The sequence below is a fragment of the Oncorhynchus clarkii genome, chromosome 22 (genome assembly GCF_045791955.1).
Source record: "Oncorhynchus clarkii lewisi isolate Uvic-CL-2024 chromosome 22, UVic_Ocla_1.0, whole genome shotgun sequence".
NCBI lineage: Eukaryota > Metazoa > Chordata > Actinopteri > Salmoniformes > Salmonidae > Oncorhynchus > Oncorhynchus clarkii.
In genome coordinates, this window is record NC_092168.1 from 52,809,542 (window position 1) to 52,953,720 (window position 144,179).

Consider the following 144,179-nt stretch of genomic DNA (forward strand, 5'->3'; position numbering starts at 1 on the left):
TATATTATGGCAGACCAGCTAGATCTACTGTCTCGATTGTATTATGACAGACCAGCTAAATCTACTGTATCTATGTCTCTATGTCTCTATTATATTACGTCAGACCAGCTAGATCTACTGTCTCTATTGTATTATGACAGACCAGCTAGATCTACTGTCTCTATTATATTATGGCAGACCAGCTAGATCTACTGTCTCTATTGTATTACGACAGACCAGCTAGATCTACTGTCCTGATTGTATTATGACAGACCAGCTAGATCTATTTTCTCTATTATATTATGACAGACCAGCTAAATTTACTGTATCTATGTCTCTATGTCTCTATTATATTATGACAGACCAGCTAGATCTACTGTCTCTATTATATTAAGACAGACCATCTAAATCTACTGTCTCTATGTCTCTATTATATTACGACAGACCAGCTAGATCTACTGTCTCTATTGTATTATGACAGACCAGCTAGAACTACTGTCTCTATTATATTATGGCAGACCAGCTAGATCTACTGTCTCGATTGTATTATGACAGACCAGCTAGATCTACTGTCTCTATTATATGTTGACAGACCAGCTAGATCTACTTTCTCTATTATATTATGACAGACCAGCTAAATCTACTGTATCTATGTCTCTATGTCTCTATTATATTATGACAGACCAGCTAGATCTACTGTCTCTATTATGTTAAGACAGACCAGCTAAATCTACTGTCTCTATTATATTATGACAGACCAGCTAGACCTACTGTCTCGATTGTATTATGATACATCAGCTAAATCTACTGTCTCTATTATATTTTGACAGACCAGGTAGATCTACTGTCTCTATTGTATTACGACAGACCAGCTAGATCTACTGTCCTGATTGTATTATGACAGACCAGCTAGATCTACTTTCTCTATTATATTATGACAGACCAGCTAAATCTACTGTATCTATGTCTCTATGTCTCTATTATATTATGACAGACCAGCTAGATCTACTGTCTCTATTATATTAAGACAGAATAGCTAAATCTACTGTCTCTATGTCTCTATTATATTACGACAGACCAGCTAGATCTACTGTCTCTATTGTATTATGACAGACCAGCTAGATCTACTGTCTCTATTATATTAAGACAGAATAGCTAAATCTACTGTCTCTATTATATTATGGCAGACCAGCTAGATCTACTGTCTCGATTGTATTATGACAGATCAGCTAGATCTACTGTCTCTATTGTATTATGACAGACCAGCTAGATCTACTGTCTCTATTATATTATGACAGACTAGCTAGATCTTCTGTCTCTATTATATTATGACATACCAGCTAGATCTACTGTCTCTATTATATTATGACAGACCAGCTAGATCTACTGTTTCTATTGTATTATGACAGACCAGCTAGATCTACTGTCCTGATTGTATTATGACAGACCAGCTAGATCTACTTTCTCTATTATATTATGACAGACCAGCTAAATCTACTGTATCTATGTCTCTATGTCTCTATTATATTATGACAGACCAGCTAGATCTACTGTCTCTATTGTATCATGACAGACCAGCTAGATCTACTGTCTCTATTATATTATGGCAGACCAGCTAGATCTACTGTCTCGATTGTATTATGACAGACCAGCGAGATCTACTGTCTCTATTGTATTATGACAGACCAGCTAGATCTACTGTTTCGATTGTATTATGACAGACCAGCTAGATCTACTGTCTCTATTGTATTATGACAGACCAGCTAGATCTACTGTCTCTATTGTATTATGACAGACCAGCTAGATCTACTGTCTCTATTATATTATGACAGACCAGCTAGATCTACTGTCTCGATTGTATTATGGCAGACCAGCTAGATCTACTGTCTCTATTGTATTATGACAGACCAGCTAGATCTACTGTCTCGATTAAATTATGACAGACCAGGTAAATCTACTCTCTATGTCTCGATTATATTTTGACAGACCAGGTAGATCAACTGTCTCTATTGTATTATGACAGACCAGCTAGATCTACTGTCCTGATTGTATTATGACAGACCAGCTAGATCTACTGTCTCTATTGTATTATGACAGACCAGCTAGATCTACTGTCTCTATTATATTATGACAGACCAGCTAGATCTTCTGTCTCTTTGTCTCTATTATATTATGACAGACCAGCTAGATCTACTGTCTCGATTGTATTATGACAGACCAGCTAGATCTACTGTCTCTATTGTATTATGACAGACCAGCTAGATCTACTGTCTCGATTGTATTATGACAGACCAGCTAGATCTACTGTCTCTATTGTATTATGACAGACCAGCTAGATCTACTGTCTCTATTATATTATGACAGACTAGCTAGATCTTCTGTCTCTATTATATTATGACATACCAGCTAGATCTACTGTCTCTATTATATTATGACAGACCAGCTAGATCTACTGTCTCTATTGTATTATGACAGACCAGCTAGATCTACTGTCTTGGTTGTATTATGACAGACCAGCTAGATCTACTTTCTCTATTATATTATGACAGACCAGCTAAATCTACTGTATCTATGTCTCTATGTCTCTATTATATTATGACAGACCAGCTAGATCTACTGTCTCTATTATGTTAAGACAGACCAGCTAAATCTACTGTCTCTATGTCTCTATTATATTACGACAGACCAGCTAGATCTACTGTCTCTATTGTATCATGACAGACCAGCTAGATCTACTGTCTCTATTATATTATGGCAGACCAGCTAGATCTACTGTCTCGATTGTATTATGACAGACCAGCTAAATCTACTGTATCTATGTCTCTATGTCTCTATTTTATTATGACAGACCAGCTAGATCTACTGTCTCTATTATGTTAAGACAGACCAGCTAAATCTACTGTCTCTATTATATTATGACAGACCAGCTAGACCTACTGTCTCGATTGTATTATGACAGACCAGCTAAATCTACTGTCTCGATTGTATTATGACAGACCAGGTAGATGTACTGTCTCTATTATATTTTGACAGACCAGCTAGATCTACTGTCCTGATTGTATTATGACAGACCAGCTAGATCTACTTTCTCTATTATATTATGACAGACCAGCTAAATCTACTGTATCTATGTCTCTATTATATTATGACAGACCAGCTAGATCTACTGTCTCTATTATATTAAGACAGACCAGCTAAATCTACTGTCTCTATGTCTCTATTATATTACGACAGACCAGCTAGATCTACTGTCTCTATTGTATTATGACAGACCAGCTAGATCTACTGTCTCTATTATATTATGGCAGACCAGCTAGATCTACTGTCTCGATTGTATTATGACAGACCAGCTAGATCTACTGTCTCTATTGTATTATGACAGACCAGCTAGATCTACTGTCTCTATTATATTATGACAGACTAGCTAGATCTTCTGTCTCTATTATATTATGACAGACCAGCTAGATCTACTGTCTCTATTATATTATGACAGACCAGCTAGATCTACTGTCTCTATTGTATTATGACAGACCAGCTAGATCTACTGTCCTGATTGTATTATGACAGACCAGCTAGATCTACTTTCTCTATTATATTATGACAGACCAGCTAAATCTACTGTATCTATGTCTCTATGTCTCTATTATATTATGACAGACCAGCTAGATCTACTGTCTCTATTGTATCATGACAGACCAGCTAGATCTACTGTCTCTATTATATTATGGCAGACCAGCTAGATCTACTGTCTCGATTGTATTATGACAGACCAGCGAGATCTACTGTCTCTATTGTATTATGACAGACCAGCTAGATCTACTGTTTCGATTGTATTATGACAGACCAGCTAGATCTACTGTCTCTATTGTATTATGACAGACCAGCTAGATCTACTGTCTCTATTGTATTATGACAGACCAGCTAGATCTACTGTCTCTATTATATTATGACAGACCAGCTAGATCTACTGTCTCGATTGTTTTTATGGCAGACCAGCTAGATCTACTGTCTCTATTGTATTATGACAGACCAGCTAGATCTACTGTCTCGATTAAATTATGACAGACCAGGTAAATCTACTCTCTATGTCTCGATTATATTTTGACAGACCAGGTAGATCAACTGTCTCTATTGTATTATGACAGACCAGCTAGATCTACTGTCCTGATTGTATTATGACAGACCAGCTAGATCTACTGTCTCTATTGTATTATGACAGACCAGCTAGATCTACTGTCTCTATTATATTATGACAGACCAGCTAGATCTTCTGTCTCTTTGTCTCTATTATATTATGACAGACCAGCTAGATCTACTGTCTCGATTGTATTATGACAGACCAGCTAGATCTACTGTCTCTATTGTATTATGACAGACCAGCTAGATCTACTGTCTCGATTGTATTATGACAGACCAGCTAGATCTACTGTCTCTATTGTATTATGACAGACCAGCTAGATCTACTGTCTCTATTATATTATGACAGACTAGCTAGATCTTCTGTCTCTATTATATTATGACATACCAGCTAGATCTACTGTCTCTATTATATTATGACAGACCAGCTAGATCTACTGTCTCTATTGTATTATGACAGACCAGCTAGATCTACTGTCTTGGTTGTATTATGACAGACCAGCTAGATCTACTTTCTCTATTATATTATGACAGACCAGCTAAATCTACTGTATCTATGTCTCTATGTCTCTATTATATTATGACAGACCAGCTAGATCTACTGTCTCTATTATGTTAAGACAGACCAGCTAAATCTACTGTCTCTATGTCTCTATTATATTACGACAGACCAGCTAGATCTACTGTCTCTATTGTATCATGACAGACCAGCTAGATCTACTGTCTCTATTATATTATGGCAGACCAGCTAGATCTACTGTCTCGATTGTATTATGACAGACCAGCTAAATCTACTGTATCTATGTCTCTATGTCTCTATTTTATTATGACAGACCAGCTAGATCTACTGTCTCTATTATGTTAAGACAGACCAGCTAAATCTACTGTCTCTATGTCTCTATTATATTACGACAGACCAGCTAGATCTACTGTCTCTATTGTATCATGACAGACCAGCTAGATCTACTGTCTCTATTATATTATGGCAGACCAGCTAGATCTACTGTCTCGATTGTATTATGACAGACCAGCTAAATCTACTGTATCTATGTCTCTATGTCTCTATTTTATTATGACAGACCAGCTAGATCTACTGTCTCTATTATGTTAAGACAGACCAGCTAAATCTACTGTCTCTATTATATTATGACAGACCAGCTAGACCTACTGTCTCGATTGTATTATGACAGACCAGCTAAATCTACTGTCTCGATTGTATTATGACAGACCAGGTAGATGTACTGTCTCTATTATATTTTGACAGACCAGCTAGATCTACTGTCCTGATTGTATTATGACAGACCAGCTAGATCTACTTTCTCTATTATATTATGACAGACCAGCTAAATCTACTGTATCTATGTCTCTATTATATTATGACAGACCAGCTAGATCTACTGTCTCTATTATATTAAGACAGACCAGCTAAATCTACTGTCTCTATGTCTCTATTATATTACGACAGACCAGCTAGATCTACTGTCTCTATTGTATTATGACAGACCAGCTAGATCTACTGTCTCTATTATATTATGGCAGACCAGCTAGATCTACTGTCTCGATTGTATTATGACAGACCAGCTAGATCTACTGTCTCTATTGTATTATGACAGACCAGCTAGATCTACTGTCTCTATTATATTATGACAGACTAGCTAGATCTTCTGTCTCTATTATATTATGACAGACCAGCTAGATCTACTGTCTCTATTATATTATGACAGACCAGCTAGATCTACTGTCTCTATTGTATTATGACAGACCAGCTAGATCTACTGTCCTGATTGTATTATGACAGACCAGCTAGATCTACTTTCTCTATTATATTATGACAGACCAGCTAAATCTACTGTATCTATGTCTCTATGTCTCTATTATATTATGACAGACCAGCTAGATCTACTGTCTCTATTATGTTAAGACAGACCAGCTAAATCTACTGTCACTATGTCTCTATTATATTACGACACACAAGCTAGATCTACTGTCTCTATTGTATTATGACATACCAGCTAGATCTACTGTCTCTATTATATTATGGCAGACCAGCTAGATCTACTCACTCGATTGTATTATGACAGACCAGCTAGATCTACTGTCTCTATTGTATTATGACAGACCAGCTAGATCTACTGTCTCGATTGTATTATGACAGACCAGCTAGATCTACTGTCTCTATTGTATTATGACAGACCAGCTAGATCTACTGTCTCTATTATATTATGACAGACTAGCTAGATCTTCTGTCTCTATTATATTATGACATACCAGCTAGATCTACTGTCTCTATTATATTATGACAGACCAGCTAGATCTACTGTCTCTATTGTATTATGACAGACCAGCTAGATCTACTTTCCTGGTTGTATTATTACAGACCAGCTAGATCTACTTTCTCTATTATATTATGACAGACCAGCTAAATCTACTGTCTCTATGTCTCTATTATATTACGACAGACCAGCTAGATCTACTGTCTCTATTGTATTATGACAGACCAGCTAGAACTACTGTCTCTATTATATTATGGCAGACCAGCTAGATCTACTGTCTCGATTGTATTATGACAGACCAGCTAGATCTACTGTCTCTATTATATGTTGACAGACCAGCTAGATCTACTTTCTCTATTATATTATGACAGACCAGCTAAATCTACTGTATCTATGTCTCTTTGTCTCTATTATATTATGACAGACCAGCTAGATCTACTGTCTCTATTATGTTAAGACAGACCAGCTAAATCTACTGTCTCTATTATATTATGACAGACCAGCTAGACCTACTGTCTCGATTGTATTATGATACATCAGCTAAATCTACTGTCTCTATTATATTTTGACAGACCAGGTAGATCTACTGTCTCTATTGTATTACGACAGACCAGCTAGATCTACTGTCCTGATTGTATTATGACAGACCAGCTAGATCTACTTTCTCTATTATATTATGACAGACCAGCTAAATCTACTGTATCTATGTCTCTATGTCTCTATTATATTATGACAGACCAGCTAGATCTACTGTCTCTATTATATTAAGACAGAATAGCTAAATCTACTGTCTCTATGTCTCTATTATATTACGACAGACCAGCTAGATCTACTGTCTCTATTGTATTATGACAGACCAGCTAGATCTACTGTCTCTATTATATTATGGCAGACCAGCTAAATCTACTGTCTCTATTATATTATGACAGACCAGCTAGACCTACTGTCTCGATTGTATTATGATACACCAGCTAAATCTACTGTCTCTATTATATTTTGACAGACCAGGTAGATCTACTGTCTCTATTGTATTACGACAGACCAGCTAGATCTACTGTCCTGATTGTATTATGACAGACCAGCTAGATCTACTTTCTCTATTATATTATGACAGACCAGCTAAATCTACTGTATCTATGTCTCTATGTCTCTATTATATTATGACAGACCAGCTAGATCTACTGTCTCTATTATATTAAGACAGAATAGCTAAATCTACTGTCTCTATGTCTCTATTATATTACGACAGACCAGCTAGATCTACTGTCTCTATTGTATTATGACAGACCAGCTAGATCTACTGTCTCTATTATATTATGACAGACCAGCTAGACCTACTGTCTCGATTGTATTATGATACATCAGCTAAATCTACTGTCTCTATTATATTTTGACAGACCAGGTAGATCTACTGTCTCTATTGTATTACGACAGACCAGCTAGATCTACTGTCCTGATTGTATTATGACAGACCAGCTAGATCTACTTTCTCTATTATATTATGACAGACCAGCTAAATCTACTGTATCTATGTCTCTATGTCTCTATTATATTATGACAGACCAGCTAGATCTACTGTCTCTATTATATTAAGACAGAATAGCTAAATCTACTGTCTCTATGTCTCTATTATATTACGACAGACCAGCTAGATCTACTGTCTCTATTGTATTATGACAGACCAGCTAGATCTACTGTCTCTATTATATTATGGCAGACCAGCTAAATCTACTGTCTCTATTATATTATGACAGACCAGCTAGACCTACTGTCTCGATTGTATTATGATACACCAGCTAAATCTACTGTCTCTATTATATTTTGACAGACCAGGTAGATCTACTGTCTCTATTGTATTACGACAGACCAGCTAGATCTACTGTCCTGATTGTATTATGACAGACCAGCTAGATCTACTTTCTCTATTATATTATGACAGACCAGCTAAATCTACTGTATCTATGTCTCTATGTCTCTATTATATTATGACAGACCAGCTAGATCTACTGTCTCTATTATATTAAGACAGAATAGCTAAATCTACTGTCTCTATGTCTCTATTATATTACGACAGACCAGCTAGATCTACTGTCTCTATTGTATTATGACAGACCAGCTAGATCTACTGTCTCTATTATATTATGGCAGACCAGCTAGATCTACTGTCTCGATTGTATTATGACAGATCAGCTAGATGTACTGTCTCTATTGTATTATGACAGACCAGCTAGATCTACTGTCTCTATTATATTATGACAGACTAGCTAGATCTTCTGTCTCTATTATATTATGACATACCAGCTAGATCTACTGTCTCTATTATATTATGACAGACCAGCTAGATCTACTGTTTCTATTGTATTATGACAGACCAGCTAGATCTACTGTCCTGATTGTATTATGACAGACCAGCTAGATCTACTTTCTATATTATATTATGACAGACCAGCTAAATCTACTGTATCTATGTCTCTATGTCTCTATTATATTATGACAGACCAGCTAGATCTACTGTCTCTATTGTATCATGACAGACCAGCTAGATCTACTGTCTCTATTATATTATGGCAGACCAGCTAGATCTACTGTCTCGATTGTATTATGACAGACCAGCTAGATCTACTGTCTCTATTGTATTATGACAGACCAGCTAGATCTACTGTTTCGATTGTATTATGACAGACCAGCTAGATCTACTGTCTCTATTGTATTATGACAGACCAGCTAGATCTACTGTCTCTATTGTATTATGACAGACCAGCTAGATCTACTGTCTCTATCATATTATGACAGACCAGCTAGATCTACTGTCTCGATTGTATTATGGCAGACCAGCTAGATCTACTGTCTCTATTGTATTATGACAGACCAGCTAGATCTACTGTCTCGATTAAATTATGACAGACCAGGTAAATCTACTCTCTATGTCTCGATTATATTTTGACAGACCAGGTAGATCAACTGTCTCTATTGTATTATGACAGACCAGCTAGATCTACTGTCCTGATTGTATTATGACAGACCAGCTAGATCTACTGTCTCTATTGTATTATGACAGACCAGCTAGATCTACTGTCTCTATTATATTATGACAGACCAGCTAGATCTTCTGTCTCTTTGTCTCTATTATATTATGACAGACCAGCTAGATCTACTGTCTCGATTGTATTATGACAGACCAGCTAGATCTACTGTCTCTATTGTATTATGACAGACCAGCTAGATCTACTGTCTCGATTGTATTATGACAGACCAGCTAGATCTACTGTCTCTATTGTATTATGACAGACCAGCTAGATCTACTGTCTCTATTATATTATGACAGACTAGCTAGATCTTCTGTCTCTATTATATTATGACATACCAGCTAGATCTACTGTCTCTATTATATTATGACAGACCAGCTAGATCTACTGTCTCTATTGTATTATGACAGACCAGCTAGATCTACTGTCTTGGTTGTATTATGACAGACCAGCTAGATCTACTTTCTCTATTATATTATGACAGACCAGCTAAATCTACTGTATCTATGTCTCTATGTCTCTATTATATTATGACAGACCAGCTAGATCTACTGTCTCTATTATGTTAAGACAGACCAGCTAAATCTACTGTCTCTATGTCTCTATTATATTACGACAGACCAGCTAGATCTACTGTCTCTATTGTATCATGACAGACCAGCTAGATCTACTGTCTCTATTATATTATGGCAGACCAGCTAGATCTACTGTCTCGATTGTATTATGACAGACCAGCTAAATCTACTGTATCTATGTCTCTATGTGTCTATTTTATTATGACAGACCAGCTAGATCTACTGTCTCTATTATGTTAAGACAGACCAGCTAAATCTACTGTCTCTATTATATTATGACAGACCAGCTAGACCTACTGTCTCGATTGTATTATGACAGACCAGCTAAATCTACTGTCTCGATTGTATTATGACAGACCAGGTAGATGTACTGTCTCTATTATATTTTGACAGACCAGCTAGATCTACTGTCCTGATTGTATTATGACAGACCAGCTAGATCTACTTTCTCTATTATATTATGACAGACCAGCTAAATCTACTGTATCTATGTCTCTATTATATTATGACAGACCAGCTAGATCTACTGTCTCTATTATATTAAGACAGACCAGCTAAATCTACTGTCTCTATGTCTCTATTATATTACGACAGACCAGCTAGATCTACTGTCTCTATTGTATTATGACAGACCAGCTAGATCTACTGTCTCTATTATATTATGGCAGACCAGCTAGATCTACTGTCTCGATTGTATTATGACAGACCAGCTAGATCTACTGTCTCTATTGTATTATGACAGACCAGCTAGATCTACTGTCTCTATTATATTATGACAGACTAGCTAGATCTTCTGTCTCTATTATATTATGACAGACCAGCTAGATCTACTGTCTCTATTATATTATGACAGACCAGCTAGATCTACTGTCTCTATTGTATTATGACAGACCAGCTAGATCTACTGTCCTGATTGTATTATGACAGACCAGCTAGATCTACTTTCTCTATTATATTATGACAGACCAGCTAAATCTACTGTATCTATGTCTCTATGTCTCTATTATATTATGACAGACCAGCTAGATCTACTGTCTCTATTATGTTAAGACAGACCAGCTAAATCTACTGTCACTATGTCTCTATTATATTACGACACACCAGCTAGATCTACTGTCTCTATTGTATTATGACATACCAGCTAGATCTACTGTCTCTATTATATTATGGCAGACCAGCTAGATCTACTGTCTCGATTGTATTATGACAGACCAGCTAGATCTACTGTCTCTATTGTATTATGACAGACCAGCTAGATCTACTGTCTCGATTGTATTATGACAGACCAGCTAGATCTACTGTCTCTATTGTATTATGACAGACCAGCTAGATCTACTGTCTCTATTATATTATGACAGACTAGCTAGATCTACTGTCTCTATTGTATTATGACAGACCAGCTAGATCTACTTTCCTGGTTGTATTATTACAGACCAGCTAGATCTACTTTCTCTATTATATTATGACAGACCAGCTAAATCTACTGTATCTATGTCTCTATGTCTCTATTATATTATGACAGACCAGCTAGATCTACTGTCTCTATTATGTTAAGACAGACCAGCTAAATCTACTGTCTCTATGTCTCTATTATATTACGACAGACCAGCTAGATCTACTGTCTCTATTGTATCATGACAGACCAGCTAGATCTACTGTCTCTATTATATTATGGCAGACCAGCTAGATCTACTGTCTCGATTGTATTATGACAGACCAGCTAAATCTACTGTATCTATGTCTCTATGTCTCTATTATATTATGACAGACCAGCTAGATCTACTGTCTCTATTATGTTAAGACAGACCAGCTAAATCTACTGTCTCTATTATATTATGACAGACCAGCTAGACCTACTGTCTCGATTGTATTATGACAGACCAGCTAAATCTACTGTCTCTATTATATTTTGACAGACCAGATAGATCTACTGTCTCTATTGTATTATGACAGACCAGCTAGATCTACTGTCCTGATTGTATTATGACAGACCAGCTAGATCTACTTTAACTATTATATTATGACAGACCAGCTAAATCTACTCTATCTATGTCTCTATGTCTCTATTATATTATGACAGACCAGCTAGATCTACTGTCTCTATTATATTATGACATAACAGCTAGATCTACTGTCTCGATTGTATTATGACATACCAGCTAGATCTACTGTATCTATGTCTCTATGTCTCTATTATATTATGACAGACCAGCTAGATCTACTGTCTCTATTATATTTTGACAGACCAGGTAGATCTACTCTCTCTATTGTATTATGACAGACCAACTAGATCTACTGTCCTGATTGTATTATGACAGACCAGCTAGATCTACTGTCTCTATTATATTATGGCAGACCAGCTAGATCTACTGTCTCTATTATATTATGACATACCAGCTAGATCTACTGTCTTGATTGTATTATGACAGACCAGCTAGATCTACTGTCTCTATTGTATTATGACTGACCAGCTAGATCTTCTGTCTCTATTATATTATGGCAGACCAGCTAGATCTACTGTCTCTATTATATTATGACAGACCAGCTAATACTACTGTATCTATGTCTCTATGTCTCTATTATATTATGACAGACCAGCTAGATCTACTGTCTCTATGATATTATGACAGACCAGCTAGATCTACTGTCTCTATTATATTATGACACACCAGCTAAATCTACTGTCTCTATGTCTCTATTATATTACGACATACCAGCTAGATCTTCTGTCTCTATTATAACCCGGATAGGGAATTAAGGCCTTTAGGCCTGTATGTGTCCTCTCATGCCCGGAGAGAGAGGCCTGTTCCCAGATAGGGAGTTAAGGCCTTTAGGCCTGTATGTGTCCTCTCATGCCCGGATAGAGAGGCCTGTAACCCGGGTAGTGTGTGTGGGCCAATAGGCTTGTGTGTGTAAAGTCATGCCCAGATAGAGGCCTTTTCCTGGATATTGAGTGATGACCTTTAGGCCTGTATGTGTCCTCTAAAGGGTAGGGTTAGGGGTAAGGGTAAGGGTAGGGGTAGGGTAGGGGTAAGGGTAGGGTTAGCGGTAGGGGTGGGGTTATGGTTAGGGTAAGGGTAGGGGTAGGGGTATGGTTAGGGGTAGGGTTAGGGGTAGCATTAGGGGTAGGGTTAGGGTTAGGGGTAGGGTTAGGGATAGGGATAGGGATAAGGGATAAGGGTTAGGGTTAGGGGTAGGGGTAGGGTTAGGGTTGGGGTTAGGGGTAGGATTAGGGGTAGGGATAAGGTTAGGGACAGGGGTAAGGGTAGGGGTAGGGGTAGGGGTAGGGTTACTGTTAGGGATAGGGGTAGGGTTAGGGGTAAGGGGTAGGGGTAAGGTTATGGGTAAGGGGTAGGGGTAGGGTTGGGGTTGGGGTTAGGGGTAGGGTTGGGGTTAGGGGTAGGGATAAGGTTAGGGATAGGGATAAGGGTTAGGGGTAGGGGTAGGGTTAGTGATATGGTTAGGGATAGGGATATGGTTAGGGTTAGGGTTAGGGATGGGGTTAGGGGTAGGATTAGGGGTAGGGATAAGGTTAGGGATAGGGGTAAGGTTTAGGGGTAAGGGTTAGGGTTAGGGATAGGTGTTAGGGATAGGGGGTAAGGGTTAGGGGTAGGGTTAGCTATAAATGTACTAAAATAAATATAATACAACTATTCTACAGTAGCATACTGTAGCTGCCTCCTGTCCTGTATAGTAGCATATTGTACTTTAGCTGCTTGGTGTGATTTCAGCATTATCCTGTATAGTACTGTAGCTGCTTGGTGTGATTTTAGCATTATCCTCTATAGTACTGTGGCTGCTTGGTGTGATTCCAGCATTCTCCTGTATAGTACTGTAGCTGCTTGGTGTGAATCCAGCTTTACGCAGCATCACCACCACTATAGTCTAGCTGTAGTGACATCACTAATGCAGTGCTGAGAGCTAGGCTGGAGGCACAGTAGCGGACTGCAGAAGCTCTCTCCTCTCTCCCAGCCCCAGCCGACAGTGAGCTGTTTCCTTGCCTCGCTGTCTTCTCTCTCAGGATGGGGGAGTCTCTGCTGCTGGAGCCCAGCTTGGCTCAGACTCTGGCCGTCAGCGCAGCTAAAACCTCGAAGCTCTCTCTCTCTACATCCACCCAGCGTTCCCTTGCCGCCTGGATCAAAGACAACATCAGGAAGAAGGAGTGTTGCTTCTACGTCGACGATGACAGGTAAAGTAGGCTACGGTACAATGGGTTAGAGGAAAATACTGTACTGTACTATGCACTGGGTGATAGTGATAGGGGAAAAATCTATGCAGTTACGTATCAGGATATTATTTCTGACAATATATGGTATCGTATTGTTTGAGAATAATATTAGTTTTGAACTGGCTGGCTGTAGCTGCACCAAAACTCCAGTATTTTTCCTTCATAGCTTGTTCTCCATCTTATTTTTAAAAAGGGAGGCTTTTTACAATGTTATTTCCAATGACTGATGAAAACTAATGTGCTCATGGCTCGCTTGTCCCTCTGCAGCAGACATGTGGTGAGCAATATGTTTGGAACTCCAAATTGCGATAAAATCACAGTATCGAGTCACAATACATATACAGGGGTTGTATGTACAGTGGCCATCAGTAGGTATTCACACCCTTTGACCTTATCCACATTCAGTTGTTAAAGCCTGTATTTAAATGGATTACATTTAGATGTTTTGTCACTGGCCTACACACAATACACCAAAATGTCGAAGTGGAATTATGTTTTTAGAAATATTTACAAATTAATAAAAAATGTGAAGTTTAAATGTCTTGAGTCAATCAGTTTTCAAGCCCTTTGTTACAGCAAGCCAAAATGAAGTAAGGAGTAAGCATTTGTTTAACAAGTCACATAATTGCATGGACTCACTCTGTGTGCAATAATAGTGTTTAGCATTATTTTTTAAATGACTACCTCATCTCTATATCCCACACATACAATTATCTGTAAGGTCCCTCAGTCAAGCAGGGAATTTCAAACACAGATTCAACCACAAAGATGGGTCAACAACATGGTAGTTACTCCACAACCTAAATGACAGAGTGAAAAGAAAGACACCTGTACAGAATAATGTCACTAAAATAAAATTGCAAACAATGTGGCAAGCGATTAACTTTTTGTCCTGAATGCAAAGTGTTATGTTTGGGGCAAATTCAATACAACACATTACTGAATACCACTCTCCACTTTTGACTTAAATCTGCCTAAAAATCTATGGCAAGACCTGAAAATGGTTGCCTAGCAATGATCAATAAACAATTTCACAGAGCTTGAAGAATTTAGAAAATAAAAACTTACCCAGAAAGACACAGCTATAAATCACTGCCAAGGGTGATTGTAACATAGGAGGTTGAATACTTAAAGAAAATAGTGTTTATTTTTCATAAATGTTTTACAAATGTTAAAAATGTTCTTCCACTTTGACATTAGTCTTTTTTGTAAATTGTTAACAAAAATATAGATTTAAATCAATTTTTATCCCACTTTGTAACAAAACAAATACTTTTTGGAAAAGTCAATGGATGTGAATACTTTTTGAAGGCACAGTAGAAGTGTGAGAATCGTATACATATCGTATCGTGGGTTAGAGTTAGAGGATTATACTGTACACTGGGTTAGAGGTTTATAGTGTACACTGGGTTAGAGGATTATACTGTACACTGGGTTAGAGGATTATACTGTACACTGGGTTAGAGGATTATACTGTACACTGGGTTAGAGGTTTATAGTGTACACTGGGTTAGAGGATTATACTGTACACTGGGTTAGAGGATTATACTGTACACTGGGTTAAAGGATTGTACTGTACACTGGGTTAGAGGTTTATAGTGTACACTGGGTTAGAGGATTATACTGTACACTGGGTTAGAGGATTATACTGTACACTGGGTTAGAGGATTGTACTGTACACTGGGTTAGAGGTTTATAGTGTACACTGGGTTAGAGGATTATACTGTACACTGGGTTAGAGGATTATACTGTACACTGGGTTAGAGGATTATACTGTACACTGGGTTAGAGGTTTATAGTGTACACTGGGTTAGAGGATTATACTGTACACTGGGTTAGAGGATTATACTGTACACTGGGTTAGAGGATTATACTGTACACTGGGTCAGAGGATTATACTGTACACTGGGTTAGAGGATTATACTGTACTGTACACTGGGTTAGAGGATTATACTGTACACTGGGTTAGAGGATTATACTGTACACTGGGTTAGAGGATTATACTGTACACTGGGTTAGATGATTATACTGTACTGTACACTGGGTTAGAGGATTATACTGTAAACTAGGTTAGAGGATTATACTGTACACTGGGTTAGAGGATTGTACTATACACTGGGTTAGAGGATTGTACTGTACACTGGGTTAGAGGATTATACTGTACACTGGGTCAGAGGATTATACTGTACACTGGGTTAGAGGATTATACTGTACTGTACACTGGGTTAGAGGATTATACTGTACACTGGGTTAGAGGATTATACTGTACACTGGGTTAGAGGATTATACTGTACACTGGGTTAGAGGATTATACTGTACTGTACACTGGGTTAGAGGATTATACTGTAAACTGGGTTAGAGGATTATACTGTACAGTGGGTTAGAGGATTATACTGTACACTGGATTAGAGGATTATACTGTACACTGGGTTAGAGGATTATACTGTACACTGGGTTAGAGGATTATACTGTACACTGGGTTAGAGGATTATACTGTACACTGGGTTAGAGGATTATACTGTACTGTACACTGGGTTAGAGGATTATACTGTACACTGGGTTAGAGGATTATACTGTACACTGGGTTAGAGGATTATACTGTACACTGGGTTAGAGGATTATACTGTACACTGGGTTAGAGGATTATACTGTACACTGGGTTAGAGGATTATACTGTACACTGGGTTAGAGGATTATACTGTACAATGGGTTAGAGGATTATACTGTACACTGGGTTAGAGGATAATACTGTACACTGGGTTAGAGGATTATACTGTAAACTGGGTCGGAGGATTATACTGTACACTGGGTTAGAGGATTATACTGTACACTGGGTTAGAGGATTATACTGTACACTGTGTTAAAGGATTATACTGTACACTGGGTCGGAGGATTATACTGTACACTGGGTTAGAGGATTATACTGTACACTGGGTTAAAGGATTATACTGTACACTGGGTCGGAGGATTATACTGTACACTGGGTTAGAGGATTATACTGTACTGTACACTGGGTTAGAGGATTATACTGTAAACTGGGTTAGAGGATTATACTGTACACTGGGTTAAAGGATTATACTGTACACTGGGTTAGAGGATTATACTGTACTGTACACTGGGTTAGAGGATTATACTGTACTGTACACTGGGTTAGAGGTTTATAGTGTACACTGGGTTAGAGGATTATACTGTACACTGGGTTAGAGGATTATACTGTACACTGGGTTAGAGGATTATACTGCACACTGGGTTAGAAGATTATACTGTACACTGGATTAGAGGATTATACTGTACACTGGGTTAGAGGATTATACTGTACTGTACACTGGGTTTGAGGATTATACTGTCCTGTACACTGTGTTAGAGGATTGTACTGTACACTGGGTCAGAGGATTATACTGTACACTGGATTAGAGGATTATACTGTACACTATGTTGGAGGATTATACTGTACACTGTGTTAGAGGATTGTACTGTGCACTGGGTTAGAGGATTATACTGTACACTGGGTTAGAGGATTATACTGTACACTGGGTTAGAGGATTATACTGTACACTGGGTTAGAGGATTATACTGTACACTGGGTTAGAGGATTGTACTGTACACTGTGTTAGAGGATTGTACTGTGCACTGGGTTAGAGGATTGTACTGTACACTGGGTTAGAGGATTATACTGTACTATACACTGGGTTGGAGGATTATACTGTACACTGGGTTAGAGGATTATACTGTACTGTACACTGGGTTAGAGGATTATACTGTACACTGGGTTAGAGGATTATACTGTACAATGGGTTAGAGGATTATACTGTACACTGGGTTAGAGGATTATACTGTACTGTACACTGGGTTAGAGGATTATACTGTACACTGGGTTAGAGGATTATACTGTACAATGGGTTAGAGGATTATACTGTACACTGGGTTAGAGGATTATACTGTACACTGGGTTAGAGAATTATACTTTACACTGTGTTAGAGGATTATACTGTACACTGGGTTAGAGGATTATACTGTACAATGGGTTAGAGGATTATACTGTACACTGGGTTAGAGGATTATACTGTACACTGGGTTAGAGGATTATAATGTACACTGGGTTAGAGGATTATAATGTACACTGGGTTAGAGGATTGTACTGTACACTGGGTTAGAGGATTATACTGTACACTGGGTTAGAGGATTATAATGTACACTGGGTTAGAGGATTATAATGTACACTGGGTTAGAGGATTGTACTGTACACTGGGTTAGAGGATTATACTGTACACTGGGTTAGAGGATTATAATGTACACTGGGTTAGAGGATTATACTGTACACTGGGTTAAAGGATTATACTGTACTCTGGGTTAGAGGATTACACTGTACAGTGGGTTAGAGGATTATACTGTACACTGGGTTAGAAGATTATACTGTACACTGGGTTAGAGGATTATACTGTACACTGGGTTAGAGGATTATACTGTACACTGGGTTAGAGTATTATACTGTACACTGGGTTAGAGGATTATACTGTACTGTACACTGGGTTAGAGGATTATACTTTACACTGGGTTAGAGGATTATACTGTACACTGGGTTAGAGGATTATACTGTCCTGTACACTGGGTTAGAGGATTATACTGTACACTGGGTTAGAGGATTGTACTGTACACTGGATTAGAGGATTATACTGTACACTGGGTTAGAGGATTGTACTGTACACTGGGTTAGAGGATTGTACTGTACACTGCGTTAGAGGATTATACTCTACACTGGGTTAGAGGATTGTACTGTACACTGGGTTAGAGGATTATACTGTACTGTACACTGGGTTAGAGGATTATACTGTACACTGGGTTAGAGGATTAGAACTTGTTTTGGAATAGTTTTACTGTGTACATGCTTCCCTCTTTTCAGTCTGTCATTTAGGTCATTTAGACATTTCCACCTGACCTAATTAAAGTGTTCGGGCCCAGCTGTGCAAGTGGCCATGAATTAAAGATTCCACTAACTCCATGGGCCATTCTTCATGAATTAAAGGGTAATTCCACTAACTCCATGGGCCATTCTTCATGAATTAAAGGGTGATTCCACTAACTCCATGGGCCGTTCTTCATGAATTAAAGGGTAATTCCACTAACTCCATGGGCCATTCTACATGAATTAAAGGGTGATTCCACTAACTCCATTGGCCATTCTACATGAATTAAAGGGTGATTCCACTAACTCCATGGGCCATTCTTCATGAATTAAAGGGTAATTCCACTAACTCCATGGGCCATTCTTCATGAATTAAAGGGTAATTCCACTAACTCCATGGGCCGTTCTTCATGAATTAAAGGGTAATTCCACTAACTCCATGGGCCATTCTATAGCCAACCCGGAATGTGTTGAATTCCACACTCTTCAAAAGGCTCATCGCTCCATCTCCTCTGTCATCTCAGGGAGAGGAATTAGTTAGGCAACTGGCCAGTTTCTTTACCTGGATCTCCACTGATTTCGCACGGCTGTCTGTCCCAGGCATGGTCTTGGTAATATGGCCCACCGGCCAGGAAGCTTGAGGCAGTTAAGGGTCCACTATCATTACTACTTGGTCAGTGTCTAGGCTGGCCATTTCTCTCTGCCATTTCCCTCTGTGCTGTAGGCTTGGTAGGTAATCCCGAATGAATCGTGTCTAGAAATGGTCAGCCAAGATCTGGCTATGCCGCCACTGGCGTCTGCCTATGAGGTTAGTATCAGCATACATGGCTTGAGGAATTGAGGCGTCTCATCCAGAGCAGATTTGATCTGACTGGATCTGGGTCAGCGATGTCTGAAGAGAGATATCCCAAGGGTTTGGAGTTCAGTATCCCTTCCACCTTTATCAGGACAGTCTGCAAGACAGTTTCAGTGACAGTTTGATCCCTTGGGAAGACTCACAAGGCCGTCTCCCATGTTCCTCCAAAATGAGGAGCTCCTTGAGTGATGAATTTGAATGAAATTTTTGGTCCATCAGTTGATCCTGGAGGGTTGGTTCCATGGCTTGGAAGGCTTAATCCAACCTGGCATCTCCTGCCTTGAAGTTTGTGCCCCTGTCAGCCAGGATCTCCTAGGGTTTCCCCCATCAGGAGATAAACCGCCGTAGGGCCAAGAGGAAGGCTTCAGTATCCAAACTCTCCAGTAGGTCCGGGTGGACGCATCTAGTTGTCAAGCACTGGAAAAGAATGCCTCAGGTCTTCTCCACTTGACGACTTTGCTTGATCGTAAAAGGGCCTAAAGCAATCTACTCCTGTTGACCAGAAGGGGGGTTTGAGGAAGCGCAAGCGAGCAGGGGTCAAATCTGCCATTTTGGGCACAGTTGCTCCAGCCGCCATCTCTTACATTCCATGCAGGCGTATTGGTGGGGGCTCCTCGTCCTCCAAATATCCAGTACTTCCGCCTCATCTCCCCATAACTCTTGATGAGGAGGTTGGTAATAGGGAGTCTGGAGTCAAGAATAATTGGATGGATAGCATCGGGATCCAAGATTCCTGCTTGGTGCAGCCTCCCTCTGACTCTGGTCACTTTGAATATTTGGTCATACTCTGAGACAAAAGAGAGAAGACGCATGTCCTTCGCCACTTCTTTACCTGCTTTCAGCGCTTTAAGCTCCTCAGGGAAGCTGACTGATTGTGCATGCTGTAGGAGGAGTGTCCCTGCAGCGAGGGAGGTGGGTATGGAAGCCACCCCATCTGAGGTCTGGGTGGCGGCGATCAGATCCTGCAGTGTTTGGGATTGTGCTAGTGCCCTTCATTATTACAGTATACTCCTCTTAGCCATTGTACAGTATAATTGTAGAAAAGGCCAATCTCAGCAACAGTCTCTGGCGTAAAGAAGGTGTGAACGCAAGGAGGGTCATTAAAGGCTGAATCCCACGACCATGTACTTAAATAGAGAAGCCGGGGAGGAACCCGGAAGGGAGGAACCCAGGAGGAAGATCTCTCTCAAGAGCAAGAACATTAAATTCCAGCCCTACTGCGCCTATTGCATAGTACATTGGTTTAGATTATTCTACTTTTCTGTACACTGGGTTAGAGGATTAAACTGTACTGTATTTGTATTTATTATGGATCCCCACCTGCCAAGGTAGCAGGTACTCTTCCTGGGGTTTATTATGGATCCTCATTAGTTCCTGCCAAGGCAGCAGCTACTCTTCCTGGGGTCCGGCAAAATTAAGCCAGTTATACAATTTTAAAATCATTGCAATACATTATTTACAGAATTCACGACACACTAAGTGTGTGCCCTCAGGCCCATACTCCACTATCACATATCTGCAACACAAAATCCATGTGTACGTGTGCGTATTGTCGTGGAAATTCTAATCAAGTAAGGGAGAAGAGTCTTTCAATTTCTTCAAACAATCAACCTTTAAGTATCAATTAATTATATTATTTCCAAGATGGCGTAGCAGTGCAGACGTGGTTTGTCGTCCTCTCTTTTACTTTTTGTATTTTTTCGTCTTTTTTGTATATATTTCAATTTATTTTCAATCTCTCACTATTTTAAATTAACCCTAACCCTCACTCAATGAGACATGGATCTGCTATTTCTTTTAGACCTTATAGCCAGAACCTCCATCAGAAGCTAACCAGCTAATTAGCTACTAGCTATTTAGTCATTGTTAGCCACTGCTAGTGGTCTTTACCTTCTGCACAGGCACCAACCCTTTTTTTTTGCCTGGATAATACCTAACAGCCTCGGACTGTTTTTCTCCACTATAACGCCTAGCTAGCTGCCACCGAGTGACCCAGCCCCTAAGCTAGCCCTGAGCCAGGCCCACCTCCCAGCCAACTCTGTGATCACCCGGCTACCCAGCCGATGCCTCCCGAACACGGCTACTCCACCGGATACTTGCCGTAAGCTCTGGACCTTTGCAACGCCTCATCGCTGCTAGCTAGCTGCTACCGAGTGGCTATAGTGGCTAATGCTCCTGCCCCGAAGCTAGCACCAGTTAGCCGTGAGCCAGGCGCATCTAGTAAACTAAATTACTACAACTACAATACCTCTTTCGTCATCTGGCCCGGCCCCTCTGTCAACACAACGCCCCGCCGTACCACCACGACTGGTCCGCAGACGTAAGTCCATCCATTGTGCCCTCAACCGGCCGTTGCCAGACGTCGGAGCAGACGCTTCTAATTACCCCGGCCTGCTAACTTTAAACGCTGTGTCTCCCGCATGCTAGCGTAGTAACGAGTACGCCGCGGCTTCCCTGCTCCATCAATTGCTGTTCACTGGACCCTATGATCACTTGGCTACATAGCTGATGCCTACTGGACTGTTCATTAATCACGGTACTCCTTTCTGTTTATTCCTTGTTTATCTGTCGGCCCCAGCCGCGAACTCAGGCCCTGTGTGTAGTTAACCGACCCTCTCTGCCCATTCACTGCCATTTTACCTGTTGTTGTCTTAGCTGATTTAGCTGATGTTGTCTCACCTGTTGTTGTCTTAGCTAGCTCTCCCAATCAACACCTGTGATTGCTTTATGCCTCGCTTTATGTCTCTCTCAAATGTCAATATGCCTTGTATACTGTTGTTTAGGATAGTTATCATTGTTTTAGTTCCCAGTGGAGCCCCTAGTCCCTGTCTACATGCTTCAGATTCCTCCTTTGTCCCACCCCACACATGTGGTGACCTCACTTAGTATAACCAGCATGTCCAGAGATGCAACACTCAGTGCCTGGGCTTACCTCCACTATACCCGCACCCCACCATACCCCTGTCTGCACATTATGCCCTGAATCTATTCTATCACGTCCAGAAATCTGCTCCTTTTATTCTCTGTCCCCAACACATGAGACGACCAGTTTTGATAGCCTTTAGCCGTACCCTCATCCTACTCCTCCTCTGCTCCTCGGGTGATGTGGAGGTAAATCCAGGCCCTGTGTGTCCCCAGGTGCTCTCATTTGTTGAACCAAAAAGCCTTGGTTTCATACATGTCAACATCAGAAGCCTCCTCCCTAAGTTTGTTTTACTCACTGCTTTAGCACATTCTGCCAACCCTGATGTCCTTTCCATGTCTGAATCCTGGCTTAGGAAGGCCACCAAAAATCCTGAGATTTCCATACCAAACTACAACATTTTCATCAAGATAGAACTGCCAAAGGGGCAGGAGTTGCAATATACTGCAGAGATAGCTTGCACAGTTGCCGCCTGTTATAGACCCCCCTCAGGTCCCAGCTGTGCCCTGGTCACCATATGTGAATGGATTGCCTCTCATCTATCTTCAGAGTTTGTTCTGTTAGGTGAACTAAACTGGGATATGCTTAACACCCCGGCAGTCCTACAATCTAAGCTAGATGCCCTGAATCTCACACAAATCATCAAGGAACCCACCAGGTACAACCGTAATCTGTAAACATGGGCACCCTCATAGATATTATCCTGACCAACTTGCCCTCCAAATACACCTCTGCTGTTTTCAATCAGGATCTCAGCGATCACTGCCTCATTGCCTGTATCCCGTATGGGTCCATGGTCAAACGACCACCCCTCATCACTGTCAAACGCTCCCTAAAACACTTCTGCGAGCAGGCCTTTCTAATCGACCTGGCCTGGGTATCCTGGAAGGATATTGACCTCATCCCGTCAGTTGAGGATGCCTAATCGTTCTTTAAAAGTAATTTCCTCACCATCTTAAATAAGCATGCACCTTTTAAGAAATGTAGAACTAAGAACAGATATAGCCCTTGGTTCACCCCAGAACTGACTGCCCTTGACCAGCACAAAAACATCCTGAGGTGGTCTACACTAGCATCGAATAGTCCCCGCAACATGCAACTGTTCAGCGAAGTCAGGAACCAACACAATCAGTATTGTAAAGCAAAGGCTAGCTTTTTCAAACAGAAATTTGCATCCAGTAGCTCTAACTTCAAAAAGTTTTGGGACACTAAAGTCCATGGAGAACAAGAGTATCTCCTCCCAGCTGTCCACTGCACTGAGGCTAGGTAACACTGCCGCCACTGATAAATCCATGATAATCGAACATTTCAATAAGCATTTCTCTACGGCTGGCCATGCTTTCCTCCTGGCTACCCCAGCCCCGGCCAACAGCCCCCCCCCCCCCCCCCCGCAGCTACTAGCGGAAGAATCTTAACCTAAGTGGTTGTTGGCTAAATATCAACCTACACATTCTCACTGTTCTATAATGACTACTTCTCTAATGAATGGTTCTGTAATGACTGCTTCTATTATGAATGGTTCTATATTGACTGGTTCTTTAATGACTGGTTATATTTTGAATGGTTATATGATGTCGGGTTCTATAATGACTGGTTCTATAATGACTGGTTCTTTAATGACTTGTTCTCTAATGACTTGTTCTCTAATGACATGTTCTGTAATCACTGGTTCTATAATGACTGCTTCTATAATGAATGGTTCTGTAATGACTGGTTCTATAAATACTGGATCTCAAATGACTGGTTCTATAATGACTGTTTCTGTAATGACTGCTTCTCTAATGAATGGTTCCATAATGAATGGTTCTATAATGACTGGTTCTATTATGAATGGTTCTATAGTGACAGGTTATTTAATGACTGGTTCTCTAATGAATGGTTGTGTAATGACTGGTTCTATAATGACTGGTTCTATAATCACTGGTTCTATAATGACTGGTTCTATAATCACGGGTTCTAAAATGACTGGTTCTATTATGAATGGTTCTATATTGACTGGTTCTTTAATGACTGGTTCTCTAATGAATGGTTCTGTCATGACTGGTTCTATAATGAATGGTTCTATAATGACATGTTCTACAATGACTGGTTCTTTAATGACTGGTTCTCTAATGACTACTTCTATCATGACTGGTTCTATCATGATTGGTTCTATAATGACTGGTTCTATAATGAATGGTTTTCTAATGACTGGTTCTATTATGAATGGTTCTATATTGACTGGTTCTTTAATGACTGGTTCTCTAATGAATGGTTGTGTAATGACTGGTTTTATAATGACTGGTTCTATAATCACTGGTTCTATAATGACTGGTTCTATAATGACTGGTTCTATTATGAATGGTTCTATAGTGACTGGTTATTTAATGACTGGTTCTCTAATGACTTGTTCTTTAATGAATGGTTCTATTATGAATGGTTCTATAATGACTGTTTCTATTATGAATGGTTCTATAGTGACTGGTTCTTTAATGACTGGTTCTCTAATGAATGGTTGTGTAATGACTGGTTCTATAATGACTGGTTCTATAATCACTGGTTCTATAATGACTGGTTCTATAATCACTGGTTCTAAAATGACTGGTTCTATTATGAATGGTTCTATATTGACTGGTTCTTTAATGACTGGTTCTCTAATGAATGGTTGTGTAATGACTGGTTCTATAATGAATGGTTGTGTAATGACTGGTTCTATCATGACTGGTTCTATAATGAATGGTTCTATAATGACATGTTCTACAATGACTGGTTCTTTAATGACTGGTTCTCTAATGACTACTTCTATCATGACTGGTTCTATCATGATTGGTTCTATAATGACTGGTTCTCTAATGAATGGTTGTGTAATGACTGGTTCTATAATGACTGGTTCTATAATCACTGGTTCTATAATGACTGGTTCTATAATCACGGGTTCTAAAATGACTGGTTCTATTATGAATGGTTCTATATTGACTGGTTCTTTAATGACTGGTTCTCTAATGAATGGTTCTGTCATGACTGGTTCTATAATGAATGTTTCTATAATGACATGTTCTACAATGACTGGTTCTTTAATGACTGGTTCTCTAATGACTACTTCTATCATGACTGGTTCTATCATGATTGGTTCTATAATGACTGGTTCTATAATGACTGGTTTTCTAATGACTGGTTCTATTATGAATGGTTCTATATTGACTGGTTCTTTAATGACTGGTTCTCTAATGAATGGTTGTGTAATGACTGGTTTATAATGACTGGTTCTATAATGACTGGTTCTATAATGACTGGTTCTATAATGACTGGTTCTATTATGAATGGTTCTATAGTGACTGGTTATTTAATGACTGGTTCTCTAATGACTTGTTCTTTAATGAATGGTTCTATTATGACTGGTTCTATAATGACTGGTTCTTTAATGACTTGTTCTCTAATGACTTGTTCTCTAATGACATGTTCTGTAATCACTGGTTCTATAATGACTGCTTCTATAATGAATGGTTCTGTAATGACTGGTTCTATAAATACTGGATCTCAAATGACTGGTTCTATAATGACTGTTTCTGTAATGACTGCTTCTCTAATGAATGGTTCCATAATGAATGGTTCTATAATGACTGGTTCTATTATGAATGGTTCTATAGTGACTGGGTATTTAATGACTGGTTCTCTAATGACTTGTTCTTTAATGAATGGTTCTATTATGACTGGTTCTATAATGACTGGTTCTTTAATGACTTGTTCTCTAATGACTTGTTCTCTAATGACATGTTCTGTAATCACTGGTTCTATAATGACTGGTTCTATAATCACTGGTTCTATAATGACTGGTTCTATAATCACGGGTTCTAAAATGACTGGTTCTATTATGAATGGTTCTATATTGACTGGTTCTTTAATGACTGGTTCTCTAATGAATGGTTCTGTCATGACTGGTTCTATAATGAATGGTTCTATAATGACATGTTCTACAATGACTGGTTCTTTAATGACTGGTTCTCTAATGACTACTTCTATCATGACTGGTTCTATCATGATTGGTTCTATAATGACTGGTTCTATAATGAATGGTTTTCTAATGACTGGTTCTATTATGAATGGTTCTATATTGACTGGTTCTTTAATGACTGGTTCTCTAATGAATGGTTGTGTAATGACTGGTTTTATAATGACTGGTTCTATAATCACTGGTTCTATAATGACTGGTTCTATAATGACTGGTTCTATTATGAATGGTTCTATATTGACTGGTTCTTTAATGACTGGTTCTCTAATGAATGGTTCTGTCATGACTGGTTCTATAATGAATGGTTCTATAATGACATGTTCTACAATGACTGGTTCTTTAATGACTGGTTCTCTAATGACTACTTCTATCATGACTGGTTCTATCATGATTGGTTCTATAATGACTGGTTCTATAATGACTGGTTTTCTAATGACTGGTTCTATTATGAATGGTTCTATATTGACTGGTTCTTTAATGACTGGTTCTCTAATGAATGGTTGTGTAATGACTGGTTTATAATGACTGGTTCTATAATGACTGGTTCTATAATGACTGGTTCTATAATGACTGGTTCTATTATGAATGGTTCTATAGTGACTGGTTATTTAATGACTGGTTCTCTAATGACTTGTTCTTTAATGAATGGTTCTATTATGACTGGTTCTATAATGACTGGTTCTTTAATGACATGTTCTCTAATGACTTGTTCTCTAATGACATGTTCTGTAATCACTGGTTCTATAATGACTGCTTCTATAATGAATGGTTCTGTAATGACTGGTTCTATAAATACTGGATCTCAAATGACTGGTTCTATAATGACTGTTTCTGTAATGACTGCTTCTCTAATGAATGGTTCCATAATGAATGGTTCTATAATGACTGGTTCTATTATGAATGGTCTATAGTGACTGGTTATTTAATGACTGGTTCTCTAATGACTTGTTCTTTAATGAATGGTTCTATTATGACTGGTTCTATAATGACTGGTTCTTTAATGACTTGTTCTCTAATGACTTGTTCTCTAATGACATGTTCTGTAATCACTGGTTCTATAATGACTGGTTCTATAATCACTGGTTCTATAATGACTGGTTCTATAATCACGGGTTCTAAAATGACTGGTTCTATTATGAATGGTTCTATATTGACTGGTTCTTTAATGACTGGTTCTCTAATGAATGGTTCTGTCATGACTGGTTCTATAATGAATGGTTCTATAATGACATGTTCTACAATGACTGGTTCTTTAATGACTGGTTCTCTAATGACTACTTCTATCATGACTGGTTCTATCATGATTGGTTCTATAATGACTGGTTCTATAATGACTGGTTTTCTAATGACTGGTTCTATTATGAATGGTTCTATATTGACTGGTTCTTTAATGACTGGTTCTCTAATGAATGGTTGTGTAATGACTGGTTTTATAATGACTGGTTCTATAATCACTGGTTCTATAATGACTGGTTCTATAATGACTGGTTCTATTATGAATGGTTCTATAGTGACTGGTTATTTAATGACTGGTTCTCTAATGACTTGTTCTTTAATGAATGGTTCTATTATGAATGGTTCTATAATGACTGTTTCTATTATGAATGGTTCTATAGTGACTGGTTCTTTAATGACTGGTTCTCTAATGAATGGTTGTGTAATGACTGGTTCTATAATGACTGGTTCTATAATCACTGGTTCTATAATGACTGGTTCTATAATCACTGGTTCTAAAATGACTGGTTCTATTATGAATGGTTCTATATTGACTGGTTCTTTAATGACTGGTTCTCTAATGACTACTTCTATCATGACTGGTTCTATCATGATTGGTTCTATAATGACTGGTTCTCTAATGAATGGTTGTGTAATGACTGGTTCTATAATGACTGGTTCTATAATCACTGGTTCTATAATGACTGGTTCTATAATCACGGGTTCTAAAATGACTGGTTCTATTATGAATGGTTCTATATTGACTGGTTCTTTAATGACTGGTTCTCTAATGAATGGTTCTGTCATGACTGGTTCTATAATGAATGTTTCTATAATGACATGTTCTACAATGACTGGTTCTTTAATGACTGGTTCTCTAATGACTACTTCTATCATGACTGGTTCTATCATGATTGGTTCTATAATGACTGGTTCTATAATGACTGGTTTTCTAATGACTGGTTCTATTATGAATGGTTCTATATTGACTGGTTCTTTAATGTCTGGTTCTCTAATGAATGGTTGTGTAATGACTGGTTTATAATGACTGGTTCTATAATGACTGGTTCTATAATGACTGGTTCTATAATGACTGGTTCTATTATGAATGGTTCTATAGTGACTGGTTATTTAATGACTGGTTCTCTAATGACTTGTTCTTTAATGAATGGTTCTATTATGACTGGTTCTATAATGACTGGTTCTTTAATGACTTGTTCTCTAATGACTTGTTCTCTAATGACATGTTCTGTAATCACTGGTTCTATAATGACTGCTTCTATAATGAATGGTTCTGTAATGACTGGTTCTATAAATACTGGATCTCAAATGACTGGTTCTATAATGACTGTTTCTGTAATGACTGCTTCTCTAATGACTGGTTCCATAATGAATGGTTCTATAATGACTGGTTCTATTATGAATGGTTCTATAGTGACTGGGTATTTAATGACTGGTTCTCTAATGACTTGTTCTTTAATGAATGGTTCTATTATGACTGGTTCTATAATGACTGGTTCTTTAATGACTTGTTCTCTAATGACTTGTTCTCTAATGACATGTTCTGTAATCACTGGTTCTATAATGACTGGTTCTATAATCACTGGTTCTATAATGACTGGTTCTATAATCACGGGTTCTAAAATGACTGGTTCTATTATGAATGGTTCTATATTGACTGGTTCTTTAATGACTGGTTCTCTAATGAATGGTTCTGTCATGACTGGTTCTATAATGAATGGTTCTATAATGACATGTTCTACAATGACTGGTTCTTTAATGACTGGTTCTCTAATGACTACTTCTATCATGACTGGTTCTATCATGATTGGTTCTATAATGACTGGTTCTATAATGAATGGTTTTCTAATGACTGGTTCTATTATGAATGGTTCTATATTGACTGGTTCTTTAATGACTGGTTCTCTAATGAATGGTTGTGTAATGACTGGTTTTATAATGACTGGTTCTATAATCACTGGTTCTATAATGACTGGTTCTATAATGACTGGTTCTATTATGAATGGTTCTATATTGACTGGTTCTTTAATGACTGGTTCTCTAATGAATGGTTCTGTCATGACTGGTTCTATAATGAATGGTTCTATAATGACATGTTCTACAATGACTGGTTCTTTAATGACTGGTTCTCTAATGACTACTTCTATCATGACTGGTTCTATCATGATTGGTTCTATAATGACTGGTTCTATAATGACTGGTTTTCTAATGACTGGTTCTATTATGAATGGTTCTATATTGACTGGTTCTTTAATGACTGGTTCTCTAATGAATGGTTGTGTAATGACTGGTTTATAATGACTGGTTTATAATGACTGGTTCTATAATGACTGGTTCTATAATGACTGGTTCTATAATGACTGGTTCTATTATGAATGGTTCTATAGTGACTGGTTATTTAATGACTGGTTCTCTAATGACTTGTTCTTTAATGAATGGTTCTATTATGAATGGTTCTATAATGACTGTTTCTATTATGAATGGTTCTATAGTGACTGGTTCTTTAATGACTGGTTCTCTAATGAATGGTTGTGTAATGACTGGTTCTATAATGACTGGTTCTATAATCACTGGTTCTATAATGACTGGTTCTATAATCACTGGTTCTAAAATGACTGGTTCTATTATGAATGGTTCTATATTGACTGGTTCTTTAATGACTGGTTCTCTAATGACTACTTCTATCATGACTGGTTCTATCATGATTGGTTCTATAATGACTGGTTCTCTAATGAATGGTTGTGTAATGACTGGTTCTATAATGACTGGTTCTATAATCACTGGTTCTATAATGACTGGTTCTATAATCACGGGTTCTAAAATGACTGGTTCTATTATGAATGGTTCTATATTGACTGGTTCTTTAATGACTGGTTCTCTAATGAATGGTTCTGTCTTGACTGGTTCTATAATGAATGTTTCTATAATGACATGTTCTACAATGACTGGTTCTTTAATGACTGGTTCTCTAATGACTACTTCTATCATGACTGGTTCTATCATGATTGGTTCTATAATGACTGGTTCTATAATGACTGGTTTTCTAATGACTGGTTCTATTATGAATGGTTCTATATTGACTGATTCTTTAATGACTGGTTCTCTAATGAATGGTTGTGTAATGACTGGTTTATAATGACTGGTTCTATAATGACTGGTTCTATAATGACTGGTTCTATAATGACTGGTTCTATTATGAATGGTTCTATAGTGACTGGTTATTTAATGACTGGTTCTCTAATGACTTGTTCTTTAATGAATGGTTCTATTATGACTGGTTCTATAATGACTGGTTCTTTAATGACTTGTTCTCTAATGACTTGTTCTCTAATGACATGTTCTGTAATCACTGGTTCTATAATGACTGCTTCTATAATGAATGGTTCTGTAATGACTGGTTCTATAAATACTGGATCTCAAATGACTGGTTCTATAATGACTGTTTCTGTAATGACTGCTTCTCTAATGAATGGTTCCATAATGAATGGTTCTATAATGACTGGTTCTATTATGAATGGTTCTATAGTGACTGGGTATTTAATGACTGGTTCTCTAATGACTTGTTCTTTAATGAATGGTTCTATTATGACTGGTTCTATAATGACTGGTTCTTTAATGACTTGTTCTCTAATGACTTGTTCTCTAATGACATGTTCTGTAATCACTGGTTCTATAATGACTGGTTCTATAATCACTGGTTCTATAATGACTGGTTCTATAATCACGGGTTCTAAAATGACTGGTTCTATTATGAATGGTTCTATATTGACTGGTTCTTTAATGACTGGTTCTCTAATGAATGGTTCTGTCATGACTGGTTCTATAATGAATGGTTCTATAATGACATGTTCTACAATGACTGGTTCTTTAATGACTGGCTCTCTAATGACTACTTCTATCATGACTGGTTCTATCATGATTGGTTCTATAATGACTGGTTCTATAATGAATGGTTTTCTAATGACTGGTTCTATTATGAATGGTTCTATATTGACTGGTTCTTTAATGACTGGTTCTCTAATGAATGGTTGTGTAATGACTGGTTTTATAATGACTGGTTCTATAATCACTGGTTCTATAATGACTGGTTCTATAATGACTGGTTCTATTATGAATGGTTCTATATTGACTGGTTCTTTAATGACTGGTTCTCTAATGAATGGTTCTGTCATGACTGGTTCTATAATGAATGGATCTATAATGACATGTTCTACAATGACTGGTTCTTTAATGACTGGTTCTCTAATGACTACTTCTATCATGACTGGTTCTATCATGATTGGTTCTATAATGACTGGTTCTATAATGACTGGTTTTCTAATGACTGGTTCTATTATGAATGGTTCTATATTGACTGGTTCTTTAATGACTGGTTCTCTAATGAATGGTTGTGTAATGACTGGTTTATAATGACTGGTTCTATAATGACTGGTTCTATAATGACTGGTTCTATAATGACTGGTTCTATTATGAATGGTTCTATAGTGACTGGTTATTTAATGACTGGTTCTCTAATGACTTGTTCTTTAATGAATGGTTCTATTATGACTGGTTCTATAATGACTGGTTCTTTAATGACTTGTTCTCTAATGACTTGTTCTCTAATGACATGTTCTGTAATCACTGGTTCTATAATGACTGCTTCTATAATGAATGGTTCTGTAATGACTGGTTCTATAAATACTGGATCTCAAATGACTGGTTCTATAATGACTGTTTCTGTAATGACTGCTTCTCTAATGAATGGTTCCATAATGAATGGTTCTATAATGACTGGTTCTATTATGAATGGTCTATAGTGACTGGTTATTTAATGACTGGTTCTCTAATGACTTGTTCTTTAATGAATGGTTCTATTATGACTGGTTCTATAATGACTGGTTCTTTAATGACTTGTTCTCTAATGACTTGTTCTCTAATGACATGTTCTGTAATCACTGGTTCTATAATGACTGGTTCTATAATCACTGGTTCTATAATGACTGGTTCTATAATCACGGGTTCTAAAATGACTGGTTCTATTATGAATGGTTCTATATTGACTGGTTCTTTAATGACTGGTTCTCTAATGAATGGTTCTGTCATGACTGGTTCTATAATGAATGGTTCTATAATGACATGTTCTACAATGACTGGTTCTTTAATGACTGGTTCTCTAATGACTACTTCTATCATGACTGGTTCTATCATGATTGGTTCTATAATGACTGGTTCTATAATGACTGGTTTTCTAATGACTGGTTCTATTATGAATGGTTCTATATTGACTGGTTCTTTAATGACTGGTTCTCTAATGAATGGTTGTGTAATGACTGGTTTTATAATGACTGGTTCTATAATCACTGGTTCTATAATGACTGGTTCTATAATGACTGGTTCTATTATGAATGGTTCTATAGTGACTGGTTATTTAATGACTGGTTCTCTAATGACTTGTTCTTTAATGAATGGTTCTATTATGAATGGTTCTATAATGACTGTTTCTATTATGAATGGTTCTATAGTGACTGGTTCTTTAATGACTGGTTCTCTAATGAATGGTTGTGTAATGACTGGTTCTATAATGACTGGTTCTATAATCACTGGTTCTATAATGACTGGTTCTATAATCACTGGTTCTAAAATGACTGGTTCTATTATGAATGGTTCTATATTGACTGGTTCTTTAATGACTGGTTCTCTAATGAATGGTTGTGTAATGACTGGTTCTATAATGAATGGTTGTGTAATGACTGGTTCTATCATGACTGGTTCTATAATGAATGGTTCTATAATGACATGTTCTACAATGACTGGTTCTTTAATGACTGGTTCTCTAATGACTACTTCTATCATGACTGGTTCTATCATGATTGGTTCTATAATGACTGGTTCTCTAATGAATGGTTGTGTAATGACTGGTTCTATAATGACTGGTTCTATAATCACTGGTTCTATAATGACTGGTTCTATAATCACGGGTTCTAAAATGACTGGTTCTATTATGAATGGTTCTATATTGACTGGTTCTTTAATGACTGGTTCTCTAATGAATGGTTCTGTCATGACTGGTTCTATAATGAATGGTTCTATAATGACATGTTCTACAATGACTGGTTCTTTAATGACTGGTTCTCTAATGACTACTTCTATCATGACTGGTTCTATCATGATTGGTTCTATAATGACTGGTTCTATAATGACTGGTTTTCTAATGACTGGTTCTATTATGAATGGTTCTATATTGACTGGTTCTTTAATGACTGGTTCTCTAATGAATGGTTGTGTAATGACTGGTTTATAATGACTGGTTCTATAATGACTGGTTCTATAATGACTGGTTCTATAATGACTGGTTCTATTATGAATGGTTCTATAGTGACTGGTTATTTAATGACTGGTTCTCTAATGACTTGTTCTTTAATGAATGGTTCTATTATGAATGGTTCTATAATGACTGTTTCTATTATGAATGGTTCTATAGTGACTGGTTCTTTAATGACTGGTTCTCTAATGAATGGTTGTGTAATGACTGGTTCTATAATGACTGGTTCTATAATCACTGGTTCTATAATGACTGGTTCCATAATCACTGGTTCTAAAATGACTGGTTCTATTATGAATGGTTCTATATTGACTGGTTCTTTAATGACTGGTTCTCTAATGAATGGTTGTGTAATGACTGGTTCTATAATGAATGGTTGTGTAATGACTGGTTCTATCATGACTGGTTCTATAATGAATGGTTCTATAATGACATGTTCTACAATGACTGGTTCTTTAATGACTGGTTCTCTAATGACTACTTCTATCATGACTGGTTCTATCATGATTGGTTCTATAATGACTGGTTCTCTAATGAATGGTTGTGTAATGACTGGTTTTATAATGACTGGTTCTATAATCACTGGTTCTATAATGACTGGGTATATAATGACTGGTTCTATAATGAGTTGTTCTATTATGACTGGTTCTATAATGACTTGTTCTCTAATGAATGGTTCTATTTTGACTGGTTCTATTTTGACTGGTTCTTTAATGACTGGTTCTCTAATGAATGGTTCTATATTGACTGGTTCTGTAATGACTGGTTCTCTAATGAGTTGTTCTATAATGACTGGTTCTATATTGACTGGTTCTGTAATGACTGGTTCTCTAATGACATGTTCGCTAATGATGGGTTCTCTATTGACTGGTTCTATAATGAATGTTTGTGTAATGAATGGTTTTATAATGACTGTTTCTATAATGAATGGTTCTATAATGACTAATTCTCTAATGAATGGTTCTGTAATGACTGGTTCTTTAATGACTGGCAATTTTTTGAATGGTTCTATAATGACGGGTTCTATAATGACTGGTTCTTTAATGACTTGTTCTCTAATGACTTGTTCTGTAATCACTGGTTCTATAATGACTGCTTCAATAATGAATGGTTCTGTAATGACTGGTTCTATAAATATTGGCTCTCAAATGACTGGTTCTATAATGACTGGTTCTGTAATGACTGGTTCTCTAATGACTGATTCTCTAATGACTGCTTCTCTAATGAATGTTTCCATAATGAATGATTCTATAGTGACTGGTTCTATTATGACTGGTTCTCTAATGACTTGTTCTTTAATGAATGATTCTATTATTAATGATTCTTTAATGACTGTTTCTATTATGAATGGTTCTATAGTGACTGGTTCTATAATGACTGGTTCTCTAATGACTTGTTCTTTAATGAATGGTTCTATTATGAATGGTTCTATAATGACTGTTTCTCTAATGAATGGTTGTGTAATGACTGGTTCTCTAATGACTTGTTCTTTAATGAATGGTTCTATAATGACTGTTTCTATTATGAATGGTTCTATAGTGACTGGTTCTATAATGACTGGTTCTCTAATGACTTGTTCTTTAATGAATGGTTCTATTATGAATGGTTCAATAATGACTGGTTCTCTAATGACTTGTTCTTTAATGAATGGTTCTATTATGAATGATTCTTTAATGACTGTTTCTATTATGAATGGTTCTATAGTGACTGCTTCTCTAATGACATGTGCGCTAATGACTGGTTCTATAATGACTGGTTCTCTAACGAATGGTTTTATAATGACTGTTTCTATAATGAATGGTTTTATAATGACTGTTTCTATAATGAATGGTTCTATAATGACTGGTTCTATAATGAGTTGTTCTGCAATGACTGGTTCTCTAATGAATGGTTTTATAATGACTGTTTCTATAATGAATGGTTCTCTAATGACTGTTTCTATTATGAATGGTTCTATAGCGACTGGTTCTATAATGACTGTTTCTCTAATGAGTGGATGTGTAAAAACTGGTTCTCTAATGACTTGTTCTCTAATGACTGGTTCTATTATGAGTTTTTCTTTAATGAGTGGTTCTATAATGACTGGTTCTATAATGACTAGTTCTATAATGACTGTTTCTCTACTGACTAGTTCTATATTGACTGGTTCTATAATGACTGGTTCTATAATGACTGGTTCTCTAATTAATGGTTCGCGAATTATGGTTTCTATATTGACTATTTCTATAGTGACTGGCTCTTTAATGACGTGTTCTATAATGACTGGTTCTATAATGACTGGTTCTCTAATGACTGGTTCTCTAATGACTGTTTCTCTACTGACTGGTTCTATAGTGACGTGTTCTATAATGACTGGTTCTATAATGACTAGTTCTATAATGATGTGTTCTATAATGACTGGTTCTATAATGACAGTTTCTACGTTGACTGGTTCTATAATGACTGGTTCTATATTGACTGGTTATCTAAGGAAATGTTCTCTAATGATTGGTTCTCTAATGAAATTTTCTCTAATGAAATGTTCTATAATAACCTGTTTTTTAATGAGAGTTTATCTAATGACTTGTTGTCAAATTATTTTTTTTGTACTGTTTGCCTGCCACAGTAAGGGGATCTGTAAGTGTGGTCACCAGAGGATCCACCATGTTGATGACTCTATCAAACCCGAGAACTACCTGGGAGAGACATGGGACAGACACAGACACGTACACGAGGTCCCTACTGACGCTTATGGAGACATCTGGTTCGGTGGCCTTGGACAGAAGATTGGCAAGGTATAAATATCTGAATTTCTGTCAATCCTTGTTAAGATTTATTCATTGTGTTATTTTGTGTGTTAATACATGGATGTGTCTGTCTGTCTGTCTGTCTGTCTGTCTGTCTGTCTGTCTGTCTCTCTGTCGGTCTGTCTGTTGTCTGTCTGCTGTCTGTGCCCTTCTGTGTGTGTCTGTGTGTCTGTCTGTCTTCTGTGCTGTTCTGTCTGTTCTCCAGTACGTGCGTGTCTCCTCAGACACTTCTCCAGACCTGCTGTACCAGCTGCTGACAGAACAGTGGAAGCTCCCTCCTCCCAATCTGCTCATCTCTGTCACCGGAGGGGCCAAGAACTTCTACATGAAACCTCACCTCACAGCACTGTTCCGCAGGGGCCTCATTAAAGTGGCACAGACTACAGGTACAGTACTGACCTGACTACAGGTAACAACAGACTCGCCTGACTGCCTGACTCTAAACTACAGGTACAAGATAGGTCCTGCAATATTTGATCGGAATTGTATTTAGTTTAGGCCACAGTAAGCCTCAAAGAAAATCAAAAACTTCACACTGCTCTTGCAAGTATCACTTACATGTTGACCTGTTGGCCTTATAGGTGCAGTAAGCCTGAACGTATTATCTTCCCGGTAGCAGACTTTTGGTTCTGTCTTCTGTTGGTTTTGGGTGGCGAGTGCTGTTGTGTGTAGAATGTCCCTGGTTCGAGCCCTGCTCTGGGCACACCTAGACAGAAGCTGTACTGTTGCAGAAGCTGCTTTAGTTTTTTGTCAGTACCTGTTGTCATGGCCTGTGGCCTGTTGTTGTGGTCTGTTGTTATGGCCTCTTTTAAAATCGCTGTCCCCATCTGACGTAGCATCTTTAATAAAGAGTCCTACCAGAGCCATGTCATCCACGTACTTAAAAAGGCTCACATTGTTTCCTCGGATATTAATCTCATTAGTGTAGATAGAGAACAACAGTGAAAGGACACAACCCCAGGGGGCCCCCTGTTTTCAGGGTCAGAGAGAGGACACGTCCCTGTGTTCAGGTCGGTTCATCAGAGAGAGGACACGTCCCTGGGGGGCCCCTGTGTTCAGGTCAGTTCATCAGAGAGAGGACACGTCCCCGGGGGGCCCCTGTGTTCAGGTCAGTTCATCAGAGAGAGGACACACCCCTGGGGGGCCCCTGTGTTCAGGGCAGTTCATCAGAGAGAGGACCTGTCCCTGGGGGGCCCCTGTGTTCAGGTCAGTTCATCAGAGACAGGACACACCCCTGGGGGGCCCCTGTGTTCAGGTCAGTTCATCAGAGAGAGGACACACCCTCTGTGGGCTGTCAGTTATAAAGTCCTTGATCCAACCTGCCAGGCCTCCGTTGACATTCAGGTCTAGTAGTCGTTTCAGCAGTGTGTGGATTTGCATTGTATTGAAAGCTGAATAAAATGTGATGATATGATTTAGCACGTTGAAGGTGACTAGCCACCATGTTCACCAAGGTCAGGGTAGCATCCCCAGTCCCCCTCTGTGATGATATGATTTAGCATGTTGAAGGTGACTAGCCAGCATGTTCAACAAGGTCAGGGTAGCATCCCCAGTCCCCCTCTGTGATGATATGATTTAACATGTTGAAGGTGACTAGCCACCATGTTCACCAAAGTCAGGGTAGCATCCCGAGTCCCCCTCTGTGCCTTATAGGCCAACTGTAATGGGTCCAGATGATCTGCTATGGACAGGGTGAGGTGCTTACTAACAGATCACATATGTCACAGGCCGCCTCATAGCCTGTGGCAAAAATGAGGGGACACGAACAACAGGTATAGGCCAATCAAATAGGTTATTTGTTATAAACCAAAAACTATTGACTTTAAACAAAGAAAAAGGTGTGAAAGGTGTGAAAGTATCATAATGTAGGGTGTATGTAAAGTGCAGGGATGCGTGAATCTGTGTGTGTGAATGACTGAGTGAAAACTACGTAAAACTACAAAGGAACAGACAAAACAGGATCATACCTGGAGGAGCAGAGAGAGAGAGACAAGAGTGTTGAGTGGAGCAGTTTAAATACCCTGAGCCCAGGTGGCTCCAATCACTAACGACCCTCCTCTGGGAACCGCCCCTGCACTGCAGAGGGGCCGTGACACCCCCCTCCTTAAAATGAGGGTCCCACCCTCAACCCAAATTCCAGCCCAACATATTCAAAACAATCCAAAGTTCCCCAAAAAGAAGAAGAAAAAAAGGATACCAGTCCCGGCTCCTAGCAGTAGCCCCGTGTCCCCCAGCTGACTGTCCGCCCCTCAAACTCGGCAGCCCTGTTACCTGGGGAGCAATTTAAGAGGAAAGAGGCGCAGACAGCCCATAGGGGTCAGCAGAGAGAAGATACAAACTAGGTTAAAGGAGCACGGGAAAGAGCATCAGCAATGATATTATCCTTACCACTAATGTGCCTAATATCAAGGTTGAATGGTGACAAGAACAAAGCCCAACGCATCAGGCGCTGGTTGGGATTTTGCAAGGACCTCAGAAAAATAAGTAGGTTGTGGTCAGTGAACACAGTTAAAGGGGTCAAACCAGAACCAACAGACCTCGAAGTGCTGTAAAGCCCAAATAAGACCTAAAGCCTCCTTTTCAATTACAGAATAGTTTTTCTGATAATTATTACATTTCCAGGAGAAGAAACTGACTGGACACTCAACATAGTTATCATTCTCCTGGAGAAGCACAGCCCCAGCACCGATTTGACTGGCGTCTACCTGCAATTTGAAAGGTTTCCCAAAATTTGGTGCTGCCAACAAAGGTGCCAAACACAAGAGCCATAAAACCTCTTATGGATAGGGAGACGCTAGCGTCTCAACTGGCCAATAGCTGGGGGAAATGCAGAGCGCCAGATTCAAATAAAATGCTATAAAATTCAAACTTTCATTAAATCACACATGTAAGATACTCAATTAAAGCTACACTCGTTGTGAATCCAGCCAACATGTCAGAATTTAAAAATGCTTTTCGGCGAAAGCATAAGAAGCTATTATCTGATAGCATGCACCATCTGCACTAGCAGTAAACAAATGAACTAGCATAGCAGGCGCTAAACAAAATGCTGAAATAAAATATAAAACATGCATTACCTTTGACGAGCTTGTTTTGTTGGCACTCCAATATGTCCCATAAACATCAGAATTGGTCCTTTTGTTCGATTAATTCCGTCCATATATATAGAAAATGTCCATTTATAAAGCGCGTTTGATCCAGAAAAAAACAGCTTACAAAAACGCAACGTCACTACAAAATATTTCAAAAGTTGCCTATAAACTTTGCCAAAATATTTCAAACTACTTTTGTAATCGATCAAATTGTAGACGGGGCAATCTGTATTCAATACAGGAAAGAAAAGAAACCAGCACTGCTTTTCACGTAGCAAATCACAAAAGTGTCCCCAGTTCCGAGTTGGCCTACTTCTACTACTTCATAGCACAAAGGAATAACCTCAACCATATTCCAAAGACTGGCGACATCCAGTGGAAGCGGTAGGAACTGAAAATAGGTTCCTATTAAATATTCAATGGCAAAGACAATATAGGGAACAGAGAGGGGCAACAAAATAAAATAAATTCTGAACAGTTAGTCCTCGGGGTTTTGCCTGCTACATAAGTTCTGTAATACTCACAGACATGATTCAAACAGTTTTATCAACTTCAGAGTGTTTTCTATCCAAATCTATGAATCTATGAATAATATGCATATCTTATATTCTTGGCATGAGTAGCAGGAAGTTGAAATTGGGCATGCTATTTATCCAAAAGTGAAAATTCTGTCCCCTAGCTTTAAGAGGTTTTAACTGCATCAAATGCCTCTTGACACTGGGTGGACCAGATACATTCAGCCTTGGCCTTCAACAGATTGGTCAGGGGGGGGCATGGCCTGTGGTCTGTTGACATGGCATTGTGGTCTGTTGTTGTGGCCTATGTTATGTTGACATGGCCTGTGCTTTGTTGTCGTGGCCTGTGGTCTGTTGTCATGGTCTGTGGTCTGTTGTCATGGTCGGTTGTCTGTTGTCATGGTCTGTGGTCTGTTGTCATGGCATGTTGTGTGTTGTCATCGTCTGTGGTATGTTGTCGTGGTCTGTTGTCTGTTGTCATGGTCTGTGGTCTGTTGTCATGATCTGTGGCCTGTTGTCATAGCCTGTGATCTGTTGTCATGCCTGTTGCCTGTTGTCATGGCCTGTTGTGATGGCCTGTTGTCATGGCCTGTGGTCTGTGGTCTGTGCTGGAGCATAGTTAATCTGTAACTTGTTAACCTGTGTTCGTTATAGGTGCCTGGATCATTACAGGTGGCACCCATGCAGGTGTGATGAAGCATGTAGGCCAGGCGGTGAGGGAATATGTCCTCAGTAGTGGCTCTATGGAGGGGCAAATCGTGGCCATTGGAGTGGCGACCTGGGGAGCCATACACAACAGGAGACCCCTGGTACACCTTGAGGTAAGGACTGGAGAAAGAGTTATTTTGTATAAGACAAGGATGTGGCCCTGAGATAATTATGAACTGGAGAGAAAGTGAGAGAGAGCTCTTTTTATGATGGTCGCCTTCTCCCTGTCATGGATGCCATGCCATGATTGCCCTTAGTTTGAAGATGTAATCCAGAGACAGGTGTTTCCTCCATGTCTTTAGCTATCATACTCTAATTCAACTGATTTAAAAACTTGATCCTCCAGAAAGTGGAGAGCAACACTTATGCAGCTCCACTACACATTTAAAGAAAGCCGGGATCGACAAGATTACCAACACAGACTGACGAGCTCAGATAGACAGAAGCCTTCTGTATGGTAGACCAATCCAAACTCTTCTCTCGGCATGTCCTGCACACTCATAATCTCAGCCAATCATGTCTAGTGGGAAATACCACAGTGTGCAATCACAGCAGCAATATTTGTGACCTGTTGCCACAAGAAAAGGGCAACCAGTGAAGAACAAACACCAGTGCAAATCCACCCATATTTATGTTTATTTATTTTTCATTTTGTTCTTTAACTATTTGTTCATAATGTCTTTCTTATTTTGTAACTTTTGTGAATGTAATGTTTACTGTTCATTTTTTATTGTTTATTTCACTTTTGTCTATTATCTACTTCACTTTCTTTGGTAATGTTAACATACGTTTCCCATGCCAATAAAGTTCTTAAATTGAATTGAAATTGAATTGAGTTATACAGCTGAGATATGAGTTGACGAGAGAGCGAGAGAGTTGTAGAGTAGCTCCCAAATCACTCTCTACCCTTCCTTTAGGTCCTAACCTTTCGATGGTTAGAGCCACGCAGACAATATGGTGGAATCTAATCACCTCTTATCCAGACACTTCAAAGGCCAAGAGGACAGACACACTGTCTGATACAAGTTGTCTCCATTCAACCCTCCTCCTATAACACCTCCCTACCATTAACCCTCCCTAACCCAAACCCCAAACCTCTACTGTACTCTCCAGGGGCTGTTCTACCCTTAACCCTCCCTAACCCAAACCTCTACTGTACTCTCCAGGGGCTGTTCTACCCTTAACCCTCCCTAACCCCAAACCCTCTACTGTACTCTCCAGGCGCTGTTCTACCCTTAACCCTCCCTAACCCAAACCCCAAACCTCTACTTTACTCTGCAGGGGCTGTTCTACCCTTAACCCTCCCTAACCCAAACCCCAAACCTCTATTGTACTCTCCAGGGGCTGTTCTACCCTTAACCCTCCCTAACCCAAACCTCTACTTTACTCTGCAGGGGCTGGTCTACCCTTAACCCTCCCTAACCCAAACCCCAAACCTCTACTTTACTCTGCAGGGGCTGTTCTACCCTTAACCCTCCCTAACCCAAACCTCTGCTGTACTCTCCAGGGGCTGTTCTACCCTTAACCCTCCCTAACCCCAACCCTCTACTGTACTCTCCAGTGGCTGTTCTACCCTTAACCCTAAATAACCCAAACCTCTGCTGTACTCTCCAGGGGCTGTTCCACCCTTAACCCTCCCTAACCCCAAACCTCTACTGTACTCTCCAGGGGCTCTTCTACCCTTAACCCTCCCTAACCCCAAACCTCTACTGTACTCTCCAGGGGCTGTTCTACCCTTAACCCTCCCTAACCCCAAACCTCTACTGTACTCTCCAGGGGCTGTTCTACCCTTAACCCTCACTAACCCCAAACCTCTATTGTACTCTCCAGGGGCTGTTCTACCCTTAACCCTACCTAACCCCAAACCCTCTACTGTACTCTCCAGGGGCTGTTCTACCCTTAACACTCCCTAACCCCAAACCTCTACTGTACTCTCCAGGGGCTGTTCTACCCTTAACCCTCACTAACCCCAAACCTCTATTGTACTCTCCAGGGGCTGTTCTACCCTTAACCCTACCTAACCCCAAACCCTCTACTGTACTCTCCAGGGGCTGTTCTACCCTTAACACTCCCTAACCCAAACCCCAAACCTCTACTGTACTCTCCAGGGGCTGTTCTACCCTTAACCCTCCCTAACCCAAACCTCTACTGTACTCTCCAGGGGCTGTTCTACCCTTAACCCTCACTAACCCAAACCCTCTACTGTACTCTCCAGGGGCTGTTCTACCCTTAACCCTCCCTAACCTTAAACCTCTACTGTACTCTCCAGGGGCTGTTCTACCCTTAACCCTCCCTAACCCCAAACCTCTACTCTACTCTCCAGGGGCTGTTCTACCCTTAACCTTCCCTAACCCTAACCCCAAACCTCTACTGTACTCTCCAGGGGCTGTTCTACCCTTAACCCTCCCTAACCCAAACCCCAAACCTCTACTGTACTCTCCAGGGGCTGTTCTACCCTTAACCCTCCCTAACCCAAACCCCAAACCTCTACTGTACTCTCCAGGGGCTGTTCTACCCTTAACCCTCCCTAACCCAAACCTCTGCTGTACTCTCCAGGGGCTGTTCTACCCTTAACCCTCCCTATCCCTAACCCCAAACCTCTACTGTACTCTCCAGGGGCTGTTCTACCCTTAACCCTCCCTAACCCCAAACCTCTACTATACTCTCCAGGGGCTGTTCTACCCTTAACCCTCCCTAACCCTAACCCCAAACCTCTACTGTACTCTCCAGGGGCTTTTCTACCCTTAACCCTCCCTAACCCCAAACCTCTACTATACTCTCCAGGGGCTGTTCTACCCTTAACCCTCCCTAACCCTAACCCCAAACCTCTACTGTACTCTCCAGGGGCTGTTCTACCCTTAACCTTCCCTAACCCTAACCCCAAACCTCTACTGTACTCTCCAGGGGCTGTTCTACCCTTAACCCTCCCTAACCCAAACCCCAAACCTCTACTGTACTCTCCAGGGGCTGTTCTACCCTTAACCCTCCCTAACCCAAACCCCAAACCTCTACTGTACTCTCCAGGGGCTGTTCTACCCTTAACCCTCACTAACCCAAACCCTCTACTGTACTCTCCAGGGGCTGTTCTACCCTTAACCCTCCCTAACCTTAAACCTCTACTGTACTCTCCACGGGCTGTTCTACCCTTAACCCTCCCTAACCCCAAACCTCTACTCTACTCTCCAGGGGCTGTTCTACCCTTAACCTTCCCTAACCCTAACCCCAAACCTCTACTGTACTCTCCAGGGGCTGTTCTACCCTTAACCCTCCCTAACCCAAACCCCAAACCTCTACTGTACTCTCCAGGGGCTGTTCTACCCTTAACCCTCCCTAACCCAAACCCCAAACCTCTACTGTACTCTCCAGGGGCTGTTCTACCCTTAACCCTCCCTAACCCAAACCTCTGCTGTACTCTCCAGGGGCTGTTCTACCCTTAACCCTCCCTATCCCTAACCCCAAACCTCTACTGTACTCTCCAGGGGCTGTTCTACCCTTAACCCTCCCTAACCCCAAACCTCTACTATACTCTCCAGGGGCTGTTCTACCCTTAACCCTCCCTAACCCTAACCCCAAACCTCTACTGTACTCTCCAGGGGCTTTTCTACCCTTAACCCTCCCTAACCCCAAACCTCTACTATACTCTCCAGGGGCTGTTCTACCCTTAACCCTCCCTAACCCTAACCCCAAACCTCTACTGTACTCTCCAGGGGCTGTTCTACCCTTAACCCTCCCTAACCCCAAACCTCTACTGTACTCTCCAGGGGCTGTTCTACCCTTAACCCTCCCTAACCCCAAACCTCTAATGTACTCTCCAGGGCCGGTTCCCAGCCCACTACTCTCTGGACATGCAGTCTCAGGGTCACCTCTCCTGTCTGGACAACAACCACTCCCACTTCCTGCTGGTGGATGATGGAACACACGGATGCTACGGAGTCGAGATAGAACTACGCTCCCGGCTAGAGAGACTAATCTCCCAGCAGCCTCTGGGAAACAGAGGTACGACTTGAGGGGCTCTGATTGTGATCGATATCTCTCTCTCTTTCTCTCTCTAATCTTTCTGTGCTTGTGTCCTTGTTAAAGAAACATGAGAATCACATCAACCGTTTGTCAGTATTCACAGTAATTCACAGTGCTGTCTGCTGTCAGTCCCCCGTCTGTGTCTGTGTTTGTGTGACTCTGTCTATCAAATCAAATCAAATCAAAATGTCCACATGCACCGAATACCATGAAATGCTTTACTTACAAGCCCTTAACCAACAATGCAGTTCAAGAAACAGAGTTAAGCAGAGTACCTCTGTCTGTCTGTCTGTCTGTCTGTCTGTCTGTCTGTCTGTCTGTCTGTCTGTCTGTCTGTCTGTCTGTCTGTCTCCTCCAGAGAGTGGAGTGAGGATCCCAGTAGTGTGTGTGGTGCTGAATGGGGGACCAGGCACTCTCAGTGTGAGTATCATGTGTGTGGTGCTGAATGGGGGATCAGGCACTCTCAGTGTGAGTATCATCAGTCCGTGGTGCGGAATGGGGGACCAGGCACTCTCAGTGTGAGTATCATCAGTCTGTGATACTGAATGGGGGACCAGGCACTCTCAGTGTGAGTATCATCAGTCTGTGGTGCGGAATGGGGGACCAGGCACTCTCAGTGTGAGTATCATCAGACTGTGATACTGAATGGGGGACCAGGCACTCTCTGTGTGGTGCTGAATGGGGGACCAGGCACTCTCAGTGTGAGTATCATGTGTGTGGTGCTGAATGGGGGACCAGGCACTCTCAGTGTGAGTATCATGTGTGTGGTGCTGAATGGGGGACCAGGCACTCTTAGTGTGAGTATCATGTGTGTGGTGCTGAATGGGGGACCAGGCACTCTCAGTGTGAGTATCATGTGTGTGGTGCTGAATGGGGGACCAGGCACTCTCAGTATGAGTATCATGTGTGTGGTGCTCAATGGGGGACCAGGCACTCTCAGTGTGAGTATCATGTGTGTGTTGCTGAATGGGGGACCAGGCCAGTAGTTGAATCATTCCTTTAGTGTCTTCAGCGTATTCTTCTGACTGGATGGTCTCGTGCACCGTGACCTTAGACCCCTGACCTCTCATCTCACGCATCACCCCACCTCAGACCATCTACGGTGCCATGCTGAACAGGACCCCCTGTGTCATCCTGGAAGGGTCAGGGAGACTTGCGGACGTCGTCGCCCATGTGGCTGGTCTCCCCGTTACCAAGGTTACCCTGTCTGTCATCCACCAGCTAATGAAACAGTTCTTCGGTCCGGAGTATGACTCCTTCACAGAGCTCAAGATCATAGAATGGACAAAGAAGGTAACACATAGCCTTGTTAAACCAGCCGGTCATTCTGGTTTCACATGGTTAGTAAATACATGGAGCTCCTTCTTAAAGGGAATACTTTATAATGAAGTTTCATTCCTTTATTCCAGATTCAGGACATCATCAGGATGCCTCAGCTACTGACAGTGTTCCGTATGAGTGAAGACAACCACGATGATGTTGATGTGGCCATTCTCCAGGCGCTGCTCAAAGGTAACAACCAGGCCTTGTGGCTTCTCAGAATAACAGGCTCTTCTGCTGAGTCACAGAGTAACAATACTAATGCTGAGTACCTCAGAATAACAGGCTCTTCTGCTGAGTCACAGAGAAACATTATTAATGCTGAGTCCCACAGAATAACAAGCTCTTCTACTGAGTCACAGAGAAACATTACTAATGCTGAGTACCTCAGAATAACAAGCTCTTCTGCTGAGTCACAGAGAAACATTACTAATGCTGAGTACTTCAGAATAACAGGCTCTTCTGCTGAGTCACAGAGAAACATTACTAATGCTGAGTACCTCAGAATAACAGGCTCTTCTGCTGAGTCACAGAGTAACATTACTAATGCTGAGTACCTCAGAATAACAGGTTATTCTGCTGAGTCACAGAGTAACATTACTAATGCTGAGTACATGAGCAGCACTTTGTCCGCTTGGTTTCCAGACAGTGTGTTAATGTTGAAAGCTTAGACTCTTCTTGACACTTCCTGAAGTAGATGATTGAGTTTAGGATGTCTCTCAGACTGAGACGTTCTGTAAATAGTCTCATTCGTCGCCATCTAGAAGAATCTGAGTGCCTCATCTGGACATTCTGATGCATCACGGGGTCACATATTACCAGACTAATGCTGTCTCATATTAAGCTCTAAGGATTTGCATTACGGCTAAATTATGCAGAGTAAGTCACTTTCTAAATTCCACATTGGAAGAATGGTTTCCATATCAGTTTAGAACTGCACACGCAACCTGATCAGCACCAGGTTGCCTTGGTTATAAGGTCTAGACTTCCGGGAAACACCACAGCCCTAGTTCTAATCCAGGTTTATCTCTCTCTCTTCTCCTCTTCCCCTCCCAGCCAACAGGAGCAGTGAGTCTGTTGGGATGGAGCGCTGGGAGAGACAACTGGAGCTAGCCGTAGCCTGGAACAGAGTGGACATCGCTAAGACTGACATCTTCACTGAGGATAGCCAGTGGAAGGTAGGTTCGACTAACTTTCAATCAGAGCCGTGTGTAAAAGAAGCAGTGAGGCTCTTCCAAGCCCTTTGGGGAGTTACTGCAATGATAGAAGGTCATAACTATAGAATTGGATACCATTTGATCTAAATTTAAAAAAAATTAGATACACAGTTGTTATGCGAGTGAAGTCATACTGTCACAGCTGTGATGGAAACAGGAAGTTTCGGTACAATTGTATAAATATGTTCATTTGACATGTTGGGATCTTTTTGTGTCAGTAAAATTAATAATGTGAGAAATGGAAATCCTTTATATACAAATGTTGATATAATAATAATATATATATTATTAAATATCATAATATAATAACCAGCATAGGGAAGTAAAGTCACGAGATGATATGTTGTGTGGTCCTCCCACTACGACTTGTTTGGGGAAACCATGCAGTTTATTAGGCTACAGATGAATAACTGATGAACTTCACAGGGTGGTGATAGTGCACAGTGATGGGCTTGATGAACTTCACAGGGTGGTGATAGTGCACAGTGATGGGCTTGATGAACTTCACAGGGTGGTAGTGCACGGTGTTCGGCTTAATGATCCAGTCCTTTCTAATCAATATCAAGGGTCTTATTCTGGTGACATGACGATTGACGCTTGCCGTTTGACAAATACCAATATTCTTATCAATAATAATGTTGTCATGTATACTAGCCTACCTGGACAGCCTACCTGCATGGTCTACCTGCACAGCCTACCTGCATGGTCTACCAGCACAGCCTAGCAGCACAGCCTACCTGCACAGACTACCTGCATAGTCAACCTGCACAGCCTACCAGCACAGCCTACCTGTATAGTCGACCTGCATAGTCTACCTGCACAGCCTACCTGCATAGTCTACCAGCAAAGGCTACCTGCACAGCCTACCTGCATAGTCTCCCTGCATACTCTACCAGCACAGCCTAGCAGCACAGCCTACCTGCATAGTCTACCTGCACAGCCTACCAGCACAGCCTACCTGCATAGTCTACCTGCATAGCCTACCAGCACAGTCTACCAGCACAGTCTACCTGCATACTCTACCAGCACAGCCTACCTGCATAGTCTACCAGCACAGTCTACCAGCACAGTCTACCTGCATAGTCTACCAGCACAGTCTACCAGCACAGCCTACCTGCATAGTCTACCAGCACAGTCTACCTGCATAGTCTACCTGCATAGTCTACCAGCACAGTCTACCAGCACAGTCTACCAGCACAGTCTACCTGCACAGTCTACCTGCACAGTCTACCTGCATAGTCTACCTGCATAGTCTACCAGCACAGTCTATCAGCACAGTCTACCTGCATAGTCTACCTGCACAGCCTACCTGCATAGTCTACCTGCATAGTCTACCAGCACAGTCTACCAGCATAGTCTACCTGCATAGTCTACCAGCACAGCCTACCTGCATAGTCTACCTAAATAGTCTACCTGCATAGTCTACCAGCACAGTCTACCTGCATAGTCTACCAGCATAGTCCACCTGCATAGTCTACCAGCATAGTCTATCAGCACAGTCTACCTGCATAGTCTACCTGCATAGTCTACCTGCACAGTCTACCTGCATACTCTACCAGCACAGTCTACCAGCACAGTCTACCTGCATACTCTACCAGCACAGCCTACCTGCATAGTCTACCAGCACAGTCTACCAGCACAGTCTACCTGCATAGTTTACCAGCACAGTCTACCAGCACAGCCTACCTGCATAGTCTACCAGCACAGTCTACCTGCATAGTCTACCTGCATAGTCTACCAGCACAGTCTATCAGCACAGTCTACCTGCATAGTCTACCAGCACAGCCTACCTGCATAGTCTACCTGCATAGTCTACCAGCACAGTTTACCTGCACAGTCTACCTGCATAGTCTACCTGCACAGCCTACCTGCACAGCCTACCTGCATTGTCTACCTGCACAGTCTACCTGAACAGCCTACCTGCATAGTCTACCTGCATAGTCTACCAGCACAGCCTACCTGCATAGTCTACCTGCATAGTCTACCTGCACAGTCTACCAGCACAGTCTATCAGCACAGTCTACCTGCATAGTCTACCAGCACAGCCTACCTGCATAGTCTACCTGCATAGTCTACCAGCACAGTCTACCTGCACAGTCTACCTGCATAGTCTACCTGCACAGCCTACCTGCACAGCCTACCTGCATAGTCTACCTGCACAGTCTACCTGCACAGCCTACCTGCATAGTCTACCTGCATAGTCTACCAGCACAGTCTACCAGCATAGTCTACCTGCATAGTCTACCAGCACAGCCTACCTGCATAGTCTACCTGCATAGTCTACCTGCATAGTCTACCAGCACAGTCTACCTGCATAGTCTACCAGCATAGTCCACCTGCATAGTTTACCAGCATAGTCTATCAGCACAGCCTACCTGCCCAGTGTACCTGCACAGCCTACCTGCATGGTCTACCTGCCCAGTGTACCTGCATAGTCTACCAGCACAGTCTACCTGCATAGTCTACCTGCATAGTCTACCTGCACAGTCTACCTGCATACTCTACCAGCACAGTCTACCAGCACAGTCTACCTGCATACTCTACCAGCACAGCCTACCTGCATAGTCTACCAGCACAGTCTACCAGCACAGTCTACCTGCATAGTTTACCAGCACAGTCTACCAGCACAGCCTACCTGCATAGTCTACCAGCACAGTCTACCTGCATAGTCTACCTGCATAGTCTACCAGCACAGTCTATCAGCACAGTCTACCTGCATAGAGCACAGTGATGGGCTTGATGAACTTCACAGGGTGGTGATAGTGCACAGTGAGGATCTTGATGAACTTCACAGGGTGGTGATAGTGCACAGTGATGGGCTTGATGAACTTCACAGGGTGGTAGTGCACGGTGTTCGGCTTAATGATCCAGTCCTTTCTAATCAATATCAAGGGTCTTATTCTGGTGACATGACGATTGACGCTTGCCGTTTGACAAATACCAATATTCTTATCAATAATAATGTTGTCATGTATACTAGCCTACCTGGACAGCCTACCTGCATGGTCTACCTGCACAGCCTACCTGCATGGTCTACCAGCACAGCCTAGCAGCACAGCCTACCTGCACAGTCTACCTGCATAGTCAACCTGCACAGCCTACCAGCACAGCCTACCTGTATAGTCGACCTGCATAGTCTACCTGCACAGCCTACCTGCATAGTCTACCAGCAAAGGCTACCTGCACAGCCTACCTGCATAGTCTCCCTGCATACTCTACCAGCACAGCCTAGCAGCACAGCCTACCTGCATAGTCTACCTGCACAGCCTACCAGCACAGCCTACCTGCATAGTCTACCTGCATAGCCTACCAGCACAGTCTACCAGCACAGTCTACCTGCATACTCTACCAGCACAGCCTACCTGCATAGTCTACCAGCACAGTCTACCAGCACAGTCTACCTGCATAGTCTACCAGCACAGTCTACCAGCACAGCCTACCTGCATAGTCTACCAGCACAGTCTACCTGCATAGTCTACCTGCATAGTCTACCAGCACAGTCTACCAGCACAGTCTACCTGCACAGTCTACCAGCACAGTCTACCTGCACAGTCTACCTGCATAGTCTACCTGCATAGTCTACCAGCACAGTCTACCTGCATACTCTACCAGCACAGTCTACCAGCACAGTCTACCTGCATACTCTACCAGCACAGCCTACCTGCATAGTCTACCAGCACAGTCTACCAGCACAGTCTACCTGCATAGTTTACCAGCACAGTCTACCAGCACAGCCTACCTGCATAGTCTACCAGCACAGTCTACCTGCATAGTCTACCTGCATAGTCTACCAGCACAGTCTATCAGCACAGTCTACCTGCATAGTCTACCAGCACAGCCTACCTGCATAGTCTACCTGCATAGTCTACCAGCACAGTTTACCTGCACAGTCTACCTGCATAGTCTACCTGCACAGCCTACCTGCACAGCCTACCTGCATTGTCTACCTGCACAGTCTACCTGAACAGCTTACCTGCATAGTCTACCTGCATAGTCTACCAGCACAGCCTACCTGCATAGTCTACCTGCATAGTCTACCTGCACAGTCTACCAGCACAGTCTATCAGCACAGTCTACCTGCATAGTCTACCAGCACAGCCTACCTGCATAGTCTACCTGCATAGTCTACCAGCACAGTCTACCTGCACAGTCTACCTGCATAGTCTACCTGCACAGCCTACCTGCACAGCCTACCTGCATAGTCTACCTGCACAGTCTACCTGCACAGCCTACCTGCATAGTCTACCTGCATAGTCTACCAGCACAGTCTACCAGCATAGTCTACCTGCATAGTCTACCAGCACAGCCTACCTGCATAGTCTACCTGCATAGTCTACCTGCATAGTCTACCAGCACAGTCTACCTGCATAGTCTACCAGCATAGTCCACCTGCATAGTCTACCAGCATAGTCTATCAGCACAGCCTACCTGCCCAGTGTACCTGCACAGCCTACCTGCATGGTCTACCTGCCCAGTGTACCTGCATAGTCTACCAGCACAGTCTACCTGCATAGTCTACCTGCATAGTCTACCAGCACAGTCTACCTGCATACTCTACCAGCACAGTCTACCAGCACAGTCTACCTGCATACTCTACCAGCACAGCCTACCTGCATAGTCTACCAGCACAGTCTACCAGCACAGTCTACCTGCATAGTTTACCAGCACAGTCTACCAGCACAGCCTACCTGCATAGTCTACCAGCACAGTCTACCTGCATAGTCTACCTGCATAGTCTACCAGCACAGTCTATCAGCACAGTCTACCTGCATAGTCTACCAGCACAGCCTACCTGCATAGTCTACCTGCATAGTCTACCAGCACAGTTTACCTGCACAGTCTACCTGCATAGTCTACCTGCACAGCCTACCTGCACAGCCTACCTGCATTGTCTACCTGCACAGTCTACCTGAACAGCCTACCTGCATAGTCTACCTGCATAGTCTACCAGCACAGCCTACCTGCATAGTCTACCTGCATAGTCTACCTGCACAGTCTACCAGCACAGTCTATCAGCACAGTCTACCTGCATAGTCTACCAGCACAGCCTACCTGCATAGTCTACCTGCATAGTCTACCAGCACAGTCTACCTGCACAGTCTACCTGCATAGTCTACCTGCACAGCCTACCTGCACAGCCTACCTGCATAGTCTACCTGCACAGTCTACCTGCACAGCCTACCTGCATAGTCTACCTGCATAGTCTACCAGCACAGTCTACCAGCATAGTCTACCTGCATAGTCTACCAGCACAGCCTACCTGCATAGTCTACCTGCATAGTCTACCTGCATAGTCTACCAGCACAGTCTACCTGCACAGTCTACCTGCATAGTCTACCTGCACAGCCTACCTGCACAGCCTACCTGCATAGTCTACCTGCACAGTCTACCTGCACAGCCTACCTGCATAGTCTACCTGCATAGTCTACCAGCACAGTCTACCAGCATAGTCTACCTGCATAGTCTACCAGCACAGCCTACCTGCATAGTCTACCTGCATAGTCTACCTGCATAGTCTACCAGCACAGTCTACCTGCATAGTCTACCAGCATAGTCCACCTGCATAGTCTACCAGCATAGTCTATCAGCACAGCCTACCTGCCCAGTGTACCTGCACAGCCTACCTGCATGGTCTACCTGCCCAGTGTACCTGCATAGTCTACCAGCACAGTCTACCTGCATAGTCTACCTGCATAGTCTACCTGCACAGTCTACCTGCATACTCTACCAGCACAGTCTACCAGCACAGTCTACCTGCATACTCTACCAGCACAGCCTACCTGCATAGTCTACCAGCACAGTCTACCAGCACAGTCTACCTGCATAGTTTACCAGCACAGTCTACCAGCACAGCCTACCTGCATAGTCTACCAGCACAGTCTACCTGCATAGTCTACCTGCATAGTCTACCAGCACAGTCTATCAGCACAGTCTACCTGCATAGTCTACCAGCACAGCCTACCTGCATAGTCTACCTGCATAGTCTACCAGCACAGTTTACCTGCACAGTCTACCTGCATAGTCTACCTGCACAGCCTACCTGCACAGCCTACCTGCATTGTCTACCTGCACAGTCTACCTGCACAGTCTACCAGCATAGTCCACCTGCATAGTCTACCAGCATAGTCTATCAGCACAGCCTACCTGCCCAGTGTACCTGCACAGCCTACCTGCATGGTCTACCTGCATAGTCTACCTGCACAGCCTACCAGCACAGCCTACCTGCATAGTCTACCTGCATAGACTACCAGCACAGTCTACCAGCACAGTCTACCTGCATACTCTACCAGCACAGCCTACCTGCATAGTCTACCAGCACAGTCTACCAGCACAGTCTACCTGCATAGTCTACCAGCACAGTCTACCAGCACAGCCTACCTGCATAGTCTACCAGCACAGTCTACCTGCATAGTCTACCTGCATAGTCTACCAGCACAGTCTACCAGCACAGTCTACCTGCACAGTCTACCAGCACAGTCTACCTGCACCGTCTACCTGCATAGTCTACCTGCATAGTCTACCAGCACAGTCTACCTGCATACTCTACCAGCACAGTCTACCAGCACAGTCTACCTGCATACTCTACCAGCACAGCCTACCTGCATAGTCTACCAGCACAGTCTACCAGCACAGTCTACCTGCATAGTTTACCAGCACAGTCTACCAGCACAGCCTACCTGCATAGTCTACCAGCACAGTCTACCTGCATAGTCTACCTGCATAGTCTACCAGCACAGTCTATCAGCACAGTCTACCTGCATAGTCTACCAGCACAGCCTACCTGCATAGTCTACCTGCATAGTCTACCAGCACAGTTTACCTGCACAGTCTACCTGCATAGTCTACCTGCACAGCCTACCTGCACAGCCTACCTGCATTGTCTACCTGCACAGTCTACCTGAACAGCCTACCTGCATAGTCTACCTGCATAGTCTACCAGCACAGCCTACCTGCATTTTCTACCTGCATAGTCTACCTGCACAGTCTACCAGCACAGTCTATCAGCACAGTCTACCTGCATAGTCTACCAGCACAGCCTACCTGCATAGTCTACCTGCATAGTCTACCAGCACAGTCTACCTGCACAGTCTACCTGCATAGTCTACCTGCACAGCCTACCTGCACAGCCTACCTGCATAGTCTACCTGCACAGTCTACCTGCACAGCCTACCTGCATAGTCTACCTGCATAGTCTACCAGCACAGTCTACCAGCATAGTCTACCTGCATAGTCTACCAGCACAGCCTACCTGCATAGTCTACCTGCATAGTCTACCTGCATAGTCTACCAGCACAGTCTACCTGCATAGTCTACCAGCATAGTCCACCTGCATAGTCTACCAGCATAGTCTATCAGCACAGCCTACCTGCCCAGTGTACCTGCACAGCCTACCTGCATGGTCTACCTGCCCAGTGTACCTGCATAGTCTACCAGCACAGTCTACCTGCATAGTCTACCTGCATAGTCTACCTGCACAGTCTACCTGCATACTCTACCAGCACAGTCTACCAGCACAGTCTACCTGCATACTCTACCAGCACAGCCTACCTGCATAGTCTACCAGCACAGTCTACCAGCACAGTCTACCTGCATAGTTTACCAGCACAGTCTACCAGCACAGCCTACCTGCATAGTCTACCAGCACAGTCTACCTGCATAGTCTACCTGCATAGTCTACCAGCACAGTCTATCAGCACAGTCTACCTGCATAGTCTACCAGCACAGCCTACCTGCATAGTCTACCTGCATAGTCTACCAGCACAGTTTACCTGCACAGTCTACCTGCATAGTCTACCTGCACAGCCTACCTGCACAGCCTACCTGCATTGTCTACCTGCACAGTCTACCTGCATAGTCTACCAGCATAGTCCACCTGCATAGTCTACCAGCATAGTCTATCAGCACAGCCTACCTGCCCGGTGTACCTGCACAGCCTACCTGCATGGTCTACCTGCCCAGTGTACCTGCATAGTCTACCAGCACAGTCTACCTGCATAGTCTACCTGCATAGTCTACCTGCACAGTCTACCTGCATACTCTACCAGCACAGTCTACCAGCACAGTCTACCTGCATACTCTACCAGCACAGCCTACCTGCATAGTCTACCAGCACAGTCTACCAGCACAGTCTACCTGCATAGTTTACCAGCACAGTCTACCAGCACAGCCTACCTGCATAGTCTACCAGCACAGTCTACCTGCATAGTCTACCTGCATAGTCTACCAGCACAGTCTATCAGCACAGTCTACCTGCATAGTCTACCTGCATAGTCTACCAGCACAGCCTACCTGCATAGTCTACCTGCATAGTCTACATGCACAGTCTACCAGCACAGTCTACCAGCACAGTCTACCAGCTGGATCTGCCAGCTGTTGGCTAGAGCGTAAGAACTAAAACCAGAGTAGGCACATTTGCTGTTTAATGCAACAGTTTTTGTGACAAAAAATTTAAAATGCGATGGAAACACCTTTAGATTTATAGCCGGTACATGAAAAACATTTTGTGTGCACTATGTCATCACGCACAGACTTTTATCAGCAACAACTCTGTTTGATGGAAACACAGCACATATTCTTTATGCAGATTTTACAATATTCATATGGAAATCAGTCGCCAATTGGAGGGAAAATCACATCAAATTTTATTTGTCACATGCACCGAATACAACAGGTGAAATGTTTACTTACAAGCCCTTAACCAGCAATATAGTTTTAAGAAAATACCTAAAAAAGTAAGAGATAAGATTAACAAATAATTAAAGAGCAGCAGTAAATAACAATAGTGGGGAGTCAATGTGGAGGCTATATACAGGGGGTACCGGTACAGAGTCAATGTGGAGGCTATATACAGGGGGTACCGGTACAGAGTCAATGTGGAGGCTATATACAGGGGGTACCGATCCAGAGTTAATGTGGAGGCTATATACAGGGGGTACCAGCACAGAGTCAATGGTAATAGACAAAATGTAATATTTTAAAAGGTAATTCCAAGATTACAGTATTATCATGTTGAAGAAATCACTCTTCTCCTGTCCAGTCCAGTGACCTGCATCAGGCCATGTTCTCAGCCCTGCTGGGCCACAAGCCGCAATTTGTCCGGCTGCTCCTGGAGAACGGAGTGTGTCTGAGAGAGTTCCTGGGGGACCAGACCACTCTGTGTGACCTCTACACCCAGCTGCCCACTTCCTGCTTCTTCCTACGCCGCCTAGCCAAGCGCATCCAGACCGAGAAGAGTCGACGTAGTCAGACCCTGAGTCCTCGGGGTGCTGCAGGGAGGACCATCTCTCTCAGTCACGTCTCGGATGAGATACGCCACCTACTGGGCAGTTTCACCCAGCCCCTCTACCCCCTGCCTGGCCTGCACTCCACCAGGTACCCAAAGGAGCCCAAGGAGGATGTCGCTGTCACAGTGAGTATCAAACTGTGTCAGACAGCATCGCCATGGTGACAGAAGCAGTGGATCTGGTGTGGGGTCATAATATCGTGGCCAGTTATTTAGATGTCTCGTGTAGCTGCCAGCTAGATATACCTTATAGAGACTATATGTCTATGGTTTCTGTAGCAGCTAGCTAGATATACCTTATAGAGACTATATGTGACCCGTTTCAGAAAACTAGGCGTATGTCGCAAGTAATGACTTCACAAGAGAGCCATTTGAATGTTTTTTAAATGTATATTTTATCAAAAAAATGCCTTCTGGAACATGTGAACTTTCATGTGCCTTAATATCAAAGTTGTATGCCATCTGTAAATACGAATAAAATTGTTAAATGACGAGCCTTGTTGGTTAAGCCACAGAAAAAGACAACAACGTTCTCACTAGCCATGATTGGCTGAGATTATGAGTGTGCTGGACATGCCGAGAGAAGTTCGGATTGATCTGCCATACAGAAGGCTTCTGTCTATTTGAGCTAGTCAGTCTGTATTGGTAATCCTGTCAAACGTGGCTTTAAAAAAAATGTATTGTGTAGTGGAGCTGTATAAGTGTTGCTCTCCACTTTCTGGAGGATCAAGTTTTTAAATCAGTGGAATTAGATTATGATAGCTAAAGACATGGAGGAAACACATGTCTCTGGAATTACATCTTCAAACTAAGGGCAACCATGGCATGGCATCCATGACAGGGAGATGCGTCCATCATGCACGATGATGTATAAAGGTAAGATAGTCTAGCGTTAGCTAGTTACATTTTCAGATATTACACGTTTATAATTTTGACAAAGTGGTTTCATTTCAAGCTAAAGTGTGCCGTTAGCTAGCTAGCTGATGTTAGCTGGCTGGCTCCCTAGCTAACGTTGTGTATGATGTTATTTTTCGTATCCCAGAACCGGTTGCTTTGCTAGTTAGAGCCTAATGTTAGCTAGCTAACATTGAACCTGGTTGGTTAGTTCTATGCAGATTCATGTAAGATAGTAACGACATGATTTGGCACTATGTTCATTGTTGTTTAACTAGCTAACGTAAACTGGCTGGCTCATTAGCTAACGTTACGTGACGTGTGTGATCTTACACGTTATTTACCTAGTTAGGCTCATTGTTTACCTAGCTAGCTAGCAACATGTTTTAAGCTAAAGTGTATTGTTAGCTAGCTAGCTAACATTAGCTGGATGGCTCCCTAGCTAACGTTGTGTATGATGTTATTATTCGTATCCTGGAGCCGTTCGCTTTGCTAGTTAGAGCCTAATGTTAGCTAGCTAACATTGAACCTGGTTGGTTAGCTCCCAGCAGATTCATGCAGTGTAGTCAATACGTGATTTGGCACTATGTTCATTATTGTTTAACTAGATAACGTTAGCTGGCTGGCTCGTTAGCTAATGTTACGTGACGTGTGTGATCTCACACGTTGTTTGCCTAGCTAGGTTCATTGTTTACCTAGCTAGGTAGCTACACGTCTTAAGCTAAAGTGTACAACAACCATTGAATATGGCCGGTGTCAGTAAACGTCGGCAAAAAAGAGTAATGAAATTGTTGCCAGCAGAGCTGGTTAGGCTGTTTTCCTGTTATCCAGAGGTAAACAAATCATCGGCCAGAGCGTCGAGTGTGCCCTTCGAGAGCGAAACAAGATGGGTTGGGCTAAAGCTTAAGGGGGTTTGAACAATGCTGAATGGGTGTAGACAAAGAAGAGCTCGGTAGCTCACTAGGTATCAAAACATTCAAAGGCCATTTTCTCAAAAGTGTGTTTACAAGTTGATCAACATTCAAAGCAGAATTACTTTCCCATTGTTCATCAAACGCAGTGTATGGTATACCATTTTGTAGCTGAGTCTCTACTTTTATCCAATGTAAAAAAACACAATTTCAAAGACCGAATCCAGCTGGTGAGTCACATGTCTCTGATTTCTGTAGCTGCCGGCTAGATATACTTTATAGAGACTATATGTGTCTGGTTTCTATAGCTGTCCACCTAATCAAATCAAAATCAAATGAAATTGTATTGGTCCATACACATATTTAACAGATTTGATTGGTCCAAACACATATTTAACAGATGTGATTGGTCCATACACATATTTAACAGATGTTATCTGTCCATACACATATTTAACAGATGTGATTGGTCCACAAATATTTAACCGATGTGATTGGTCCATACACATATTTAACAGATGTTATCTGTCCATACACATATTTAACAGATGTTATTGGTCCATACACATATTTAACAGATGTTATTGGTCCATATTTAACAGATGTTATTGGTCCATACTCATATTTAACAGATGTTATTGGTCCATATTTAACAGATGTGATTGGTCCATACACATATTTAACAGATGTTATTGGTCCATACACATATTTAACAGATGTTATTGGTCCATACACATATTTCACAGATTTGATTGGTCCATACACATATTTAACAGATATGATTGGTCCATACACATATTTAACAGATGTGATTGCGGGTGTAGCGTAAAGCTTGTGTTCCTAGCTCCAACAGTTCAGTAAAATAATCTGAAAAGTAAAAGAATGGAATTAAAAAATAGAGACCCTGTCAGAGACAGGAGTGATATATTTTTATGTACATACACACACTACTGTTCAAACGTTTGGGGTCACTTACAAATGTCCTTGTTTTTGAAAGAAAAACTTTTTTTTTTGTCCATTAAAATAACATCAAATTGATCAGAAATACAGTGTAGACATTGTTAATGTTGTAAATGACTATTGTAGCTGGAAACGGCAGATTTTTTATGGAATATCTACATAGGTGTACAGAGGCCCATTATCAGCAACAATCACTCCACGTTGTGTTAGTTAATCCAAGGTGAACATTTTAAAAGGCTAATTGATGAACTCTGCCTAGAAGGCCTGCATCCCGGAGTCGCCTCTTCACTGTTGACATTGAGACTGGTGTTTTGCATGAGTAGCAATGGTTGAGAGTTTTTGAGGCACCAGTAGCGCAGGTGATGTTTTGATAAAATTTCTGTAGCATTTACTCAGATCTGCTTTGTTAAAGTCCCCCGCTACAATAAGTACGTCCTCGGGATATACGGTTTCCAGTTTGCACAAAGCCCAGTGTAGTTCCTTGAGAGATGTCGTGGTATCGGCTTGAGGAGAAATATACACGGCTGTGACGTTGACCGAAGATAATTATTTCGGAAGGTGTTGCGGTCAGCATTTGATGGTGAGGTATTCCAGGTCAGGTGAACTAAAGGACTTGAGTTCCTGTACATTACCACAACCACACCATGAGCAGTTAATCATAAAACATACATCTCCACTTATCTTTTTCCCAGAGACTTCTTTCTTCCTGTCCGCGCGATGTACATAGAATCTAGCTGGATATATGGATGGGGACAGTATATCTGGAGAGAGCCATGATTCCGTGAAACAGAATATGTTACTAACCTAACATATCTATCTAACTTACCTAACTAACCTACTAATTAACTAACTAACTAACTAACTAACTAACCTAACTAACCTACTAACTAACTAACTAACTAACCTAACTAACTAACTAACCCAACTAACTAACCTAACTAACCTACTAACTAACTAACTAACTAACTAACTAACCCAACTAACTAACCTAACTAACTAACTAACTAACCTAACTAACTAACTAACCCAACTAACCTAACTAACCTATCTAACTAACCCAACTAACTAACTAACTAACCTAACTAACTAACCTAACTAACTAACCTAACTAACTAACCCACCTATCTGTTCTGTGCTGTCTACTGACCCAACTATCTGTGCTGTGCTGTCTACTGACCCACCTATCTGTTCTATGCTGTCTACTGACCCACCTATCTGTGCTGTGCTGTCTACTGACCCACCTATCTGTTCTGTGCTGTCTACTGACCCACCTATCTGTTCTGTGCTGTCTACTGACCCACCTATCTGTTCTGTGCTGTCTACTGACCCACCTATCTGTGCTGTGCTGTCTACTGACCCATCTATCTGTTCTGTGCTGTCTACTGACCCACCTATCTGTTCTGTGCTGTCTACTGACCCACCTATCTGTTCTGTGCTGTCTACTGACCCACCTATCTGTTCTGTGCTAGTTGTCTACTGACCCACCTATCTGTTCTGTGCTAGCTGTCTACTGACCCACCTATCTGTTCTGTGCTAGCTGTCTACTGACTCACCTATCTGTTCTGTGCTGTCTACTGACCATCCTATCTGTGCTGTGCTGTCTACTGACCCACCTATCTGTTCTGTGCTAGCTGTCTACTGACCCACCTATCTGTTCTGTGCTGTCTACTGACCCACCTATCTGTTCTGTGCTAGCTGTCTACTGACCCACCTATCTGTTCTGTGCTGTCTACTGACCCACCTATCTGTTCTGTGCTGTCTACTGACCCACCTTTCTGTTCTGTGCTGTCTACTGACCCACCTATCTGTTCTGTGCTAGCTGTCTACTGACCCACCTATCTGTTCTGTGCTGTCTACTGACTCACCTATCTGTTCTGTGCTGTCTACTGACCAACCTATCTGTTCTGTGCTGTCTACTGACCCACCTATCTGTTCTGTGCTAGCTGCCACCTAAAGAGCAGCTGGAGCTCCAGGCCTCACCAGACCCAGACAGAGGACCAGGGAGAGATTCAGAAAGGGGAGAGGAGACTTTCAGAGACCCAGGCGGAGACCTTTTCCTCTGGGCCATCCTGCAGAACCAGAAAGAGCTGGCTGAGATCGCCTGGGAGCAGGTAGAGTAGGTTAGGAACCAGTGCAGGGCAGTCTAAATATGGAACTGACTGTCTGGTGTAGGTATCCAGTTAACCAGTTATCTAGTTATCTAGTTATCCAGTTATCCAGTTATCTTGTTATCTAGTTATCCAGTTATCTAGTTATCCAGTTATCCAGTTATCCAGTTATCCAGTTATCCAGTTATCTAGTTATCCAGTTATCCAGTTATCTAGTTATCCAGTTATCCAGTTATCCAGTTATCCAGATATCTAGTTATCCAGTTATCCAGTTATCTAGTTATCCAGTTATCCAGTTATCTAGTTATCCAGTTATCCAGTTATCCAGTTATCCAGATATCTAGTTATCCAGTTATCCAGTTATCTAGTTATCCAGTTATCTAATTATCTAGTTATCCAGTTATCTAGTTATCCAGTTATCCAGTTATCTAGTTATCCAGTTGTCCCAAAGTATTCATTCTGCAGTTAAAGCAAAATGCTTGAAACAGACTAAATAAGAATATATGATTAGAGAAATAAATATTATTACTCTTAACATGTTTGTTCATTGTGTGCAGTCCCGGGACTGTACGTCAGCAGCTCTAGCCGCTAGTAAGATCCTGAAGAAGCTGGCTGAGGAAGGAGCGGAAGAGGAGGATGAGGCGGAGGAGATGAGAGAACTGGCCAAACACTATGAGAGACACGCCATCGGTACAGTAGCCGACACAATAGTATATACTGTCCTTATTAACCATCGCTACAGTAGCCGACACAATAGTATATACTGTCCTTATTAACCATCGCTACAGTAGCCGACACACTAAGACATACTGTCCATATTAACATTTGCCCCAGTCTGAGGTCCTGAGCGCTCTGGAGCAGGTTTTCATCATGGATATCTCTGTACTTTGCTACGTTCATCTTTCCCTTGATCCTGCTAGTCTACCAGTCCCTGATGCTGAAAAAATAACCACAGCATGATGCTGCCACCATCATACATCTGTGGGATGCTGCCTGGTTTCCTCCGGATGTGGCATTCAAGCCAAAGAATTCAATCTTGGTTTCATCAGATCAGAGAATCTTGTTTCTCATGGTCTGTCATGTGCCTTCTACTGAGGAGTGGCTTCCGTTTGGCCCCTCTACCATGAATGCCTGATTGTCGGAGTGCTGCAGAGATGGTTTTTCTTCTGGAATGTTCTCCCATCTCCACAGAGGAACTCTGGAGCTCTGTCAGAGTGACCAACAGGTTCTTGGTCACCCCCCTGACCAAGGAAATTCTTCCCTGATTGCTCAGTTTGGCTGAGTGACCAGCTCTAGGAAGAGCCTTGGTGCTTTCAAACTTCTTCCATTTAAGAATGATGGAGGCAACTGTGTTCTTGGGGACCTTCAATGCTGCATAGTTTTTTTGGTACCCTTCCCCAGATCTGTGCCTCGACACAATCCTGCCTCTAAACTCTACGGACAATTTCTTCGATCTCATGGCTTGGTTTTTGCTCTGACATGCACTGTCAACTGTGGGACCTTACATAGACAGGTGTGTGCCTTTCTAAATCATGTCCAATCAATTGAATTACCACAGGTGGACTCCAATCAAGTCGTAGAAACATCTCACAGATGATCAATGGAAAGAGGATGCACCTGAGCTCAATTTAGAGTCTCATAGCAAAGGGTCTAAATACTTATGTAAATAATATTTAATGTTTTAAAAATATGCTAAATTTTGAAAAACCTGTTTTCGCTTTGTCATTATGGAGTATTGTGAATACATTTTTAGGATTATTTTTGATTGAATCAATTTTAGAATAAGGCTGTAATGTAACAAAATGTGGAAAAAGTCAAGGGGTCTGAATAGTTTCTGAATTAACTGCATGAGCCCTTAACCAACAATGCAGTTTTTTTAAAATAAAAAACATTTGCAAAATAAACTAAAGGAAAAATAGTAACACAATAAGATAACAATAACAAGTAGTCAGTGCAAAGAATAAATCCGAATAAAATAAGGGGGCCAATGCAAGTAGCCATTCCATAACTGTTCAGCAGTCTTATGGCTTGGGGGTAGAAGCTGTTATTAATTAAGGAGCCTTTTGGTCTTGGCGTTCCGGTATTGCTTTCCGTGCGATAGCATAATGAACAGTCTATGACTTGGGTGGCTGGAATCTTTGACAATTTTGACACCGCCTGGTATAGAGGTCCTGGATGGCAGGAAGCCCCAGTGATGTACACACTACCCTCCTGTAGCTACTTACGGTCCAATAAGCAGTCTCCAATAACACCTGTACACACATAGTTACGCAGTGCAGGTTTAATCTGTATATTTTGAACCTAGCATTTACTTTGTGCTTTGCGCCTATGGGTACACTCGCAATGGCCGCCGGTCCACCCATTATGCCATCATTAACGTGAATGGGGACGCCCATTCTATTGATTCTATTTCTATCACTGAGACATACTGTCTGTATGAACCAATGGTATAGTGCAACACAGACACACAATACAGCACTGAGACATACTGTCTGTATTAACCGATGGTATAGTGCAGCACAGACACACAATACGGCACTGAGACATACTGTCTGTATGAACCGATGGTATAGTGCAGCACAGACACACAATACGGCACTGAGACATACTGTCTGTATGAACCGATGGTATAGTGCAGCACAGTGTAGTGGAAATTCATGTACACTGAGAGAGATTTGGACAATTATTCAAACAATCAATCTTTATTTAACATTGATTCATTATTGCAATAATTGTCACGCCCTGATCTGTTTCACCTGTCCTTGTGCTTGTCTCCACCCGCTCCAGGTGTCGCCCATCTTCCCCACTTATCCTCTGGGTATTTATGTGTTTTCTGTCTGTCTGTGCCAATTCGTCTTGCTTGTTCAAGTCAACCAGCGTTTTCTCAGCTCCTGTTTTTCCCCAGTCTCTCTTTTTCTTGTCCTCCTGGTTTTGACCCTTGCCTGTCCTGACTCTGAGCCCGCCTGCCTGACCACTCTGCTCCTGACCCTGCCTGCCGTCCTGTACCTTTGCAGCACTCTGGATTATCGACCCCTGCCTGTCTTGACCTGTCGTTTGCATGCCCCTGTTGTTGCAATAAACATTGTTACTTCAACACAGTCTGCACTTGGGTCTCACCTGAAACCTGATAGTACGAACTGGCCATGACTGACACAGCAGACTTGGACCAGCTCCGCATTGCCATCTCTTCCTAAGGAGCCATCAATAATAGACACGAGGAGTTGCTTCGCTGTTAATGGAAGGGTTCAGGCCGAACGTCATGACCTTACATCGGACGCATTGCGGGACCAATTCCATGGGTTGCCTACCAACACCGTCATCCCGGTTTCCCGGGACCCTCTTACTTCCCCCGGAGCACTACGATGGAGATTCCAAAACCTGCTGGGCCTTTCTCTCCCAGTGCCCACTTGGTTTCGAGCTGCAGCCTTCTTCATTCCCCTTGGACTGCTCGAAGATAGTGTACATTATTACGCTGATGTCCGGGAGGGCACTCGCCTGGTGGTGTGGGAGCAACAATCCGCCGTCTGCCTCTGTCTGGAGGTATTCGTGGCGGAGGTGAGTTAAGTTTGAGACTCCAGTGTCCGGGAGAGAGGCTACCCGGAAGTTACTTCGGCAGGACTCCCTCAGGCAGACTATGCGGTGGAGTTCCGCACGCTAGCAGAGTAGGAACCTGGAACCTGTTCGACCCAGAAGCATTGTTTTGATTATCGGATGAGGTAAAGGATGAGCTGGCAGCCCGAGAACTACCGACAGATCTCAACTCACTCATCGCTTTAACCATCCAGATCGATGGTCGGCTACGGGAACGTAGGAGAAGAGATCAGATTGCGGTTCCAATCCCTCAATCAGGGATCCCACCTTGCATCTGATGAAGTCCTTGTCGTCTACGTCCTCAAGATGATCCGACCTTACCCGAGTCCCTCCAAGAGCCTCCGGAGACTGCCAATTTCCCTCTTCTCGAGCCGATGCAGCTCGACAGGGCTAGGCTGTCTTCAGCCGAACACATAAGCAGACTTGAGACCCAGAGTTGTCTGTATTGCGTTACTGTTGGTCATTATGTGTCTACATGTCCCTTCAAGAGACCCAGCTCATTCGTTGGAGTGAGTACTCTGGTGGGTCTTAAAAAAAATGTTCATCCCCCTTGCTCGCTGCCCTCTCCGTGTCAACCTGCGGTGGGACGACCAGTCCAAGTCTCTCCAGATACTCATCGACTCAGGGGCCGACACGAGTCTCATGGACGTTACCCTGGTGTCCGAGCTGGGAATCCACACTCAACCCCTCTCCATTCCCATGGGTCTTTAGAGCACTGGACGGGTGCTCTATAGGCTTAGTCACCCACCAGACCACCCCCGTCGGGGAACCACAGCGAGACGATCCAATTCAAAATCAAATTCAAATGTCTTTAGTTATATAGCCCTTCTTACATCAGCTGATATATCAAAGTGCTGTACAGAAACCCAGCCTAAAACCCAAAACAGCAAGCAATGCAGGTGTAGAAGCATGGTGGCTAGGAAAAACTCCCTAGAAAGGCCAAAACCTAGGATGAAACCTAGAGAGGAACCAGGCAATGAGGGGTGGCCAGTCCTCTTCTGGCTGTGCCGGGTGGAGATTATAACAGAACATGGTCAAGATGTTCAAATGTTCATAAATGACCTGCATGGTCAAATAATAGTAATCACAGTGAACAGGTCAGGGTTCCATAGCCGCAGGCAGAACAGTTGAAACTGGAGCAGCAGCACGGCCAGGTGGACAAGGAGTCATCATGCCAGGTAGTCCTGAGGCATTGTCCTAGGGCTCAGGTCCTCCGAAAGAGAGAAAGAGAATTAGAGAGAGCATACTTAAATTCACACAGGATACCGAATAAGACAGAATAAATACTCCAGATATAACAGACTGACCCTAGCCCCCCGACACATAAACTACTGCAGCATAAATACAAGAGGCTGAGAAGAGGGGTCAGGAGACACTGTGGCCCCATCCGATGATACCCACGGACAGGGCCAAACAGGCAGGATATAACCCCATCCACTTTGCCAAAGCACAGCCCCCACACCACTAGAGATCTTCAACTACCAACTTACCATCCTGAGACAAGTCCGAGTATAGCCCACAAAGATCTCCGCCACGGCACAACCAAGACAGGAAGACCATGTCAGTGACTCAACCCGCTCAAGTGACGCACCCCTCCTCGGCACGGCATAGAAGAGCACCAGTAAGCCAGTGACTCAGCCCCTGTAATAGGGTTAGAGGCAGAGAATCCCAGTGGAGAGAGGGGAACTGGCCAGGCAGAGACAGCAAGGGCATTTCTTTGCTCCAGTACCTTTCCGTTCACCTTCACAATCCTGGGCCAGACTACACTCAATCATAGGACCTACTGAAGAGATGAATCTTCAATAAAGACTTAAAGGTTGAGACCGAGTCTGCGTCTCTCACATGGGTAGGCAGACCATTACATAAAAATTGAGCTCTATAGGAGAAAGCCCTGTCTTGACCTGTCGTGTGCCTTCCCCTGTTGTTGCAATAAACATTGTTACTTCAAAACAGTCTGCACTTCAAAACAGTCTGCACTTGGGTCTTACCTGAAGCCTGCTAATAATGAAGCTGGTCGACCATCTGTAGTGTGTGTTGTGGTATTGGGATTGGAACATAGCTTAACCTCCCAGAGGAATCCTGGTTCTTATATAGCATAAAAAATGTTCGGTCATGGCTGGTTCCACCCCTCCCATGCAGATCAGGGGGCATCACAAGTCACTTTGGGTTCATCTCGTGGTTATCTGCACCTAGTGTTGTTTTAACCCCCAACCCGGCCAGGATGATTAGGAACAATGAGAGTTTTGTTCTACTCCTCCACGCTCTCTCTATCTCAGTTAGACCCACCACATCTTGTCTATGGAAGGCAGTCTTTAGGTTTTATCACCAAGTCAACTGTCAGTTCAAGCCCCAGAGGCCCAACTCAGTCCCGTAGACACAGATGAGAGAGTACTCATCATACCTATTCTATGCATAAACAGTTTTAAACATTGTTGTAATTTTTCTACCACAATCCCCCATTTTGAGACTTCTCTCAACTTAAAAGAAAATTACAAGCTTTAATAAGACATTAAAAATTGTTAAGAAATTCTCAGCAATTTAAGTCAGAGTACATTTTTCATCAGTACGAAACAAATCATGTTGAAACTGAGCATACTCCCATTGGTTAGCATGGTGGAAACAGCCATTTCCATCCCTATAGCACCATCTGTCGAAACTAATATTAACATATCTTGTTGGATAAATCCAGGTAGTGACTCCAGGTTTAATAAGATTTATTCCTTTTAGTGCCTAATGAACATGACCCAGGACAAGCATCATGATCTCACTATTTATAAGGCAATGCCCATGGACTCTATGTCCCATTAGCATAAACTTGCTACAGTTCCTGAGTATTATCATTATCATCAAAGATTGCAATTTGGATATAGGTCAGTTTCACTCTCAGGATCAGAGTTCGCCCTCTTCATTCACCAGGACATGCTGAGAAAGTGTCAATGTCTTTGGTACACAACTTCTTTACCCACATGTCACCATTAGCATAACAACATTCAAAACAATCAATCCATAATACATGAATTGTTCCACTCATGTAGTTATTAAGGTAATTCCTTAAGGTAAACTCTGAAGGGTTTTATGCAACTGGGCCCTGCACCTAAATATACATTTTACCGGCACCAAAAATGAGTACTGACATCTATTTCAGTCCAAGTCAAGCACTGGAAATTAATGAGCAGACTTTGTTATTTTACAAATTATTCTCCCATCTGTCAGTCCTGTTATCTTGTGGTGAGACTGAGTGACCAAGTCCTGTCTCTCTTAGGTGTGTTCCGTGAGTGGTCTTGTCCTGTCTGTCAGGTGTGTTCAGTGTATGTCCTGTGTGCGTGTGTGTTGTCGCAGGTGTGTTCAGTGAGTGCCACTGCTGTGATGAGGAGCGTGCCCAGAGGATGCTAATCCGGATCTCTTCATCCTGGGGTCAAACCACTTGTCTGAGGCTGGCTCTGGAGGCTGATGACAAGAGCTTTGTTGCTCACTCTGGGGTTCAGGTAGGTCAAAGGTCATTATGGGGTTCAGGTAACTCCAGTTATATTATCACTAGCCTTTTGAATTGTATTTAATTAATTACACTTCTCTCAAATATTTTCCTTACACTGCCTCACGTCTTGTGAGATCTAGTGGAGTAGAAGTGGATTAAACGGTTTCTAAAGCAGGTGTTCCCTTATGCGTGTTGTGTAGCACTGTTTCTGTGATTGGTCCTGAGTCGTCTGTTCTGTCTCCTCCAGGCTCTCCTGATCCAGAACTGGTCCTGAGTCGTCTGTTCTGTCTCCCCCAGGCTCTCCTGATCCAGAACTGGTTCTGAGTCGTCTGTTCTGTCTCCCCCAGGCTCTCCTGATCCAGAACTGGTCCCGAGTCGTCTGTTCTGTCTCCCCCAGGCACTCCTGACCCAGATCTGGTCCTGAGTCTTCCGTTCTGTTTCCCGCAGGCTCTCCTGACCCAGATCTGGTGTGGGGAGCTGGCGGCGGACAATCCTCTGTGGAGGGTGCTGCTATGTATGCTGTTCTTCCCTCTCATTTACACTGGCTTCCTGGGATTCAGGTAACTAATCTCTGATCCCTAACCTTGCCCCTAAGCCCTAACCTCTATCACAGGCCCCTAACCGTGGCCCCTAACCCTGTCCCCTAACCCCGGCCCCTAACCCCTAACCCTGTCCCCTAACCCTTATGTGAAGGGTGCTACTCTGTGCTGTTCTTCCTGCTCATCTACACTGGCTTCCTGGGATTCAGGTAACTAACCTCTGTCCACTAACCCCTCTGTGGAGGGTGCTACTCTATGCTGTTCTTCCTGCTCATCTACACTGGCTTACTGGGATTCAGGTAGGTACTGCTGGCCACAGCTCTGTAACAATGTAGTGGTTTACCAGAGATAGGAGGACAGAGTCTGGGTGAGGAGAGAGATTGTCGTAAAACCTCAGGCACACCACATGGCTGCAGCAACACCCAATGGTAGAAGACTGAACTGCCATCTTGCTCACTCAGGGAAGTGAATCTAACTGGATGTATACATGACTAAACACTGAACATGTTCTGGGTCTGGATGAGTAATATCCTCTCTAATCCCCCAGGCGTGATGAGTCCATCCAGAGAGAGGCAGAGAGGAGTGCTGAGCTGCTCACCATGGAGTCATTAACAGGAAGCCAGGCCTGCACCAGGAGGAAGTATCCTGTACAGTGAGTCTGATTATACACTGAGAGTCTGTCCCAGATGGCCCCTCTTCCCTATAATAGTAGACTTGGGGTCTTTCCAAGATGGCCCCCTATTCCCTATTAAAGTAGTGCACTAGAAGGACAAAGGGTGACATTTCTGATGCATATTGAGTTACATTCTGCAGCTATAAACACTTACCTGACACCTCACCCCTGACCTCTCCCTCCTGACCTCTCACCTTTGCCGTCTGCCCCCTCAGTGACCTCCCTGCCAGGATCCCTCTGGGTCTGAAGCCGTTGACAGTCTCCACCCGGCTGGTCAGCCTCTTCACCTCTCCTCAGGTAAACCCTTACCCAACCCCTCAACACTAACCTCTGTTGATCTTTCTCCAGGTGAAGTTCAACTGTTGCTGTTAACCCTTACCTGACCCCTGACCTATGTTGATGTCTCCCCATACAGGTGAAGTTCTACTGTTGTTGTTAAACCTTACCTGGTCCCTGACCTCTGTTGACCTCTCCCCACAGGTGAAGTTCTACTGGAACATCTTGTCCTACTTCAGCTTCCTGCTGCTGTTTTCTGTGGTGCTGATGATCGACTTCCAGACCACGCCCTCCTGGAGGGAGGGGCTTCTCTATGTCTGGCTCATCTCATTGGTCTGTGAGGAGGTCCGACAGGTGAGACACAATGTCCTGTGCACGCACGCACCCACACACACACACACACACACACACACACACACACACACACACACACACACACACACACACACATCCTATTCTACTTAAAGTCTAAATAAATTGGCCAAACGAGTATGACGTTAGAAGATGAATGTGTCTACAGTATTAACTATGTGTTGTTTGTGCCATCAGCTGTTCCATGACCCAGATGGGTTTGGGTTCCGTAAGAAGGCTGATATGTACATTAATGACATGTGGAACATTCTAGACTTTCTGTCCATACTGCTCTTCATCATCGGCCTGGCCTTCAGGTGAGCTGCCTCCTCTTCCTCATGTTCTTCTTCCTCTAACGCTCGCTAAGATGAACTCCACTGTAGGGAATGGTAGCTAACATTTGAGATGGACCCTGCTGTAGGGAACGCTGGCTAGCGTTAAAGGTGGACTCCGCTGTAGGGAATGCTAGTTAGACTCCACTGTAGGGAATGGTAGCTAGCATTAAAGATGGACTCCGCTGTAGGGAACGCTAGCTAACATTAAAGATGGACTACACTGTAGGGAACGCTGGCTAGCGTTAAAGTTGGACTCCATTGTAGGAAACACTAGCTAGCGTTAAAGATGGACTCCGCTGTAGGGAATGCTAGCTAACATTAAAGATGGACTCCGCTGTAGGGAACGCTGGCTAGCGTTAAAGTTGGACTCCACTGTAGGAAACGCTAGCTAGCGTTAAAGATGGCTCCACTGTAGGGAACGCTAGCTAGCGTTAAAAATGGACTCCGCTGTAGTAAACGCTAGCTAGCGTTAAAGGTGGACTCCACTGTAGGGTTACGCTAGCTAGCGTTAAAGATGGACTCCACTGTAGGGAACGGTAGCTAGCGTTAAAGGTGGACTCCACTGTAGGGTTACGCTAGCTAGCGTTAAAGATGGACTCCACTGTAGGGTTACGCTAGCTAGCGTTAAAGATGGACTCCACTGTAGGGAACGGTAACTAGCGTTAAAGGTGGACTCCACTGTAGGGTTACACTAGCTAGCGTTAAAGATGGACTCCGCTGTAGGAAACGCTAGGTAGCGTTAAAGATGGACTCCACTGTAGGAAACGCTAGCTAGCGTTAAAGATGGACTCCACTGTAGGAAACGCTAGCTAGCGTTAAAGATGGACTCCACTGTAGGAAACGCTAGCTAGCGTTAAAGATGGACTCCACTGTGGGGAAACAGCTCCATGTGCAGTAGCAATGTAACACAGCAAATGGCCGTGGCAGTTTCACCATTAAGGATTCCAGTGTTAATGTCTATCAAGAGATGATCTCATACTACTGATCTACTGTATATTTCACTTGCAGACTGACCACCAGGTTGTTCTATGCAGGGAAGGTCATCCTGTGTATCGACTTCATCATCTTCTGTCTTCGTCTCATGGCCATATTCATCATCAGTAAAACTCTGGGCCCCAAGATCATCATCGTCAGGAGAATGGTGAGAGGATGGATTGATACACATTAACTTCATGTTATTGTGTTCTCTTCTTACAGACAGAGAGTTTACATCCTACATTTTATACAGACTACAATGATGAGTCCTAAAATATTCCCCTGTGATAAAACATAATACTGAATGGTAGATTGCAACCAAGGGTTTTAGGTTGTGCAGCATGTAAACAATACCACCAAAATCCAATACAGGGAGAAGCGTGGTTTGAACAATCTTTCTTCTATATTTAATACTAACACGGAACCCAAACCGGCTGCGCGCGTGCGCCATCGTGCATACAATTATTTTGTCCCCCTACACCAAACGCGACCACAACACGCAGATTCAAATATCAAAACCAACTCTGAACCAATTACATTAAATTTGGGGACAGGTCGAAAAGCATTAAACATTTATGGCAATTTAGCTAGCTAGCTTGCACTTGCTAGCTAATTTGTCCTATTTAGCTAGCTTGCTGTTGCAAGCTAATTTGTCCTGGGATATAAACATTGAGTTGTTATTTTACCTGAAATACACAAGGTCCTCTACTCTGGCAATTAATCCGCACATAAAACGGTCAACCGAATTCTTTATAGTCATCTCTCCTCCTTCCAGGCTTTTTCATCTTTGTACTTACATGGTGATCGGCATCTAAACTTTCATAGTATTACTACGACGACCGGCAACACAGTTCATCTTTCAATCACCCACGTGGGTATAACCAATGAGGAGATGACACGTGGGTACGTGCTTCTATAAACCAATGAGGAGAGGCAGGACTTGCAGCGCGATCTGCATCAGAAATAGAAAGGACTTCTATTTTATCCTTTGGCAACGCAGACACTCGTTGACGCGTGCAAGCAGTGTGGGTGCAATAATTGAGTAACATAGATTTCAAAATTTATTTTGCAACTCTCGTGCACGCGACGCAAGCGGTGTAGTCTGGGTATAAGGCATGATTTATTTCGATATAAAAAAACAATCTTAGCTTCTTAGTCAGGTGTTTTATATGCATTACAAAGGACAACTTGTCATCAATCCAGACAACCAGGTACTTATATTGAGAAACAAGCTCAATGTGGCCTCCATTTATAGAACAGATATGCAGGTCCTCAGGGTCAACATTCCGTGACCTAGAGAACAGCATGAGCTTGGTTTTACTTATATTTAACACTAATTTAAGATCTGTAAGTGATTTCTGAATTGAATTAAAGTCATGCTGAAGTTCACAAATGGCCTGCTGCACCGAGGTGGCACAGGAATACATAACTCTGTCATCTGCATAGAGATGAATGTTACAAGTTTTAACAGTGTTTCCTATGTCATTAATATACAACGTGAACAATAATAGACCCATTATCGAACCCTGAGGAACACCTTTTGAATCTCAAGAAATTCTGATTTAACCCCATCTATCAAGATGGCCTGAGTTCTGTCGCGAAGATAATTCAGATTAAACCCCATCTATCAAGATGGCCTGAGTTCTGTTGCTAAAATTATTCAGATTTAACCCCATCTATCAAGATGGCCTGAGTTCTATCGCAAAGATAATTCAGATTAAACCCCATCTATCAAGGTGGCCTGAGTTCTGTCGCTAACATAATTCAGGTTTATCCCCATCTATCAATATGGCCTGAGTTCTGTCACTAAGGTAATTCTGAAACCATAAATAGGCTGTATATCCCAGGCCTACTCTTGATAATGATCAACAGTGTCGAATGCCTTCCTGATAACAATGTTAAATAAAAAATGTTGGCTACTGATCCAGTAATAAGGGATGCTCCAAATGATCAGCCCCTGGGGATTTTATCATGTCTAATGTTAACAAAGCATCCAGGACTTCTTTATCAGTGAATTTTCACCATCTACATCCAAACTATTCTTTTCAAGAGCTGGCTTTGAAATACATTGAAATATAAAGCCTGCAGAGATAAAATGATGATTAAATGCATTAATGATATACATTTTGTCAGTAATTGGACCAGAATCGAAATTAATTTATTATGGGAGAGAAGAGGAGACACATCACTTCAGTGATTTAACAGCTTTCCAGAATTTAGCTGGGTTCCCTGTACATTCAGATACTGTATTAACATAATAATCAGATTTAGCTTTTTTAACTAGTTCCCAAAAGAGTGTTAAATAAATCAAAATATATTTTATATTTGAGATTCTTCCCTTTGCTCTGATGACATCTTTGCACACTCTTGGCATTCTCTCAACCAGCTTCACCTGGAATGAATTTCCAACTGTCTTGAAGGAGTTTCCACATGTGCTGAGCACTTATTGGCTGCTTTTCCTTCACTCTGCGGTCCAACTCATCCCAAACCATTTCAATTAGGTTGAGGTCAGGTGATTGGGGAGGCCACTTACATCACTCTCCTTCTTTTTAAAATATCCCTTACACAGCCTGGAGGTGTGTTGGGTCATTGTCCTGTTGAAAAACAAATGATAGTCCCACTAAGCGCAAACCAGATGGGATGGCGCATAGCTGCGCATCGCTGCAGAATGCTGTGGTAGCCATGCTGGTTAAGTATGCCTTGAATTCTAAATAAATCACAGACAGTGCCTCCAGCAAATCACCCCCACACCATCACATCTCCTCCTCCATGCTTCACGGTGGGAACCACACATGCGGAGGTCATCCATTCACCTATTCTGCGTCTTACAAAGACACAGCGCTTGGAACCAAAAATGTCACATTTGGACTCATCAGACCAAAGGGCAGATTTCCACCTGTCTAATGTCCATTGCTCAGGTTTCTTGGCCCAAGGAAGTCTCTTCTTCTTATTGGTGTCCTTTAGTCGTGGCTTCTTTGCATCAATGTGACCATGACGGCCTGATTCACTCAGTCTCCTCAACAGCTGATGTTGAGATGTGTCTATTTCTTGAACTCTGTGAAGCATTTATTTGGGCTTCTATTTCTGAGGCTGGTAACTCTAATGAACTTATCCTCTGCAGCAGAGGTAACTCTGGGTCTTCCTTTCCTGTAGCGGTCCTCATGAGAGCTAGTTTCAACATAGCGCTTGATTGTTTTTGCGGAAGAAATGTTCAAAGTTCTTGATATCGGCCTGGACGGATAAACATGGATAAACCTTTGAGATATTATATGTCCAGTGGTGTAAAAGTACTTTAAAATACTACTTAAGTCGTATTTTGGGATATCTTCACTTTACTTGACTATTTATATATTTTTTTACTTAACTACATTCTGTAACGGATTTCTTGTGTCGAAGGAGAGGCGGACCAAAATGCAGCGTGGTTATTATTCATGGTTATTTATTAAAGAACAGCGCGAGGAGTACTGGATATGGGAGGATGAGTTGGATGGAAAAGGACCCTGGGCACAGCCTGGAGAATATCGCCCCCCCAAAGAAGAGCTGGGAGGCGGCGAAGGCGGAGAGGCGCTGGTATGAGCAGGCAGCACGGCGGCGTGGATGGAAGCCCGAGAGTCAGCCCCAAACATTTCTTGGGGGGGAGGCACACAGGATGTGTGGCGAAGCCAGGTAGGAGACCTGTGCCAACTTCCTGTGCTTACTGGGGGGCGAGAGAGACCGGGCAGGCACCGTGTTATACGGTGGAGCGCACGGTGTCCCCAGTGCGGGTGCATAGCCCGGTGCGGTACATACCAGCTCCGCCTATCGGCAGGGCTAGAGTGAGCATCGAGCCAAGTGCCATGAAGCCGGCTCTACGCATCTGGTCTCCAGTGCGTCTCCTTGGGCCGGCTTACATGGCACCAGCCTTGCGCACGGTGTCCCCGGTTCGCCTGCATAGCCCAGTGCGGGCTATTCCACCTCGCCGCACTGGCAGGGCAACCGGGCGCATTCAACAGGGGAAGGTTGGGCAGGATCGGTGCTCAAGAGCTCCAGTGCGCGGTCTATCCAGTACCACCTCCAGACGGTCCGGTCTATCCAGTACCACCTCTACGCACCAGCCCTCCGGTGGCAGCTCCCCGCACCAGGCTTCCTGTGCGTGTCCTCGGCCCAGTACCACCAGTGCCAGCACCACGCATCAGGCCTGCAGTGCGCCTCGCCTGTCCAGCGCTGCCGGAGCCTTCCTCCTCTCCAGCGCTGCCGGAGTCTCCCGCCTGTCCAGCGCTGCCTTAGCCTTCCTCCTCTCCAGCGCTGCCGGAGTCTCCCGCCTCTCCGGCGCTGCTAGAGCCTTCCTCCTCTCCAGCGCAGCCGGAGTCTCCCGTTCGGCGCTGCCAGAGCTCCCGCCCTTCAGTCTAGAGCCCCTCATTCCAGAGGCGCCAGAGCTACTCAGTCCAGCGCTGCCAGAGCCTTCCTCTCCAGCGTTGCCGGGTGCAGTGGCATGTGCCTGTAATCCAAGTCACTGGAAGGCTGAGGTTGGTGGATCAAGTGAGCTGAGGAGCTCTGGGCTGCAGCACGCTATGTCAAACGGGTGTCCACGCTAAGTTCGGTATCGATATGTTGTTCCTGTCTCTGTGTTTGCACCAGATAGGGCTGTTTTGTTTTTTTCACATTTCTTATTTGTTAGTCTATTCATGTATAGTTTCTTTATTAAAGAACCGTGAATAATAACCACGCTGCGTTTTGGTCTGCCTCTCCTTCGACTCAAGAAAACCGTTACACATTCCTAAAGAAAAAAGAAAAAGAGGGCAACAATGGTATATTTGTTCGTCGACATAATCTTGTTAGGAGGCCGCCTCGCCTGCCTCTTTTTCACCACCACCACTTCCTCTTAGGATGGATTAGGGCCTGGTCCGGTGTAAAGCAGGACGCCCAGAGCTGCTGACTAGTTCAACCAAATCGAGGTTAGTGGTTTTCTGATGTCCAGAAGCTGTTATTGTTAATAGGAAAATATGGTGGAGACATGATGTACAAAAAAAGTTAAGATCAACATAAAAAACAACTACACTAAATAGCAGAATTGGTCAGTAAAACGGCCGCTGTAGTGTCATCTTCTTCTAGATGATTCTGAGTTTGGGCATGTAAAGTTTTAATGTACAAACTTTTTTCTGAGATACATACTTTTTCATTTCCCGAACCCACTTCCTTGTTTAGCCCATTACTTGCTCTGATCGCTCTTTGAAATCCACAAAGAGTTGGAGGTTCTAGAAGATGTTGATGGACTGAGAGATCAGCCAATAAACAACAACATCTGTTTTTGCTGCTCCTGCCATAGACTGCCATTCAAGTTCTGTTCTGACGGTCTCTGAAACCAGACGTTTTAACAGAGAGAGAGACAGCAGAGGTGTGTTCAGTACGCTTGAACGTTTCCTACGCCTTTGAATGGTTTGCAACAACACGTTTCCACAGAATGTTCCTGTACAACCCAACCAACCACTTTTTTAAACTGGTCGTTCAGTAAAGCACCGTTTGCGTTCAATTGAACATTCCAGTATGTAAAAACATACTGAATGCATCCCTTAAAAACAACATTTATGGCTCATTTTACTTGAATACCCCTCGTAAAATTGACTGCTATGGACCATCATGTAGTGTTAAACTACTTGTTATCTCTCTCCTCTCCTCCAGATGTTGGACATGTTCTTCTTCATGTTCCTGCTGAGTATCTGGGTGGTAGCATACGGCGTTGCTAAGCAGGGCATCCTCATCCACAACGAGGACAGACTGGACTGGATCGTCCGGGGCGTCATCTACGAACCATACCTTATCATCTTCGGGAATATGCCCTCTAACATCGACAGTAAGTCAACTGATCAATCAATTAATCAATCAAATATATTTATATCCTTCTTACATCAGCTGATGTCACAAAGTGCAGTACAGAAACCGAGCCTAAAACCCCAAACAGCAAGCAATGCAAATGTAGAAGCACGATCAAATTATGTGCGAGATGAATAGGAACCGTCCTATCGTCTATGCAGCTGTCTTTCTATTTTAAAATGTCTTTCTATTTTTTATGTTTTTCTATTTGTGCTCCTGTTTGAGTTGCCTGGTCCAGATGTGTTTGTGCTCCTGTTTGAGTAGCCTGGTCCAGGTGTATTTGTGCTGCTGTTTGAGTAGCCTGGTCCAGGTGTATTTGTGCTCCTGTTTGAGTAGCCTGGTCCAGGTGTATTTGTGCTCCTGTTTGAGTAGCCTGGTCCAGGTGCATTTGTGCTCCTGTTTGAGTAGCCTGGTCCAGGTGTGTGTGTGCTCCTGTTTGAGTAGCCTGGTCCAGGTGTATTTGTGCTCCTGTTTGAGTAGCCTGGTCCAGGTGTATTTGTGCTCCTGTTTGAGTAGCCTGGTCCAGATGTGTTTGTGCTCCTGTTTGAGTAGCCTGGTACAGGTGTATTTGTGCTCCTGTTTGAGTAGCCTGGTCCAGGTGTATTTGTGCTCCTGTTTGAGTAGCCTGGTCCAGGTGTATTTGTGCTCCTGTTTGAGTAGCCTGGTCCAGATGTGTTTGTGCTCCTGTTTGAGTAGCCTGGTACAGGTGTATTTGTGCTCCTGTTTGAGTAGCCTGGTCCAGGTGTATTTGTGCTCCTGTTTGAGTAGCCTGGTCCAGGTGTATTTGTGCTCCTGTTTGAGTAGCCTGGTCCAGGTGTATTTGTGCTCCTGTTTGAGTAGCCTGGTCCAGGTGTATTTGTGCTCCTGTTTGAGTAGCCTGGTCCAGGTGTGTGTGTGCTCCTGTTTGAGTAGCCTGGTCCAGGTGTATTTGTGCTCCTGTTTGAGTAGCCTGGTCCATGTGTATTTGTGCTCCTGTTTGAGTTGCCTGGTCCAGATGTGTTTGTGCTCCTGTTTGAGTAGCCTGGTCCAGGTGTGTTTGTGCTCCTGTTTGAGTAGCCTGGTCCAGGTGTGTGTGTGTGCTCCTGTTTGAGTAGCCTGTTCCAGATGTGTGTGTGTGCTCCTGTTTGAGTAGCCTGGTCCAGGTGTATTTGTGCTTCTGTTTGAGTTGCCTGGTCCAGGTGTGTTTGTGCTCCTGTTTGAGTAGCCTGGTCCAGGTGTGTGTGTGCTCCTGTTTGAGTAGCCTGGTCCAGGTGTGTTTGTGCTCCTGTTTGAGTAGCCTGGACCAGATGTGTTTGTGCTCCTGTTTGAGTAGCCTGGTCCAGGTGTGTGTGTGCTCCTGTTTGAGTAGCCTGGTCCAGGTGTGTGTGTGCTCCTGTTTGAGTAGCCTGGTCCAGGTGTGTGTGTGCTCCTGTTTGAGTAGCCTGGTCCAGATGTTTGTGCTCTTGCCAACTCCATTGCCAAACATGACAATTCCATAAGAAGTTGGACGTAGAACTCAGTGGTTTCTCCATGCAGCGGCGCGATTGGATAAAGGAGGCCTCGGGCAAGTCCAAAGGGGGAGGGGTGTGCCTCTTCATAAACAACATCTGGTGCCCTGCTTCCAGTGTGAAAGAAATCTGGAGCTTTTGCCTGTAGACTCTTTTATCTACCAAGAATGTTCTCATCCGTAATTATCACAGCTGTCTACATCTCTCCACAAGCCAACACCACTTTGGCTTACAAACAAGAAACCTCTCACCCAGAGGCAGCATTTCTGGTGGGCGGAGACTTAAAACCATTCTACCTCATTTTTACTAACGTCTCCTGCAACACTAGACCACTTTTATTCTACCCACAGAATTGCATACAAGGCCTTCCCTCCTCCCTTCGGCAAATCTGACCATGATTCCATTCTCCTGCTTCCTGTTTACCAAGCTCAAACAGGAGGAATCAGCTCAATCCGATGAAGCAGACGCGAGTCTACAAGACTGTTTTGCTAGTACAGACTGGAATATGTTCTGGGATTGGTCTGATAGCATTGAGGTGTTTACAACATCAGTCACAGGCTTCATCAATAAGTGCATAGATGATGTTGTCCCCACAGTGACTATAACAACGTATCTATACCAAAAACCATAGATTACAGGCAATATCACACTGGACTGAAGGCTACCGCTTACAAGGACGGAAACATGGACATGGACACATGCAAGAAAGCTGAGACATCAAACATGCAGAAGGATAATACAGGAGGAAGGTGGAATCCAATTACACCGGCTCCGACGCTTGTAGATGATATTGGATTATAAAGGGAAACCCAGCCGTGAGTTGCCCAGCGATGCAGAACTCCCAAACTAGCCAAGTGCCTTTTATGCTCGCTTCATGGAATATAACACTGTGCCTTGTGTGAAAGCCCCTGTTTTTTTCCATAGGGCTGTATGATGGGGCGGCAGGGTATCCTAGTGGTTAGAGTAACCGGAAGGTTGCAAGTTCATATCCCCGAGCTGACAAGGTACAAATCTGTCGTTCTGCCCCTGAACAGGCAGTTAACCCACTGTTCCTAGGCCGTCATTGAAAATAAGAATTTGTTCTTTAACTGACTTGCCTGGTTAAATAAAGGTAAAATTAAAAAATGATCTCCATCTCAAAACGTTTAGAGTCTACTAACTTGTTGGATGCATTTGCTGTTTGTTTTGGTCTCAGATTATTTTGTGCCCAATGGAAATCAATGGTAAATAACACTTCTACATTAATGTGGATGCTACCATGATTATCCTTTACGGGATAGGTGTTCCCCCCGCGGGACGGTTGAGCTGATATAGGCTAATGTGGACCAGTCTACTCAAGTAACTAGAACATTTCCTAGGACATAGACATATCTGATATGGGCAGAAATGATGAGAGTTTAGCATGTCTTGGGGGTACGATATAAAATGCTAACCTCCCCTGTTATTGTAATGGTGAGAGGTTAGCATGTCTTGGGGTTATGATATCAATGCTAACCTCCCCTCTTATTGTAATGATGAGAAGTTAGCGTGTCTTGAGGGTATGATATAAAATGCTAACTTCCCCTGTTATTGTAATGGTGAGAGTTTAGCATGCCTTCGGGGTATGATATTTGTACACCTGTAACTTTCTGGTGACAAATAAAAGTTGATTTGATTTGAGGAGAGACAAAACAGACTGACACACTTGATGTTGATCGATGTAATTGATCCATGTTGGGTCCTCTATCTGCTTCAGATGCCCTGTTTGACATCAAGGCCTGCAGTGTAAATGGTACAGAGTCTCAAAAGCCTAAATGTCCTATTCTTAACGAGGACAAGATGCCTGCCTTCCCTGAGTGGCTGACTATAATCCTACTGTGTGTCTACCTGCTGTTTGCCAACATACTGCTGCTCAACCTGCTCATAGCAATCTTCAAGTAGGTTCCAATCATCAATCAATCAATCAAACGATCAATCAATCCATCCATCCAGCTACTCATCTACCCACCCAGCCAGCCAGCCATCCATCCATCCATGTATCCATCCATGTATCCATCCATGTATCCATCCATCCATCCATCCATCCATCCATGTATCCAGCCAGCCAGCCAGCCAGCCAGACAGCCAGCCAGCCAGCCAGCCAGCCAGCCAGCCAGCCAGGTAGCCAGCCAGCCAGCCATCCATCCATGTATCCATCCATGTATCCATCCATGTATCCATCCAGCCATCAATCAATCCATCCATCCATCCATCCATCCATCCATCCATCCAGCCATCAATCCATCCATCCAGCCATCAATCCATCCATCCAGCCATGTATCCATTCCTCCATCCATCCATTCCCCCATCCATCCACCCACCCACCCACCCACCAAACCCATTTCTCTATCCATCCATTCCTCCATTCCTCCATCCATCCATCCATCCATCCCTGCATCCCTTCCTCCATCCATGTATCAGCCATCAATCCATCCATCCAGCCATCAATCCATCCATCCAGCCATGTATCCATTCCTCCATCCATCCATTCCCCCATCCATCCACCCACCCACCCACCCACCAAACCCATTTCTCTATCCATCCATGTATCCATCCATCCATCCATCCATCCATCCATCCATCCATCCATGTATCCAGCCAGCCAGCCAGCCAGCCAGCCAGCCAGACAGCCAGCCAGCCAGCCAGCCAGCCAGCCAGCCAGCCAGCCAGCCAGCCAGGTAGCCAGCCAGCCAGCCATCCATCCATGTATCCATCCATGTATCCATCCATGTATCCATCCAGCCATCAATCCATCCATCCATCCATCCATCCATCCAGCCATCAATCCATCCATCCAGCCATCAATCCATCCATCCAGCCATGTATCCATTCCTCCATCCATCCATTCCCCCATCCATCCACCCACCCACCCACCCACCCACCCACCAAACCCACCCACCCACCCACCGACCCATTTCTCTATCCATCCATTCCTCCATTCCTCCATCCATCCATCCATCCATCCCTGCATCCCTTCCTCCATCCACCCTTTCCTCCATCCATCCATCCACCATCCATCCATCCATCCATCCTTTCAATAATCAATCTCTGCACTTTCTATCATCTTTCTATCATATTGTCTGTGTTTCACTCTTCTTCTTTTCTTCCTCTTCCCCTTCCTCTCCACCCTCCAGCTATACTTTCCAGGAGGTTCAGGATAACACAGACACCATCTGGAAATTCCAGCGGTATGAACTGATCAAGGAGTACCACAGCCGACCCGCTGCCCCCCCTCCACTCATCCTCCTCTCCCACATCTTCCTCTTCATCAGACGCATAGTGCTGCAGAGACCCCCCAATAGTTACAGAGCCTTCAGTGAGTCCTGAAATATATAAAATCCAAATGAAGCCTAGTCCTGGACTAAAAGTCACTTTCAAGACAAGGCTTCGTCTGTGTCCAGGAAACCTGCCTTCAAACTGTTAAGCTGGTTAGCTCTTTCTTCTGTCCTAAATATATTATACAGTCTATTCTATTTCATATGGTCTCTCCTCTCCTCCTCTCTCCTTTTCACTCCCCTCATCTCTCCTCTTCCCTCTCCTCTTCATTCTCCTCCTCTCCTCTCCACTCTCCTCCTCTCTCCTCTTCACTCTCCTCTCTTCCTCTCATTATCACTCTCCTCCTCTCTCCTCTCCTCTCCACACACCTCCTCTCCTCTCCACTCTCTTCTGCACCCTCTCCTCTCCACTCTCCTATTCACTCACCTCCTCTCCACTATACTCATCTCCTCTCGTCTCTCCTCCTCTCCACTGTTTTTTCCACTCTCCTCTTCACTCTCCCACTCTCCACTCTCCTTGTCTCCCCCTCTCCACTCTCCTCCTTTCCTCTCTCATCTCCTCCTCTCCTCCACTCTCATCTCCCCTCTACTCTCCTCTCCACTCTCCTCCTCTCCACTCTCTCCTCCTCTCATCTCTCCTCTCCACTCTCTCCTCTCCACTCTCTCCTCTCCACTCTCCTTCTCTCCTCCTCTCCTCTGTTCTTCCCACTCTCCTCTCTCATCACCACTCTCCTCCTCTCCTCACTCCTCTCCACTCTCCTACTCTCCACTCTCATCATCACACACCTCCTCTCCTCTCCACTCTCCTCCTATCCTCTCCACCATTCTCCTTTCCTCTCCTATCCACTCTCCTCCTCTTCTCACTCCTCTCCACTATCTTCTCCACTCTCCTCCTCTCCTCTCTTTTCTACTCCTCTCCACTCTCCTCCTATCCTCTCCACTCTCCTCCTCTCCTCACTCCTCTCCCCTCTCCTCTTCGTGACTCTCCTCTCCACACACCTTCTCTCCTCTCCTCTTGACTCTCCTCTCCACACACCTTCTCTCCTCTCCTCTTGACTCTCCTCTTGACTCTCCTCTCCACACACCTCCTCTCCTCTCCACTCTCCTCCTATCCTCTCCACCATTCTCCTTTCCTCTCCTATCCACTCTCCTCCTCTTCTCACTCCTCTCCACTATCTTCTCCACTCTCCTCCTCTCCTCTCTTTTCTACTCCTCTCCACTCTCCTCCTATCCTCTCCACTCTCCTCCTCTCCTCACTCCTCTCCCCTCTCCTCTTTGTGACTCTCCTCTCCACACACCTTCTCTCCTCTCCTCTTGACTCTCCTCTTGACTCTCCTCTCCACACACCTTCTCTCCTCTCCTCTTGACTCTCCTCTCTCCTCATCTCCACTCTTCTCCCTTCTTCTCCACTCTCTTCCTTTCCTTTCTTCTCTCCTCTCCACTCTCCTCCTCTCTTTTCCAGAGGAGAGGCTGCCTGAGGTGGAGGAGGAAGAGTTATTATCGTGGGAATCCTTTATGAAGGATAACTACCTTCTCTCCTGCAGACAGCAGCAGAGCCAGAGCATGGAGCAACGTACCACAGACACCGCTGACAAGTAACTTATTGCTCTGTTTTTATGAAGTGTCTTTTCTGCAATACATGACCAACCTGGGTACTACTCTGTTCCAACTGCAGCCCAACTGGTCTTGTCTGGCCTGTTGAATGCGCAAACAGCCTGACACGTAGGGTTGAAAATGAGGACTTCTCCAGTGATTCTGTCCCCCCCCCCTCCCCCCCCCACCCCCCAGGGTTAGGATCTATGTGATTCAGTGTCGTCGTCCCCCACTCCCCAGGGTTAGGATCTGTGTGATTCAGTGTCCCCCCCAGGGTTAGAATATGTGTGATTCAGTGTCCCCCCCAGGGTTAGGATCTGTGTGATTCAGTGTCCCCCCCAGGGTTAGGATCTGTGTGATTCAGTGTCCCCCCAGGGTTAGGATCTGTGTGATTCAGTGTCTCGCCCAGGGTTAGGGTCTGTGTGGTTCTGTGTCCCCCCCCACCCCCCAGGGTTAGGATCTATGTGATTTAGCGTCCCCCCCAGGGTTAGGATCTGTGTGATTCAGAGTCTCCCCCAGGGTTAGGATCTGTGTGATTCAGTGTCTCCCCCAGGGTTAGGGTCTGTGTGATTCTGTGTCCCCCCCACCCCCCAGGGTTAGGATCTATGTGATTTAGTGTCTCCCCCAGGGTTAGGATCTGTGTGATTCAGTGTCTCTCCCAGGGTTAGGGTCTGTGTGATTCTGGGACCCCCACACCCCCCAGGGTTAGGATCTATGTGATTTAGTGTCCCCCCCAGCGTCAGGATCTATGTGATTTAGTTTCCCCCCCATAGTTAGAATCTGTGTGATTCAGTGTCTCCCCCAGGGTTAGGGTCTGTGTGATTCAGTGCCCCCCCCCAGGGTTAGGGTCTGTGTTATTCTGTTCAACCTCTCTTTCGTATCGTCCGAGATCCCTAAAGATTGGAAAGCTGCCGCAGTCATCCCCCTCTTCAAAGGGGGAGACACTCTAGACCCAAACTGCTACAGACCTATATCTATCCTACCCTGTCTTTCTAAGGTCTTTGAAAGCCAAGTTAATAAACAGATCACTGACCATTTCGAATCCCACCGTACCTTCTCCGCTGTGCAATCCGGTTTCCGAGCCTGTCACGGGTGCACCCACTGGCTCCAGGTCATCTATAAGTCGATGCTAGGTAAAGCTCCGCCTTATCTCAGTTCACTGGTCACGATGGCAACACCCACCCGTAGCACACGTTCCAGCAGGTATATCTCACTGATCATCCCCAAAGCCAACACCTCATTTGGCCGCCTTTCCTTCCAGTTCTCTGCTGCCAGTGACTGGAACGAATTGCAAAAATCGCTAATGTTAGAGACTTTTATTTCCCTCACCAACTTTAAACATCAGCTATCTAAGCAGCTAACCGATCGCTGCAGCTGTACATAGTCTATCGGTAAATAGCCCACCCAATCTACCTACCTCATCCCCATACTGTTTTTATTGATTTACTTTTCTGCTCTTTTGCACACCAGTATCTCTACCTGCACATGTTCATCTGATCATTTATCACTCCAGTGTTAATCTGCTAAATTGTAATTATTCGCTCCTATCGCCTATTTATTGCCTCCCTCCTCATTCCTTTTGCACACAATGTATATAGACTTTCTTTTCTCTACTGTGTCATTGACTTGTTTATTGTGTTATTGGCTTGTTTATTGTTTATTCCATGTGTAACTCTGTGTTGTTGTTTTTTGTCGCACTGCTTTGCTTTATCTTGGCCAGGTCACAGTTGTAAATGAGAACTTGCTCTCAACTGGCCTACCAGGTTAAATAAAGGTGAAATAAATCAATTTAAAAAATCAGTGTCCCCCCCAGGGTTAGGATCTGTGTGATTCAGTGTCTTCGTCCTCAGGGTTAGGATCTGTGTGATTCAGTGTCTTCGTCCCCAGGGTTAGGATCTGTGTGATTAATTGTCACCCCTCAGGGTTAGGATCTGTGTGATTCAGTGTCTTCGTCCCCAGGGTTAGGATCTGTGTGATTCATTGTCACCCCTCAGGGTTAGGATCTGTGTGATTCAATGTCTTCGTCCTCAGGGTTAGGATCTGTGTGATTCGGTGTCTTCGTCCCCAGGGTTAGGATCTGTGTGATTCGGTGTCTTCGTCCCCAGGGTTAGGATCTGTGTGATTCAGTGTCTTCGTCCCCGGGGTTAGGATCTGTGTGATTCAGTGTCTTCGTCCCTAGGGTTAGGATCTGTATGATTCAGTGTCTTCGTCCCCAGGGTTAGGATCTGTGTGATTCAGTGTGTGTGTGTGTCCCTGGGTTAGGATCTGTGTGATTCAGTGTTATCGTCCCGAGGGTTAGGATCTGTGTGATTCAGTGTTATCGTCCCGAGGGTTAGGATCTGTGTGATTCAGTGTCTTCGTCCTCAGTGTTAGGATCTGTGTGATTCAGTGTCTTCGTCCCCAGGGTTAGGATCTGTGTGATTCAGTGTCTTCGTCCCCAGGGTTTGCACCATAACAGAGCTGCTACAGAGGGAGGAGGCCACAGGGTCGGTTGCTTTAGTGAATAGATTGACCAGACTGGAGGAGCAGGTATTGACCCCCACATCACTTTACCCATCACTCTGACTTACTGTGTTTATAACGGTTTAAACACATTCAGGACTATTGTTATCACTTCTCCAGGTCTCCCAGTCAGCCAGAGCTCTCCAGTGGATCATGGACACCCTCAAAGCTCAGGGTCTACACTCTAAAGAGGAGGCTCCACAGCTGGGTGAGGTCCTGATTTCTGGAGTAGAACATTATTCCCCTTCTCACTGGACTCTGTTTCCGTATATACAGTAAATACTGTAGATAGATAGCTGTATTTACATGTTGTCCTATGTGTAATCTATCTAGCCTCACCTGGTAAGCTGAAGAGGTCTGAAAGTGAACCCAATGAACCCCATAGACAGGAGAAGACAGAGAGAGAGAAGACATTTTACCATGTCAACGCCCGGCGTCTGGACTACCCTGACAGTACCATCCCTCGCTTCCCTGTTCTTGAGGAGAAGGTGCCCTGGGAGGTGCCTGACTAATATTATAACTCCTAGAGCAAAAGGTGCCCTGGGAGGTGCCTGACTTAAATTACCTAATAGGAGAAGGTGCCCTGGGAGGTGCCTGACTAATATTATTACTCCTAGAGGAGAACGTTCCCTTGGAGGTTCCTGACTAATATTATAACTCCTAGAGGAGAAGGTGCCCTGGGAGGTGCCTGACTAATAGTATTACTCCTAGAGGAGAAGGTTCCCTTGGAGGTTCCTGACTAATATTATAACTCCTAGAGGAGAAGGTACCCTGGGAGGTGCCTGACTAATATTATAACTCCTAGAGGAGAAGGTGCCCTGGGAGGTGCCTGACTAATATTACCTATATACTTATTATGTTACCTCACAGTAGAGTTACTAAGGCTGTGTTTGAAATCGCACCCTGTTCCTATAGTTCACTTCTTTTGACCAGAGCACATATGGCACTGTACAGGAATATGAGCTATTTCAGACACAGCTGAGTTACTGCAGTTGAACATATCATTCTAATGATATTGTTATGTGTTTATAATGGTTTCAGTAAATACATCTCCTCTGTTCCAGGTTGACTTCATCCTTTACAATCCTCCTGTTCTGAATGGAGACAGCCAGGATCAGACAGATGGGTGAGTTGTTTGGGCCAGGATCAGACAGATGGGTGAGTTGTTTGGGCCAGGATCAGACAGATGGGTGAGTTGTTTGGGTCAGGATCAGACAGATGGGTGAGTTGTTTGGGTCAGGATCAGACAGATGGGTGAGTTGTTTGGGTCAGGAGCAGATAGATGAGGAATCCACAGTGTAATTCTTCCTCTGGGACCACATTACATTATTTGTGTCTTTTGTATCCCACTCTGCTTTCCGCCCTCAGATCAGAACCTGATTCTGTAAAGCGTTACAGGTATGAAGACATAACACGTAGAAACAGCTTATAACCATCTTTTAATCAATGTGTTTTGTTGCCTAATATCAGTCATATCTAACGTGTGTAGAAACCCAGGAGGCAGGACAGGCATGAAAGGAAGAGGAGCACTGACCTGTCTGGGTCCAAACCTGATCCTGGACCCTGTCCTCACACGGTACGAGGCTCCACAGATAGATAACAGCTTATCATGCATTCCAAATGGCACCCTTTTCCCTATATGGTGCACTACATTTAACTAGAGCCCTATGGGCCCTGGTCAATAGTAGTGCACTACATTTAACTAGAGCCCTATGGGCCCTGGTCAATAGTAGTGTACTACATTTAACTAGAGCCCTATGGGCCCTGGTCAATAGTAGTGCACTACATTTAACTAGAGCCCTATGGGCCCTGGTCAATAGTAGTGCACTACATTTAACTAGAGCCCTATGGGCCCTGGTCAATAGAAGTGCACTACATTTAACTAGAGCCCTATGGGCCCTGGTCAATAGTAGTGCACTACATTTAACTAGAGCCCTATGGGCCCTGGTCAATAGTAGTGCACTGCATAGGGAATAGGGTGCCATTTGGGAAAGAGTCGTAGTTTAGTTAGCTAGAGGATAAAAATCTCTGAGGAGAATAAACCATGTGTAGCTGATGGATAGTGTGTGGATGGATAGAGTGTTATTTCAGTGTGTTGTTGATCTACTGAGAGCTCTGCTTTAATAGTTTATAATATTATAATAACCTGTTGTTGTTGATCTACTGAGAGCTCTGCTTTAATAGTTTATAATATTATAATAACCTGTTGTTGTTGATCTACTGAGAGCTCTGCTTTAATAGTTTATAATATTATAATAACCTGTTGTTGTTGATCTACTGAGAGCTCTGCTTTAATAGTTTATAATATTATAATAACCTGCTGTTGTTGATCTACTGAGAGCTCTGCTTTAATAGTTTATAATATTATAATAACCTTTTGTTGATGATCTACAGGTGGAGAGACAGTGGGAGATCTGCTCTGGAGTTCCTGGCGGTCTGGGACCAGGAGGATGGGCTCTGGACACTACCTGGGGTGAGTACAGAATGGACAGAATGTACAGTATGTGGACTCTTGTGTGCTTTGATAAATATCCTTTTACCTAGTCGACAAATAATGAAATAATCATCTTTATGCTCTATTTGAGGATGCTTGGAGATCGAGGTTCTATGACATGAACTTAAATCCGAGAGTGTTGATTCCTACTGACAAACTCTTCTGTTTCCTTCAAGGGTCCTGTCCAATCAGACGAGCCCCTGCCAGACAGATTACTGAGGATTATGGGACAGAAGATCTATGACAGGATAAAAACTAACGTGGTAGAGGTAACCAAGGTACACCTGACTGGCTCCTCAAGCTTAATAAAAGCCCTATAGCTACTGTCAGTGGTAGTTGTGGTACCATGAAACATGACCACAGATTCTACTGTATACTACAAGCACCAAACCGTTAATGTAATAAATATATTACTTTACAATGACAGTCTCTCATGTTACTATTCTAGTTAGTAGCTGTGCTAGTCAAATCAAATTCAAACAAGTCCAAGTGTATTTGTCATGTGCACAGGATACAGCAGGTGGATACAACACGGTGGAATGCACTAACACTGAGGGCTCTATTCAATCAATCTATTACAGCACTAAAACTGAGGGCTCTATTCAATCAATCTATTACAGCACTAAAACTGAGGGCTCTATTCAATCAATCTATTACAGCACTAAAACTGAGGGCTCTATTCAATCAATCTATTACAGCACTAAAACTGAGGGCTCTATTCAATCAATCTATTACAGAACTAACACTGAGTGCTCTATTCAATCTGTATTGCTGAAGCGTTTCCGCCTTAGAAATGAAAAGGTCATTTCAGAATGAGCTGACAAATGCAGCATTTACCGTGAATGCAGTCTCCGCTAACGTGGGAATAATGCCTTTAAAAGCTGTAATGACTATAACCAGCGATCTGATTGAATCCTGGCCTAAGTCAGAAAACAGCGAAAACACTATATACTGGTCAATACCAGTGCAGGGATACTGGTGATAGCTGAGGTCAGTTGCTGTACCTGTGTCCTGCAGGTCCATGAGGGCTACGTAGACGACGTCAGGAACACAGACGATGCCTGGGTAGAAACTACAGTCCTGAACATCCATCTAGACAGGAGAAGTCTACTGATGGCTGATATCAACCGCATGGTGAGAACACACACACGGCACCACTTCCCCTATAACATGCTATATCCTATCCTTCCAGAACACCATACTCCACAACACTTCCCCTATAACATGCTATATCCTATCCTTACAGAACACACACACGGCACCACTTCCCCTATAACGTGCTATATCCTATCCTTACAGAACACACACACGGCACCACTCCCCTATAACATGCTATATCCTATCTTTACAGAACACACACACGACACCACTTCCCCTTTAACATGCTACACCCTATCCATACAGAACACACACACGACACCACTTCCCCTTTAACATGCTATATCCTATCCTGACAGAACACCATATTCCACAACACTTCCCCTATAACATGCTATATCCTATCCTTACAGAACACCAAACTCCAAAACACTTCCCCTAAAACATGATATATCCTATTCTTCCAGAACACACACATGGCACCACTTCCCCTAAAACATGCTATATCCTATCCTTCCAGAACACCATACTCCACAACACATCCCCTACAACATGCTATATCCTATCCTTACTTCCCCTGGTGTTGTTTTAGAGTTAGTAGTCTGGGCTGTGGTGCTGGTCCAGTGGGTGAGAGTTAGTAGTCTGGGCTGTGGTGCTGGTCCAGTGGGTTAGAGTTAGTAGTCTGGGCTGTGGTGCTGTTCCAGTGGGTTAGAGTTAGTAGTCTGGGCTGTGTGGTGCTGGTCCAGTGGGTTAGAGTTAGTAGTCTGGGCTGTGGTGCTTGTCCACTGGTTTAGAGTTAGTAGTCTGGGCTGTGGAGCTGTTCCAGTGATTTAGAGTTAGTAGTCTGGGCTGTGTGGTGCTGGTCCAGTGGGTTAGAGTTAGTAGTCTGGGCTGTGGTGCTGGTCCAGTGGGTTAGAGTTAGTAGTCTGGGCTGTGTGGTGCTGGTCCAGTGGGTTAGAGTTAGTGGTCTGGGCTGTGTGGTGCTGGTCCAGTGGGTTAGAGTTAGTAGTCTGGGCTGTGGTGCTGGTCCAGTGGGTTAGAGTTAGTAGTCTGGGCTGTGGTGCTGGTGCAGTAGGTTAGAGTTAGTAGTCTGGGCTGTGTGGTGCTGGTCCAGTGGGTTAGAGTTAGAAGTCTGGGCTGTGTGGTGCTGGTCCAGTGGGTTAGAGTTAGTTGTCTGGGATGTGTGGTGCTGGTCCAGTGGGTTAGAGTTAGTAGTCTGGGCTGTGGTGCTGGTCCAGTGGGTTAGAGTTAGTTGTCTGGGCTGTGGTGCTGTTCCAGTGGGTTAGAGTTATTAGTCTGGGCTGTGGTGCTTGTCCAGTGGTTTAGAGTTAGTAGTCTGGGCTGTGTGGTGCTGATCCAGTGGGTTAGAGTTAGTAATCTGGGCTGTGGAGCTGGTTCAGGGATTTAGAGTTAGTAGTCTGGGCTGTGGAGCTTGTCCAGTGGTTTAGAGTTAGTAGTCTGGGCTGTGTGGTGCGGGTCCAGTGGTTTAGAGTTAGTAGTCTGGGCTGTGTGGTGCTGGTCCAGTGGGTTAGAGTTAGTGGTCTGGGCTGTGTGGTGCTGGTCCAGTGGGTTAGAGTTAGTAGTCTGGGCCTTGGTGCTGTTCCAGTGGGTTAGAGTTAGTAGTCTGGGCTGTGGTGCTGGTGCAGTAGGTTAGAGTTAGTAGTCTGGGCTGTGTGGTGCTGGTCCAGTGGGTTAGAGTTAGAAGTCTGGGCTGTGTGGTGCTGGTCCAGTGGGTTAGAGTTAGTTGTCTGGGCTGTGTGGTGCTGGTCCAGTGGGTTAGAGTTAGTAGTCTGGGCTGTGGTGCTGGTCCAGTGGTTTAGAGTTAGTAGTCTGGGCTGTGTGGTGCTGATCCAGTGGGTTAGAGTTAGTAATCTGGGCTGTGGAGCTGGTTCAGGGATTTAGAGTTAGTAGTCTGGGCTGTGGAGCTTGTCCAGTGGTTTAGAGTTAGTAGTCTGGGCTGTGTGGTGCGGGTCCAGTGGTTTAGAGTTAGTAGTCTGGGCTGTGTGGTGCGGGTCCAGTGGTTTAGAGTTAGTAGTCTGGGCTGTGTGGTGCTTGTCCAGTGGTTTAGAGTTAGTAGTCTGGGCTGTGTGGTGCTGGTCCAGTGGGTTAGTACTGTAACGTGTAGTATGAATACTATATGTTTTCTCCCCTCCAGGCTGAGAATACCGTGGGCTGTGTGGAGCTGGTCCGGTGGACGGAGGTGAATAGCAGGACCAGGATGTGTTCTTACCAGAGAGATGCTCTGAGACGGGTGGCCGAGCTGCACCAGAGGACCTTCTAACTTCACAAGAGGACCTTCCAGCTGCATCAGAGGACCTTCTAGCTGCACCAGAGGACCTTCTAGCTGCACCAGAGGACCTTCTAGCTGCACCAGAGGACCTTTTAGCTAGAAAGAGGACCCACAATGTACTGTTTAGGGTACTGTTGAGATACACTGCACTGTTTAGAGTACTGTTGAGATACACTGTACTGGTTAGAGTACTGTTGAGATTGACTGTACTGTTTAGAGTACTGTTGAGTTATAATAATGTATGAGACATGTAGGAGGACTATATATAAATCACATTTTATTGGTCACATACACGTGTTTAGCAGATGTTACTGCGGATGTAGCGAACTGTTTGTAAATATGTCTTCCTTCACTGTGAGATACTATATGTATATATTTGATAGGCCTTAATAGTACATATACCGTAATGTAGTGTATACTGTGGAAGTTCAGATTAAAAGAGGACAGAATGTTGTGGTAGATTAATTTCCTGTATTACCAAATGAGGAGAGTTACAAACCACACACCAGTCAGAGTTATACTTAAACTTCACCTTTAATAATACTTACTAAGCTTTTGCAATAGCATTTGACTTTCAACGATTCTCTAATGAAAAGTTGAGAGTGTCAACATAATGGCAACTGAGATCTTTTATAGCAAAGATCCACCCCTCTCAATTACATGACAAACCACTCTTCACAAAGGGCTTTTTATTTTAGAAAGGAGTATCCCATAGCCAGATAGCATTAGCTATAAATTATTGTTCAGTTTGTTCTCTAAGACGAGGTTCTAATCTCGTTCCTGCTACTTCATAGTACAAAAACACCAACTCATCCAATGGCATATATCAATTGTCAACTCTAGATACTCCCATCTCAAGAATCCCCCACTCCTGGACAAGCTCACTGAGGGGAGTGAGCCTCTAGGTCATATACTAGGTCAAGATAAGGGCAACATCAGAGGGGACATACAATGGTTCCAGACACTGCCATACTCCTCCCCCCAATGGGAAAAGGAGAGAGTGACTGGCGTACAGACATTGTGGAGACAATTAATTGGTTCCCCATTAATCACGCCATCCCTTCACATGGTTTAAGAAGAAGAAGACAATGTTCCATTCTGTCCTCCTCCCCTTCTGATATTCTGCATAGCACCAGATGGTTTAACAGATACATTCACATATGAAGACAAGCCTGATCTCTCCCCTCTCTGGGCCCCAAGTGACTGAGCCCTAGCTGAGAAGTGCAACTGCCAACCCTATAGTCCAAAGGGAAACATTCTAATGACAAGTATCTCGAATAAGCATATTATGTAAATAAAACATCTTATTTATGTTACCCAACTAATTCTGATTCATCCACCACAATGTACTGACGTATCAGATATAAGCAAGCAAACTCGATTAGACCAGTTAGCCCATAATGAAAACATATGCACATAGTCAAGGTGGGAATTATGGGGGGCTCAGCGATGTTAACTCCCCTAAATTCTGATGTCAAATGTCAAACTATGGGGAGGGGAATTCTCTAAATAATGCTAATTCAATATTCTCCTATTTCTTTCAAATGTAGTGGTAAATATGTTTTACAGTGGTAAATATGAAAATAAAAGCTTCCAAATGAGAGAAACACCCCGTATTTCTGTGGCATCACGATCCACGCAGTAGTGTTGAATCATTTAAGCTTGACCCCAATATAAATAGTCAACTAGACTACAGCTAGATACCAATATCACTAGACAACTAGTCTACAGCTAGACACCAATATCTCTAGACAACTAGCCCACAGCTAGACACCAATATCACCGGACATCTAGTCTACAGCTAGACACCAATATCTCTAGACAACAAGCCTGCAGCTAGACACCAATATCTCTAGACAACTAGGCCACAGCTAGACACCAATATCTCTAGACAACAAGCCAACAGCTAGACACCAATATATCTAGAAGACTAGCCTACAGCTAGACACCAATATCTCTAGACAACTAGCCTATAGCTAGACACCAATATCTCTAGACAACTAGCCCAAAGCTAGACACCAATATCACCAGACAACTAGTCTACAGCTAGACACCAATATCTCTAGACAACTAGCCCACAGCTAGACACCAATATCAATATACAACAAGCCAACAGCTAGACACCAATATCTCTAGACAACTAGCCCACAGCTAGACACCAATATCTCTAGACAACAAGCCAACAGCTAGACACCAATATCACTTGACGACTTGCCTACAGCTAGACACCAATATCTCTAGACAACAAGCCAACAGCTAGACACCAATATCACTTGACGACTAGCCTACAGCTAGACACCAATATCACTAGACAACTAGACACCAATATCACTAGACAACTAGCCAAGAGCTAGACACCAATATCACGAGACAACTAGCCTACAGCTAGACACCAAAATCGCTAGACAACTAGACACCAATATCACTAGACAACTAGCCAAGAGCTAGACACCAATATCACTAGACAACTAGCCAACAGCTAGACACCAATATCACTTGACGACTAGCCTACAGCTAGACACCAATATCACTAGTCAACTAGCCTACAGCTAGACACCAATATCACTAGCCAACTAGCCTACAGCTAGACACCAATATCACTAGACAACTGCCCTACAGCTAGACACCAATATCACTAGACAACTAGCCTACAGCTAGACACCAATATCGCTAGACAACTAGTCTACAGCTAGACACCAATATCACCAGACAACTAGCCTACAGCTAGACACCAATATCACAAGACACCAATATCACTAGACAACTAGACACCAATATCACTAGACAACTAGCCAAGAGCTAGACACCAATATCACGAGTCAATTAGCCTACAGCTAGACACCAAAATCGCTAGACAACTAGACACCAATATCACTAGACAACAAGCCTACAGCTAGACACCAATATTACTAGACAACTAGCCTACAGCTAGACACCATTTTCACTAGACAACTAGTCTACAGCTAGACACCAATATCACCAGACAACTAGCAATACAGCTAGACGCCAATATCTCTAGTCAACTAGCCTACAGCTAGACACCAATATCACTAGACACCAATATCACTAGACAACTAGCCTGCAGCTAGACACCAATATCACTAGACAACTAGCCTACATCTAGACACCAAAATCACTAGACAACTAGACACCAATATCACTAGACACCAATATCACTAGACAACTAGCCCATAGCTAGACACCAATATCACTAGACATCTAGCCGACAGCTAGACATCAATATCACTAGACAACTAGCCCACAGCTAGACACCAATATCACTAGACAACTAGCCCACAGCTAGACACCAATATCACTAGACAACTAGCCAACAGCTAGACACCAATATCACTTGACGACTAGCCTACAGCTAGACACCAATATCACTAGTCAACTAGCCTACAGCTAGACACCAATATCACTAGCCAACTAGCCTACAGCTAGACACCAATATCACTGGACAACTAGCCTACAACTAGACACCAATATCACTAGACAACTAGCCAAGAGCTAGACACCAATATCACTAGACAACTAGCCAACAGCTAGACACCAATATCACTTGACGACTAGCCTACAGCTAGACACCAATATCACTAGTCAACTAGCCTACAGCTAGACACCAATATCACTAGCCAACTAGCCTACAGCTAGACACCAATATCACTAGACAACTGCCCTACAGCTAGACACCAATATCACTAGACAACTAGCCTACAGCTAGACACCAATATCGCTAGACAACTAGTCTACAGCTAGACACCAATATCACCAGACAACTAGCCTACAGCTAGACACCAATATCACAAGACACCAATATCACTAGACAACTAGACACCAATATCACTAGACAACTAGCCAAGAGCTAGACACCAATATCACGAGTCAATTAGCCTACAGCTAGACACCAAAATCGCTAGACAACTAGACACCAATATCACTAGACAACAAGCCTACAGCTAGACACCAATATTACTAGACAACTAGCCTACAGCTAGACACCATTTTCACTAGACAACTAGTCTACAGCTAGACACCAATATCACCAGACAACTAGCAATACAGCTAGACGCCAATATCTCTAGTCAACTAGCCTACAGCTAGACACCAATATCACTAGACACCAATATCACTAGACAACTAGCCTGCAGCTAGACACCAATATCACTAGACAACTAGCCTACATCTAGACACCAAAATCACTAGACAACTAGACACCAATATCACTAGACACCAATATCACTAGACAACTAGCCCATAGCTAGACACCAATATCACTAGACATCTAGCCGACAGCTAGACATCAATATCACTAGACAACTAGCCCACAGCTAGACACCAATATCACTAGACAACTAGCCCACAGCTAGACACCAATATCACTAGACAACTAGCCAACAGCTAGACACCAATATCACTTGACGACTAGCCTACAGCTAGACACCAATATCACTAGTCAACTAGCCTACAGCTAGACACCAATATCACTAGCCAACTAGCCTACAGCTAGACACCAATATCACTGGACAACTAGCCTACAACTAGACACCAATATCACTAGACAACTAGCCCACAGCTAGACACTGGTCTGTCATAATATAATAGAGACAGTAGATCTAGCTGGTCTGCCAAAATATAATAGAGACAGTAGGTCTAGCTGGTCTGTCATAATACAATAGAGACAGTAGATCTAGCTGGTCTGCCTTAATATAATAGAGACAGTAGATCTAGCTGGTCTGTCATAATACAATAGAGATAGTAGATCTAGCTGGTCTGTCATAATATAATAGAGACAGTAGATCTAGCTGGTCTGTCATAATACAATCGAGACAGTAGGTCTAGCTGGTCTTTCATAATATAATAGAGACAGTAGATCTAGCTGGTCTGTCATAATATAATAGAGACAGTAGATCTAGCTGGTCTGTCATAATACAATCGAGACAGAAGGTCTAGCTGGTCTGTCATAATATAATAGAGACAGTAGATCTAGCTGGTATGTCGTAATATAATAGAGACATAGAGACAGTAGATTTAGCTGGTCTGTCATAATATGATAGAGACATAGAGACATAGATACAGTAGATTTAGCTGGTCTGTCATAATATAATAGAGAAAGTAGATCTAGCTAGTCTGTCATAATACAATCAGGACAGTAGATCTAGCTGGTCTGTCATAATACAATAGAGACAGTAGATCTACCTGGTCTGTCAAAATATAATAGAGACAGTAGATTTAGCTGGTCTGTCACAATACAATCGAGACAGTAGGTCTAGCTGGTCTGTCATAATATAATAGAGACAGTAGATCTAGCTGGTCTGTCATAATATAATAGAGACAGTAGATCTAGCTGGTATGTCATAATATAATAGAGACAGAAGATCTAGCTGGTATGTCATAATATAATAGAGACATAGAGACAGTAGATTTAGCTGGTCTGTCATAATATAATAGAGACAGTAGATCTAGCTGTTCTGCCATAATATAATAGAGACAGTAGATCTAGCTGGTCTGTCATAATACAGTAGAGACAGTAGATGTAGCTGGTATATCATAATATAATAGAGACATTGAGACAGTAGATCTAGCTGGTATGTCAAAATATAATAGAGACATAGAGAGTAGATTTACCTGGTCTGTCATAATTTAATAGAGACATAGAGACATAGAGACAGTAGATTTAGCTGGTCTGTCATAATATAATAGAGACATAGAGACATAGATGCAGTAGATTTAGCTGGTCTGTCATAATATAATAGAGAAAGTAGATCTAGCTGGTCTGTCACAATACAATCAGGACAGTAGATCTAGCTGGTCTGTCATAATACAATAGAGACAGTAGATCTACCTGGTCTGTCAAAATATAATAGAGACTGTAGATTTAACTGGTCTGTCACAATACAATCGAGACAGTAGGTCTAGCTGGTCTGTCATAATATAATAGAGACAGTAGATCTAGCTGGTATGTCATAATATAATAGAGACAGAAGATCTATCGGTATGTCATAATATAATAGAGACATAGAGACAGTAGATCTAGCTGGTATGTCAAAATATAATAGAGACATAGAGAGTAGATTTACCTGGTCTGTCATAATTTAATCGAGACAGTAGATCTAGCTGGTCTGTCATAATATAATAGAGACAGTAGATCTAGCTGGTATGTCATAATATAATAGAGACAAAGAGACAGTAGATTTAGCTGGTCTGTCATAATACAATAGAGACAGTAGATCTAGCTGGTCTGCCATAATATAATAGAGACAGTAGATCTAGCTGGTCTGTCATAATACAATAGAGACAGTAGATCTAGCTGGTCTGTCATAATACAATAGAGACAGTAGATCTAGCTTGTCTGTCATAATACAATAGAGACAGTAGATCTAGCTGGTCTGCCATAAAACAATAGAAACAGTAGATCTAGCTGGTATGTGATAATATAATAGAGACATAGAGACAGTAGATCTACCTGGTCTGTCAAAATATAATAGAGACATAGAGAGTAGATCTAGCTGGTCAGTCATAATATAATAGAGACAGTAGATCTAGCTGGTCTGTCATAATACAATAGAGACAGTAGATCTAGCTGGTCTGTCATAATATAATAGAGACAGAAGGTCTAGCTGGTATGTCATAATATAATAGAGACAGTAGATCTAGCTGGTCTGTCATAATATAATAGAGACAGTAGATCTAGCTGGTATGTCATAATATAATAGAGACAGTAGATCTAGCTGGTATGTCGTAATATAATAGAGACATAGAGACAGTAGATTTAAGTGGTCTGTCATAATATAATAGAGACAGTAGATCTAGCTGGTCTGCCAAGATATAATAGAGACAGTAGATTCAGCTGGTCTGTCATAATACAATAGAGACAGTAGATCTAGCTGGTCTGTCATAACACAATCGAGACAGTAGGGCTAGCTGGTCTGTCATAATATAATAGAGACAGTAGATCTAGCTGGTCTGTCATAATACAATAGAGACTGTAGATCTAGCTGGTCTGTCATAATACAATCAGGACAGTAGATTTAGCTGGTCTGTCATAATATAATAGAGACAGTAGATCTAGCTGGTCTGTCATAATACAATCGAGACAGTAGATCTAGCTGGTCTGCCATAATATAATAGAGACAGTAGATCTAGCTGGTCTGTCATAATACAATAGAGACAGTAGATCTAGCTGGTCTGTCGTAATATAATAGAGACATAGAGACAGTAGATCTAGCTGGTCTGTCATAATATAATAGAGTCATAGAGACATAGATACAGTCGATTTAGCTGGTCTGTCATAATATAACAGAGAAAGTAGATCTAGCTGGTCTGTCATAATACAATCAGGACAGTAGATCTAACTGGTCTGTCATAATTCAATAGAGACAGTAGATCTACCTGGTCTGTCTAAATATAATAGAGACAGTAGATTTAGCTGGTCTGTCATAATACAATCGAGACAGTAGGTCTAGCTGGTCTGTCATAATATAATAGATACAGTTGATCTAGCTGGTATGTCATAATATAATAGAGACATAGAGACAGTAGATTTAGCTGGTCTGTCATAATATAATAGAGACAGTAGATCTAGCTGGTCTGTCATAATATAATAGATACAGTAGATCTAGCTGGTATGTCATAATATAAAAGAGACATAGATACAGTAGATCTAGCTAGTCTGTCATAATATAAAAGAGACATAGAGACAGTAGATCTAGCTGCTCTGTCATAATATAATAGAGACAGTAGATCTAGCTGGTCTGTCATAATACAATAGAGACAGTAGATCTAGCTGGTCTGTCATAATACAATCAGGACAGTAGATCTAGCTGGTCTGTCATAATACAATAGAGACAGTAGATCTACCTGTTCTGCCATAATATAATAGAGACAATAGATCTAGCTGGTCTGTCATAATACAGTAGAGACAGTAGATGTAGCTGGTCTATCATAATATAATAGAGACATAGAGACAGTAGATCTAGCTGGTATGTCATAATATAACAGAGACATAGAGACAGTAGATCTAGCTTGTCTATCATAATACAATAGAGACAGTGGATCTAGCTGGTCTGCCATAATACAGTAGAGACAGTAGATCTACCTGGTCTGTCAAAATATAATAGAGACATAGAGAGTAGATTTACCTGGTCTGTCATAATTTAATCGAGACAGTAGATCTACCTGGTCTGTCATAATACAATAGAGAGAGGAGATCTAGCTGGTCTGTCATAATACAATATAGACAGTAGATGTAGCTGGTATGTCATAATATAATAGAGACATAGAGACAGTAGATCTAGCTGGTCTGTCATATTACAATAGAGACAGTAGATCTAGCTGGTCTGCCATAATATAATAGAGACAGTAGATCTAGCTGGTCTGCCATAATATAATAGAGACAGTAGATCTAGCTGGTCTGTCATAATACAATAGAGACAGTAGATCTAGCTGGTCTGTCATAATACAATAGAGACAGTAGATCTAGCTGGTCTGTCATAATACAATAGAGACAGTAGATCTAGCTGGTCTGCCATAAAACAATAGAAACAGTAGATCTAGCTGGTATGTGATAATATAATAGAGACATAGAGACAGTAGATTTAGCTGGTCTGTCATAATATAATAGAGACAGTAGATCTAGCAGGTCTGCCATGATATAATAGAGACAGTAGATCTAGCTGGTCTGTCATAATACAATAGAGACAGTAGATCTAGCTGGTCTGTCATAATACAATCAGGACAGTAGATCTAGCTGGTCTGTCATAATACAATAGAGACAGTAGATCTACCTGGTCTGTCAAAATATAATAGAGACTGTAGATTTAACTGGTCTGTCACAATACAATCGAGACAGTAGGTCTAGCTGGTCTGTCATAATATAATAGAGACAGTAGATCTAGCTGGTATGTCATAATATAATAGAGACAGAAGATCTATCGGTATGTCATAATATAATAGAGACATAGAGACAGTAGATCTAGCTGGTATGTCAAAATATAATAGAGACATAGAGAGTAGATTTACCTGGTCTGTCATAATTTAATCGAGACAGTAGATCTAGCTGGTCTGTCATAATATAATAGAGACAGTAGATCTAGCTGGTATGTCATAATATAATAGAGACAAAGAGACAGTAGATTTAGCTGGTCTGTCATAATACAATAGAGACAGTAGATCTAGCTGGTCTGCCATAATATAATAGAGACAGTAGATCTAGCTGGTCTGTCATAATACAATAGAGACAGTAGATCTAGCTGGTCTGTCATAATACAATAGAGACAGTAGATCTAGCTTGTCTGTCATAATACAATAGAGACAGTAGATCTAGCTGGTCTGCCATAAAACAATAGAAACAGTAGATCTAGCTGGTATGTGATAATATAATAGAGACATAGAGACAGTAGATCTACCTGGTCTGTCAAAATATAATAGAGACATAGAGAGTAGATCTAGCTGGTCAGTCATAATATAATAGAGACAGTAGATCTAGCTGGTCTGTCATAATACAATAGAGACAGTAGATCTAGCTGGTCTGTCATAATATAATAGAGACAGAAGGTCTAGCTGGTATGTCATAATATAATAGAGACAGTAGATCTAGCTGGTCTGTCATAATATAATAGAGACAGTAGATCTAGCTGGTCTGTCATAATATAATAGAGACAGTAGATCTAGCTGGTATGTCGTAATATAATAGAGACATAGAGACAGTAGATTTAAGTGGTCTGTCATAATATAATAGAGACAGTAGATCTAGCTGGTCTGCCAAGATATAATAGAGACAGTAGATTCAGCTGGTCTGTCATAATACAATAGAGACAGTAGATCTAGCTGGTCTGTCATAACACAATCGAGACAGTAGGGCTAGCTGGTCTGTCATAATATAATAGAGACAGTAGATCTAGCTGGTCTGTCATAATACAATAGAGACTGTAGATCTAGCTGGTCTGTCATAATACAATCAGGACAGTAGATTTAGCTGGTCTGTCATAATATAATAGAGACAGTAGATCTAGCTGGTCTGTCATAATACATTCGAGACAGTAGATCTAGCTGGTCTGCCATAATATAATAGAGACAGTAGATCTAGCTGGTCTGTCATAATACAATAGAGACAGTAGATCTAGCTGGTCTGTCGTAATATAATAGAGACATAGAGACAGTAGATCTAGCTGGTCTGTCATAATATAATAGAGTCATAGAGACATAGATACAGTCGATTTAGCTGGTCTGTCATAATATAACAGAGAAAGTAGATCTAGCTGGTCTGTCATAATACAATCAGGACAGTAGATCTAACTGGTCTGTCATAATTCAATAGAGACAGTAGATCTACCTGGTCTGTCTAAATATAATAGAGACAGTAGATTTAGCTGGTCTGTCATAATACAATCGAGACAGTAGGTCTAGCTGGTCTGTCATAATATAATAGATACAGTTGATCTAGCTGGTATGTCATAATATAATAGAGACATAGAGACAGTAGATTTAGCTGGTCTGTCATAATATAATAGAGACAGTAGATCTAGCTGGTCTGTCATAATATAATAGATACAGTAGATCTAGCTGGTATGTCATAATATAAAAGAGACATAGATACAGTAGATCTAGCTAGTCTGTCATAATATAAAAGAGACATAGAGACAGTAGATCTAGCTGCTCTGTCATAATATAATAGAGACAGTAGATCTAGCTGGTCTGTCAAAATACAATAGAGACAGTAGATCTAGCTGGTCTGTCATAATACAATCAGGACAGTAGATCTAGCTGGTCTGTCATAATACAATAGAGACAGTAGATCTACCTGTTCTGCCATAATATAATAGAGACAATAGATCTAGCTGGTCTGTCATAATACAGTAGAGACAGTAGATGTAGCTGGTCTATCATAATATAATAGAGACATAGAGACAGTAGATCTAGCTGGTATGTCATAATATAACAGAGACATAGAGACAGTAGATCTAGCTTGTCTATCATAATACAATAGAGACAGTGGATCTAGCTGGTCTGCCATAATACAGTAGAGACAGTAGATCTACCTGGTCTGTCAAAATATAATAGAGACATAGAGAGTAGATTTACCTGGTCTGTCATAATTTAATCGAGACAGTAGATCTACCTGGTCTGTCATAATACAATAGAGAGAGGAGATCTAGCTGGTCTGTCATAATACAATATAGACAGTAGATGTAGCTGGTATGTCATAATATAATAGAGACATAGAGACAGTAGATCTAGCTGGTCTGTCATATTACAATAGAGACAGTAGATCTAGCTGGTCTGCCATAATATAATAGAGACAGTAGATCTAGCTGGTCTGCCATAATATAATAGAGACAGTAGATCTAGCTGGTCTGTCATAATACAATAGAGACAGTAGATCTAGCTGGTCTGTCATAATACAATAGAGACAGTAGATCTAGATGGTCTGTCATAATACAATAGAGACAGTAGATCTAGCTGGTCTGCCATAAAACAATAGAAACAGTAGATCTAGCTGGTATGTGATAATATAATAGAGACATAGAGACAGTAGATTTAGCTGGTCTGTCATAATATAATAGAGACAGTAGATCTAGCAGGTCTGCCATGATATAATAGAGACAGTAGATCTAGCTGGTCTGTCATAATACAATAGAGACAGTAGATCTAGCTGGTCTGTCATAATACAATCAGGACAGTAGATCTAGCTGGTCTGTCATAATACAATCAGGACAGTAGATCTAGCTGGTCTGTCATAACACAATCGAGACAGTAGGTCTAGCTGGTCTGTCATAATATAATAGAGACAGTAGATCTAGCTGGTCTGTCATAATACAATAGAGACAGTAGATCTAGCTGGTCTGGCATAATACAATAGAGACAGTAGATTTCGCTGGTCTGTCATAATATAATAGAGACAGTAGATCTAGCTGGTCTGTCATAATACAGCGAGACAGTAGATCTAGCTGGTATGTCATAATATAATAGAGACAGTAGATCTAGCTGGTCTGTCATAATACAATAGAGACAGTAGATCTAGCTTTTCTGTCGTAATATAATAGAGACATAGAGACAGTAGATCTAGCTGGTCTGTCATAATATAATAGAGTCATAGAGACATAGATACAGTAGATTTAGCTGGTCTGTCATAATATAATTGAGAAAGTAGATCTAGCTGGTCTGTCATAATACAATCAGGACAGTAGATCTAGCTGGTCTGTCATAATACAATAGAGACAGTAGATCTAGCTGGTCTGTCAAAATATTATAGAGAATGTAGATTTAGCTGGTCTGTCATAATACAATCGAGACAGTAGGTCTAGCTGGTCTGTCATAATATAATAGAGACAGTAGATCTAGCTGGTCTGTCATAATATAATAGAGACAGTAGATCTAGCTGGTATGTCATAATATAATAGAGACTGAAGATCTAGCTGGTGTGTCATAATATAATAGAGACATAGAGACAGTAGATTTAGCTGGTCTGTCATAATATAATAGAGACAGTAGATCTAGCTGGTCTGTCATAACATAATAGATACAGTAGATCTAGCTGGTATGTCATAATATAATAGAGACATAGAGACAGTAGATTTAGCTGGTCTGTCATAATATAATAGAGACAGTAGATCTAGCTGGTCTGTCATAATATAATAGAGACAGTAGATCTAGCTGGTCTGTCATAATACAATCAGGACAGTAGATCTAGCTGGTCTGTCATAATACAATAGAGACAGAAGATCTACCTTGTCTATCAAAATATAATAGAGACAGTAGATTTAGCTAGTCTGTCATAATACAATCGAGACAGTAGGTCTACCTGGTCTGTCATAATATAATAGAGACAGTAGGAATAGCTGGTCTGTCATAATATAATAGAGACAGTAGATCTAGCTGGTCTGTCATAATATAATAGAGACAGTATATCTAGCTGGTATGTCATAATATAATAGAGACAGAAGATCTAGCTGGTATGTCATAATATAATAGAGACATAGAGACAGTAGATTTAGCTGGGCTGTCATAATATAATAGAGACAGTAGATCTAGCTGGTCTGACATGATATAATAGATACAGTAGATCTAGCTGGTATGTCATAATACAATCAGGACAGTAGATCTAGCTGGTCTGTCATAATACAATAGAGTCAGTAGATCTACCTGGTCTGTCGTAATATAATAGAGACATAGAGACAGTAGATCTAGCTGGTCTGTCATAATATAATAGAGTCATAGAGACATAGATACAGTCGATTTAGCTGGTCTGTCATAATATAACAGAGAAAGTAGATCTAGCTGGTCTGTCATAATACAATCAGGACAGTAGATCTAACTGGTCTGTCATAATTCAATAGAGACAGTAGATCTACCTGGTCTGTCTAAATATAATAGAGACAGTAGATTTAGCTGGTCTGTCATAATACAATCGAGACAGTAGGTCTAGCTGGTCTGTCATAATATAATAGATACAGTAGATCTAGCTGGTATGTCATAATATAATAGAGACATAGAGACAGTAGATTTAGCTGGTCTGTCATAATATAATAGAGACAGTAGATCTAGCTGGTCTGTCATAATATAATAGATACAGTAGATCTAGCTGGTATGTCATAATATAAAAGAGACATAGATACAGTAGATCTAGCTGGTCTGTCATAATATAAAAGAGACATAGAGACAGTAGATCTAGCTGCTCTGTCATAATATAATAGAGACAGTAGATCTAGCTGGTCTGTCATAATACAATAGAGACAGTAGATCTAGCTGGTCTGTCATAATACAATCAGGACAGTAGATCTAGCTGGTCTGTCATAATACAATAGAGACAGTAGATCTACCTGTTCTGCCATAATATAATAGAGACAGTAGATCTAGCTGGTCTGTCATAATACAGTAGAGACAGTAGATGTAGCTGGTCTATCATAATATAATAGAGACATAGAGACAGTAGATCTAGCTGGTATGTCATAATATAACAGAGACATAGAGACAGTAGATCTAGCTTGTCTATCATAATACAATAGAGACAGTGGATCTAGCTGGTCTGCCATAATACAGTAGAGACAGTAGATCTACCTGGTCTGTCAAAATATAATAGAGACATAGAGAGTAGATTTACCTGGTCTGTCATAATTTAATCGAGACAGTAGATCTACCTGGTCTGTCATAATATAATAGAGACAGTAGATCTAGCTGGTATGTCATAATATATTAGAGACAAAGAGACAGTAGATTTAGCTGGTCTGTCATAATACAATAGAGACAGTAGATCTAGCTGGTCTGCCATAATATAATAGAGACAGTAGATCTAGCTGGTCTGTCATATTACAATAGAGACAGTAGATCTAGCTGGTCTGTCATAATACAATAGAGACAGGAGATCTAGCTGGTCTGTCATAATACAATATAGACAGTAGATGTAGCTGGTATGTCATAATATAATAGAGACATAGAGACAGTAGATCTAGCTGGTCTGTCATAATACAATAGAGACAGTAGATCTAGCTGGTCTGCCATAATATAATAGAGACAGTAGATCTAGCTGGTCTGCCATAATATAATAGAGACAGTAGATCTAGCTGGTCTGTCATAATACAATAGAGACAGTAGATCTAGCTGGTCTGTCATAATACAATAGAGACAGTAGATCTAGCTGGTCTGTCATAATACAATAGAGACAGTAGATCTAGCTGGTCTGCCATAACACAATCGAGACAGTAGGTCTAGCTGGTCTGTCATAATATAATAGAGACAGTAGATCTAGCTGGTCTGTCATAATACAATAGAGACAGTAGATCTAGCTGGTCTGTCATAATACAATAGAGACAGTAGATCTAGCTGGTCTGTCATAATACAATCGAGACAGTAGATCTAGCTGGTCTGCCATAATATAATAGAGACAGTAGATCTAGCTGGTCTGTCATAATACAATAGAGACAGTAGATCTAGCTGGTCTGTCATAATACAATCAGGACAGTAGATCTAGCTGGTCTGTCATAATACAATCAGGACAGTAGATCTAGCTGGTCTGTCATAACACAATCGAGACAGTAGATCTAGCTGGTATGTGATAATATAATAGAGACATAGAGACAGTAGATTTAGCTGGTCTGTCATAATATAATAGAGACAGTAGATCTAGCAGGTCTGCCATGATATAATAGAGACAGTAGATCTAGCTGGTCTGTCATAATACAATAGAGACAGTAGATCTAGCTGGTCTGTCATAATACAATCAGGACAGTAGATCTAGCTGGTATGTCATAATACAATCAGGACAGTAGATCTAGCTGGTCTGTCATAACACAATCGAGACAGTAGGTCTAGCTGGTCTGTCATAATATAATAGAGACAGTAGATCTAGCTGGTCTGTCATAATACAATAGAGACAGTAGATCTAGCTGGTCTGTCATAATACAATAGAGACAGTAGATTTAGCTGGTCTGTCATAATATAATAGCGACAGTAGATCTAGCTGGTCTGTCATAATACAGCGAGACAGTAGATCTAGCTGGTATGTCATAATATAATAGAGACAGTAGATCTAGCTGGTCTGTCATAATACAATCGAGACAGTAGATCTAGCTGGTCTGCCATAATATAATAGAGACAGTAGATCTAGCTGGTCTGTCATAATACAATAGAGACAGTAGATCTAGCTTTTCTGTCGTAATATAATAGAGACATAGAGACAGTAGATCTAGCTGGTCTGTCATAATATAATAGAGTCATAGAGACATAGATACAGTAGATTTAGCTGGTCTGTCATAATATAATTGAGGAAGTAGATCTAGCTGGTCTGTCATAATACAATCAGGACAGTAGATCTAGCTGGTCTGTCATAATACAATAGAGACAGTAGATCTACCTGGTCTGTCAAAATATTATAGAGAATGTAGATTTAGCTGGTCTGTCATAATACAATCGAGACAGTAGGTCTAGCTGGTCTGTCATAATATAATAGAGACAGTAGATCTAGCTGGTCTGCCATAATATAATAGAGACAGTAGATCTAGCTGGTCTGTCATAATACAATAGAGACAGTAGATCTAGCTTTTCTGTCGTAATATAATAGAGACATAGAGACAGTAGTTCTAGCTGGTCTGTCATAATATAATAGAGTCATAGAGACATAGATACAGTAGATTTAGCTGGTCTGTCATAATATAATTGAGAAAGTAGATCTAGCTGGTCTGTCATAATACAATCAGGACAGTAGATCTAGCTGGTCTGTCATAATACAATAGAGACAGTAGATCTACCTGGTCTGTCAAAATATTATAGAGAATGTAGATTTAGCTGGTCTGTCATAATACAATCGAGACAGTAGGTCTAGCTGGTCTGTCATAATATAATAGAGACAGTAGATCTAGCTGGTCTGTCATAATATAATAGAGACAGTAGATCTAGCTGGTATGTCATAATATAATAGAGACTGAAGATCTAGCTGGTGTGTCATAATATAATAGAGACATAGAGACAGTAGATTTAGCTGGTCTGTCATAATATAATAGATACAGTAGATCTAGCTGGTATGTCATAATATAATAGAGACATAGATACAGTAGATCTAGCTGGTCTGTCATAATATAATAGAGACATAGAGACAGTAGATCTAGCTGGTCTGTCATAATATAATAGAGACAGTAGATCTAGCTGGTCTGTCATAATACAATCAGGACAGTAGATCTAGCTGGTCTGTCATAATACAATAGAGACAGAAGATCTACCTTGTCTGTCAAAATATAATAGAGACAGTAGATTTAGCTAGTCTGTCATAATACAATCAAGACAGTAGGTCTACCTGGTCTGTCATAATATAATAGAGACAGTAGGACTAGCTGGTCTGTCATAATATAATAGAGACAGTAGATCTAGCTGGTATGTCATAATATAATAGAGACAGAAGATCTAGCTGGTATGTCATAATATAATAGAGACATAGAGACAGTAGATTTAGCTGGTCTGTCATAATATAATAGAGACAGTAGATCTAGCTGGTCTGACATGATATAATAGATACAGTAGATCTAGCTGGTATGTCATAATACAATCAGGACAGTAGATCTAGCTGGTCTGTCATAATACAATAGAGACAGTAGATCTACCTGGTCTGTGAAAATATTATAGAGACAGTAGATTTAGCTGGTCTGTCATAATACAATCGAGACAGTAGGTCTAGCTGGTCTGTCATAATATAATAGAGACAGTAGATTTAGCTGGTCTGTCATAATATAATAGAGACAGTAGATCTAGCTGGTATGTCATAATATAATAGAGACAGAAGATATTGCTGGTCTTTCATAATATAATAGAGACAGTAGATCTAGCTGGTCTGTCATAATACAATCGAGACAGTAGATCTAGCTGGTCTGCCATAATATAATAGAGACAGTGGATTTAGCTGGTCTGTCATAATATAATAGAGACAGTAGATCTAGCTGGTATGTCATAATATAATAGAGACAGAAGATATTGCTGGTCTTTCATAATATAATAGAGACAGTAGATCTAGCTGGTCTGTCATAATACAATAGAGACAGTAGATCTAGCTGGTCTGTCATACTACAATCGAGACAGTAGATCTAGCTGGTCTGCCATAATATAATAGAGACAGTAGATCTAGCTGGTCTGTCATAATATAATAGAGACATAGAGACATAGATACAGTAGATTTAGCTGGTCTGTCATAATATCATAGAGAAAGTAGATTTAGCTGGTCTGTCATAATATAATAGAGACAGTAGATCTAGCTGGTCTGTCATAATACATCGAGACAGTAGATCTAGCTGGTATGTCATAATATAATAGAGACAGTAGATTTAGCTGGTCTGTCATAATACAATCGAGACTGTAGGTCTAGCTGGTCTGTCATAATATAATAGAGACAGTAGATTTAGCTGGTCTGTCATAATATAATAGAGACAGTAGATCTAGCTGGTCTGTCATAATACAATAGAGACAGTAGATCTAGCTGGTATGTCATAATATAATAGAGACATAGAGACAGTAGATTTAGCTGGTCTGTCATAATATAATAGAGACAGTAGATCTAGCTGGTCTGTCATAATATAATAGATACAGTAGATCTAGCTGGTATGTCATAATATAAAAGAGACATAGATACAGTAGATCTAGCTGGTCTGTCATAATATAATAGAGACAGTAGATCTAGCTGGTCTGTCATAATATAATAGATACAGTAGATCTAGCTGGTATGTCATAATATAAAAGAGACATAGATACAGTAGATCTAGCTGGTCTGTCATAATATAAAAGAGACATAGAGACAGTAGATCTAGCTGCTCTGTCATAATATAATAGAGACAGTAGATCTAGCTGGTCTGTCATAATACAATAGAGACAGTAGATCTAGCTGGTCTGTCATAATACAATCAGGACAGTAGATCTAGCTGGTCTGTCATAATACAATAGAGACAGTAGATCTACCTGTTCTGCCATAATATAATAGAGACAGTAGATCTAGCTGGTCTGTCATAATACAGTAGAGACAGTAGATGTAGCTGGTCTATCATAATATAATAGAGACATAGAGACAGTAGATCTAGCTGGTATGTCATAATATAACAGAGACATAGAGACAGTAGATCTAGCTTCTCTATCATAATACAATAGAGACAGTGGATCTAGCTGGTCTGTCAAAATATAATAGAGACATAGAGAGTAGATTTACCTGGTCTGTCATCATTTAATCGAGACAGTAGATCTACCTGGTCTGTCATAATATAATAGAGACAGTAGATCTAGCTGGTATGTCATAATATATTAGAGACAAAGAGACAGTAGATTTAGCTGGTCTGTCATAATACAATAGAGACAGTAGATCTAGCTGGTCTGCCATAATATAATAGAGACAGTAGATCTAGCTGGTCTGTCATATTACAATAGAGACAGTAGATCTAGCTGGTCTGTCATAATACAATAGAGACAGGAGATCTAGCTGGTCTGTCATAATACAATATAGACAGTAGATGTAGCTGGTATGTCATAATATAATAGAGACATAGAGACAGTAGATCTAGCTGGTCTGTCATAATACAATAGAGACAGTAGATCTAGCTGGTCTGCCATAATATAATAGAGACAGTAGATCTAGCTGGTCTGCCATAATATAATAGAGACAGTAGATCTAGCTGGTCTGTCATAATACAATAGAGACAGTAGATCTAGCTGGTCTGTCATAATACAATAGAGACAGTAGATCTAGCTGGTCTGTCATAATACAATAGAGACAGTAGATCTAGCTGGTCTGCCATAAAACAATAGAAACAGTAGATCTAGCTGGTATGTGATAATATAATAGAGACAGTAGATCTAGCTGGTCTGTCATAATACAATAGAGACAGTAGATCTAGCTGGTCTGTCATAATACAATAGAGACAGTAGATCTAGCTGGTCTGCCATAAAACAATAGAAACAGTAGATCTAGCTGGTATGTGATAATATAATAGAGACATAGAGACAGTAGATTTAGCTGGTCTGTCATAATATAATAGAGACAGTAGATCTAACAGGTCTGCCATGATATAATAGAGACAGTAGATCTAGCTGGTCTGTCATAATACAATAGAGACAGTAGATCTAGCTGGTCTGTCATAATACAATAGAGACAGTAGATCTAGCTGGTCTGTCATAATACAATAGAGACAGTAGATCTAGCTGGTCTGCCATAATATAATAGAGACAGTAGATCTAGCTGGTCTGCCATAATATAATAGAGACAGTAGATCTAGCTGGTCTGTCATAATACAATAGAGACAGTAGATCTAGCTGGTCTGTCATAATACAATAGAGACAGTAGATCTAGCTGGTCTGTCATAATACAATAGAGACAGTAGATCTAGCTGGTCTGTCATAATACAATAGAGACAGTAGATCTAGCTGGTCTGCCATAAAACAATAGAAACAGTAGATCTAGCTGGTATGTGATAATATAATAGAGACATAGAGACAGTAGATTTAGCTGGTCTGTCATAATATAATAGAGACAGTAGATCTAACAGGTCTGCCATGATATAATAGAGACAGTAGATCTAGCTGGTCTGTCATAATACAATAGAGACAGTAGATCTAGCTGGTCTGTCATAATACAATCAGGACAGTAGATCTAGCTGGTCTGTCATAATACAATCAGGACAGTAGATCTAGCTGGTCTGTCATAACACAATCGAGACAGTAGGTCTAGCTGGTCTGTCATAATATAATAGAGACAGTAGATCTAGCTGGTCTGTCATAATACAATAGAGACAGTAGATCTAGCTGGTCTGTCATAATACAATAGAGACAGTAGATTTAGCTGGTCTGTCATAATATAATAGAGACAGTAGATCTAGCTGGTCTGTCATAATACAGCGAGACAGTAGATCTAGCTGGTATGTCATAATATAATAGAGAAAGTAGATCTAGCTGGTCTGTCATAATACAATCGAGACAGTAGATCTAGCTGGTCTGCCATAATATAATAGAGACAGTAGATCTAGCTGGTCTGTCATAATACAATAGAGACAGTAGATCTAGCTTTTCTGTCGTAATATAATAGAGACATAGAGACAGTAGATCTAGCTGGTCTGTCATAATATAATAGAGTCATAGAGACATAGATACAGTAGATTTAGCTGGTCTGTCATAATATAATTGAGAAAGTAGATCTAGCTGGTCTGTCATAATACAATCAGGACAGTAGATCTAGCTGGTCTGTCATAATACAATAGAGACAGTAGATCTACCTGGTCTGTCAAAATATTATAGAGAATGTAGATTTAGCTGGTCTGTCATAATACAATCGAGACAGTAGGTCTAGCTGGTCTGTCATAATATAATAGAGACAGTAGATCTAGCTGGTCTGTCATAATATAATAGAGACAGTAGATCTAGCTGGTATGTCATAATATAATAGAGACTGAAGATCTAGCTGGTGTGTCATAATATAATAGAGACATAGAGACAGTAGATTTAGCTGGTCTGTCATAATATAATAGAGACAGTAGATCTAGCTGGTCTGTCATAACATAATAGATACAGTAGATCTAGCTGGTATGTCATAATATAATAGAGACATAGATACAGTAGATCTAGCTGGTCTGTCATAATATAATAGAGACATAGAGACAGTAGATCTAGCTGGTCTGTCATAATATAATAGAGACAGTAGATCTAGCTGGTCTGTCATAATACAATAGAGACAGAAGATCTACCTTGTCTGTCAAAATATAATAGAGACAGTAGATTTAGCTAGTCTGTCATAATACAATCGAGACAGTAGGTCTAGCTGGTCTGTCATAATATAATAGAGACAGTAGATCTAGCTGGTCTGCCATAATATAATAGAGACAGTAGATCTAGCTGGTCTGTCATAATACAATAGAGACAGTAGATCTAGCTGGTCTGTCATAATACAATAGAGACAGTAGATCTAGCTGGTCTGTCATAATACAATAGAGACAGTAGATCTAGCTGGTCTGCCATAAAACAATAGAAACAGTAGATCTAGCTGGTATGTGATAATATAATAGAGACATAGAGACAGTAGATTTAGCTGGTCTGTCATAATATAATAGAGACAGTAGATCTAACAGGTCTGCCATGATATAATAGAGACAGTAGATCTAGCTGGTCTGTCATAATACAATAGAGACAGTAGATCTAGCTGGTCTGTCATAATACAATCAGGACAGTAGATCTAGCTGGTCTGTCATAATACAATCAGGACAGTAGATCTAGCTGGTCTGTCATAACACAATCGAGACAGTAGGTCTAGCTGGTCTGTCATAATATAATAGAGACAGTAGATCTAGCTGGTCTGTCATAATACAATAGAGACAGTAGATCTAGCTGGTCTGTCATAATACAATAGAGACAGTAGATTTAGCTGGTCTGTCATAATATAATAGAGACAGTAGATCTAGCTGGTCTGTCATAATACAGCGAGACAGTAGATCTAGCTGGTATGTCATAATATAATAGAGAAAGTAGATCTAGCTGGTCTGTCATAATACAATCGAGACAGTAGATCTAGCTGGTCTGCCATAATATAATAGAGACAGTAGATCTAGCTGGTCTGTCATAATACAATAGAGACAGTAGATCTAGCTTTTCTGTCGTAATATAATAGAGACATAAAGACAGTAGATCTAGCTGGTCTGTCATAATATAATAGAGTCATAGAGACATAGATACAGTAGATTTAGCTGGTCTGTCATAATATAATTGAGAAAGTAGATCTAGCTGGTCTGTCATAATACAATCAGGACAGTAGATCTAGCTGGTCTGTCATAATACAATAGAGACAGTAGATCTACCTGGTCTGTCAAAATATTATAGAGAATGTAGATTTAGCTGGTCTGTCATAATACAATCGAGACAGTAGGTCTAGCTGGTCTGTCATAATATAATAGAGACAGTAGATCTAGCTGGTCTGTCATAATATAATAGAGACAGTAGATCTAGCTGGTATGTCATAATATAATAGAGACTGAAGATCTAGCTGGTGTGTCATAATATAATAGAGACATAGAGACAGTAGATTTAGCTGGTCTGTCATAATATAATAGAGACAGTAGATCTAGCTGGTCTGTCATAACATAATAGATACAGTAGATCTAGCTGGTATGTCATAATATAATAGAGACATAGATACAGTAGATCTAGCTGGTCTGTCATAATATAATAGAGACATAGAGACAGTAGATCTAGCTGGTCTGTCATAATATAATAGAGACAGTAGATCTAGCTGGTCTGTCATAATACAATAGAGACAGAAGATCTACCTTGTCTGTCAAAATATAATAGAGACAGTAGATTTAGCTAGTCTGTCATAATACAATCGAGACAGTAGGTCTACCTGGTCTCTCATAATATAATAGAGACAGTAGGACTAGCTGGTCTGTCATAATATAATAGAGACAGTAGATCTAGCTGGTCTGTCATAATATAATAGAGACAGTAGATCTAGCTGGTATGTCATAATATAATAGAGACAGAAGATCTAGCTGGTATGTCATAATATAATAGAGACATAGAGACAGTAGATTTAGCTGGTCTGTCATAATATAATAGAGACAGTAGATCTAGCTGGTCTGTCATAATACAATCGAGACAGTAGATCTAGCTGGTCTGCCATAATATAATAGAGACAGTAGATCTAGCTGGTCTGTCATAATACAATAGAGACAGTAGATCTAACTTTTCTGTCGTAATATAATAGAGACATAGAGACAGTAGATCTAGCTGGTCTGTCATAATATAATAGAGTCATAGAGACATAGATACAGTAGATTTATCTGGTCTGTCATAATATAATTGAGAAAGTAGATCTAGCTGGTCTGTCATAATACAATCAGGACAGTAGATCTAGCTGGTCTGTCATAATACAATAGAGACAGTAGATCTACCTGGTCTGTCAAAATATTATAGAGAATGTAGATTTAGCTGGTCTGTCATAATACAATCGAGACAGTAGGTCTAGCTGGTCTGTCATAATATAATAGAGACAGTAGATCTAGCTGGTCTGCCATAATATAATAGAGACAGTAGATCTAGCTGGTCTGTCATAATACAATAGAGACAGTAGATCTAGCTTTTCTGTCGTAATATAATAGAGACATAGAGACAGTAGTTCTAGCTGGTCTGTCATAATATAATAGAGTCATAGAGACATAGATACAGTAGATTTAGCTGGTCTGTCATAATATAATTGAGAAAGTAGATCTAGCTGGTCTGTCATAATACAATCAGGACAGTAGATCTAGCTGGTCTGTCATAATACAATAGAGACAGTAGATCTACCTGGTCTGTCAAAATATTATAGAGAATGTAGATTTAGCTGGTCTGTCATAATACAATCGAGACAGTAGGTCTAGCTGGTCTGTCATAATATAATAGAGACAGTAGATCTAGCTGGTCTGTCATAATATAATAGAGACAGTAGATCTAGCTGGTATGTCATAATATAATAGAGACTGAAGATCTAGCTGGTGTGTCATAATATAATAGAGACATAGAGACAGTAGATTTAGCTGGTCTGTCATAATATAATAGATACAGTAGATCTAGCTGGTATGTCATAATATAATAGAGACATAGATACAGTAGATCTAGCTGGTCTGTCATAATATAATAGAGACATAGAGACAGTAGATCTAGCTTGTCTGTCATAATATAATAGAGACAGTAGATCTAGCTGGTCTGTCATAATACAATCAGGACAGTAGATCTAGCTGGTCTGTCATAATACAATAGAGACAGAAGATCTACCTTGTCTGTCAAAATATAATAGAGACAGTAGATTTAGCTAGTCTGTCATAATACAATCGAGACAGTAGGTCTACCTGGTCTGTCATAATATAATAGAGACAGTAGGACTAGCTGGTCTGTCATAATATAATAGAGACAGTAGATCTAGCTGGTCTGTCATAATATAATAGAGACAGTAGATCTAGCTGGTATGTCATAATATAATAGAGACAGAAGATCTAGCTGGTATGTCATAATATAATAGAGACATAGAGACAGTAGATTTAGCTGGTCTGTCATAATATAATAGAGACAGTAGATCTAGCTGGTCTGACATGATATAATAGATACAGTAGATCTAGCTGGTATGTCATAATACAATCAGGACAGTAGATCTAGCTGGTCTGTCATAATACAATAGAGACAGTAGATCTACCTGGTCTGTGAAAATATTATAGAGACAGTAGATTTAGCTGGTCTGTCATAATACAATCGAGACAGTAGGTCTAGCTGGTCTGTCATAATATAATAGAGACAGTAGATTTAGCTGGTCTGTCATAATATAATAGAGACAGTAGATCTAGCTGGTATGTCATAATATAATAGAGACAGAAGATATTGCTGGTCTTTCATAATATAATAGAGACAGTAGATCTAGCTGGTCTGTCATAATACAATAGAGACAGTAGATCTAGCTGGTCTGTCATAATACAATCGAGACAGTAGATCTAGCTGGTCTGCCATAATATAATAGAGACAGTGGATTTAGCTGGTCTGTCATAATATAATAGAGACAGTAGATCTAGCTGGTATGTCATAATATAATAGAGACAGAAGATATTGCTGGTCTTTCATAATATAATAGAGACAGTAGATCTAGCTGGTCTGTCATAATACAATAGAGACAGTAGATCTAGCTGGTCTGTCATACTACAATCGAGACAGTAGATCTAGCTGGTCTGCCATAATATAATAGAGACAGTAGATCTAGCTGGTCTGTCATAATATAATAGAGACATAGAGACATAGATACAGTAGATTTAGCTGGTCTGTCATAATATCATAGAGAAAGTAGATTTAGCTGGTCTGTCATAATATAATAGAGACAGTAGATCTAGCTGGTCTGTCATAATACATCGAGACAGTAGATCTAGCTGGTATGTCATAATATAATAGAGACAGTAGATTTAGCTGGTCTGTCATAATACAATCGAGACTGTAGGTCTAGCTGGTCTGTCATAATATAATAGAGACAGTAGATTTAGCTGGTCTGTCATAATATAATAGAGACAGTAGATCTAGCTGGTATGTCATAATATAATAGAGACAGAAGATATTGCTGGTCTTTCATAATATAATAGAGACAGTAGATCTAGCTGGTCTGTCATAATACAATAGAGACAGTAGATCTAGCTGGTATGTCATAATATAATAGAGACATAGAGACAGTAGATTTAGCTGGTCTGTCATAATATAATAGAGACAGTAGATCTAGCTGGTCTGTCATAATATAATAGATACAGTAGATCTAGCTGGTATGTCATAATATAAAAGAGACATAGATACAGTAGATCTAGCTGGTCTGTCATAATATAATAGAGACAGTAGATCTAGCTGGTCTGTCATAATATAATAGATACAGTAGATCTAGCTGGTATGTCATAATATAAAAGAGACATAGATACAGTAGATCTAGCTGGTCTGTCATAATATAAAAGAGACATAGAGACAGTAGATCTAGCTGCTCTGTCATAATATAATAGAGACAGTAGATCTAGCTGGTCTGTCATAATACAATAGAGACAGTAGATCTAGCTGGTCTGTCATAATACAATCAGGACAGTAGATCTAGCTGGTCTGTCATAATACAATAGAGACAGTAGATCTACCTGTTCTGCCATAATATAATAGAGACAGTAGATCTAGCTGGTCTGTCATAATACAGTAGAGACAGTAGATGTAGCTGGTCTATCATAATATAATAGAGACATAGAGACAGTAGATCTAGCTGGTATGTCATAATATAACAGAGACATAGAGACAGTAGATCTAGCTTCTCTATCATAATACAATAGAGACAGTGGATCTAGCTGGTCTGTCAAAATATAATAGAGACATAGAGAGTAGATTTACCTGGTCTGTCATAATTTAATCGAGACAGTAGATCTACCTGGTCTGTCATAATATAATAGAGACAGTAGATCTAGCTGGTATGTCATAATATATTAGAGACAAAGAGACAGTAGATTTAGCTGGTCTGTCATAATACAATAGAGACAGTAGATCTAGCTGGTCTGCCATAATATAATAGAGACAGTAGATCTAGCTGGTCTGTCATATTACAATAGAGACAGTAGATCTAGCTGGTCTGTCATAATACAATAGAGACAGGAGATCTAGCTGGTCTGTCATAATACAATATAGACAGTAGATGTAGCTGGTATGTCATAATATAATAGAGACATAGAGACAGTAGATCTAGCTGGTCTGTCATAATACAATAGAGACAGTAGATCTAGCTGGTCTGCCATAATATAATAGAGACAGTAGATCTAGCTGGTCTGCCATAATATAATAGAGACAGTAGATCTAGCTGGTCTGTCATAATACAATAGAGACAGTAGATCTAGCTGGTCTGTCATAATACAATAGAGACAGTAGATCTAGCTGGTCTGTCATAATACAATAGAGACAGTAGATCTAGCTGGTCTGCCATAAAACAATAGAAACAGTAGATCTAGCTGGTATGTGATAATATAATAGAGACATAGAGACAGTAGATTTAGCTGGTCTGTCATAATATAATAGAGACAGTAGATCTAACAGGTCTGCCATGATATAATAGAGACAGTAGATCTAGCTGGTCTGTCATAATACAATAGAGACAGTAGATCTAGCTGGTCTGTCATAATACAATCAGGACAGTAGATCTAGCTGGTCTGTCATAATACAATCAGGACAGTAGATCTAGCTGGTCTGTCATAACACAATCGAGACAGTAGGTCTAGCTGGTCTGTCATAATATAATAGAGACAGTAGATCTAGCTGGTCTGTCATAATACAATAGAGACAGTAGATCTAGCTGGTCTGTCATAATACAATAGAGACAGTAGATTTAGCTGGTCTGTCATAATATAATAGAGACAGTAGATCTAGCTGGTCTGTCATAATACAGCGAGACAGTAGATCTAGCTGGTATGTCATAATATAATAGAGAAAGTAGATCTAGCTGGTCTGTCATAATACAATCGAGACAGTAGATCTAGCTGGTCTGCCATAATATAATAGAGACAGTAGATCTAGCTGGTCTGTCATAATACAATAGAGACAGTAGATCTAGCTTTTCTGTCGTAATATAATAGAGACATAGAGACAGTAGATCTAGCTGGTCTGTCATAATATAATAGAGTCATAGAGACATAGATACAGTAGATTTAGCTGGTCTGTCATAATATAATTGAGAAAGTAGATCTAGCTGGTCTGTCATAATACAATCAGGACAGTAGATCTAGCTGGTCTGTCATAATACAATAGAGACAGTAGATCTACCTGGTCTGTCAAAATATTATAGAGAATGTAGATTTAGCTGGTCTGTCATAATACAATCGAGACAGTAGGTCTAGCTGGTCTGTCATAATATAATAGAGACAGTAGATCTAGCTGGTCTGTCATAATATAATAGAGACAGTAGATCTAGCTGGTATGTCATAATATAATAGAGACTGAAGATCTAGCTGGTGTGTCATAATATAATAGAGACATAGAGACAGTAGATTTAGCTGGTCTGTCATAATATAATAGAGACAGTAGATCTAGCTGGTCTGTCATAACATAATAGATACAGTAGATCTAGCTGGTATGTCATAATATAATAGAGACATAGATACAGTAGATCTAGCTGGTCTGTCATAATATAATAGAGACATAGAGACAGTAGATCTAGCTGGTCTGTCATAATATAATAGATACAGTAGATCTAGCTGGTCTGTCATAATACAATAGAGACAGAAGATCTACCTTGTCTGTCAAAATATAATAGAGACAGTAGATTTAGCTAGTCTGTCATAATACAATCGAGACAGTAGGTCTACCTGGTCTCTCATAATATAATAGAGACAGTAGGACTAGCTGGTCTGTCATAATATAATAGAGACAGTAGATCTAGCTGGTCTGTCATAATATAATAGAGACAGTAGATCTAGCTGGTATGTCATAATATAATAGAGACAGAAGATCTAGCTGGTATGTCATAATATAATAGAGACATAGAGACAGTAGATTTAGCTGGTCTGTCATAATATAATAGAGACAGTAGATCTAGCTGGTCTGTCATAATACAATCAGGACAGTAGATCTAGCTGGTCTGTCATAATACAATAGAGACAGTAGATCTACCTGGTCTGTGAAAATATTATAGAGACAGTAGATTTAGCTGGTCTGTCATAATACAATCGAGACAGTAGGTCTAGCTGGTCTGTCATAATATAATAGAGACAGTAGATTTAGCTGGTCTGTCATAATATAATAGAGACAGTAGATCTAGCTGGTATGTCATAATATAATAGAGACAGAAGATATTGCTGGTCTTTCATAATATAATAGAGACAGTAGATCTAGCTGGTCTGTCATAATACAATAGAGACAGTAGATCTAGCTGGTCTGTCATAATACAATCGAGACAGTAGATCTAGCTGGTCTGCCATAATATAATAGAGACAGTGGATTTAGCTGGTCTGTCATAATATAATAGAGACAGTAGATCTAGCTGGTATGTCATAATATGATAGAGACAGAAGATATTGCTGTTTTTTCATAATATAATAGAGACAGTAGATCTAGCTGGTCTGTCATAATACAATAGAGACAGTAGATCTAGCTGGTCTGTCATACTACAATCGAGACAGTAGATCTAGCTGGAATGCCATAATATAATAGAGACAGTAGATCTAGCTGGTCTGTCATAATATAATAGAGACATAGAGACATAGATACAGTAGATTTAGCTGGTCTGTCATAATATCATAGAGAAAGTAGATTTAGCTGGTCTGTCATAATATAATAGAGACAGTAGATCTAGCTGGTCTGTCATAATACATCGAGACAGTAGATCTAGCTGGTATGTCATAATATAATAGAGACAGTAGATTTAGCTGGTCTGTCATAATACAATCGAGACTGTAGGTCTAGCTAGTCTGTCATAATATAATAGAGACAGTAGATTTAGCTGGTCTGTCATAATATAATAGAGACAGTAGATCTAGCTGGTATGTCATAATATAATAGAGACAGAAGATATTGCTGGCCTTTCATAATATAATAGAGACAGTAGATCTAGCTGGTCTGTCATAATACAATAGAGACAGTAGATCTAGCTGGTCTGTCATAATACAATCGAGACAGTAGATCTAGCTGGTCTGCCATAATATAATAGAGACAGTGGATTTAGCTGGTCTGTCATAATATAATAGAGACAGTAGATCTAGCTGGTATGTCATAATATAATAGAGACAGAAGATATTGCTGGTCTTTCATAATATAATAGAGACAGTAGATCTAGCTGGTCTGTCATAATACAATAGAGACAGTAGATCTAGCTGGTCTGCCATAATATAATAGAGACAGTAGATCTAGCTGGTCTGTCATAATATAATAGAGACATAGAGACATAGATACAGTAGATTTAGCTGGTCTGTCATAATATCATAGAGAAAGTAGATTTAGCTGGTCTGTCATAATATAATAGAGACAGTAGATCTAGCTGGTCTGTCATAATACATCGAGACAGTAGATCTAGCTGGTATGTCATAATATAATAGAGACAGTAGATCTAGCTGGTCTGTCATAATACAATCGAGACAGTAGATCTAGCTGGTCTGCCATAATATAATAGAGACAGTAGATCTAGCTGGTCTGTCATAATACAATAGAGACAGTAGATCTAGCTTTTCTGTCGTAATATAATAGAGACATAGAGACAGTAGATCTAGCTTGTCTGTCATAATATAATAGAGTCATAGAGACATAGATACAGTAGATTTAGCTGGTCTGTCATAATACAATCGAGACAGTAGGTCTAGTTGGTCTGTCATAATATAATAGAGACAGTAGATCTAGCTGGTCTGTCATAATATAATAGACACAGTAGATCTAGCTGGTCTGTCATAATACAATAGAGACAGAAGATCTACCTTGTCTGTCAAAATATAATAGAGACAGTAGATTTAGCTAGTCTGTCATAATACAATCGAGACAGTAGGTCTACCTGGTCTGTCATAATATAATAGAGACAGTAGGTCTAGCTGGTCTGTCATAATATAATAGAGACAGTAGATCTACCTGGTCTGTCATAATATAATAGAGACAGTAGATCTAGCTGGTATGTCATAATATAATAGAGACAGTAGATCTAGCTGGTATGTGATAATATAATAGAGAAAGAAGATCTAGCTGGTATGTCATAATATAATAGAGACATAGAGACAGTAGATTTAGCTGGTCTGTCATAATATAATAGAGACAGTAGATCTAGCTGGTCTGACATAATATAATAGATACAGTAGATCTAGCTGGTATGTCATAATACAATCAGGACAGTAGATCTAGCTGGTCTGTCATAATACAATAGAGACAGTAGATCTACCTGGTCTGTGAAAATATAATAGAGACAGTAGATTTAGCTGGTCTGTCATAATACAATCGAGACAGTAGGTCTAGCTGGTCTGTCATAATATAATAGAGACAGTAGATTTAGCTGGTCTGTCATAATATAATAGAGACAGTAGATCTAGCTGGTATGTCATAATATAATAGAGACAGAAGATATTGCTGGTCTTTCATAATATAATAGAGACAGTAGATCTAGCTGGTCTGTCATAATACAATGGAGACAGTAGATCTAGCTGGTCTGTCATAATACAATCGAGACAGTAGATCTAGCTGGTCTGCCATAATATAATAGAGACAGTGGATTTAGCTGGTCTGTCATAATATAATAGAGACATTAGATCTAGCTGGTATGTCATAATATAATAGAGACAGAAGATATTGCTGGTCTTTCATAATATAATAGAGACAGTAGATCTAGCTGGTCTGTCATAATACAATAGAGACAGTAGATCTAGCTGGTCTGTCATACTACAATCGAGACAGTAGATCTAGCTGGTCTGCCATAATATAATAGAGACAGTAGATCTAGCTGGTCTGTCATAATATAATAGAGACATAGAGACATAGATACAGTAGATTTAGCTGGTCTGTCATTATATCATAGAGAAAGTAGATTTAGCTGGTCTGTCATAATATAATAGAGACAGTAGATCTAGCTGGTCTGTCATAATACATCGAGACAGTAGATCTAGCTGGTAAGTCATAATATAATAGAGACAGTAGATCTAGCTGGTCTATCATAATACAATCGAGACAGTAGATCTAGCTGGTCTGTCATAATACAATAGAGACAGTAGATCTACCTGGTCTGTGAAAATATAATAGAGACAGTAGATTTAGCTGGTCTGTCATAATACAATCGAGACAGTAGGTCTAGCTGGTCTGTCATAATATAATAGAGACAGTAGATTTAGCTGGTCTGTCATAATATAATAGAGACAGTAGATCTAGCTGGTATGTCATAATATAATAGAGACAGAAGATATTGCTGGTCTTTCATAATATAATAGAGACAGTAGATCTAGCTGGTCTGTCATAATACAATGGAGACAGTAGATCTAGCTGGTCTGTCATAATACAATCGAGACAGTAGATCTAGCTGGTCTGCCATAATATAATAGAGACAGTGGATTTAGCTGGTCTGTCATAATATAATAGAGACAGTAGATCTAGCTGGTATGTCATAATATAATAGAGACAGAAGATATTGCTGGTCTTTCATAATATAATAGAGACAGTAGATCTAGCTGGTCTGTCATAATACAATAGAGACAGTAGATCTAGCTGGTCTGTCATACTACAATCGAGACAGTAGATCTAGCTGGTCTGCCATAATATAATAGAGACAGTAGATCTAGCTGGTCTGTCATAATATAATAGAGACATAGAGACATAGATACAGTAGATTTAGCTGGTCTGTCATTATATCATAGAGAAAGTAGATTTAGCTGGTCTGTCATAATATAATAGAGAAAGTAGATTTAGCTGGTCTGTCATAATATAATAGAGACAGTAGATCTAGCTGGTCTGTCATAATACATCGAGACAGTAGATCTAGCTGGTATGTCATAATATAATAGAGACAGTAGATCTAGCTGGTCTGTCATAATACAATCGAGACAGTAGATCTAGCTGGTCTGCCATAATATAATAGAGACAGTAGATCTAGCTGGTCTGTCATAATACAATAGAGACAGTAGATCTAGCTTTTCTGTCGTAATATAATAGAGACATAGAGACAGTAGATCTAGCTTGTCTGTCATAATATAATAGAGTCATAGAGACATAGATACAGTAGATTTAGCTGGTCTGTCATAATACAATCGAGACAGTAGGTCTAGTTGGTCTGTCATAATATAATAGAGACAGTAGATCTAGCTGGTCTGTCATAATATAATAGACACAGTAGATCTAGCTGGTCTGTCATAATACAATAGAGACAGAAGATCTACCTTGTCTGTCAAAATATAATAGAGACAGTAGATTTAGCTAGTCTGTCATAATACAATCGAGACAGTAGGTCTACCTGGTCTGTCATAATATAATAGAGACAGTAGGTCTAGCTGGTCTGTCATAATATAATAGAGACAGTAGATCTACCTGGTCTGTCATAATATAATAGAGACAGTAGATCTAGCTGGTATGTCATAATATAATAGAGACAGTAGATCTAGCTGGTATGTGATAATATAATAGAGAAAGAAGATCTAGCTGGTATGTCATAATATAATAGAGACATAGAGACAGTAGATTTAGCTGGTCTGTCATAATATAATAGAGACAGTAGATCTAGCTGGTCTGACATAATATAATAGATACAGTAGATCTAGCTGGTATGTCATAATACAATCAGGACAGTAGATCTAGCTGGTCTGTCATAATACAATAGAGACAGTAGATCTACCTGGTCTGTGAAAATATAATAGAGACAGTAGATTTAGCTGGTCTGTCATAATACAATCGAGACAGTAGGTCTAGCTGGTCTGTCATAATATAATAGAGACAGTAGATTTAGCTGGTCTGTCATAATATAATAGAGACAGTAGATCTAGCTGGTATGTCATAATATAATAGAGACAGAAGATATTGCTGGTCTTTCATAATATAATAGAGACAGTAGATCTAGCTGGTCTGTCATAATACAATGGAGACAGTAGATCTAGCTGGTCTGTCATAATACAATCGAGACAGTAGATCTAGCTGGTCTGCCATAATATAATAGAGACAGTGGATTTAGCTGGTCTGTCATAATATAATAGAGACATTAGATCTAGCTGGTATGTCATAATATAATAGAGACAGAAGATATTGCTGGTCTTTCATAATATAATAGAGACAGTAGATCTAGCTGGTCTGTCATAATACAATAGAGACAGTAGATCTAGCTGGTCTGTCATACTACAATCGAGACAGTAGATCTAGCTGGTCTGCCATAATATAATAGAGACAGTAGATCTAGCTGGTCTGTCATAATATAATAGAGACATAGAGACATAGATACAGTAGATTTAGCTGGTCTGTCATTATATCATAGAGAAAGTAGATTTAGCTGGTCTGTCATAATATAATAGAGACAGTAGATCTAGCTGGTCTGTCATAATACATCGAGACAGTAGATCTAGCTGGTAAGTCATAATATAATAGAGACAGTAGATCTAGCTGGTCTATCATAATACAATCGAGACAGTAGATCTAGCTGGTCTGTCATAATACAATAGAGACAGTAGATCTACCTGGTCTGTGAAAATATAATAGAGACAGTAGATTTAGCTGGTCTGTCATAATACAATCGAGACAGTAGGTCTAGCTGGTCTGTCATAATATAATAGAGACAGTAGATTTAGCTGGTCTGTCATAATATAATAGAGACAGTAGATCTAGCTGGTATGTCATAATATAATAGAGACAGAAGATATTGCTGGTCTTTCATAATATAATAGAGACAGTAGATCTAGCTGGTCTGTCATAATACAATGGAGACAGTAGATCTAGCTGGTCTGTCATAATACAATCGAGACAGTAGATCTAGCTGGTCTGCCATAATATAATAGAGACAGTGGATTTAGCTGGTCTGTCATAATATAATAGAGACAGTAGATCTAGCTGGTATGTCATAATATAATAGAGACAGAAGATATTGCTGGTCTTTCATAATATAATAGAGACAGTAGATCTAGCTGGTCTGTCATAATACAATAGAGACAGTAGATCTAGCTGGTCTGTCATACTACAATCGAGACAGTAGATCTAGCTGGTCTGCCATAATATAATAGAGACAGTAGATCTAGCTGGTCTGTCATAATATAATAGAGACATAGAGACATAGATACAGTAGATTTAGCTGGTCTGTCATTATATCATAGAGAAAGTAGATTTAGCTGGTCTGTCATAATATAATAGAGACAGTAGATCTAGCTGGTCTGTCATAATACATCGAGACAGTAGATCTAGCTGGTATGTCATAATATAATAGAGACAGTAGATCTAGCTGGTCTGTCATAATACAATCGAGACAGTAGATCTAGCTGGTCTGCCATAATATAATAGAGACAGTAGATCTAGCTGGTCTGTCATAATACAATAGAGACAGTAGATCTAGCTTTTCTGTCGTAATATAATAGAGACATAGAGACAGTAGATCTAGCTTGTCTGTCATAATATACTAGAGTCATAGAGACATAGATACAGTAGATTTAGCTGGTCTGTCATAATATAATAGAGAAAGTAGATCTAGCTGGTCTGTCATAATACAATAGAGACAGTAGATCTACCTGGTCTGTCAAAATATAATAGAGAATGTAGATTTAGCTGGTCTGTCATAATACAATCGAGACAGTAGGTCTAGCTGGTCTGTCATAATATAATAGAGACAGTAGATCTAGCTGGTCTGTCATAATATAATAGAGACAGTAGATCTAGCTGGTCTGTCATAAAACAATAGAGACAGAAGATCTACCTTGTCTGTCAAAATATAATAGAGACAGTAGATTTAGCTAGTCTGTCATAATACAATCGAGACAGTAGGTCTACCTGGTCTGTCATAATATAATAGAGACAGTAGGTCTAGCTGGTCTGTCATAATATAATAGAGACAGTAGATCTAGCTGGTTTGTCATAATATAATAGAGACAGTAGATCTAGCTGGTATGTCATAATATAATAGAGACAGAAGATCTAGCTGGTATGTCATAATATAATAGAGACATAGAGACAGTAGATTTAGCTGGTCTGTCATAATATAATAGAGACAGTAGATCTAGCTGGTCTGACATAATATAATAGATACAGTAGATCTAGCTGGTATGTCATAATACAATCAGGACAGTAGATCTAGCTGGTCTGTCATAATACAATAGAGACAGTAGATCTACCTGGTCTGTGAAAATATAATAGAGACAGTAGATTTAGCTGGTCTGTCATAAAACAATCGAGACAGTAGGTCTAGCTGGTCTGTCATAATATAATAGAGACAGTAGATTTAGCTGGTCTGTCATAATATAATAGAGACAGTAGATCTAGCTGGTATGTCATAATATAATAGAGACAGAAGATATTGCTGGTCTTTCATAATATAATAGAGACAGTAGATCTAGCTGGTCTGTCATAATACAATAGAGACAGTAGATCTAGCTGGTCTGTCATAATACAATCGAGACAGTAGATCTAGCTGGTCTGCCATAATATAATAGAGACAGTGGATTTAGCTGGTCTGTCATAATATAATAGAGACAGTAGATCTAGCTGGTATGTCATCATATAATAGAGACAGAAGATATTGCTGGTCTTTCATAATATAATAGAGACAGTAGATCTAGCTGGTCTGTCATAATACAATAGAGACAGTAGATCTAGCTGGTCTGTCATAATATAATAGAGACATAGAGACATAGAAACAGTAGATCTACCTGGTCTGTCAAAATATAATAGAGACAGTAGATTCAGCTGGTCTGTCATAATACAATCGAGACAGTAGGTCTAGCTGGTCTGTCATAATATAATACAGACAGTAGATCTAGCTGGTCTGTCATAATATAATAGAGACAGAAGATCTAGATGGTATGTCATAATATAATGTAGACATAGAGACAGTAGATTTAGCTGGTCTGTCATAATATAATAGAGACAGTAGATCTAGCTGGTCTGTCATAATATAATAGATACAGTAGATCTAGCTGGTATGTCATAATATAATAGAGACATAGAGACAGTAGATCTAGCTGGTCTGTCATAATATAATAGAGACATAGAGACAGTAGATTTAGCTGGTCTGTCATAATATAATAGAGACAGTAGATCTAGCTGGTCTGTCATAATATAATAGAGACAGAAGATCTAGATGGTATGTCATAATATAATGTAGACATAGAGACAGTAGATTTAGCTGGTCTGTCATAATATAATAGAGACAGTAGATCTAGCTGGTCTGTCATAATATAATAGATACAGTAGATCTAGCTGGTATGTCATAATATAATAGAGACATAGAGACAGTAGATCTAGCTGGTCTGTCATAATATAATAGAGACATAGAGACAGTAGATCTAGCTGGTCTGTCAAAATACAATCAGGACAGAAGATTTAGCTGGTCTATCATAATATAATAGAGACATAGAGACAGTAGATCTAGCTGGTATGTCATAATATAATAGAGACATAGAGACAGTAGATCAAGCTTGTCTATCATAATACAATAGAGACAGTAGATCTAGCTGGTCTGTCAAAATATAATAGAGACATAGAGAGTAGATTTACCTGGTCTGTCATAATTTAATCGAGACAGTAGATCTAGCTGGTCTGTCATAATATAATAGAGACAGTAGATCTAGCTGGTATGTCATAATATAATAGAGACAAAGAGACAGTAGATTTAGCTGGTCTGTCATAATATAATAGAGACAGTAGATCTAGCTGGTCTGCCATAATATAATAGAGACAGTAGATCTAGCTGGTCTGTCATAATACAATAGAGACAGTTTATCTAGCTGGTCTGTCATAATACAATAGAGACAGGAGATCTTGCTGGTCTGTCATAATACAATAGAGACAGTAGATGTAAGTGGTATGTCATAATATAATAGAGACATAGAGACAGTAGATCTAGCTTGTCTGTCATAATACAATAGAGACAGTAGATCTAGCTGGTCTGCCATAAAACAATAGAGACAGTAGATCTAGCTGGTATGTGATAATATGATAGAGACATAGAGACAGTAGATCTACCTGGTCTGTCAAAATATAATAGAGACAGTAGATTTAGCTGGGTTGTCATAATACAATCGAGACAGTAGGTCTAGCTGGTCTGTCATAATATAATAGAGACAGTAGGTCTAGCTGGTCTGTCATAATATAATTGAGACAGTAGATCTAGCTGGTCTGTCATAATATAATAGAGACAGTAGATCTAGCTGGTATGTCATAATACAATCAGGACAGTAGATCTAGCTGGTCTGTCATAATACAATAGAGACAGTAGATCTACCTGGTATGTCAAAATATAATAGAGACAGTAGATTTAGCTGGTCTGTCATAATACAATCGAGACAGTAGGTCTAGCTGGTCTGTCATAATATAATAGCGACAGTAGATCTAGCTGGTATGTCATAATATAATAGAGACAGAAGATCTTGCTGGTCTGTCATAATATAATAGAGACAGTAGATCTAGCTGGTCTGTCATAATACAATAGAGACAGTAGATCTTGCTGGTCTGTCATAATACAATAGAGACAGTAGATTTAGCTGGTCTGTCATAATATAATAGAGACATAGAGACAGTAGATTTAGCTGGTCTGTCATAATATAATAGAGACAGTAGATCTAGCTGGTCTGACATAATATAATAGATACAGTAGATCTAGCTGGTATGTCATAATACAATCAGGACAGTAGATCTAGCTGCTCTGTCATAATACAATAGAGACAGTAGATCTACCTGGTCTGTGAAAATCTAATAGAGACAGTAGATTTAGCTGGTCTGTCATAATACAATCGAGACAGTAGGTCTAGCTGGTCTGTCATAATATAATAGAGACAGTAGATTTAGCTGGTCTGTCATAATATAATAGAGACAGTAGATCTAGCTGGTATGTCATAATATAATAGAGACAGAAGATATTGCTGGTCTTTCATAATATAATAGAGACAGTAGATCTAGCTGGTCTGTCATAATACAATGGAGACAGTAGATCTAGCTGGTCTGTCATAATACAATCGAGACAGTAGATCTAGCTGGTCTGCCATAATATAATAGAGACAGTGGATTTAGCTGGTCTGTCATAATATAATAGAGACAGTAGATCTAGCTGGTATGTCATAATATAATAGAGACAGAAGATATTGCTGGTCTGTCATAATATAATTGAGACAGTAGATCTAGCTGGTCTGTCATAATATAATAGAGACAGTAGATCTAGCTGGTATGTCATAATACAATCAGGACAGTAGATCTAGCTGGTCTGTCATAATACAATAGAGACAGTAGATCTACCTGGTATGTCAAAATATAATAGAGACAGTAGATTTAGCTGGTCTGTCATAATACAATCGAGACAGTAGGTCTAGCTGGTCTGTCATAATATAATAGAGACAGTAGATCTAAATGGTCTGTCATAATATAATAGAGACAGTAGATCTAGCTGGTATGTCATAATATAATAGAGACAGAAGATCTTGCTGGTCTGTCATAATATAATAGAGACAGTAGATCTAGCTGGTCTGTCATAATACAATAGAGACAGTAGATCTTGCTGGTCTGTCATAATACAATAGAGACAGTAGATTTAGCTGGTCTGTCATAATATAATAGAGACATAGAGACAGTAGATTTAGCTGGTCTGTCATAATATAATAGAGACAGTAGATCTAGCTGGTCTGACATAATATAATAGATACAGTAGATCTAGCTGGTATGTCATAATACAATCAGGACAGTAGATCTAGCTGGTCTGTCATAATACAATAGAGACAGTAGATCTACCTGGTCTGTGAAAATATAATAGAGACAGTAGATTTAGCTGGTCTGTCATAATACAATCGAGACAGTAGGTCTAGCTGGTCTGTCATAATATAATAGAGACAGTAGATTTAGCTGGTCTGTCATAATATAATAGAGACAGTAGATCTAGCTGGTATGTCATAATATAATAGAGACAGAAGATATTGCTGGTCTTTCATAATATAATAGAGACAGTAGATCTAGCTGGTCTGTCATAATACAATGGAGACAGTAGATCTAGCTGGTCTGTCATAATACAATCGAGACAGTAGATCTAGCTGGTCTGCCATAATATAATAGAGACAGTGGATTTAGCTGGTCTGTCATAATATAATAGAGACAGTAGATCTAGCTGGTATGTCATAATATAATAGAGACAGAAGATATTGCTGGTCTTTCATAATATAATAGAGACAGTAGATCTAGCTGGTCTGTCATAATACAATAGAGACAGTAGATCTAGCTGGTCTGTCATACTACAATCGAGACAGTAGATCTAGCTGGTCTGCCATAATATAATAGAGACAGTAGATCTAGCTGGTCTGTCATAATATAATAGAGACATAGAGACATAGATACAGTAGATTTAGCTGGTCTGTCATAATATCATAGAGAAAGTAGATTTAGCTGGTCTGTCATAATATAATAGAGACAGTAGATCTAGCTGGTCTGTCATAATACATCGAGACAGTAGATCTAGCTGGTATGTCATAATATAATAGAGACAGTAGATCTAGCTGGTCTGTCATAATACAATCGAGACAGTAGATCTAGCTGGTCTGCCATAATATAATAGAGACAGTAGATCTAGCTGGTCTGTCATAATACAATAGAGACAGTAGATCTAGCTTTTCTGTCGTAATATAATAGAGACATAGAGACAGTAGATCTAGCTTGTCTGTCATAATATACTAGAGTCATAGAGACATAGATACAGTAGATTTAGCTGGTCTGTCATAATATAATAGAGAAAGTAGATCTAGCTGGTCTGTCATAATACAATAGAGACAGTAGATCTACCTGGTCTGTCAAAATATAATAGAGAATGTAGATTTAGCTGGTCTGTCATAATACAATCGAGACAGTAGGTCTAGCTGGTCTGTCATAATATAATAGAGACAGTAGATCTAGCTGGTCTGTCATAATATAATAGAGACAGTAGATCTAGCTGGTCTGTCATAATACAATAGAGACAGAAGATCTACCTTGTCTGTCAAAATATAATAGAGACAGTAGATTTAGCTAGTCTGTCATAATACAATCGAGACAGTAGGTCTACCTGGTGTGTCATAATATAATAGTGACAGTAGGTCTAGCTGGTCTGTCATAATATAATAGAGACAGTAGATCTAGCTGGTCTGTCATAATATAATAGAGACAGTAGATCTAGCTGGTATGTCATAATATAATAGAGACAGAAGATCTAGCTGGTATGTCATAATATAATAGAGACATAGAGACAGTAGATTTAGCTGGTCTGTCATAATATAATAGAGACAGTAGATCTAGCTGGTCTGACATAATATAATAGATACAGTAGATCTAGCTGGTATGTCATAATACAATCAGGACAGTAGATCTAGCTGGTCTGTCATAATACAATAGAGACAGTAGATCTACCTGGTCTGTGAAAATATAATAGAGACAGTAGATTTAGCTGGTCTGTCATAAAACAATCGAGACAGTAGGTCTAGCTGGTCTGTCATAATATAATAGAGACAGTAGATTTAGCTGGTCTGTCATAATATAATAGAGACAGAAGATATTGCTGGTCTTTCATAATATAATAGAGACAGTAGATCTAGCTGGTCTGTCATAATACAATAGAGACAGTAGATCTAGCTGGTCTGTCATAATACAATCAGAGACAGTAGGTCAAAATATAATCTAGCTGGTCTGTAGCTGGTCTGTCATAATATAATACAGACATAATATAATAGAGACAGTAGATCTAGCTGGTATGTCATAATATAATAGAGACAGTAGATCTAGCTGGTATGTCATAATATAATAGAGACATAGAAGATCTTGCTGGTCTGTGTCATAATACAATAGAGACAGGAGATCTTGCTGGTCTGTCATAATACAATAGAGACAGTAGATGTAAGTGGTATGTCATAATATAATAGAGACATAGAGACAGTAGATCTAGCTTGTCTGTCATAATACAATAGAGACAGTAGATCTAGCTGGTCTGCCATAAAACAATAGAGACAGTAGATCTAGCTGGTATGTGATAATATGATAGAGACATAGAGACAGTAGATCTACCTGGTCTGTCAAAATATAATAGAGACAGTAGATTTAGCTGGGTTGTCATAATACAATCGAGACAGTAGGTCTAGCTGGTCTGTCATAATATAATAGAGACAGTAGGTCTAGCTGGTCTGTCATAATATAATTGAGACAGTAGATCTAGCTGGTCTGTCATAATATAATAGAGACAGTAGATCTAGCTGGTATGTCATAATACAATCAGGACAGTAGATCTAGCTGGTCTGTCATAATACAATAGAGACAGTAGATCTACCTGGTATGTCAAAATATAATAGAGACAGTAGATTTAGCTGGTCTGTCATAATACAATCGAGACAGTAGGTCTAGCTGGTCTGTCATAATATAATAGAGACAGTAGATCTAGCTGGTATGTCATAATATAATAGAGACAGAAGATCTTGCTGGTCTGTCATAATATAATAGAGACAGTAGATCTAGCTGGTCTGTCATAATACAATAGAGACAGTAGATCTTGCTGGTCTGTCATAATACAATAGAGACAGTAGATTTAGCTGGTCTGTCATAATATAATAGAGACATAGAGACAGTAGATTTAGCTGGTCTGTCATAATATAATAGAGACAGTAGATCTAGCTGGTCTGACATAATATAATAGATACAGTAGATCTAGCTGGTATGTCATAATACAATCAGGACAGTAGATCTAGCTGCTCTGTCATAATACAATAGAGACAGTAGATCTACCTGGTCTGTGAAAATCTAATAGAGACAGTAGATTTAGCTGGTCTGTCATAATACAATCGAGACAGTAGGTCTAGCTGGTCTGTCATAATATAATAGAGACAGTAGATTTAGCTGGTCTGTCATAATATAATAGAGACAGTAGATCTAGCTGGTATGTCATAATATAATAGAGACAGAAGATATTGCTGGTCTTTCATAATATAATAGAGACAGTAGATCTAGCTGGTCTGTCATAATACAATGGCGACAGTAGATCTAGCTGGTCTGTCATAATACAATCGAGACAGTAGATCTAGCTGGTCTGCCATAATATAATAGAGACAGTGGATTTAGCTGGTCTGTCATAATATAATAGAGACAGTAGATCTAGCTGGTATGTCATAATATAATAGAGACAGAAGATATTGCTGGTCTGTCATAATATAATTGAGACAGTAGATCTAGCTGGTCTGTCATAATATAATAGAGACAGTAGATCTAGCTGGTATGTCATAATACAATCAGGACAGTAGATCTAGCTGGTCTGTCATAATACAATAGAGACAGTAGATCTACCTGGTATGTCAAAATATAATAGAGACAGTAGATTTAGCTGGTCTGTCATAATACAATCGAGACAGTAGGTCTAGCTGGTCTGTCATAATATAATAGAGACAGTAGATCTAAATGGTCTGTCATAATATAATAGAGACAGTAGATCTAGCTGGTATGTCATAATATAATAGAGACAGAAGATCTTGCTGGTCTGTCATAATATAATAGAGACAGTAGATCTAGCTGGTCTGTCATAATACAATAGAGACAGTAGATCTTGCTGGTCTGTCATAATACAATAGAGACAGTAGATTTAGCTGGTCTGTCATAATATAATAGAGACATAGAGACAGTAGATTTAGCTGGTCTGTCATAATATAATAGAGACAGTAGATCTAGCTGGTCTGACATAATATAATAGATACAGTAGATCTAGCTGGTATGTCATAATACAATCAGGACAGTAGATCTAGCTGGTCTGTCATAATACAATAGAGACAGTAGATCTACCTGGTCTGTGAAAATATAATAGAGACAGTAGATTTAGCTGGTCTGTCATAATACAATCGAGACAGTAGGTCTAGCTGGTCTGTCATAATATAATAGAGACAGTAGATTTAGCTGGTCTGTCATAATATAATAGAGACAGTAGATCTAGCTGGTATGTCATAATATAATAGAGACAGAAGATATTGCTGGTCTTTCATAATATAATAGAGACAGTAGATCTAGCTGGTCTGTCATAATACAATGGAGACAGTAGATCTAGCTGGTCTGTCATAATACAATCGAGACAGTAGATCTAGCTGGTCTGCCATAATATAATAGAGACAGTGGATTTAGCTGGTCTGTCATAATATAATAGAGACAGTAGATCTAGCTGGTATGTCATAATATAATAGAGACAGAAGATATTGCTGGTCTTTCATAATATAATAGAGACAGTAGATCTAGCTGGTCTGTCATAATACAATAGAGACAGTAGATCTAGCTGGTCTGTCATACTACAATCGAGACAGTAGATCTAGCTGGTCTGCCATAATATAATAGAGACAGTAGATCTAGCTGGTCTGTCATAATATAATAGAGACATAGAGACATAGATACAGTAGATTTAGCTGGTCTGTCATAATATCATAGAGAAAGTAGATTTAGCTGGTCTGTCATAATATAATAGAGACAGTAGATCTAGCTGGTCTGTCATAATACATTGAGACAGTAGATCTAGCTGGTATGTCATAATATAATAGAGACAGTAGATCTAGCTGGTCTGTCATAATACAATCGAGACAGTAGATCTAGCTGGTCTGCCATAATATAATAGAGACAGTAGATCTAGCTGGTCTGTCATAATACAATAGAGACAGTAGATCTAGCTTTTCTGTCGTAATATAATAGAGACATAGAGACAGTAGATCTAGCTTGTCTGTCATAATATACTAGAGTCATAGAGACATAGATACAGTAGATTTAGCTGGTCTGTCATAATATAATAGAGAAAGTAGATCTAGCTGGTCTGTCATAATACAATAGAGACAGTAGATCTAGCTGGTATGTCATAATATAATAGAGACAGAAGATCTAGATGGTATGTCATAATATAATGTAGACATAGAGACAGTAGATTTAGCTGGTCTGTCATAATATAATAGAGACAGTAGATCTAGCTGGTCTGTCATAATATAATAGATACAGTAGATCTAGCTGGTATGTCATAATATAATAGAGACATAGAGACAGTAGATCTAGCTGGTCTGTCATAATATAATAGAGACATAGAGACAGTAGATCTAGCTGGTCTGTCAAAATACAATCAGGACAGAAGATTTAGCTGGTCTATCATAATATAATAGAGACATAGAGACAGTAGATCTAGCTGGTATGTCATAATATAATAGAGACATAGAGACAGTAGATCAAGCTTGTCTATCATAATACAATAGAGACAGTAGATCTAGCTGGTCTGTCAAAATATAATAGAGACATAGAGAGTAGATTTACCTGGTCTGTCATAATTTAATCGAGACAGTAGATCTAGCTGGTCTGTCATAATATAATAGAGACAGTAGATCTAGCTGGTATGTCGTAATATAATAGAGACAAAGAGACAGTAGATTTAGCTGGTCTGTCATAATATAATAGAGACAGTAGATCTAGCTGGTCTGCCATAATATAATAGAGACAGTAGATCTAGCTGGTCTGTCATAATACAATAGAGACAGTTTATCTAGCTGTTCTGTCATAATACAATAGAGACAGGAGATCTTGCTGGTCTGTCATAATACAATAGAGACAGTAGATGTAAGTGGTATGTCATAATATAATAGAGACATAGAGACAGTAGATCTAGCTTGTCTGTCATAATACAATAGAGACAGTAGATCTAGCTGGTCTGCCATAAAACAATAGAGACAGTAGATCTAGCTGGTATGTGATAATATAATAGAGACATAGAGACAGTAGATCTACCTGGTCTGTCAAAATATAATAGAGACAGTAGATTTAGCTGGGTTGTCATAATACAATCGAGACAGTAGGTCTAGCTGGTCTGTCATAATATAATAGAGACAGTAGGTCTAGCTGGTCTGTCATAATATAATTGAGACAGTAGATCTAGCTGGTCTGTCATAATATAATAGAGACAGTAGATCTAGCTGGTATGTCATAATACAATCAGGACAGTAGATCTAGCTGGTCTGTCATAATACAATAGAGACAGTAGATCTACCTGGTATGTCAAAATATAATAGAGACAGTAGATTTAGCTGGTCTGTCATAATACAATCGAGACAGTAGATCTACCTGGTATGTCAAAATATAATAGAGACAGTAGATTTAGCTGGTCTGTCATAATACAATCGAGACAGTAGGTCTAGCTGGTCTGTCATAATATAATAGAGACAGTAGATCTAAATGGTCTGTCATAATATAATAGAGACAGTAGATCTAGCTGGTATGTCATAATATAATAGAGACAGAAGATCTTGCTGGTCTGTCATAATATAATAGAGACAGTAGATCTAGCTGGTCTGTCATAATACAATAGAGACAGTAGATCTTGCTGGTCTGTCATAATACAATAGAGACAGTAGATTTAGCTGGTCTGTCATAATATAATAGAGACATAGAGACAGTAGATTTAGCTGGTCTGTCATAATATAATAGAGAATGTAGATTTAGCTGGTCTGTCATAATACAATCGAGACAGTAGGTCTAGCTGGTCTGTCATAATATAATAGAGACAGTAGATCTAGATGGTCTGTCATAATATAATAGAGACAGTAGATCTAGCTGGTCTGTCATAATACAATAGAGACAGAAGATCTACCTTGTCTGTCAAAATATAATAGAGACAGTAGATTTAGCTAGTCTGTCATAATACAATCGAGACAGTAGGTCTACCTGGTCTGTCATAATATAATAGAGACAGTAGGTCTAGCTGGTCTGTCATAATATAATAGAGACAGTAGATCTAGCTGGTCTGTCATAATATAATAGAGACAGTAGATCTAGCTGGTATGTCATAATATAATAGAGACAGAAGATCTAGCTGGTATGTCATAATATAATAGAGACATAGAGACAGTAGATTTAGCTGGTCTGTCATAATATAATAGAGACAGTAGATCTAGCTGGTCTGACATAATATAATAGATACAGTAGATCTAGCTGGTATGTCATAATACAATCAGGACAGTAGATCTAGCTGGTCTGTCATAATACAATAGAGACAGTAGATCTACCTGGTCTGTGAAAATATAATAGAGACAGTAGATTTAGCTGGTCTGTCATAAAACAATCGAGACAGTAGGTCTAGCTGGTCTGTCATAATACAATAGAGACAGTAGATTTAGCTGGTCTGTCATAATATAATAGAGACAGTAGATCTAGCTGGTATGTCATAATATAATAGAGACAGAAGATATTGCTGGTCTTTCATAATATAATAGAGACAGTAGATCTAGCTGGTCTGTCATAATACAATAGAGACAGTAGATCTAGCTGGTCTGTCATAATACAATCGAGACAGTATATCTAGCTGGTCTGCCATAATATAATAGAGACAGTGGATTTAGCTGGTCTGTCATAATATAATAGAGACAGTAGATCTAGCTGGTATGTCATAATATAATAGAGACAGAAGATATTGCTGGTCTTTCATAATATAATAGAGACAGTAGATCTAGCTGGTCTGTCATAATACAATAGAGACAGTAGATCTAGCTGGTCTGTCATAATATAATAGAGACATAGAGACATAGAAACAGTAGATCTACCTGGTCTGTCAAAATATAATAGAGACAGTAGATTCAGCTGGTCTGTCATAATACAATCGAGACAGTAGGTCTAGCTGGTCTGTCATAATATAATACAGACAGTAGATCTAGCTGGTCTGTCATAATATAATAGAGAGAGTAGATCTAGCTGGTATGTCATAATATAATAGAGACAGAAGATCTAGATGGTATGTCATAATATAATGTAGACATAGAGACAGTAGATTTAGCTGGTCTGTCATTATATAATAGAGACAGTAGATCTAGCTGGTCTGTCATAATATAATAGAGACATAGAGACAGTAGATCTAGCTGGTCTGTCAAAATACAATCAGGACAGAAGATTTAGCTGGTCTATCATAATATAATAGAGACATAGAGACAGTAGATCTAGCTGGTATGTCATAATATAATAGAGACATAGAGACAGTAGATCAAGCTTGTCTATCATAATACAATAGAGACAGTAGATCTAGCTGGTCTGTCAAAATATAATAGAGACATAGAGAGTAGATTTACCTGGTCTGTCATAATTTAATCGAGACAGTAGATCTAGCTGGTCTGTCATAATATAATAGAGACAGTAGATCTAGCTGGTATGTCATAATATAATAGAGACAAAGAGACAGTAGATTTAGCTGGTCTGTCATAATATAATAGAGACAGTAGATCTAGCTGGTCTGCCATAATATAATAGAGACAGTAGATCTAGCTGGTCTGTCATAATACAATAGAGACAGTTTATCTAGCTGGTCTGTCATAATACAATAGAGACAGGAGATCTTGCTGGTCTGTCATAATACAATAGAGACAGTAGATGTAAGTGGTATGTCATAATATAATAGAGACATAGAGACAGTAGATCTAGCTTGTCTGTCATAATACAATAGAGACAGTAGATCTAGCTGGTCTGCCATAAAACAATAGAGACAGTAGATCTAGCTGGTATGTGATAATATAATAGAGACATAGAGACAGTAGATCTACCTGGTCTGTCAAAATATAATAGAGACAGTAGATTTAGCTGGGTTGTCATAATACAATCGAGACAGTAGGTCTAGCTGGTCTGTCATAATATAATAGAGACTGTAGGTCTAGCTGGTCTGTCATAATATAATTGAGACAGTAGATCTAGCTGGTCTGTCATAATATAATAGAGACAGTAGATCTAGCTGGTATGTCATAATACAATCAGGACAGTAGATCTAGCTGGTCTGTCATAATACAATAGAGACAGTAGATCTACCTGGTATGTCAAAATATAATAGAGACAGTAGATTTAGCTGGTCTGTCATAATACAATCGAGACAGTAGGTCTAGCTGGTCTGTCATAATATAATAGAGACAGTAGATCTAGCTGGTCTGTCATAATACAATAGAGACAGTTTATCTAGCTGGTCTGTCATAATACAATAGAGACAGGAGATCTTGCTGGTCTGTCATAATACAATAGAGACAGTAGATGTAAGTGGTATGTCATAATATAATAGAGACATAGAGACAGTAGATCTAGCTTGTCTGTCATAATACAATAGAGACAGTAGATCTAGCTGGTCTGCCATAAAACAATAGAGACAGTAGATCTAGCTGGTATGTGATAATATAATAGAGACATAGAGACAGTAGATCTACCTGGTCTGTCAAAATATAATAGAGACAGTAGATTTAGCTGGGTTGTCATAATACAATCGAGACAGTAGGTCTAGCTGGTCTGTCATAATATAATAGAGACAGTAGGTCTAGCTGGTCTGTCATAATATAATTGAGACAGTAGATCTAGCTGGTCTGTCATAATATAATAGAGACAGTAGATCTAGCTGGTATGTCATAATACAATCAGGACAGTAGATCTAGCTGGTCTGTCATAATACAATAGAGACAGTAGATCTTCCTGGTATGTCAAAATATAATAGAGACAGTAGATTTAGCTGGTCTGTCATAATACAATCGAGACAGTAGATCTACCTGGTATGTCAAAATATAATAGAGACAGTAGATTTAGCTGGTCTGTCATAATACAATCGAGACAGTAGGTCTAGCTGGTCTGTCATAATATAATAGAGACAGTAGATCTAAATGGTCTGTCATAATATAATAGAGACAGTAGATCTAGCTGGTATGTCATAATATAATAGAGACAGAAGATCTTGCTGGTCTGTCATAATATAATAGAGACAGTAGATCTAGCTGGTCTGTCATAATACAATAGAGACAGTAGATCTTGCTGGTCTGTCATAATACAATAGAGACAGTAGATTTAGCTGGTCTGTCATAATATAATAGAGACATAGAGACAGTAGATTTAGCTGGTCTGTCATAATATAATAGAGAATGTAGATTTAGCTGGTCTGTCATAATTTAATCGAGACAGTAGATCTAGCTGGTCTGTCATAATATAATAGAGACAGTAGATCTAGCTGGTATGTCATAATATAATAGAGACAAAGAGACAGTAGATTTAGCTGGTCTGTCATAATATAATAGAGACAGTAGATCTAGCTGGTCTGCCATAATATAATAGAGACAGTAGATCTAGCTGGTCTGTCATAATACAATAGAGACAGGAGATCTTGCTGGTCTGTCATAATACAATAGAGACAGTAGATGTAAGTGGTATGTCATAATATAATAGAGACATAGAGACAGTAGATCTAGCTTGTCTGTCATAATACAATAGAGACAGTAGATCTAGCTGGTCTGCAATAAAACAATAGAGACAGTAGATCTAGCTGGTATGTGATAATATAATAGAGACATAGAGACAGTAGATCTACCTGGTCTGTCAAAATATAATAGAGACAGTAGATTTAGCTGGGTTGTCATAATACAATCGAGACAGTAGGTCTAGCTGGTCTGTCATAATATAATAGAGACAGTAGGTCTAGCTGGTCTGTCATAATATAATTGAGACAGTAGATCTAGCTGGTCTGTCATAATATAATAGAGACAGTAGATCTAGCTGGTATGTCATAATACAATCAGGACAGTAGATCTAGCTGGTCTGTCATAATACAATAGAGACAGTAGATCTACCCGGTATGTCAAAATATAATAGAGACAGTAGATTTAGCTGGTCTGTCATAATACAATCGAGACAGTAGATCTACCTGGTATGTCAAAATATAATAGAGACAGTAGATTTAGCTGGTCTGTCATAATACAATCGAGACAGTAGGTCTAGCTGGTCTGTCATAATATAATAGAGACAGTAGATCTAAATGGTCTGTCATAATATAATAGAGACAGTAGATCTAGCTGGTATGTCATAATATAATAGAGACAGAAGATCTTGCTGGTCTGTCATAATATAATAGAGACAGTAGATCTAGCTGGTCTGTCATAATACAATAGAGACAGTAGATCTTGCTGGTCTGTCATAATACAATAGAGACAGTAGATTTAGCTGGTCTGTCATAATATAATAGAGACATAGAGACAGTAGATTTAGCTGGTCTGTCATAATATAATAGAGAATGTAGATTTAGCTGGTCTGTCATAATACAATCGAGACAGTAGGTCTAGCTGGTCTGTCATAATATAATAGAGACAGTAGATCTAGCTGGTCTGTCATAATATAATAGAGACAGTTGATCTAGCTGGTCTGTCATAATACAATAGAGACAGAAGATCTACCTTGTCTGTCAAAATATAATAGAGACAGTAGATTTAGCTAGTCTGTCATAATACAATCGAGACAGTAGGTCTACCTGGTCTGTCATAATATAATAGAGACAGTAGGTCTAGCTGGTCTGTCATAATATAATAGAGACAGTAGATCTAGCTGGTCTGTCATAATATAATAGAGACAGTAGATCTAGCTGGTCTGTCATAATACAATAGAGACAGTAGATCTTGCTGGTCTGTCATAATACAATAGAGACAGTAGATTTAGCTGGTCTGTCATAATATAATAGAGACATAGAGACAGTAGA

At 40.7% G+C, this 144,179-nt stretch overlaps 1 protein-coding gene across 1 annotated transcript; it reads left to right on the plus strand.

The window, feature by feature from the left end:
* The first annotated feature begins 14,012 nt into the window (after positions 1 to 14,012).
* Positions 14,013 to 93,507, plus strand: LOC139380404 (transient receptor potential cation channel, subfamily M, member 2). The gene is made up of 33 exons (XM_071123045.1): positions 14,013 to 14,179; positions 37,034 to 37,202; positions 37,420 to 37,600; positions 41,476 to 41,642; positions 45,345 to 45,525; positions 45,905 to 45,966; positions 46,639 to 46,839; positions 46,956 to 47,058; positions 47,923 to 48,044; positions 57,121 to 57,492; positions 62,075 to 62,242; positions 62,797 to 62,929; positions 69,170 to 69,315; positions 69,753 to 69,865; positions 70,392 to 70,496; positions 70,733 to 70,814; positions 70,998 to 71,147; positions 71,343 to 71,461; positions 72,488 to 72,620; positions 78,113 to 78,284; positions 81,527 to 81,707; positions 82,944 to 83,125; positions 84,547 to 84,679; positions 87,119 to 87,206; positions 87,300 to 87,387; positions 87,513 to 87,679; positions 88,244 to 88,305; positions 88,548 to 88,577; positions 88,669 to 88,755; positions 89,574 to 89,652; positions 89,850 to 89,951; positions 90,691 to 90,807; positions 92,927 to 93,507. Exons 1-33 carry the CDS (start codon positions 14,013 to 14,015, stop codon positions 93,050 to 93,052), a joined length of 4,488 nt encoding a protein of 1,495 aa, XP_070979146.1. The 3' UTR covers positions 93,053 to 93,507.
* The last annotated feature ends 50,672 nt before the right edge of the window (positions 93,508 to 144,179 follow it).

Coding starts and splice junctions, on each gene's coding strand:
- LOC139380404 (XM_071123045.1), top strand. CDS start 14,013: ATGGGGGAGTCTCTGCTGCTGGAGCCCAGCTTGGCTCAGACTCTGGCC. Junction 41,643..45,344: donor GACCCCTGGTACACCTTGAG/GTAAGGACTGGA, acceptor TGTACTCTCCAG/GGCCGGTTCCCAGCCCACTA. Junction 48,045..57,120: donor CTGAGGATAGCCAGTGGAAG/GTAGGTTCGACT, acceptor TCTCCTGTCCAG/TCCAGTGACCTGCATCAGGC.